Source organism: Sceloporus occidentalis, unplaced genomic scaffold, assembly GCF_023333645.1.
Source record: "Sceloporus occidentalis isolate IW3139 unplaced genomic scaffold, rSceOcc1.0.p SCAF_72, whole genome shotgun sequence".
NCBI classification, from domain to species: domain Eukaryota; kingdom Metazoa; phylum Chordata; class Lepidosauria; order Squamata; family Phrynosomatidae; genus Sceloporus; species Sceloporus occidentalis.
In genome coordinates this window covers 4,386,294-4,530,472 of record NW_028317052.1, presented here as the reverse complement: position 1 = coordinate 4,530,472, position 144,179 = coordinate 4,386,294, and the positions used below count along the sequence as shown (strand labels likewise).

The 144,179-nt window shown below is 40.9% G+C and overlaps 2 protein-coding genes across 2 annotated transcripts; both read left to right on the top strand.

Moving 5' to 3' along the window:
- Window positions 1-31,155: 31,155 nt before the first annotated feature.
- DPH1 (diphthamide biosynthesis 1) lies at window positions 31,156-111,099 on the top strand. Its single transcript, XM_089494441.1, has 12 exons — window positions 31,156-31,285; window positions 41,132-41,284; window positions 42,684-42,747; window positions 76,431-76,552; window positions 82,462-82,616; window positions 90,248-90,369; window positions 97,770-97,838; window positions 99,082-99,238; window positions 105,098-105,198; window positions 107,555-107,633; window positions 109,525-109,650; window positions 111,019-111,099. The coding sequence occupies exons 1-12, from the start codon at window positions 31,156-31,158 to the stop codon at window positions 111,097-111,099; spliced, it is 1,359 nt and encodes a 452-aa protein (XP_089350567.1).
- Window positions 111,100-116,537: 5,438 nt separating this feature from the next.
- On the top strand, window positions 116,538-120,409 carry LOC149286131 (esterase OVCA2-like). The gene is given in 2 exon segments (XM_089494351.1): window positions 116,538-116,730; window positions 119,916-120,409. Coding segments are annotated over 2 exon segments (687 nt in total).
- Window positions 120,410-144,179: the final 23,770 nt, after the last annotated feature.

Below are 144,179 nucleotides of genomic sequence, written 5' to 3'. Positions count from 1 at the left end.
CGCTGCTGGAGGAGCGGTCCGCCCAGGGCTCGGGACTCACACAGGGAAAGTGTGAAGCCGCTCTTCCTCGCTCAGTCCGGAGAAGCCCTTTCTTCTCCTGCGCAGCGTTGGTTGGGATAAGGGAAGGCTGGTTGTACGGTCTCAGAGACGCGAGGCGAGCACTCTCTCCCCCTCTCCTACTCTCTGCATCTCCCAGTTCCCTCTCCCTTGAGTATTTAGGGGGGGAAGACGCCCCCTTTTTTGGCTGAGAGCAGTTCACACCTCTCCACCCCCCTAGTGCTGAGGGAATATAGTCTGAAGAGAGTCATTGAGCCCGTTGTCACCAGAAGCTCTACCAGGGTTAAGAGACTGCCAAAGATGAAAGAGAGAGCAACTCTCTGCCCAAGAGCTCCCTTCCTGCGCCCCAGCCTCTATCTGTATGTATCTGCCTTTCACTGTCTCTCTCTCTCCTATTTCTTCCCCTCCCTCCCTCTCTCCTCCCCTTCTTCTTCTTGTCCTCCCTCTATACCTATATTACTCCATTTCTACCTATATCTCTTCCTATACCTCTGGTTCACTCTACCTCCCTCTTTCTCATCTGTCTGTCCCTCTCTCTCTCACTCTCTTTTTTTCTACCACCCCTTCCCTCCCTCTTCCCCCTGTCTTCCTCTCCTCTCCCTCATAAAACGCCTCCCATATAAAATTTATGAAAGCGCTTTTTGCTTGCAGAGTTCAAAAATACCATCTTATTCCCAGAGCAGGCTGCTCTCCGCTGCCATGTGATGCTGCTGCTGCCTCTTAAGGTGTTTTTCTCTCTGCCGCTTTGTTACTGAGAGTTTCAGTCAAGCGCATCTGTGTCTCTTCCTATTGGAGAGGGGAAGATGCCAAACTGACGGTGCCTGCCCTTCCCATACCATGACAGCCCGAGCCTGGCACCACTGTGTGTCTTCCTGCCACCGCCCCGGGCACTTTTTCACATCCACAAACACACCAGGACCAACTTCTGCCTGCCCTGATCTGAGAGATGAAAGCAGCAAGCGGTCTCCCTGACGCGCTTAAATAGGATAGAAAATGAGAAAAGGCAGAGCTCCCCTCCCAGGCTATCTCCCTCCTGGTGTTTCTATATGTCTAATCTGCTCATCCTCACGGCTCTCTGCTTCCTCACCTCTAAGTGAGCAAGCAGTGCATGTGCCATGTTAACCAAGCGGCTGCCAGAGAGCTCTCCCCTCTCTCTATGTCATCTCTCTTTCCCCTTTCTCTCTCCCTTTTTCTATGCTGTTTCTCTTTTCTCACTGTCTGTTTTTTTTATTGCTATCCCTCTTTTCTCTCTTCTCCCTTTTGTCTCATTTTCTCCCTCCTCCCTCTGTCTCATTTCTATCTCTCTTTTCTCACTCTTTCTATCTCTCTCTCTCTATCTTTTTTGTCTCTTGTCTCTTTTCTTTCTCTCTCTCTCTCTCTTGTCGCTATCTCTTTTCATTTTCACTCCCTTCTCTCTTTTTGTCTCTCTCTCTCTCTTTTCATGCTGTCTTCTCTCTTTATCTTACTCTCCTTTTCCCACTTTTTCTCCCCATCTCTTTTTATATATATATATATATATATACATTCTGCAGATGGCTCTGTCACACAAAAAAGTAATTTCTATCAAACATATTGATACTTTTCTAACTTTGGCTTACTATCTTGAGCCTTAACTGTAAAGTGTTACCAACGTTACCGCACAATTACTTTTCAGAGAGTGAGGTGGGTCATGTCTGCATGTCACCAGAACGCTAACTTACCGCCATGTTTAAATGTGTGTTAAGAGATCAGACATGTCATTGCATTTAAAAACAAATTGAATATGATGGAGTCCTGCAGAGCAGTCAGGGGACAACCTAATGCAACGGTTAACTATAATCAATCTTTAACACTTTAGATGCCATAAGATCTCCTGCTAATCAATTTAATAGAATGTATGTTCATCTTTTATGCACCATTTAGCAGAAATTGGTGACTAATTGAATTGTACATGGTATCTCAATAGCACCATTTATACAACAGAACACGGGGCATTTGCTACGCTGGGCAAACTATCATTTTAGTGCACTTTTTCTAGGGCCTTAATTGTAATGCCTTGTATTTGAACTCTTGGGTACACAAAAGTTTGTCTAGGATTCTTATAGGAAGTCACCTAGTTTGCCTTATGGCCAGCTCAACACCCTCCATTGGCCCCTAGGATCGCTGGCACACACACACATACACACACACACAAACACACGGCATTACTTGTCCCCGCTGAGCACCAGCTTTCCTGGTACAGTTGGCTTATCGAATAAAGCAATAAGGGGCCACTAAACTTGGGCCACTAAACTTGAGAGTCCCTAGGCACATGCCTTTTGTTTCTAATCAGTAATCTGTATTTTACCAACCAGTGAGATAATCAGTTTAAACTACTTAATCTCATGGAGGCGGAGATCTGTGGCAAAAGGTGGCAGCGATAATATCCGTAGTCAATGATGTTATCTCCTCTTATCCAAAGATAATTATACGTGTGCTACCTGAAAATGTTAAATGTATTTTTACGAGTTTACAAATCACAATTAAAAAACCCAGCTGGTACCAAGATATTGGATGAGTATCCTAAATTGTGGACAATCTGCAGGTATGTGACACTAGCATAAAAAATAATGAACACAAATGTCTAGTGGCTTCTTAGACTAATTCCCACTTTCATCCCGTAACTCTCACCCCTATGACATTCTGTTGTAATAATGCTGCATTTCATGGTGAGAAAACCTTAACTCTTAACTGATAATAATGCTTCAAGAGAATGCCTGAACTATATAACACAACCCATTACTTAGTAAGGTTGACCTTTTTCAGCGTCAGAACATAGCCTATATGCCTGGTTTCTTCTTTGTCAATATCCCTAAAGCAGATAGATAGATAGATAGATAGATAGATAGATAGATAGATAGATAGATAGATAGATAGATAATTAGATATAGGTGGATAGATAGATATATAGATAGATAGATAGATAGATAGATAATTAGATAGATAGATAGATAGATAGATAATGGATAGATGATAGATAGATAGATAGATAGATAGATAGATAGATAGATAATTAGATAGATAATTAGATATAGGTGGATAGATAGATAGATAGATAGATAGATAGATAGATAGAGGTGGATAGATGGATGGATAGATAGAGAGATCACCTGTTTTAACCTCTGACTGCAGTCAGTACCATGGATTGGTGTCCTTCCCACATCTAAAAAGAGAAGAATATGATTGAGGGTCTGAAGGTATGTAAAATGGTTGCTATTGTCATTAAATTACTGTTTAAAATTATTGTTTAAATCTCGGCACTGGCCGGTATACCAGTAGATAAATAGTACAAGTATGTACTGCACGGTCTTTTCTCTGGTAACATACGGGGAATGTATATAAGGCGCCCACAAATATCAAGAAACTCTATTTTTTAACTAAATACCCTTTGCAAGTCTTTATTTTTATATTATTTTTCAGTAAATCCCATTGTTTTTTTCTGTCTTCCCACCTTTCTGTGACATTTAACTATTAAAAAGTAAAGTATTGTTTTAGTGTTCATTTAAGTGCCTGTCACAGAAATAGTGATTTCTTTTTTCTGCTTTCCTTCCAGCTTTCTATCTCCTAATGCTCTCCTTTTCTATGGGGGTCCTGAAAAATCTTTCTTCTATATATTTTCTGCACCCCTGCTAAGTGATTTGTCAAATGGCTTACATTTTTCAGATGTGCTGTGTGTGATTTCAGCAATCTAAGACATTCCAACTTATTCACAGTTTGGGCTAATTACGAACATATGCAGTTCCCATAAAAATGTCACGAAAATTAGAGAAACTGCCATCTTTATCAAGGATTTTAAATTGTTCATAAAAAGCCTTTTTAAAATACTCTTTTATTACACTTTCAGGCCTCTCGATCTTCTTTAGTCTGGGGCTTAGAAGGAAGAAAAAGATTCCATATTAGCTGTATATTGCAATTCTGATTTTACCCAAAGTTATTTTTGTTTGAGATCTCCAAGAACTTGCATTCTTTTCAAAATGTGTGAGTTACTCCTAGAGAACCCGTGATCTGAGTAGTATATGTTGTAAGTATTCACTAAAATTGACTTGATTTCAATTTAGTTAATTTGATATCTACTGAATAATCTGACACATTCCATAAGTATTTTGGGCTGCCCCAGCCATGTTCAGCTGGGTTTAGCCATGTAGCTATGTATGACCACTAACTAACCTAACCAAATTTAGGATGAGCCTACCAGATATATTCTTCAGATGAAAATATTGGTAATTGCTGGTCTAAGCACATAAAAATGGCAATTCGTATAACCATACCATTGATTAATAAGGGGCACTGGGGAGGGCAGACAAATTCAGCTCACCGAGCAATTCTAGTCAAGTTATCCATTATAAAAGTGTCCCAGAATACATTAGAAAACACACTCGGTGCAAGAACTGTTAAGTCCCGTGCATGACAGGGATCGGTGGCATGTTCTGGATGGCAGGCAGGCCCGGACTGGGACAAAAAATAGGCCAGGGCATTTAAGCCAGAGCAGCCCATTTTTATTTATTTATTTATTGTTAAAGCCCACCCTTCATGTACCATCTTTGCATTTACTCACTCATTCACACAAATCATTAACACATTCATTAATGCAGTCTCACAAATCATTCAAGCAATTCATCCACACATTTATTCATTCATTCATTCTCATACGCATTCACACTACCCCTTCTCCCCATCTTATCTCCCCCTTCTATGTTCCCCCTTTTCACTATGTACCCCCTTCCCCACTTCTCAATATGTATCCCCTCTCCCCATTTCTCACTATCTAACCCTCCTCTGCCCCTTCTCACTGCACCCCCCTCCCTCACCCTACTTGTTGCTGGAGCAAGCAGCAACTGCGATTGGGACCGCGGCAGGGCCGGATTGATTTAGGGGCTGATGGAGCTGCAGCTCCAGGCTCCTACCTTAAAATAGGCCCAGTAGAGGCCGCATAGGCCCAGTCAGTCTATTTTAAGGTAGGAGCCTGGAGCTGCAGCTCCATTAGCCCCTAAGTCAATCCGGCCCTGCCGCGGCCCGGCCTACCGGGCAAATGCCCGGTGTGCCCGATGGCCAGTCCGTGGCTGGTGGAAGGCCTCTGTCGCATAGCAGGGAGCCAATAGCCCTACTGGGAGATCAGCCAACCTTTAGCTCCACTGCTCAATGGGCTGATTAAAAAGGAGATCCCTGATTTTCTCAACTGGCTCATTAACACTATGGAGGACTGTGCCAAGTCAACAAAGTCCTCTACAGTTTCTTCCCACCCAGCTCCCCCATTTTAAAAGACAGGGTGCCTGGATATGATATCATCTGGCGTGGAGGGTTGGCTTGGTGATGCTGCTCTAGGCCTAACCCAGTTAAATTAGTAAGTGTAACTATGTGGGTGCGCATACATACATGGAGTGGATAGGGACTGGGGGGCAAATGGTGCCAGACGTCTGAGAAAAGAGGGTTTATCCCTCCTATGGAGGAACACAGGAGGTACGAAGCAAGGTTTGAGATCTAACAGCAGACAGACAAAAATGGTCAGACTGGGTGGACCAAACAGCTCTCAGCGATCAAATTCTGTGTTTCCAGCTCATAATGTTTTGGTTATCACAGTAATAAAATCCACAATAGTGTGTAATGAAACCAGTAAATGAGCATATAAATCCATTTGTGCAAATAATAGAATTTGGTCTTCTTCTGAATGACTTAATTAGGTACATAGCTTTAAATAGCTGGCAAAGTCATCAGGTAATGGTCAGTAAAACACCCTGCTGCAAGCAACACTACCTTAGAAATATATGTTTTCCTTTTTTTTGCTCTTTTAAACACTGGTAGCTGTTTGTGTTTGTAAAGTTTGGGGGGTTTTTCAAAAAAATGTTGAAATTGTTTAAAACTTGTTTCAGGAACAATTAATTGCAAATATATATTGAAAAGATAATACTATTAAGTGAACATTAATGCCATACAAGACATTTTTTCTGCCTCTGTGTCCCAAATGTTGTGTTCTACTTGGGACCTTCCTAATTCTGCAAATATATGTCTTCAAAGTTGACCTTTCTGCATTCGCCTTTGTCAGAAAATCCATCTCAGGTTTAACCCTGGCGTGCTGCCTGAAACACCTCCTCCCAATTCTTCACCACTTGACAGTAAATCACAAAATGAACAGTCGGCTTTGCTGGATGTGCCATTTGGAATAAGGAAACAAGCCACAGGTTTCTGGAGCACAAAGGCATAAACTGTGCTAAGAGCATCCTAGTCATATGACTGAAGTTATTATTGATTCATCATAAAAAGTAGACTTGGGGGCCGGCCAACTCTTGGTGTTCGTTTTTGTGTTCGTCTTCGTGGGGTAATAAATCTACGTATTCCACGAATATTAGCCCCGAACAGAACACAGGAACCCTGTGTACATTCTTCGTGTTCATTTTTTGTCTTTGTTTTTTGCTGTTTTTTTTGTAGGGGTTAATACGGGGTTAATGCGGTATGCACTACGCAGCAGCGTTGGCACCAGGATTTTAAATGTCCGTAAGAGCAACTCTATTGGTTGCCGGCAGGGGCCTACTCTGCCATCAATCAATGAAGTGCACCTGTCTTGTACGGACCTTTAACTCTTGGAGCGGGGAGACCGTGGTCTCCCCAGGCCAAGTTCCAAAGTGCACCAATTGGTTAATGCCAGAGGAGGCCCCTGCAGGCGACCAATAGAGTCGCTTGCACGGCCCTTTAACTCCTGACGGCGAACCTGACAGTTAACCCCTGCGATGCTACGTAGATAAGGTAGGCTAGATGGGGAAGGGACCAGGGAGATTAGTAAATGAAGACGAACACAAAGATTCTTCGTGTTGTGTGTCTTCCTCTTCGTGTACGTTTTGCTGCCGCCATCTTCGTATGTTCGATATTCAGGCTGAACAACGAAAACGCACCCTTCGTGTTAGTTTTCATGTTTGCCTGAATACGAATGCACAAGTCTAATAAAAAGGTCCTATGCGCAAAAATGCAACATTGCTAAAGGTATGTTAGCTATCTGTGTAGACCTTAGGTTGATGAGGTTTCTTCCACGCTAATGCAACAAAATACCCTTTTTTGTGAAGTAATGAAAATCAAATGAAAAAGTACATGACCTACAAACTAACCCCTGTATTTGTCCAACATGTTTGTATAATGAAAGGGAACTTCTTACATATAAAAAGTGCGCAAATGAATAAGTAGACAGTAATGTTTTATTATTATTATTTATTTTGTTAAAAATAAAAAGGGAAAAAACAAATGTTTTGTTTTTTTAAGTGGCTGAATTAAAAATTATCTTAATTGTATTTCTCTACTGTTTTCAGTACATTATACATATTAAATCCTAAAAGAAAAATAAAATGCTTGTGAACCATACGTATGCAAAATGTTGTATTTCTTGTAATTTTGGTACAGAAGTGGATGCAGTATATCATTTCATTGAAGGCGCATTTAATTTGGCAGCCGTGTGTATTTATTGGTTAGGAATATTAGCTTACCTGGGAATTCTCCACGCTTTGATTCGGAGTTTCCAGTTGAAGCACTGCTACCCCAGGTCTCCGGGTCACTCTCCTCTTTCTTTGTTGAGGAGAGTGGTATTTGGCCAATATGATCAGCCGTCATTATCCAGCTCAATAATTTACTACAAAACATTATGCTCATTAAAGGGGTAGTCCAATGCCCCGTAGAACCCTTCCAATAAAGAACATACTTTAATATGCATTTATTACCTGTTAAACATAAATAAACACTCACTTTGCTAAAATGGTACTGCTCCAGAGCTGCATTATACACCAGTTTTGGCTCCTCGAAGGAGACAATCACTGGCAGGAAAGTGCTTCCTTTGAAATCAATCAGGTTTATGTTTTTAACTCCTTAGAGTTAATTAGAGCTATTTGTCTAAGTGGAACACATTGAAAAACAATGTTGCTACTTAGTATTTAGTTTCTCAATTATTTTATCTGTTTGCAGGGGCGTAACTAGAAAGCACGGGGCCCTTGTGTGAAAATTGCCCCAGGGCCCCCCAAACTTCAACAGCTAGTGTGTGCCATCATTGCCCCCACACTACTGGTCTGTGCCTTCTTTGCTCCTTGCCCCCTTACAAGATACAACATATGTAAACACACTTACACATACTCACTAACACACGCTCATACTCACTAACACACACTCCATCTCACCCCACTTACACATCCCTGCTCACACACACAAGTACACATCCACGCTCACACAATTACACAACCATGCTCCCACACACACAAGCTCACATCCATCCAAACACATATACATATACCCCGCCCCCACGAACCTCTCACCACTCCTGCAGCCTTCTCTTTGGCTACTTGCGCACAGTATGCAGGTAGCCTCATCCTCTGTTGGGTGCAGTCCAGGTCGGAAAGGACCCTTTTTTAATTATTTTTAACCTGCACAAAAAGACAGAAAGAAGGGGCACGGGCCCTGTTGCAGCTGCGACCGTTGCTAGTGTCTGGCTGTCTATATATGTGGAAAGTGTTACACACTAACACTAGCTGAGACACTATGGCCATTAGCCCAGACAGCCTCATTCCAGGACTATGTAGAAGACCTAAAATGCAATATGAATAAGCTACCACACGCTTTGTGTAGCCACCAGAACAAGTCTGTGGCCGTTTAGGTATCACCAGAACATGGTTGGAGCCACTCTGTTGGCCACCAGAACATGTCTTTTGCCACACCGATTATCACAGAAAGGTAATCTAATAAGAATTGTCATAAGGTAATCAGTGAATTGTTTTGTGTTTCCTACACATGTGTTAAATTTCTAAAAAAAAAAAATATCTATCCAAGAAGCACACAATTTTTAACAATATTTCAATGGCTTGAGTGAATTTCAGACACAATCCTAATGTCAACTACAGGAGTATCCCGCTATAAGGAGCTTCACTTTAAGGACCATGACGAGTAAGGATATAGTTACAGTGTAACCATTCCCCTGCTTCGGCAGAACGGACACATAACGGCATGGCACTGCAGATTTAAAGTGAAACACCACCTTTTTTTCACGTATCAGTGCATTTAGCACTGATACGTGAAAAAAAGGTGGTGTTTCACTTTAAGTACATTCTGGACCCGTTTTTTACATTAATGTGGGGTGTGCCTGTAAATCAATTTTTACTGTAAATGGAACTGTATCGAACATTTAAAGAATTGTCATATTTCAGATTATTCCTGATCCAAATTCCTAAACCTATATACAAAATGCTAATCATGCGTTCTTTTTATTTTTTTGTTAATATAAAAATTACATTTCCCCTAACATTGCATGCTGAGATATCTGAGGTCTTAATTGGAACTCCACTTTGTAAGTGAAAAGTTCATTTTTGGTAATACTAAACCTAAACCTGTAGAGAATGTAACCTCTAAAGGAACAAACTAGTATGTTTTGTCCATGGCAAGACGTGGTAAAAGTAAAAATAAGCTCACTATCATGTAGCCTTCCCGGGGTGAATTGAACTCGTAGACCTTAAACAATCCGTAGCAGCATGCTTTCCTTATAGACAGTATTACAGTGGCTATATGACCGTTAAACATTAGTTTAAAGCAGAGCCATAACTAAGGCTTTTGGCACCCGGGGCAGCGTTGGAGGTCCCACTCTGCATTAACATCACATCGACTTTGATGGGAGATATGAACCATTTGAACCCATCTAGTCTTCCGATTTTGTCTTGCTGTAATAACCTCTAACCTTACTAGGTCCTCGGTCTCATCTTACATTCAGGATAGCCTTATCCTTATCCTACGCATGTTTACGTTCCCTCGTAGCATCACCCACACATTCAGCTAACGTTTTGCCTTTCCACAAACTCACCTTCTTCTCGCTGTAATCTGTAGCAGCTGACCAAATGTATTTTCCCTTTGCTCCAACAGGAGGTATTAGAACCTGCAAAGCAGCTACTATTTCCACCAACATCTGCTAGCGCTCAGCCCTGGGGATAATAAGAGGTTTTAGCTTTGTGCCAATAAAGGTTTATAGGATATCTTTGCTGTGTACTGCAAAACATTTATTAGTCTTGCAACTTCAGGTAAGGGCTTATTGAGGTTAAGATTTTAAATATAAAGATATTTATCAGGTTTTATCTATAATATTTTTAATTTTTTGCAGCTTGGAGAACTACAAATTGCACTACGCATTGACTTAGGGACCACCCAAAATCCATGATAGATAAGAGTTCGGGGTTAAGGGGTTTAAGAGATTATTTGAACCATACCCCTAATCTTTATGCAAGGTAATGTATGTGCGTCAAAGAACGTACCGTATGTGTGAGTACATGTGTAAGAGGGAGGAAGAGAATATGTATATCACACGAGCCCCCTGGGAAGGCGAGTATACGTGTATCCATGGAACCCCACTGTTTACCCTTATTCCCCTATTCCTAGCCCATGGCAATATGTCTATTAATAGAGACTTGCTAGAAATTATTATTTTTGCAGAGCTTTGATATCACCCTCTCTTGTATTAAGTTAAAATCATCTCTGCATGTACTTCTTTAAATTCCATAAGGACGGCATTAATATTTACAAAGCAACAAAAATAATAAGAAGCGAGAGAATACAATAATAACAAGTAGCAAAGAAATAAACTGCACACAATGGAAGAAAAAAAAATAAAAGATGTGCATAATATGGATAAAAACCAATGCAAAAATAGAAAAAAATACAATAAAATGGAAAACACATTTTGGTGATACTGAGGGTGAGTGATGTATAAGAATTGATTTGTAGCTCTTAGTTACCCTTATTGCACTTTGTAACTGTGTCATTGAAATCCTCTGACCACATTAATGACGGCTACTTATTATTGGCATACCTAGAAGCTCCAAGCTTTTGGCCCTGAGTATTAGGGTTTTCACGCCTGTCTCATGGTTTCAGTGTGAAATATTCAGGGTCACACGCAGCTTGGAGCGGAATCATTTAGATTTTTCATTGATGTTTTTCTAATTGATGATAAGCCATAGATAATAGTCCTGACTGACTACAGGTGACTTAGTTAAATATATGTTAATGCATACAGTATGTTATTCTATGGAACTAAGGAACGTATAAATACCTAGGGTGGAACTGCCCCACCTCAGAGATCTATGCTGGAATTGTCCTTCTGCGCACTCATAATAAAACTCACTCCGCTATATCATTTTATTTCGTGGTTTGAATCCTTGAAGCTTCAACAACATCATACTGCACCATTTAAAAAGTTTGCTAGCTATTGATCACCCATTGCATACATGCAAGAAATATTACGCTGAAATGTGTTTAATATTTCATTTTTATTACTTTGATGTTGGTAATGTGCATACATTAAACTTGGCTGCCAAGCATCCTTTTCTGAACGAGACTGTAAGCTCTTCCTGATTTCTTTAATCAAACATGATCAACACTCTGTCAGCTCAAAATGATTCATCATAAAGGAACAGTTAGAAAAAAAAAATATATAAAATTATATATATATGTGTGTGTGTATTCTGTAGCCCATGTATGTTTATATATATATATATATATATACGGTATATATGTGTATATATATATATATATATATATATATATATATATACATCAAGGCATAGAAAAGCCATATAATAGACTGGCATTGTATTGCAGAGCTAAACAGATGTTCCTCTGTAGGAGACCGCATGTACATCATTTAGCAGATGTTGGCCTTAAAGTGCCAGAGCTACTTTTCTTCCCCAGTGTTTACCCAGTTTATTTTCTGTGTTGCCTTGCTGCTTTATTATTGTGACTTTTAGGGACTGATGGACACTGTGATACACTCATACCCAAGCCATACCCACACCACTCTGAGTCCTTAGAAAAGAGGGTCACCAAGAGAGGAAAGAGGAGCTATCAGGAATTTTGGACATTTTCTGTGTGACCACTACGATGCATGGTTCTGTTTATACCTACTATACAAGGTCTGAACTTTAATGTGCTCCTAAATGCACCTTGTCCTATTACTAAGAACACAGGGCAGCAGGGCCAGCAATAGAACACAAAATCATAGGTTATGCTGACAGATGAGAACTAATTGCTCCATCAAGTCGGCTCTTTCTCTAATGTCTCAAGCTAAAAGCTAACATGGACTTATTTTTCAGAACAGCTTTAGACGTATCCTTGACTTCCAACACAGTACTTATCCCCTAATCTTTTTTTATGTTTCCCATTATTAAACCCCAGATATAGATCCAAACCATGGAAATCACAAACTCTCTAATTGTTCATGTAGAAAAATGTTTATTTCAATGTTTACAGCATTCAATGTGTCCACCCATAAGCATCAAGGGTCTTCCTCAGAGTTGTTTTACGAAGCTGATGTTCTGGATACAGTTAGTTTAGGATGCCTCCTTAAAAAAAATAGAGCTGATCCTGATATATATACTTTATGCTAGCTTATAAAAGTGTGGGGTGCATGAAGCCCACGGGGGCCAGAATGGACTAGAGTGGGCCCTGACAGAGTGCTGGGCAGTTATTATCAGCAATCACTGTTAAATAAAACGGCTGTGGCCTTTTTTCAAACCCATATTGTGTGTTGGTGTTTTATTTAATTGAGTAACTGAGCTGAGCCTGGCCCGTGAGTCGAAGCTACATCTGTCATGTGTCATTAACCAGTAAGCAATAAAGGTACAAACCTGTCCGTGTGTTTTTGGGCTGCTACCATGATTGTGCATGTAGAAGATGATATGGACATGCCGCTGCTCAACGTCTTGACAAGGTCTCTATGAGAGATATGTTCCCTGATAAGCAGGCACAGGGATGTCATTTATCATTGCATTTGCCAAAGTGACCTCGTTAGGATGTTAAGAAGTGAAGTCCTGTCTCTGATGCTGGACGCTTGCCATGGACGTTACTAATTACTGGCAGAGATAGGGGTTCTCACAGTCAGAGCTTAGATGTCTTCTCTCTGTCTGTGTTGGAGAGATAGGCAGTGGGAAAAGGGACTGCACCATCCGCATGTGCTGGTATTGCACATACAAAGAGGCAGAATGAAAGCCTTCGGAGTAATTGCATTTATATGTCATCAATTTAGTTTGGAGCACTTTGCAAGGTTATACCAGAGGAAGGGCAACACATAGTATGTAATACAGTAAGTAGCATGGATCTGATATGATAAAGGTATAGGGCATTAGGGGTGCGAGTATCTGTGTGTGACCCCATAAACAATTGCGGATAATGGTACCACTGCTAGTTTGTTAGACCACTGCAACGCAACGTTCTGAACTTTAATGTGCGTCTAAATGAACCACACACAGATTTAAAACAGATTGTCCCTAGTCGTTATTGAATTACAACTCCCATTACCTGGTGGATTTTATTAAATAACTTCATAAAGCATATTTGGAAAGATACGATCTGTGATATGGGAGCGTAATGTGCCAATGTGTTATTTAATTGAAGACAATGGAAATGTTGTGAACAATGGTAGGAATAAACAGAACTAAAGAACCCAAAAAGTGACCTGAAATAAGCTGTAAGGCAATATATGAGGTTTGGTAAAAAGGCAGAAAAAACATATCATAATTTACAATATCCCACACCAGAAAATAATTTCCGCACCCACTTGTCAACAACTTTGTAGTACTCAATGAGCCAGATTTGAACACCGCATTTTTAGACGATGGCCTTCACAGGACTGGGACCCCAGACAATCAGAACATAGAAGCTATGAGGTCCTTTATACAGTATATTGCGTTTGTAAGTGTAACAAGGCCATCTTCTGATATTCTTATATATATATATATATATATATATATATATATATATATATATACACAAGGACCTACATCCCTACAGTGTTAAAATAGATCTTCTCCATCAGAGCCTTTCAGGACTAATAGCGGTTCAGAGAGGACCATGAAAAAACTCCCCGCAGAAATCTGACACCCGTTTTGCTGGCTGATCTTCTGTGGCTTGGGTAGGCTGGAGTTACAGATACTAGGTGTGCAAGTCAAGCCATTATGAAAAGTTCCATTTATATACAATAGTTCTTTTTGCAAGCCGGTGACACCACTGTACGTGTATATCAGCGGTATCCATGTAAAAGAAGTTCCAGGGGCAGCAGGTGTCTGGCTGACCGGAGCAAAGTACCATACGCCATGGCTAAAGAAGCTTGGGTTGTACTGGAGACCTTCGAGGTGCCTGTCATTCTTACTGAACAGCAGTGGCGGATCTACCGGGGTCGCGACTGCGACCGGGCCCCGGCGGCAGGGGGGCCCAAGCCAAGGGGCCGCCCGAAATCTTTTTTACGTTTTTAAATAAGGCAGGGGCATCCAACATGCGGCCCGCGGGCCAAATGCGGCCCGCGAGACCTCGAGGTGCGGCCCGCGTAAGATCGGCAGCGAGGGCAACCGATCTTACACGAGCTGCACCTCAAGCCCTGCTACTTACTTGTGGGAGGGTCTTCTGGACAGCACAGAGGAAGCGGAGTTCACGTGACTTCCTACTTCCTCTGTGCTTTAGCAGAGAAGGCAGAGGGAGGCCGCGCCCCCTGGTGAAGTCTGTGAGCGGCATCGAGGAGCTGCAGTGCAGGTAAGGGGGTGGGGAGGGTGTTTGAATGAGTGTGTGTGATTGAGGGAATGAATCTGTGAATTAATGATTATATGAATAAATGAGTGTGTGTGTGTGATAGCATGGATGTGTAAGTGCTGGAACCTAGGCATGATGGGACTGTGATTGCTGTTAGCAATCACACTCCTATCATGCCAAGTCAGCCAGTACATGCTGAAACCTGGCCAGCTGCCCCCCTTGTGTAGTGATAATGCCAGCAGTATGGGGTCTGCACTTACAGCCACCCTGTACCAGCATGTACTGGCTGACTTGGCATGATAGGAGTGTGATTGCTAACAGCAATCAGAGTCCCATCATGCCTAGGTTCCAGCATTTACTGGATGGATGTGTAAGTGCTGGAACCTAGGCATGATGGGACTGTGACTACTGTTAGCAATCACACTCCTATCATGCCAAGTCAGCCAGTACATGCTGAAACCTAGCTAGCTGCCCCCTTGTGTAGTGATGCTGCCAGCAGTATGGGGTCTGCACATCACTTACAGCCACCCTGTACCAGCATGTACTGGCTGACTTGGCATGATAGGAGTGTGATTGCTAACAGCAATCACAGCGAGCACAGTCCCATCATGCCTAGGTACCAGCATTTACTGGTTGCCTAGGCTAACAGCAATCACACTCCTATCATGCCAAGTCATATTGCTAATTTTGTCCAATTGCGTGTTACCTACTTTTATTAAACATGTGAGTTTTTATTAGTATTTTTAAAGGTGGGGGTCATTTTCGGTTTTGGCTAAGTGAACCCTGAATGTTTTGGTCCAGAATTTTCATTTTAGTTCATCCCTAGAATAAATCTAGGGAATCCTGAATTTGTAGTCGCAAAACTTTCAAGGCGCAGAAATCAGTGAGAGGAAGAGTAAAGGTTTTGTGTCATTTTACTTTATTTTAATCTGCATATTTTATTAAAGGCCATATTTTTTGTCACAGTGAAAAATGAGTGCGGCCCGCACACGTATACAATTCTGATGAAGTGGCCCACTGCAGAAAAAACTTGGACACCCCTGGATTATGCCCTTTGTACATGCGCCCCTTTTTCTTTGATTATGATTCAATATGTAAATTGAATTTGTTGAATTAGTTGGAAAAAAATTGTTGGGTAAAAATCATGTTTTTTTGGGGGGGGTGAGGGGGCCCTTAACAGATTCTCGCACCCGGGCCCTGAGGCGTCTAGTTACGCCCCTGCTGAACAGGCCCAGGGCCGGCCCAAGGCAAAATGCCGCCTGGGGCGAATTTTAAAATGCCGCCCCCCCCCCCTTATCTACCCTTCCTCTCCCTCCGTCCCTGCCGCCCCCCCCCCATTATCTACCCTTCCTCTCCCTCCCCCCCCCCCCCTTGTACTTACCTTTCAGCAGCCCTGCGGCGAGTCTCCCTGTTCGGTCTCAGTGCCGGCTTGTAATGCTGAGCGCCGGAAATCTTCCTGCACTCAGCATTACAAGCCGGCACCGAGACCGAACAGGGAGACTCGCCGCAGAGGAGAGAGAGAGGGGCGCCGAGCGGGTACTCACAGCTTGGTAAGCGAAAACCACTCGGCGCCCCTTTCTCTCTTTCGCTTTTTTTTTTAAAAAAAAGTGCCGCCTGGAGCGGTTGCCCCACTTGGCTCCATTGTCGGGCCGGCCCTGAACAGGCCGTCACAGAGAGATTAACAAATAACTGGTTAACGTGGATGTCCAGTGCCATAAATCAAGGCTGTCTAAATGAGGAAAGCAAGATTTTCAAATTAAGTTAGGGGCTATTTTTATGAACAGATGGAAAGGAGGCCGTAAACTTATAGCTGAGAAGTGATCATGTACATGTTGATAATGACAATAGGCTATAACCAGTTGTGGCATTTATAGTTTTGATCAGTTAATTTTGATTATAAATGACACAAGATTACAGTATAAACAGAGGATAAACACAATCCTATCTCCGTATAAATAGGAGATCTTTTGGGTGACAAGAAATGACCTAAAATGTAGTCATAGGGTAACAAGTAACAACAACTCCTATCATCCTCAGCCTTTTTTCTTTTACGTTCATAACACAGGTCTGGTACAGGGCTAGTAACTGGTTACTTAAGGCCAACATTCAGGTAAACTAATGTACTGAAGCACCTGCTGTTGTAGAATTACAACTCAAGTCACCCTCAGCCAGCTGCTGAAGGTTATAGGAGACATATCCTGAACCAGTCACAATGGAAATGTGTTCTACGCACATTAACATAATTCTTTTTGCTTCCTTTCCGTCAACTGGTTTAGGGTGATAGGAGTAATCTGACGACAGAAGCAGGCATTGCTAGTTGCCTACAAAGTAAATGTCCTGTTTGAATTGTTGGTGCACTTTGTGTGTTTGTGAATGCCAAGTGGGAAAAAGTTTTTGTAAAGAAAAGTTTTACTAAAGAAAAGGATATTTAAAACTTACTTAAAAAAATGAAAAAACAAGACGGTATTCTGGTAGTCTGAAGGTAGTGAGTGAGAGCTTTGTCATAATGTGTGACAGTCCTGAAGTAGTGCGTGGTACTCCTTCCCTAGCATACTGGGAAGCCATCCAAACATATATTATCCCGCACACGGTTTAGCTTAACACCCCCCTACATTGTGTAGAAGGAGGGGAAGATGGGGTACGTCACTGAGATAGAGATATACAGGATGCTGGGAACCGGTCCCAATTGGGGACCTAGTGGGTTCTGGGGTGACTATTACTCAAGGGATGAGTAATGCGTGCCAAGGAAACAGACTTTGTGGGGTACGCGGAGCATCTGTGTGTGGGGGATAGTGTGACGCTCCTTCAATTAGCTGGCAATAAAATGTCACTAGAGAAATGTCCTAATGCAGAAGCCTGTGTGCGCAAGATTATGTATTTAAATACAATCACGTCTGTTTATAAACACCTGAGATCACAGGCTTTAAGCGTACATTCATACATTTTCATATATCACACTATCTTTTCTGGCACACATACTGTGACCCGAGTTCCTCTGTGCGCACGGAGAGATTTGGGTGGAAAGAGTAAACGTGATGTATTTTATATAACTAACACTGTTGCTTCCCTTTTTTTGATTAGCGTCGAAGGTTAATTGATTCTAATTAGCGAAACCCTAACGCTGCAGATGCCGGGGTCTGGGCAACATGAAACAGGAGATCAGCCGCGTTATAAAAACGGATCTGTTGTCTGGTTTGGGGCTGACTGGCAGAATTTAGCAAATAATCCTTGGTTCGCTATCAAACAAACAAAGTTCCCACATAGTCCTGCTAAATATACAGTAGCCTTAAGAAACCCATTACCCCGCAGGACAAGCGATCCGATGGAGCTATGCGGCTACAGAGCAGTCAGAAAACAAATTATAATCTCCAACGCACAAAAGCAAATTAATCCTTTAAGTATGCAAGTTTGCCGTAGAGCTTTGAAAAGAGTGAGTTCTCAGAGTGAAACGCGTCGGATGAACTGATTTAGTAAAATAACTATTTTTTATGTATATCGGAGACTTTTCTGTGTGGGATCCAATGCATTTTACTGCATTTAAATGAGTTGGCTTTGATTTGGAGCCGGAGTCCACAGCTCCAGGCCTCAAGGACTACAAACAACCCAGGAGTTCCTTGTATTCTTGCATGAAGAAAAGTTGAATTCGGTTTTAATTGAGACGTGAATATCCAAAAGCCCTGAAAGCCTGGCGTTCTGTACGAATGTTTTAAGGGATGTGGTTAGAGGATTTAATAAGGGGTTGGTAAATTCATGCTTTGGTCTGGTAAACACAAATTATCACCACTTCTTATTAAATAAAGGAACTCCTCTCATGCAGGTCGTGGTTTCTTTTGAGATTAAGTAACCTAAGGTAGCACTGACATCCGCCTTCCGATGGGATCAGTGCGATTTCTTCATTTTTTAAAGGAGTTGTTTTAGTCTATAGCTCATTATTCTATCACATTAATTAGATCCAAGTCTTGTCATGAAAAAAACACATAAGAAAAATGGTCATTGGCCTGTACCTTAGGGAAACAGATTAAGAAGAAATTAATCAAAACCGATGTGGCTTTGGAAGCAGGCAAGTGAAGAAATGTAATGATTAAGTAGGATTTTCAAGTTTACAAACATAAAAAAGAATTGTATAGAATTTGGGAAAAGTGCTACTCTGCATATGGAACGTTTATATATATTTTTTCAATAGTTTTAACAATGATTTCTGAATATATTCTACCCCTCTTGGATTTATTTACTTGTCGGTTCCAACCCTATGAATATAGTTTACAAGTAATGATTGTATATTTTATGTAAAATATGCATACATCCAAGGCCGGATTTTATTTAGATAAAAAAATCACGAGGCACCCCGGCAATTTAAGGCCAGTGGCTGACGGCTGGATATGCTCGGCCGCATGCTATGTTGTTATGCTCGCTTAGCATATGACTGGGCATGGAGAGGCAGATCGCATGAGTACGGGACACTGGTAGCCAGCAGCCCACCAGGCATTTCCACGGTTTGCCAGATGGCTAGTCATGTATCACTGAGAAAGATTATGAAGAGATGGAAGAAAGGGCACATCAAGGTTAGAAATGGCAAAAAGTAGCCTGGTATCGCTCTGGGGACTAAATGGATTATTGTCTGTAACAAAGGCACAAGATCAAAACATTAGAGGCCAGTAAAGCCATATACCTTGTCACTGCATCATACACAATGCATATTATAGCTCATTAATGGGATTATTTGAAGTAGGGAGATGTTTACCGTCACATGGGGTTTACCAGAAACATCGACTGGCATTGCTCATTTTTAATATCACGACACAAAAAAATAAATTTGACACAAAAATAAAAAGTTGAATAATATCTTATTCCAGACAACATAAAAATATCTAATGCTCTATTTTCTTATACTGAAAGCAAACATATATGTAACATGAGTGTTTCAGGAGAAGGGAGGGGCATCAAACATCTCATTCATTTGTCACGAGAAACTGACACATGGGCAGTAGGGTGACAACAACCGCCATTTTTCCCCCAGAACGCAAAATAATTTTCACGCATTGCTGTTCTGTAGTATGGGAAGTTCGCAAATCTCCGAGCAGGGAAGCAATTACTCAATTAAGCATCCCACATAGTTCAGGTTAAATGTATATGTTTCCTGAAAGAAAGGGACGATTGCCATAATGTGCACAGCTGTCTGACGCACGTCACATTCTGGTGGCATAGCCCAAGTAAACGTCCGTTTGTGATGCTAGGTCAGGAGCACGTTGCAGGCATCTATGACTTCAAAGAGAACACAAATACACACAGATAACATAAGATGGACAGAATACATGAATAGATGACCAAAAAAAAAAAAAATAAAAGAAACCACAGACACGTCAAAGGCTCGTTTCTTACTTCTTACCCTATTCAGAGTCACACAATGTTTTTTCCTCGCTGTGGCTCTATGCGCTCCTACTACATTTTTTCTCGGGCATTATGTGTCTTTATCGTAAAAGGCAGGCAGGACAGCAGGAAGTAGAACACAGAGATATACTCTATATAAATAACACTACTAGATTTCGCTTAATTTCACTGAAAGGATGTATTATTCTCTCCCAAACATGATTGGCTCATCTCTAATGCCTGTACTGAGAGCGCTGACGCTCGCTCTTCCGTAACTATCTTTGAGCCTCTCCACTAGAATCCGTGACCTAGTTTCATGTTCAGAAGGTGCTGGGCCCTCGATGTTGAGTTCACCTGGCACATCTGCTCTGTCTGTTTTCTTGATTCAGAAAGGGGGGCGACTGCATTAGAGCGTCACACATTATCGCTCTCTCACCTAGCCTGCCCCTACGATTTCCTCTCTTCGGCATGCAAAGAGTTACAGAAGGAGGAAAGCACTACATACCATAACCCCTTCACCTATGGATAATGCAGAGCCTCCATAAACCCTTAACCCTTTGCATGTCAGAGAAATATTGTAATGCATTTGAAGTAGATGTTAAAAATAGGTGAAGAAAGCACAATGAGGTCACAGATTGATATGTCTCACTCAGGTGGGGACTGGCCATCTGGCACACCGGGCAAATGCGACAGCGCATCATGGAAGCCACTGGCCATAAGGGGCCCTGGTCTCACTACTATATAGTAAGACAAAGCACGTGCATTGAATGCCTACCAATGATCGAGGTTGTACATGGAACAGGGATATATATACAAGTGTAATTTATGTCACATTGCTATACTGATTATTATAACACATGGAGTACAGCGCACTATACAAATCATTATCTTATAATGCATGATAATAATAATGTATTGTTGTTAATAATTAAAACCATTACATATGTCAGAGGTAGACCCCTTAACTTTTTTTTTTTTGCTTAAAGCGTCTAAAAACCTAGCAACCACCCATCTCACACATCTGAACGTATAAAAATAAATGGTGTCAATGTGCACTAATCAATATTCAAAGACAATGCTTACACAGCCCTGTGGCATTAAACGGAAGCAAAGCCAAGCAACACAGGTGTATATTTAGAAAAGGGGGGACAGAATCAACTGCTCATATTATTTTTTTTAAGTAAAGGATCTATTTTAATCCTAGGAGTGCCACAGAAACAGCTGACACCATTTCACACAGGCAAATATTTTTTTACATTTAATTAAAGGGACACTTCAGCCATCATATTACACTCCACACTATTTGGCCTGCTGATCGCATCCCCCAACTTTATAAACTCATCTCCAGCGCTAGCTAAGCAATTGGGGGGGGGGGGTGTGGTTCTAACAAGCCCCCCCACGCTCTCATTGATTTCAATGGCAACATTTTCCTGCAACTAATTGGCTGCTTCAAGCAGCCAATCAGTGGTCCGATAAGTCAGGCCACAGAGCGGGCATTCTGTTGCAGCTCTAGAATTGGAGCTTCATTTTAAGGAAAGTACTCATTTCCAGGTTTGATGAATGCGTATAAAACTACTTACAAATTACTCTCATATACATTTATTGTTCAGGGGGCTCCCCTGGACACTATAGTGTCCTTTTAATATCTCCTCTGCATTTATTAATGAGACACATCAGAGATGATATACATAGAAGGATATGTATTAAAACAGAGCTTGGTGCAAAGTTTGAAAAGTCGTCTTTGCAACAAAGTGAAATGTATCTACAAATTGGATCATTGTGTTGGTTGTTTTTTTTACCCATCTTTTATATACCCGCTTATAGTGTTAAAGGGAAATAATCCCACAAAAGTGGAGTTAATCGAGTATGGTTTCCCCTGCCTTACCGAACTTCATCAATGTCACCACTGAGTATCGTTGTGACACATAGAATAACTCCCCAATACATATAAATAACATGGCATGCTTTTTAGTTGTGTCAGCTTTTTACGTGCTGTTAATTAGTCTGATTTATTGTCTTTCTTGCCACAATTGTTTTTTAAAAAAATGCATCTCCAATTTCCTGATATATATATCAGTACAATTAACGGGAAAAAGGCTACAGGGACCAGCCATATTGGTCCCTGTAAGAAAAGAAAGTGCCGGGGACGCTATTGATATACAAACCTGAGAGCTGTAATGGGAAATTAGGAGCTAATTTATAAGATAAAGTTGGGGTATCTTTGAAACAGAGATTGATTGATCAGGTAGAGAGTCCTGCTCACATGTTGGCACAGTATATCTAGGCCATATGTAGCATGTGCATGTAGCATGTATATAGTATAAATGGGTATGTATTGTTTTTGTGAGTTGTATATGAGACGCATATGTGGTAAGTGTTTAATGCTGTAAGGTGGTGTGTAACTAAGAACAACCCTGCGGTTTGGAGAGAAGCCACACAAAACAAAAAAACTAAAACAAAATAGTTGTTTAAAAAAATGCAGACATTGGGAAAATTCCCAGACCAAACTTGTTTCGGTCCCTCCACATCCGAGATCCAGACAACGATCATGTGAAGCCAAGTTAAATTCTGATTGAGCGCAATCCTCAAGCCCCCCATCCTTTGTTATAACATTATATAGCATTGTGTCTCTAGCAGGGCAGATAGTAAATAATGAATCTTCCGAGTGCTCCGTCTTGAGTTGGAGCCAGGAACAAAATGCAATTTTTCTACACTCCAAACAAATGTTAGGATCTTAAATGGTCCATTTTGGCCTAGGCTCCCAGGTCTAGAGGGGCAACCTGCTACCAGGCAGCTCCAAGAGAGATACAACAGATATTCAAGGACACAGTTCTGTCACCAACCCATCGGGCATTTGCCCTCTTTGCTAGTCCAGGCCCAGATCTGTGTGCTTAGCGCCACAGAGAAGTACCCCTCTGCAGGGTAAATGTGTGCCGGGTTCAACACTGGACATGGAGGTTTTCCCAGGCCTTTTGGCTGAGAGGCGATGTCCTTTCCATAAATACACACTGCCCAAAAGGTATTATAAGAGCAAACAACCTGTTATTAAGGTTTGCGGACATTGCGGAAAATGCTTCCTTTGGTAGCTGCATAACTATCCAAAGTGCATAAAATTGGTACCGTATAGATTCAGAAACATACATGGAAACATTTCCTCCATGATAATCCAGCAGAATTATAACACACTTGAGATACTGTTACTAAAATAAGAGCATCTGAAATGCATCTAGATTATATGTTATAGATAAGTCATAATGTGCTACCCTAACAGAAGCAAACTGAAAGCACACCGGGGTGTAGCAGCTTCCTTGTCAAATGTTGGATATTAATTCCCTATAATCTATACATTTGCACACAAAAAGAGTGGTGACAATAACAGTAGTACACAATGTCACTAAAATGCCATAATATTTATCCTAAAGAAACCATAGACCCACAAGTGCTGCAGACAAAAGTGGATGGCTGCATGTTCTTGGCTCCTCTTATGTCATGGGCCATCGCAAAGATGTCTCTTTTTCTAGATGGTTTGTCTCATGAGCCACAATAACATGGACTTTACATGGCTGTAGCTAAGACAGTTTTGTTTTATCCATAGAAAACCAAGTTTTATGGAACATTGCATATTTTGGATTGGGGATTAATATGAAAAACTATACTAATGAATGCTCCTTTAACCTACTGGAATGAGCAATCCATTAAACAGCAAATAACAAAGAATAACCGGTGGCGTTGAAACCATCTATTTCTTACATTTCTATACATTGACACAAAATGCATTAAAAAATATATTTTGCTTTAAACCTTTTGTTTATACTTATAGGCTGTTGGGTGCTGAAATGTAAAGTCTAACTCCTGCAACAGGAACAATGAAAACCGTTTCTCGTAACTATCTCACTATAGATTGTGAGCTGGAGTAAGAAAGGCTTTCTTTATAGAGAATGTGGTAGAAGAATTAATCATGCATGGAATAAAGCTATCCTGAATCCAAGACGAGACCAACAACTGATTAAGGTCTGAGTCTCTACATCAGGAAAAACAGCCACCATATCTGCTAAATTACAAGACAAGGTTTTTTCAGAGGTCGTCTTCTAATCTGGTCTCAAATAGAGGTCTGACTATAAGACTAAAATCTAGATCCCCTGCAGCGCTGCAGGGGACCTGGATCTGGCAGCTGGTGGAGGTCTGTTTGATGCGCAGACAACCTCCGCTGCTGCCGGTACTTCCTCTGTGATGGAGCACCGGCATCACATGAACTTCCGGTGCTCATTCATAGAAGCCCCGGCGGAAGTCGCTGGCAGCAGCGGAGGTTGTCTGCACAAGTGGGGGACCTTTCCCAGCTCCCCCACTAGACACCAAGGAATCTGAAGCATGGTTGACAAGTCTAGGGAAGCAATGGTAAGTCAGGGGAGGGTAAGAGTGGCATATGGGGGGTATAAGGGTTTTCTGGAGGCAGAGTGTTATATAGGGTGTTAAAAGGAATATCAGGGTGGCATATAGGGGGGATAAAAGGAATATCAGGGAGGCAGAGTGGCATATAGGGGGATAAAAGGAATATCAGGGAGGCAGCGTGGCATATAGGGGGATAAAAGGAATATCAGGGAGGCAGTGTGGCATATAGGGGGTTACAAGGAATATCGGGGAGGCAGAGTAGCATATAGGGGGTATAAGGCATATCTGGGGGGCAGAGTGGCATATAGGGGGGTTTAGAGGCTTATCAGGGAGGCAGAGTGGCATATAGGAGGGTATAAGGCAGGGGTTCTCAAACTGCGGCCCTCCAGCTGCTGCAGGACTACATCTCCCATACTCCTCAGCCAGCCCCTTAGCTGAAGGAGCATTATGGGAGATGTAGTCCTGCAGCAGCTGGAGGGCCGCAGTTTGAGAACCCCTGGTATAAGGCATATCTGGGGGCAGATTTGCATAACTGGGGGCAGGTTGGCAAACAAAAGGAAATAAAGTCATAGTTTACATGTGAATTAATATTTACTAGTAAAACTTTTTTCGTATAGTGTAGTCTTATATTCAGGCTTTTTCTTTTTTTCCTAAACTAATATTGAAATTTTGGGGGGGGGTCTTATAATCAAGCAAATACAGTATATACACAAAATATTAGGAAAGATAGTAATTATATCAATATACTATATTTGGCAAATTGTGAGATTATAAAGGATTTGTCCATTGCAGTGTCTTTGTTTTTTTCTTTTGTTTTAAAGGATTAGTATTGTCATGATTTCTGGACAGTCCTGATAGAAGGTAAATGGTAGAATACAGTGTTCTGGAAGGAAAGGGGATAAACATACAGCTAGAGTTCGGTTTATAATCAAGTATGCAGTGCTTTCATGTTTCGCTCCTGTCTCCGCCTGTGTCTCCATAGCGTGAGATGCTGCCCTACTTTGCTTGTGACTGGAGGGATGGTGTTTGTGGTGAATGTAATTGGTGCTGGCACCTGTCTTATGTCTTGTTCTCTGCACAATTGTGCCCTGGTGCAGACACGCAACTAGTGCATGAGAGGGGGTATCTAAAGGCCGCCCGCTGATACCCTGTATTGTGACACAAAGAGAATGCTCTCTACATTCTCAAAGATGCTCGCTTCACAGTTCACAGACATATGCCTTCCATGTGACCTCTCGTGTCACTCATCAGAGGAGCTTTTCTCTCATTTAAGAATCAATCAAGTCACTCACAGCCAGCACCCATAATCACGCTTCATTGGAAATAAAGGCAGATTCACAAAATCAAGAACCTATTTTGAGCATCAGGTTTGTCCATTTATAGGCTGTTAATACTGTATAATACACTGGAAGACAATACGTGGTTTTTTTTAGGTTTACTGTGCCACAACTCTCATTATGCTTAGTCGGTCATGGCAGAATTCTCAATGTAGTTTAATAACTGGTAAGATGGCACTTACATTTATCTGTGATAAACCATGCATTATATAGATCTCTGAGGTTGGTCCTTCATAACGCATATTGATGTTGGTGTTGACCAGTTTCTGCGGGCTCTCACAAGTCACCCCTGAAGTTGCACAAGTCACGCTTCAAGTCACGATTGACTGCACACACTGCAGGACACATTACATTGTAGATTACAACCCATTACATTGGTTGGTGAGGTCTAATGAGATGCCAGAACAGACCATAGACCATTTAGAATCCAGCTCCTCAACCCCACTTATGGCTCGACACTATTTTAAATGTTTACAATAGCCAAAATATTCACAAACCCTAGCAGTTCTTAAATGCAAGGCCTACCTGGGACCAAAACAGACCCAGGTATATAAAGGACCTCATCAAACCGCATAGATCTTCTGCAATCGAAAAAAAAGCCTTGTCCTGGTGGGCACCAGGCTTTGTATTACGTGTCCAGGCTGCTCACATGTTTTCTTTTTCACTGATGTTGCTTTGAAAAGCAGTTCCCACCACGCACCTCAGGTTATCAGCTTGATAATGGTATTGTCCCAGTTCTGAGTATCCATGTCACGGTCTACAGCAATTTATAACAGAGTAACAAAATAAGGTCTGGTAGCTTAAATCAATGAAATGCTTCTGACCTAAATGTGGTTGATGTTGTTTTTAAATTTTGCAAGAGCTATATACAACTTCCACAATATACTGTATGCTACAGTATGTAGTACATCAAATCCGGTCAGCATGGATTTCCCATCCATACTACATATCCCACCACCTATATCCCTCTGGCATACAGGCCAGGCTTTGGACTGAGCAACACCCAATGAAGTGCACTTATCATCATACGTGTCCGTACACAGGTTTAATTCCCGATATCAGAATTAATTTGAAATATCCTTCCTACTTATTATTACTATTCAATCATTGGAGTTTCAGAGATGAATACACATTGACAAGTTACCTCTTAACTAATCATGCATCTGTTTCCCTTTAAAATTATTCTCCAAAGGAGCTGGAATCCGAATATTTGCGTTCTTTCATTTTCCGAGCCTGATTACATAGAAACCAGCTCAATATAAATGCAAAACAATTGTGTGTATTTCATATTCTATGTATTTCCATTAGCATAATAACTAAAGGTATAGGTGGGAACTTCTTTCTACCAGGCTTCAAAATAAGAGTAAACAAGAATTAATTGGAATTCATAGTTTGTTTTTTTTAATTCCTCAATACCTAAACTTGTTCATAGTTTTTTTTTTCTAACGTAACACATTTTCTCATGGCACATAAAGATATTTGCAATCTCAGACTCGGAAACAGGTAGTTATTTTGATTGTTTATCAAAAATATCTAGTTTAAAGAGACACTGGACCCATCATAAGCACTTTAATGCATATGATAGCTGAGAGGCCCCTTAAAATTGAAATGGCACCACCCCTTGCAAATGCATATACTGTACATATGCCCTTTGCCCACTACCAATCAATTTCTCATGAATAAGATATGTGATATTCTTAACTCCAGTCACCTCCCGTGTTCTAATGAAACCCCCACTATGCACACGAATGGAAAGAGCGGCCATTTATTTCAATGGGAACACCGATTGGCAGCAGATTCTTAAATTAGTTCTTGTATGTTTTTATACTTTTATAAAGAATGCATATTAAAAGTACTCAAAAAGTACTTTGTTATGCATTCCTCTTTGGTGAGGGCGGGTAGGACATTAAAACACTTTTATCGTAGACTTGATAACAAATGTGCATTGATCCATTAAACGCCATGATGGTAAACAAACTGAATACATATAACCATTGAAGTATCATTGAAACGTAGTGGGGTTTTAGTAGAAATGAGGGCCACTACAAAGCATTAAAGGGTCATTTTTTTTCCCCATTCACTGGGCATGTATCCAGTAATCAAGCAGCTGCTATCTCACAGCACAAAGAGATATGAGAGGGTCCTGTATACATTACAGTTTGTCTAGGAGAAAAACGCAGGTCAAACTCAAGCATTCATGAGCTGTTTTGCAGCTTTCTGTTGACATTTACAAGGAAACATCTGTCACTCTGATTGCGAGTACTTATACAGCGTGTGGGAATGATCTATTTTCACCTTTAGATGTGATTTTTTTTTTTGGTGAGACAAATATGTAGCTCAGTTTATCAGTATATTATGTTGAAGGCACATTGCGATGTACATAAACTGCCATTACTAGGTCTTCCTGCAAAAAGATAACCCTATGTGTCTACAATAAACAGCGTTTAAAAAAAAAAAATCAATAAGAAATATTCAGAAATAAATATTTAATGATGTTATATTTCACTCCATTTTTAATGTTCAATTCTAGTCTGTAGTCATGGGACACAACGAAATTACACTGAACGGCTTTGTTTTAATAGCAGGACAAAAACAATGTTAAAATTTCTCTTTTGTTTTATGTATTTAATCAACTTATTTAAATAATAATTTGCCAGAACCCATAGAAGCTCTATTCCAATTTGTCCCACATTGGCAGTCAGCCAAAGAGATTGTATAGAAGGTCCACAAAAGGAGCATATAATGGTAGAATAAGTACTTATACGGGTAAGGTTACTTATATGCTCAATTATAAGAATACCCCCCATCACTGGATCTTAATGAAAGAAAAAAAGGCCTGAATATAAAACTACCTTATTCGGAAAACCACAAAAACCACTGTGTTGGCTTTCGTTGCTCTTACACTCTAATGCTCTCATTGCCTCCCTACCTACTCTGCAGACCCTGTCTTCTTTCCCACAGATCTTCTTATTTGGTTGCCTCTTCTTGTTCTTTCTTCGCTCCTCCCTGTGTCTTCTTTCTTTGTCCACTTCTCCATGAACCAGGCCTTCCAAGGGCATTTCCACAAAAAGGTGGATTGGAGGAACGGGTGAGACTGTCTCCTTCGCTCCACCCTTTTGCTTAAGTACTCCAAGAGACCAGAATAATGAACACTGATTCGTGGAGAAAGAGAAGCATTCCTGCACCTCTCCTTTGTTTGTTTTAATGTGAGCATACTGCTGTATTTGATTAAATGTCACAACATCACCGTACAACTCTGCTTTTGTCCTTTTCTGATCTCTGGGCTGAGAGCTGTATTTGAAGTGGGGCTATCTGCTACCGTTGGAACTGGGACTTTCAGGAGGATTTCCTTTCCGGGATGATAACTTCCACGGCGATATCGACATCCGTGCTTTAAGGTTTCAGAAAATTAAAATTGCTTTTACAGGAGTGAGTGTATTACTGGGGGTATTTATATGAGGAAAACACCACAATTCTATATAAACACTATATTACAGTGGAATGGTAGAGGGTCAAACAAGGCAGACACCGCACATATGGGTCTTTCGTCTCCAGGGTTTGTCCCTCTGCATACTGTCATACAGAGGAGTTCAACTTACCTCCTGCTTCTGGTCGGCCCTCTGCAAGGGAATCAACATACTGTACAACGTCTCCTATCTTCAGCATACAATCCTCACACCAACGGGCAGACCGAAAGACTCAATCAGACTTTAGAACAATATCTCCATTGCTATATATCCCAAACGCAAGACAATTGGGTGCAACTCCTGCCACTCGCGTATTATGCTTACCAGAACCAGACGCAACCATCCATTGGTACGTCTCCCTTCCGAGCCAACTATGCTTCTGACCCTGTGTTCCTTTTGGACATTCCCCGGTCTCTAGCGGTTCCTCCCGTGACCGATCAGCTCTGACTCATTAAACAGGGCTTCACTGTTCTCCGAGATACTCTAATGAAAGCCCAACAGGACCATAAAACACAAGCCGGCAAGAAACAATCCCCACATCCTCCCTTTCAAGTTGGTGACACCTCCTCTGCTCATGTCAAGTTGCCAGGCCCCGTTAAGAAATTGAACCCGAAATACCTTGGTCCCTTCGAAATTACTGCTCTGGTCGGTGCCGAGGCAGTTCGACTTCTGTTACCTGACACCTGGCGCATTCATCCCACCTTTCATGTATCCTTTCTCAAAAGATGGGTGCAAGATCCCCATCCTGGTAGACTCCAGCCTGCTCCTCCTCCCATCATTGTGGATGGGGCTGAGGAATATGAGGTGGAGAGCCTCTTGGACTCCCACATCCGCTCAGGTCACCTTGAATATCTGGACCGTACCAGAAGAACGCTCCTGACCTCAGCTTGTTATATCCTACCTATGTTTTGTCCGCTGCCAGCTCCGACAGGTTGGACTGTTGACCGCGTGTTTTGCGTAACCCTCTGGCTTTCAATGTCTTGGTGCGATTTCCTGTGAGTTCCTTCACTGCCTTCCGCTCACAGACCAGCAGTTATTTTGAGGGGACCGCAAATTTACACTGTTATACAGACTGTACACTAACTACTTTACATTGTAGCAGAGTGTCATTTCTTCAGTGTTGTCACATGAAAAGATATAAAATATTTACAAAAATGTGAGGGGTGTACTCACTTTTGTGAGATACTGTGAGAGAGAGAGAGAGAGAGAGAGAGAGAGAGAGAGAGAGAGAGAGAGCTAGCGAGAGAGAGAGAGAGAGCTAGCTTGGGATAGCCGTTGTAGTCCAGTACCGTAATTAAATAATGAGTTCTCCAATATATAATAATACCTTTTTATTGGACTAACCTTTCATTTTAAAGGCAAGCTTTTGAGGTTGATACCCTTGAAAGCTTGTCTTTAAAATGGAATGTTAAAATAGGTATTATTCTATATATAGAATTCCTGGTTCATTTGTACACTCTTCTGTCCAGCACAAAACATCTTTTGAAAGCGTGTCTTCCACATGGGGCAAAAAGCTACAAATCACTGTAATTGGATCGCAACATTTAGACTGAATAACTAGGTTACAGCTAATGGAAGATCACCATATAAGAGCCTATAGACTATAAGCAAGGAGCAGGAATCTGAGGTCCTCAATCCGAACCATTTTATTATCTGTATGAAGGAATAGAAGGACAGGTTTATATGGTGATGCGTATTGCAATGCAGCTATTTACTATCCTCTGTAGACAAGCGACTTGTCCGCAATTAATCATCACATTAAGAAACAAGTGAATTGATAACAACATCGTTTGTCCATAAACAACGTATCTTGCTACTAAATCAAAAACTGTTTCCGGAGCTGAGAGAAGCGTGTACCGCGGCGACTACACCAAGAATCACGCCACGCGGGGCAGGCTCGGCTCAACATCTGTGCTCGATTGCTTGGCGTGCAGCCCTGCTCAGAGACTCTGCGGTGGATTTACGCTGTCTTTTTTGGCGCACGTGGGTTGACATATACGATGGCGGAAGAGGCGGCTGTAGGCGAAGTTGTTGCTGGAATGGGTCCTGTTCTGGAAAGAATGGACCCAGACGCAGATGGATCGGTACCTGTAACTGGAACATTAACACCTGCTGGGCCTAAAAAGACAGGTGAGCCTAAAAAGCATCCCGGTAAGCCGGTATCTTGATGCAGTCACACCTCCTGAATGAAGCTCCTTTTTCTGTCAGGCTGACTCTCATCCTACAGTTCTGGGTTCCACGCACAGTGTGGGATCATTGTATGCCGCCGTTGTACTCCTGCGTGTATTTTAGATTTGGATCTTTGCCCAGCATGTTAAACCCCAGCTGTTTTAATCCTGTTACACCTGTGCTGTAGCGATGCCTTTAACTACCAGGAAATAGTGTGCTTGTTGTTGGATCTGTATAGGGCACTAAACAATAACTCTGTATATACATTAAGCCTTGAGTGAAAGACTGCAGTTTCTGAAAGTATGTTTCATTGAGCAGGGATGCTGTCTGTGCCGGTATGGCATATGCATGTTCAGTATGTATACATTGTAGATCGCTGTACAGATCAAGAGCTTGGATATGCTTCCTGGTATATTGTGTTTTTTTTTTTTTAACCCCTTCAATCCCCTATAGACGTACCGGGACGTCCAAAAAACGCCCACTAAGAAACCCCTATGGAGGTACCAGTACGTCTAGCCCTTCATGCAGCGTCAGGGACACATCCCTGCCGCTGCACGGGAGACCAGGCGTCGCTGGCTTTCTGCTGCCCGATCTCGCGAAGCCGGAAAACTGTTACAGATAGAAATGCGCGATCGGGCTTTCCCTTCCAGGTGACGTCACCTGGAAGTTCACGGGAAGATCGGGTATCCCTGCAGGGTCCGTCTAGACCCTGCTGGGCTACTCGATCACTCCGATGAGGGAGCTGTAACAGTTTCCGGCAGAAATGCCGGTAAACTGTTACAGTTGGAAATGCGCGATTGCGCTTTCCCTTCCGGGAGCTCACGGGAGGACAGGGTATCCCTGCAGGGTCTGTCTAGACCCTGCTGGGCTACCCGATCACTCCGATGAGGGAGCTGTAACAGTTACCGGCACGAATGCCGGTAAACTATTACAGATACATTCCCTCCAGTGTGTCATTAGCCTTGGGGGACTGCCCCACATCCGGGGCAGTCCCCCAGTGCCACACATCCGGCAGTAATGTCACATGATTGCTGTGATGACCAATCGCATCGATCGTGTGACCGTTACCGCAGATGCTCTTCCTCTCTCCTCCATTATTGTGATCGGAGAGAGAGAGAGAGAGAGATCATCTTGCAGAGCTGCAGTGTTTAGTGCAAAACCACATCATATATAAACCCCCCAAATACCTGTCTTACCCAAAATCAACCCACCCTTTCCTCCCCACAATCCTCAAAAAAAAAAAAATTGGGTTTAGTTTGGTGGGTGGTTAGAGGGAATTGGAGATAGTGTAGTGTTTTAGAAATTGGGTAGGTAGGTGTCGTGTACAATGGCGCATCGTGTCTTCAGAGCTGAGGAGGCTTATGACTTCCTCACTCAGTCTGATGACGAAGCCACTCTGACTACATCAGATATTGATCCAATATCTGATGAATCTAGCTGTGCGTCAGATAATGACGAGTCAGAGGAAGACAATGATGGCCAGGGTCCATCTGCTAAAGCCAGGCGTGGAGAGCCTGACTCTAAATATAATTGGGTGCCCCCAAATATGATAGACCCAGTAATCCCTGCTTTTACTGGGACTCCTGGCATCAGATGTGACATTGATGCTAGTGAGCCAAAGTCATTTTTCAATTTAATGTTTGCCCCCGAGTTTTTTGAGCTGCTAGCAGCTCAAACAAACATCTATGCAGCCCAGTGTCAGGCAGCTGACCAAGGACACAGAACTGCTGTCCCCCTATTTGAATAAGGGCTACCACCTCTGGGTGGATAACTTTTATACCAGCCCAGATTTGTTTCATTTTTTATTTTTACAGCAGACCCCGGCATGTGGCACTGTTAGGCCAACCCACAAGGGTTATCCTAAAAACCTTACATAGCCAAAGCAGAGGCGCGGCACTACCAGTGCTCTGCGCAGTCAGGAGCTGTTGGCCCTCAGGTACACTGACAGGAAGGATGTGTATATCCTCTCCACTATACACAACGAGAAGGTGGTACCTGTCAGTGTACGTGGGGAAGGTGATGCTCAAGGGCTCAAGCCTCAGTGCATCACTGATTACAACAAGAACATGGGGGGTGTAGATCTTTCTGACCAGTGTCTGCAGCCGCACCTGGTGCTGCGTAAGACCAAGACCTGGTACAAATTTACATTTACCTCACCCAGGTTGCCATGTACAACACATATGTGTTGTAAAAGAAATGTGCCACTGGGAAGATCTACGCCTTCCTAGAGTTCCAGCTCAAAATCCTGAGGGATATCCTCTTTGAGCAGCCAATCCGAGAATGTCTTGCGTCTTACCGGCAGGCATTTTCCTTCTGCAATCCCTACCACTGGTGCCAAACAGAAGCCTCAGAAAAGATGCAGAGTCTGTTACAAAAAGGGTATTAGGAAGGACTCCAGGTACCACTGCCCTTCTTGTCCCTCTTTGCCAGGACTCTGCATCGATGAGTGCTTCATGATCTACCACACCAAGGTAGATTATTAAATTTCCGTTATACTTTTTTTTTTTTTTTCTTTTTTTTTGTGTTAGGGTGAGCCACAGGGGGTATTTTCAATTGGCACAATTCCATAAGTTTTTTTCCCCTGCAAATGAAAAAAAAAACCACATAAATAACTAAAACCTAAAAACATAAAAAACCTATGCGTGTGGGGTATTTCCGTAATCAGTGATCCAGTATGCCGGCCCGTTACAACTTATGCCCTGTAATGTCCAAAAAACCACAAAAAACTAGGCATGTGGGGTATTTCCGTAATCAGGGGATGCGGCTGAACAATTTAGGATAGATTTATCTGCCGTAACACATACCCTGTACAAAAAATCCTAAGAATACTACAAAATACTAAGACGCGTTGGTGAAAAAAGTGCAGGAACTAATATCTGTGGCCACCTTTGACAGTGATTGGTGGCCAAATACCTGCATGTAGAATGCCCAAATACCCCTGATAGGATAGCTTGGATTGTCTGTTTTACAGAAATATATACCTTTTGTGGGTGTTTTTGTTTTATTTGTTTCAAATTAGAGTTGCAGTCCCATCATACCTAATGTAAAAATTTAACGGCTTTGTATAAAGTAATGTACACCTTATAGTATGTTGCCTATATGTGCTGGGAAAATATGGAAAATCTATATAAATGAGGTATTTCTGGAATCAGGACACCTAAATTGATAAATCTGGATGGAATTTTCTGCCTCTTTACCTAATTTTGTGAGGATTCAGAGGGAAAATGAAAAAACTGTTTTTTTTCAAATTTTTGCTAGTTTTTACTAAATTTCTAATTCAAAATTTTCAGCTAATCATCCAACTATGGTATCAAAAGAAAGCTCTAGCTCTCCTTGAAAAAACAATATATAGTTTATATGGGTACACTAGTCACAGGAAAAGAGAATCATCGCTGAACCGACAGCGCAAAAATTGCTGCGGGCTTTGAGGTACCAAAAACCCCTGGGATTGAAGGGGTTATTTCTTTTTTACAAAATAAAAACAATCATGATGAAAAGGCAACATTCTGTGTTCTATGTTTCAATATTAATTTCTATTTTAAAGTTGGTCATAAAGTTAGTAAAGCTGTGATAACATTCGCGCAGCAGCATATCCATCGGAATTATTTTTTCCAAGTATCTAAAAGGTTCTACTAAACTTTTAAGCTAAATATTGCTAGTTTTACCTCCTCTTGCAGTTGATTGGCTGGGACGCTAACCATAACTATAGGGTTGACACCTGTCCAGGAATAAAGAGTTACATGCAGGGTCCCCGGTTTACCTTTGTATGTCCCGATAAAAACTAAGCTCGAGGCCAGATGGGTCCAAGTTCCACGTTGGGGGACTAGGTTACCATTGGAAAAGTGAAAGTGGCTCTCTCTCTTCTTCACTACTACTTTTTATTTATTTTTTTTCCTCTTTTTCCCTACTGTCTCCTCCTTTTCTCACTCGTTTTGCTTTCTTCTCCTCCCTTCTTTAACCTCTTATCTCCTTTCTCTCTTTTCACTCTTTTCTCTCTCCTCTCCTTTCCTTTCCATTTTCTCTCTCCTCTCCTTTCCATTTTCTCTCTCTTCTGAGTCTGTTCACCGAAAGATGAGTTCCCAGGAAAGATAAGGTTTTAACTATTTAACCTTAATATGTATTGTGAAAGTCCAACCCCATTCTCCTGCAGGAGGAGCTTGGTTGGCCCTTTATGATGCATAGTTAAATCTGGGAAATTACTTTCAAGGGATCCATGTATAAAGTGGATATAGAGGTAAAAGGTGATTATTGTTGACCTTATTTGCATGCGCCTACCCAGAATCCCTTGTGGTTGTGGCAGCACCATGAGATTTCTGAGGGAAAAACAAGCCTTCTGGCTTGTCTGGTGTCTGTAGATAAGTGTTTAATACTATGTAGATGTATGTATTATAATATAATGTGTGTTTTTGTTTGTGCTCTGTATGTCTCCACTGTCGAATTTGTTGATTTAATTCCCGACAACCTTCTCTATAAGCTCACAATTTTGGTTCTCGAGTATAACCTAGCAAAGTTAATGACCAGTCGGCTGTATTTATCTTTGCAATGAGTCTGATGTATTTTTGCAAAGATTATATTTATATATATATATATACACACACACACTCGCTTAACTTGCATTCCCTGCTTTATAGGGAGCACGCTGGTGTACTGAGGTTTTTAATGCAGTGACATGGCCACATTGTTGATTCTACAGGTTGTAAATTGCTCCTTCGGGAAAAGCTGCTCTTCATATATTTGCCACGCATCTCACTCGCTGACAGCTGTTGCTCTTCCTAATGAAGTTGTCATGCACACAAGTAGGACTCTGTACATTGCGAGGAGCCATAGTCAGTGTAAAGTCTTTAAATACTTCCTTATACGCAACCACACTGACATTTTGTTATTTTTTTTTTCTTTAGCTTCTGTTCGTTCTTGTGAGAAAAAAAGTATGCAGCTTTTTGCGATACGGCGGAATGGGTTATGGATATGTGTCAGATAAAAAATATATTTATATCTTTTGCCAAAGGTACATATTTACTTCATCAGCCAGGAGGATAGAACAGAAATGATGACTAACTGGGTATAATTGATTCAGTGTTAATGGGCCATATTATCTTAGTTAGCACTATGTCAACATCCACAAGTAATTGCGTTTGCTTCTAAAACTGATGGTGCTGTATGCATTAATAGGATTTAGTAAATACACAACAGTATGCTTTAATGTCAACACTTCAGTAGCGTTCAGTGTTGAATTTGCAGCTGTTGCATTTTTTACAGATCTGAGAAGGAAAAAAAAAAAAGAAACCGTTGATAGCTCGAGGAAAACATAAGGTACATTTTCATATTCAGGCAACAGAGCCAGGTGTGGGGATGTAGTCTTCATGCAGAACACCCAACCCACAAGACGCTCTACAGGCTGCCGGGTCTATTCATTAAAGGCAGAGTTGTCACAGGACTTTCTACTCTTTAACTTCGCTATTTGTTTATTATGCAGGGCCAACACTAGGAACCGTCTCCAGAAAGAAGAGCTGAGCTGGCCCTGTATAATGTAATGAGCAATGGGCGATTAGACTGGCGAACTCTGAGTTGACTACACTAGGGCTGCAACTAACGATTATTTTCATAATCGATTAGTTGGACGATTATTTTTTCCATTAATTGGGTAAAAAAAAAATATGCAAATATAATAATATTATAATTTACAATGGCATTTCACGATTTGCCTTCTTATTTTACTGACATAATAATTAAAGCTATATTTTAACAAGAACCCCAAAAATACCAAAAAAAGCTTTACTAGTAAATATTCATGTAAACTATTTTTGCCCAGTTATGCACATCTCACCCCCAGGTTGCTTCTCTGTCCCAGAAATGCCTTATACCCCCTATATGCTACTCTGCCCCTATATATGCCTTATACCCTCCTATATGTCAGAGATGTCACTGTGCCCCCTTATACCTCCTCCTATATGCCACTCTGTCCCCTGATATGCCTTATACCCCTCCTGATATGCCTTATAGCCCCCTATATGCCATTCTGTCCCCTAATATGCCTTATACCCCCTATATGCCACTGTGCCTCCTGATATGCCTTATAGCCCTATATATGCCACAGTGCCCCAATATGCCACTGTGCCCCCTGATATGCCTTATAGTCCCCTATATGCCTTTTACCCTTGATATGCCACCATGCCCCCTGATATGCATTTTACCCCTATATGCCACTGAGATGCCACTGTGCCCCCTGATATGCCTTATAGCCCCTTGATGCCTTTTACCCTTGATATGCCACCATGCCCCCTGATATGCATTTTACCCCTATATGCCACTGAGATGCCACTGTGCCCCCTGATATGCCTTATAGTCCCCTATATGCCTTTTACCCTTGATATGCCACCATGCCCCCTGATATGCATTTTACCCCTATATGCCACTGAGATGCCACTGTGCCCCCTGATATGCCTTATAGCCCCTTGATGCCACTGTCCCCCCTGATATGTCTTATGCCCCCCCATATAAGAAAAAACTGACATCGCTAAAATAGTTTTTTTATATTATTAAATATAGACAAAAAAATACACAATACAATATAAATATATAGACAATATAAACAATAAATCAAATATTACAGACATCAAAAAATAAAAAAACACAAATGCACATAATTAATAGATCCCGCAAAAATTTTACCTGCGCCACCAGGGGTTAATATATCAACAGAAGAAACACAGGGCAAATGAGCATTAAAATAAAGATAATACTTACCCAGTGCTGCTTACTTGTCCTGTTTTTCTTCTGTTGATATATTAACCCCTGGTGGGGGCAGGTGGCAGTGAGGTGAAGTACCGGAGGTTGCGCACATCGCGCGCTAAAATCCAAATCCCCTGCAGCGCTGCACGGGACCTGGATCCTCTCCGGCAGCCGGTAGGGGTCTGTGTGATGCGTGCAGACAGCCACTTCTCCCCTCCGCTTCCGTTGGGGCTTCCATGATGGAAGCCGCACTGGAAGGTCACGTGACGCCGGGTTCAGTAATAGAAGCCCCGGCGGAAGTGGAGGGGAGAAGCGGAGGATGTCTGCGCGTTTTGCACAGACGCTCACCGGGTGGCAGAGAGGGTCCAGATCTCCTGCAGCTTTGCGAGGGTCTGGATTCTACAGTTATAATCCGATCTCTATTTGAGATTGGATTATAGAAGGGAGTTTTTCAGAGCATTTGCTCTGAAAAACATCATTTTATAAATCGATAAAAATCGATTATGAAAATTGTTGACAACGATTTTCATAATCGATTATTAACGATTTTATCGATTCGTTGTTGCAGCCCTAGACTATACGTTATACAGGGTCACCAGAGGTCCTCCTGCTTACTGTGGCTGGACCTTCATAATGTATAGTGAAGTCAAAGAGCTGAAACGCAATTTTCCTTTCAAGTATTTCTTTAGTGAATAAACCCCAGTAAGATTTATTCACTGAAATAAGAGTTTGTGATTTAAACGCAACAACCCAATAACTTGGTGAGATCAGAACTCATGGCTAGTGAGTAAACCCTTATTATCCTTTAAGGTTTTGTTTGGTTTGGGCTCTTATTATCTCAACAAGGATAGTGGGGAGAACAGGTCTGTGGTCAGACCAGCCAGACTTCAGGAAGGTAGGAACAGAGCATGACCTCCAGCAGCCAAAGTATAACCGCCACCATAATTGCTTACCTCCTTCTGTATAGGATCATAAAGCATTGGTTCTCAATATCTTATGTGTCCTGTGTTAGGTGCTGACATGGTAACAACTAGTATTTATATAACAACTAGTACTTATATAGCACCTTTCTCCCAGTGGGAGTCAAATCCCTTTTAGTGCACGCTCTCGGAATTATCCAAATCAGCAGCTGAATAGTAGATGCTATTGGTTTTGAAGATTAAGGAAAAGTCAGTCTCCTCAAAATGTGACTTGGTTTAAAGCACCGCTAGAAATGACTTTCTTTGTTTTCACGGCCTATTTAGGTTCTGAATAATATAACGACAACGGAAGATGTTGGTTGGAAAGAAAAATGTTGAGTTTAGAAACATGGATGCGTAACGGGTTTCTGCCATTCTGAACAGCTTTTATCTCGTATTTGTCAGAGATGTCTAGGCTGGCGGAGCCTCATCTGCTAAAACCTCTAATATTATCCCATGACTTAGTAGCGCCCCAGATAGACATTCTCAGGAGATGACGCTTCCTGACGTCAAGGAACTCTACCTGGTCTATCCAGGATGTTATTATTTATAATGCTGAACTCAGGTGGTTATAAGTCATAATCTTAGTGGCAGGTTTTAGTGCATTTCTTGTTATATTGCACTAGATTTACATAATGTATAATGTGATCCTCCCTTCTTGTTCGTTTTTTGTTTCTCGTTATTTTTCCTGCCTTTTTTTTTTTTTTTACTCTCATAGATGGAGCCTTTCTCTTAAGCATTTTTGTTTTGCTTCATTTTTCACCGTGGTGGGCTATGTGCATCTCCCTTTCTCATATGTGAAACTGTAATTAAAATATATCAACTGATCCAATTCTGACACCCAGTGAACCGCAGACTCGTATGTAAATTAGACAAAAATATGTGTTTACCAACGCATTGCTAATTTCGAAAGCCTCTGTTTGGCTGGACGCCCTCCGGGAGGTATTTTGAAAATCTCTGGTTTAGTGCTCTTTAGCCTGGAACAGTCACGACTGAGTAGGGAATTGACATTGCAAAAAAGGATATTCAGACCATATCACCTTACCGAGGCTTCGGGGGGACACGGACTCAATTTCTATTAGTGTTTATTACAAATACAGGGAAACACCTCTTTCCCACACTTCCAGTATAAGGATCTCATTACGGCTGGATCTGGTGTCACGAAATAGCAATATAATAACTCTGCTAAAAGGATTAAACATCCTTGGACGGTAAGTACATAAATGGATGTTTAGTAAGACGGCAGAAGGAAAAGAAGTCAAACCTCTACACTGAGTCTAGAGTCTAGAAGCGACTGTTGGAATGGAAGAATACTCCCGCAACGAGTACACGGTGGCTCTTGCCCAATTGAGATTTGCTTCAGGCCTCTACAGTAGATAAGGGGTTAATTAATTAGGATCTCAAGCTTTTAATTGTAGCTTTGCAAGTCCCATCTGACAGCTGCCTCCGACCCCCCCCCCCCCCACCAAATTCATTTGTTTAAATTCATTTTGTACAATAGTGAAATTAATTATGCAGATTTTGCTTTGGAGGTAATGTTGTTTTGCTGCCTCAATATTAGTTTGTTGGAATTGTGCTCTGGGGGTCTTTGCATATTGTTTGTGATATAATCAGATGTTGGGCCTCTCTCATTTTGAGTTATTGACAGTTTCTGGGACGAGATGAACATAATTATTAAGCAAATGTTCGGAACGTCAGGTGTGGGGGTAGCATTTTGCCTGGTATGGGCTGAATGCTAAAAATACTTTCTTCTCATATGAACTTGGTGTGTATTTCCCATTTGCTCTTTCATTGTATGCCCCCCCTCCTCAAGAGAGTTAATTGAATTTTTTCTTCTTACCGCGTTGATTTGGGGGCTACAGATACTCCTTAATTTATAATTTGAGCAGGTATAATAACATCTCCTCGGATTTACTAATCTGCATATTAGTCATATTCAGGATGGGTACCGCAGCACATTCTTTTTAAAATGTTGTTTTTAATACTGTTTTAATGGCATATTAAGTATCAATTAGAGTCCTCCAAATCTGACATCGCTGCTTGTTTGTGGCAAAATTCAAGATGTTTGTGATGGTTGGCACTCATATTTAGCATGTGTTTTTTCTTTCGCATCCTGTAGGTCGGCCACCCATTCGTCGTGTGGCCAACCAAATCCCAGATGAGATCTCTCAGAATCCGTTGTTGTTGGAAGCCATGTCGGTACTCCCTCAAAACTATAACTTTGAGATTCAGAAGACCATCTGGAGGATCCAGCAAGCTTCGGCCAAAACAGGTAGACTTCTCTTTCTCGTTTTCAATTGTATAATGCCTCACTCCGCATGACATTGAGTATTGACGCTGACGACACCGTTCTTTGGCCTTTGGAAATGTGAGATGCCTTTCAACCCCCCCTCCCCCCATAATGCTTGGCTCGATGACAAACATGCAGTAGTCATTTTACAAAAGTTCTGTGCTTGAGACACCTGGAGTGGTAAAATAATGAGGTACCAGAACACTGTTGACTGACACATTCTGATAGGATAATTTACTCACCCTTGTGTACCGTGTGTCTTGATAATGTAATGTTTGTGTTTTGATCGTAATGTTTGTGTCTGATCTCTCGCTTTCATTGCCTCTAATCCCATTTGGTCTGCTTGGCTCTCAATGTCCTGCATGCGCTTCCCCTTCCTCTCTAATCATTTCCTCTCCTGCTTCTCCTCTCTGGTCTCAGATGTAAAGCTATATTTGTCTATACAATAAACTTATGTTTGCTTTCCTAAGCTGTCTGTCTCTACTCACAGCCTGCCTCACTTTTTTAAGCTATTTATATGATTTAAGCTTCTCTTTCACACTTACTTTTTTTCTTCACGTTACATTTCCTCTGTCAGCAAAATGTGTGTTTGTTGTATGTGTTTGCAGTGACCAAATGTCATATTTGCAAAGCCTCGCAATTTTTTATGTTCTTTGCTCACATCTCTATAGTACTTGTGTAATATATATGTTGTATAACATATATATCATTTTTTTTTTCCCTTCAACTTTTAGATAATTTACCTTTTTGAAACACATAACTGATTGTATGACATAGCTTTTGGGACAGGGCTGAAATACAGTTCTGAAATTTCAATAATTTCCTTCTTCGAGTAACCAACCCCCCCTCCCCCGTTTTTTTTTTATTACCTTATTTCGCTTTTTTCTTCAGCGTTGAGCCATATTGTCTCCACCGGGTCCGATGTTCACTTTATATCATCAAGTCAGTTACCAAACACCCTGCCCTTGTGTGTTACTGTCGTTTACAAAATAATAGAACGCCCTCTTCATAATCACACAGAGGGACCGTTCAACTCTTCAAAATCCATGGAGAAAAGGACTTCATTAGAGAAGCGTGACTTCGTTGGTATTGCCTTAAGGAACCTGCTCAGTCTAGTATTGGGATCACCCTGCACCCAAAATGTCACATTGGTGACCTTGCAGTCTGCAGATAAAGGAAGTTTATTGGAACAAAATCAAATAAAATCCAATTTTCGGCCAACTTAACTAAATTTCTGTGTACAGCACTGTACAAAGAAAAATGTTTATTGTTCCAGAGGACTTTGGTAGTTTGGATTTATATTCTCAACACGAGAAACACAATGCAAGCAGTGCTTTGTGGTTTTGGGTATGTTCCTGTCTCATGTTTTGTTTTCTTACAGTTGCTTTGCAGATGCCAGAAGGTCTTCTGATGTTTGCCTGCACCATAGCTGATATCATAGAGAGGTAAGGCTATCTGAGGTTGGACTGTTTGCACAATACTTTCCCCCAAATTACCGCGCTCTCAAGCAGCTTATATATTCCTGTAAGCACACAGACAAAAAGCTCTCTCTAATCTGTTTGTAAATAGATGCTTGTGGCAATCACACCATGACTCCCAGAATGATATGCAGAGGTAAAAACCTTCTTTTGCCTGCTGGTGCGTCTCAACACTCAGCCAGCATGCTGTGTTATTTCTGTATGCCTAATGTGCGTACTTGGTGTGTATCACTGCAGTACGCTTAGATAGAATCCATCGGCCAAGAATTAAATTAGCCCAATTACCTTTAAATGCAGGTATATGCTGGATTATACTCGTTATAAACATACCGAGGTTTAGGATTTGTTCCTCCCAAATCTTTTTTGGATTATGCGCATAATAAAGAATTGCTTTGCTTTACCTTTCACCTGATGTACCCCAGTAGGTTTAACAAGTGTGTGTATGTATGTATGTATGTATGTATGTATATATATATACCGTATTGGCTCGGATATAGGCCGCACCCGAATATAGGCCGCACCCTAAAAGTTTGGTGCTTTTTTAAAGAAAAAGTTTTTTGTAATAGATATGCTGCCACCCCGTCCCCCCCCCCCCCCCCAAGATATGCTGCCACTCTGCCCCCCGATTTACCAGAGCAGACTCCCGGGTGTCTTGCTGGGGACATCTACGCAATACGCGTATACAACTCCCGGTGCCGGCACTCAGCGGAAGTGCCGGCACCGGAAGTTGTATACGCGTATTGCGTAGATGTCCCCCGCAAGACACCCGGGACTCTGCTCTGGTAAGTCTTGGGGGCAGAGGTAAAACGCATCGTGCGGACGGTCACCGGCTGCGGTGATGCGGGTAAACAACCTCCGCAGCCGGCACGTCTGCACGATGCGCTCAATCTCCCTTGTTGGGACTCCCCTCGTGGAAAGTGCCGGCAGGGGAGGCTGTCTGAGCGCGTCGGAGAGTAGGATGCAGGTCCCCTGCACCACTGCGGGGGATCTGTATCCTAAACCCGCTGCCTGCCCGGCGCCCGGAACTGCATGTCCCGGGCGTCGGGCGCTAGACCCCGAATATAGGCCGCACCCCCACTTTAAAGACTTAAAGTGGGGTGAAAAAGTGCGGCCTATATTCGGGCCAATACGGTGTGTGTGTGTGTGTGTGTGTATATATATATGTGTGTGTATATATATATATGTATATGTATGTGTGTTCCACCTGGAACATACGACACAAACCTGTCACTCAAAAGGGGCTTTTTGATTTTTAATAGAAGGATACAAATCTAGACGGTGCAGTTTCTTTCTGCATCGTGGATCCCTCCAAACCTTTTTAATGGTAATTATTTGCAGACCTATTGTTGCATTAAGGACTACATTGGGCCAATGAAGAGGTTTATACCATCTGTATTATACATGCATGTTATAAGTGCAGTTCTGTGTGCAATAGTGCAGTAGATGCAATAACAATGCGCTGTGAACTGTAGTGGAGTATAAACGTGTCCTCGGCGTTGTAATCTATATTAAATCAAAGATCAGTGAGCCACCATTATACTCCTAGACCAATTATTTTATGAAATCCAAGATGTATTTTTATTGAGCGCAACGCACCTAGCTAAATGTGGCAGAACCTCTCCTTTAATATGCATTTTGTGTCATCGCAAATAATGCCTTCTATGTGTTGCCAGGTACAATTTCTTGTGTAATTTTTAATTCAATGACTCATAGTTTCCGGTTAGCGTAGAACAGGGAGACTGACAAATTCACAGCCAAAAGTGGTTCATATTTCTGGAATATTTAGCCAATTGATGAAGATGTATGGACTTTTTAATCCACCCCCCACATACATTTACCCTTCGTAAAAACAGAACTACACCCTAAGTATAAGACCGCTAATAGCGGCACATGCCTTTTCTGCTTGTGTTCTATTAAAAGCCGCTTGACACAAATCTTTGCTACTTTGTAATATTGAATTCCGCAGGGAATGCTTAACTGTCATGTGACACAAAAGTAAGCAATAACAAAAAAACTCAAAGGTTTTTGCGTTTATTTTTTTATATAATAAAACCTTCCAAAGTGGTTTTAAATGACAGATCTGCTAAAGTTTGTGTGATTAACTATAATTGAGCAGTAATTGAACATGGTAGAAGATGTTTAAGGACTCGTTGCTTCAGTGGCCCCTGCTTTTGAGGTCCCTCTTTGGATTTCTGTTTTGGTAGAAGACAGGGGAGCGAGTGCTGATACATTACCATTTTTATTCTCTTTTCCTAAACGCACCCACTCTTTCTTCCCTGTACTGTTCTGGATGTAGGCTCAGACATGCACTTAATGTCAGTCTGAGTTATCTCTCAGTAATGGATCTGCCTATTTATAATCTTCACCCATTGTCCGACATGGACTGCTGTTTGTTCTCGCATTAGCTGTTGGCGGTGGAATTGGCTCAGGTGTAGAGCATTACGGCACATTCTTCAGTCGGAGTCCTGAACTTGTGTTTTCTTAATTTCCTTTTCTCGTCGTAGCTTTCGACAGGGTCACAGCACACACGCTCACCTCTCCTTATTCTAGACCTTCTTTACAAACATCTTGCCGTCACTGTGCGCTCTGTTTTCCTGGCTAGCAACAGGTTAAATTTACAATTCACTCGCACTCGTAAATATATTTTGAAGTGAATACACCAAACATCCATTTAGTGGCTAAATCACTGCAATTTTGTATTTAAAACCCCAAAGTCGCAGAGAGAAAAATAACATCCAGAATGCATTTCCTACGTGTCACACTTAAATGTCTGCCTCCGCAAATCATTTTTGTTCTTTTTGTCACGTCCGTAGTTTCTATGAGTTGGCGGGTGGCTTTAGAGCAGCCTTGATGCGTTACAATGTTACTACTATGTGGCATAGTTACTCCATTCCACCTTCTGTAGAAGTTGCTATATGATTAACGTGATATTTTCCGCATTCTACGTATCTTTATTTCCCCCGGTTCTAAGCTCTTGTTTAAATGGCGAATTCCACCATTATAGAATCCACGGTCCAAGCCCAAAATGATGTGTGAAAAATGCGAGGGTGCTTCTTATGCAGAGGCATAGCACAAAATGTTGGGGCCCCCTGCAAGTTGGTTTGAGGGGCTTTCTCCCCCCCCCCCCCACGTATCAATATCTGTCAACACGCAATCTAGTTAGTTCAGGAGTGTACTTAGAGTATTTGGCCCCGGGGCGGATTCTGTGTGTGGCACCCCAACACTTTCAAATGTAGACACCCACAAAAATCTGTAAACAGTCACCTGGAGAAAAACTAGAAATCTGAAAAAAATACATTTATAAATTAAATACAGTAAAATAAATAACATTTACTGAACAGATATAGTACAGCATAACTTCCATCACTATATACTGAGCCATACATTAAAGGTGGTACAGCATAACTCCCATCACTATACACTGAACCAGACATTGAGGGTAGTGCAGCATAACCCCCATCACTATATACTAATCCAGACATTGACGTAGTAGGCCTCTGCCCCCCCCTGACAGCCTGCCTGTGCCACCTCTGTCCCCCCAACAGCCTGCCTGTCCCATTTCTGCTTCTAAACACTCACTCCATTCATTCATTGTGGTCTGGCTCGCCACAAGTACACTTAAGTGTGGTTGGTGTACAAAACAAATTGCACAGATGATATCCGCCACCAAATTGTTAGAAATATTCACGTTCTTGTAATTATGTAATAATCTGCGCAATATTGGCAATTAATTCCTCATTCCCTATTTGGTAGTCCTGAGTATTTTTGGCATATTGCTTTTTTTGATTACTTTTTACCCGTTGCTTGGTTTTTCTGCTCTTCACTCTTCACTGGTTCTCTATTACTGACCATTTGTGCGAGCCCTGTAATTATTATGGATTCTTTCTTGCATATCTAGAATTGTATATCCCGAAACTCACCTCCAGGAACTTCTTTCCCTGAAATGCAAATATTTCAAAGCTATTCCCAACACCGCTCTCTGGCAACAGGTAGACCTGATTACAATATCTAACTAGGGCTGAAACAACGAATCGATAAAATTGATAATAATCGATAATGGAAATCGTTGTCGACGATTTCCGTTATCGATTAATCGAGTGATCGATTCGTTGTTGGAGCACTCGGCTCCTTTTACTTACCTCCGCGAGCGTTCCCCGCTTCCGCTGCACTCTCCGCCTTCTTTTAGTTGCGTGTGGCTCCGTTCGCACAGAGCGGTTCGCGGGGGTGGGGGTGGGGTTTCAGGGGATGCAGGGCAGAGTGGGGGTGGGGGGGCAGGCCAGGGTAGGAGACTGAGTGCAGGGCAGAGTGGGGGTGGGGATGCAGGGCAGGGTGTGAGTGTGGGTGCAGGGCAGAGTTGGAGACTGGGTGCAGGGCAGAGTGGGTGCAGGGTGTGAGTGTGGGTGCAGGGCAGAGTGGGTGCAGGGTGTGAGTGTGGGTGCAGGGCAGAGTGGGTGCAGGGTGTGAGTGTGGGGGCAGGGCAGAATGTGGGGGCAGGGCTGGGTGCAGGGCAGAGTTGGAGACTGGGTGCAGGGGCACAGTGCAAAGTGCTGGGTGCAAAGTGCCAGGGCTGGGTGCAAAGTGCCAGGGCTGGGTGCAAAGTGCTGGGTGCAAAGTGCCAGGGCTGGGGCAAAGTGCCGGGTGCAAAGTGCCAGGGCTGGGGCAAAGTTTCTTGAACAGTAATAGTCCACCTCTTTTCAGAATGTTTGGGGTTATTTTGTTTCATAAATATTGTGTTTGGGTTTTTGTACTTTGAAAATATTGTTTTTTTATTACATCATAACAAAATAAGAATGTTAATGTAAATTTTAAGTTGTTTTTTAACATCCAGTTCATTAAATTTTAAATAAACAAAAAATTTGCATATTGTTTTTTTTATCCGATTAATCGATTAATCGAAAAAATAATCGGCCAACTAATCGATTATTAAAATAATCGTTAGTTGCAGCCCTATATCTAACTATAATATAAGGCTTATGAGTGCATATACCGTATTGGCTCGAATATAGGCCGCACTTTTTCCCCCCACTTTAAGTCTTTAAAGTGGGGGTGCGGCCTATATTCGGGGTCTAGCCCCCGACGCCCGGGACATGCAATGGGGTTAGGATACAGATCCCCCGCAGCGGTGCAGGGGACCTGTATCCTACTCTCGGATACGCTCAGACAGCCTCCCCTGCCAGCACTTCCCACGGGGGGAGTGCTGGCACGGGAGATTGTCTAAGCGCATCGTGCAGACGTTCACCGGCAGCGGTGAACGTCCGCACGATGCGTTTTACCTCTGCCCCCAAGACTTACCAGAGCAGACTCCCGGGTGTCTTGCGGGGCCGGCGGGGGACACCTACGCAATACGCGTTTACAACTTCCGTGCCGGCACATCCGCTGAGTCCTGGCACCGGAAGTTGTATTGCGTAGATGTCCCCCGCCGGCCCCGCAAGACACCCGGGAGTCTGCTCTGGTAAGTCGGGGTGGGGGGGGGCAGAGTGGCAGCATATCTCGGGGGGGGGGGGAGGATAGTGGCAGCATATCTCGGGTGGAGGAGGAGGAGGATAGTAGCAGCATATCTCGGGGGGAGGAGGATAGTAGCAGCATATCTCGGGGGGAGGAGGAGGAGGAGGAGGAGGACAGTGGCAGCATATCTCGGGGGGGGGGAGACAGAGTGGCAGCATGTCTATTAAAAAAATTTTTTCTTTAAAAAAGCACCAAACTTTTAGGGTGCGGCCTATACACGGGGGCGGCCTATATCCGAGCCAATACGGTATTCTAAGCTCTAGTGGGACCTGCTACACATTGTATCTCTAGGTAAATAACTTTATATATGGGATGTAGCACGCCTTCCTATTGTATAAATAAAGTGTAATAACTCAATTAGATATTTCTGTTACGAAAATATATATAATTACAAGCTTGCATCAAGTGGGGTGAACTCATTATTCGCTTGGTTCGTCCTATTGCTTCTTTAAGCAGCTTCCTTTCTCGGACGTCACTACTGGCTGAGAGCAATAGGAGTTGTAAGACAGAAACAGCTGGGGAGTTAGGAGTCTCGTCGTTTTTTTATATTTGTGAACCCTGGGTTTACATTAGTGTAGGAATGCAATGCATCTCTAAGTGATATAATATTACTTAACAGCTGTTGTGTCTGGGGTGGCACGGGGCTGTCTGTCTATTATCATCATTGTGTGCTGGGAGTGCATTTATTTTACATGAAAACGCTGCATGTGAAAGGAAGATAAGCCGCATCTACAGCTGATGGAGCAGACTGACAGCACACACGCTCTTGTCGCTTGCCCTTATGTAGTAAGCCCTTTGGCAAACCAAACGTCTACGTTTTTATTCTACTATCAGTAGGACATGTGGGTGGCTTGGATTCAAGAGAGCATCTTCCCAGATGCCACCAGAACAATGTATAGGGCAGTTTGCTGGAGGCTTTTAGCGTTTCTCTTCAAACCTAATTCCATTCATGCAAGGCTGGTACAAGCTAGTATTAATTCCACCGATACGTACAGTAGCAGAAGATTATGTTGGTTCCAAAAAGCATCCAGCAGGAAATTTGTGCATCTAGTATAATGTGTTGCTAATTTTTAAGAGATCTATCTGATTATATATATATATATATATATATATATATATATATATATATATATATATTCACTGATTCCTATATGTTATACCAGAATAATTAGAAGATTGGGTCATAATTTCATTCATAGACATGTTTGACTTCTTCTATGGGGCTTTTCTGTAAATGCTCCATAGCCACCAACGTCCACAAGCCTTGTTAGGGGCAGCTTGATCACTATTTTAACAACAATAAGATAACGTCCCTGTCTGATGATGAACATAGGGTTATTGCAGCTTTGACAACTACTCTACAGCATTATTACACAATAAAATACAATGTTTCACATTGCTTATTGTGTGATTATCCTGACGATGATGCTGCATATCTCAAAGGCCAAAGACTTCTGAGAGGAACATATGAAAGTAGTGAGTGGTAATAGGTAAAGTCTTAGTGGTTAGTAGACTTGTTGACTGTTGAATCACAAGCAAGTCATTTGTAGAGCTTAACCTGACAGTTCTCCAAGTGACTGACGAGCCTAGGATGTTCAGTGTCGGATGCAGTAGTGAAATGGCTTTATCCTTGACTTGCCCAAAATTATGTAGGGGATTTCACTAAACTGGGAGTTTGCAGTCTTCTCACTAGCGTTGGTCCTTCCCAATGCCTAGTGAAGCCATTGAGTTTAAATGTTCAGCACATATGCCTTGTGGTGATGCTCTCCAGTGTTTATATGATGGGACCACGGGGTATGGAAGCACCTGTCTTTTGTGGCTGTCAATGAAATCTGTACTGCACAAAAGTAGCCACCAGTTCATTCATGAACTGCCGTTTCCCTAAGTATTGCATGGCAGATTATATTCGTCTTGATGTTGTCATTCTAGTGGTGCTTCATATTCTACATCCTTTTCCTGTGAGTATGATTTCGAGTAACCCCTTAATCTACTATGCGGTATGAAGGCTACACGTAGTGAAGAGAAATAATCGTAGTAAAACCAGATCTCTGCAGTGGATTCCTACCCATTAGCCTTGAGGGCCAAATTATAAAGCTGCTGACAGAAAATGTAGAACAGCGGCCATAATTAACGAGGCCTGCAAATATTATTTTACATCCATTTTCTTCTCCTAAATAGATAACTACTGAAGGATTTCATAATGAACTATGTGATCCGCATGCAAGAAGCAACTGAGAAATCACTCCCCCCACATTCAACCACCTCAGTATGAGACCAGCATTTATAGGATGAAGAGATATTCGTGATTTCATACGGTCTTTGAAGTGGGAGATGCTTCATTCTCATCCAGTTCAGCCTTCTGCATTCCAACAGTCTCCAGGTTTAATTGTTTTTTTTTCTTCTCCTGTGATCCCGAAGCAGCTCTTTCATACATCTTTTATTACTAGCTTTCGTTTTAAGTTGGCTTTGGATACCTTAGTTGTGTGTCTGTGAGGCATAGGTGCACATTTTTTAATCCCAAGCAAGTTAAAATGTTTCCATAGAGAAAACTTAAGTCTACCCAGGAGTGCTCAGATAAAGGAGACCTAAAATACATGACGTTTTATATAGGGCCATTATGTTCTGCAGCGCTGTACAATGGGTAAACGGAACGTAAAACAGCTAGTATATAACATAACAAGACGTAAGGATGCCCCTGCTCAAACGAGCTTACAATCTAGAGGACGTTGTCTTTGTAAAGTGATTCCTGCCAGTAAGGCTGATTGCACACTTGGCGTCTGGCCCACTGTGGGTTTTTCAAAGGTCAAAGCCTTCAATAGTCATCGCTGCACCCAGCATGAGAGTCAGACCTGCTAACGCGCTGACAGCACAAAATAGTCTGCGGGGAGATCGCGGAACCAGGCAGGAGGTTCACACAGCAAATGTCCCATGTCACTGCCCATTGCTTGATGAGTGAAAGGAGTGGGGGGGAAAGCAATAGAAGGCCAGGGGATGAAGCCGATTATGGGACCCCTGCCTGTGCCTTTAAGAAGCATAAGAGCATTCCTTCCTGTGGATGAACAGGAGCCTCTTTCATGTCTCAGACTTCAAAGGCTGCAGATTACAGCTCCTTTTATCTGAATGGAACCTTCAGACAGAGCTGGTGACAGAATCGGAATGTCAGCTACCTGGCTTTAGGTCTCCTCTCTCCCTCCTAGAAGTCTCCGTGTGTCCTTTGCAAATTGGTTCATGTACCATGTGCAGTATTGTGCTGTCTCCTAATACAGTGGCGAGACTGAGGCATTTCAGGTACACAAGGAAATTATTGCTGGCTACACTTTGTTATTGTTTTGTTTCTAGGCAATCTCTAGAAGCACTGAATTCTAGAAGCGGTAGCCATTTATGTATAGGATCAAACTCTACTTCTGTCGAAAGCGCTTATTGTCAATGCATCATAACCCTATAGGCCAGGGGCGTCCAACATGCGGCCCGCGAGGTGCGGCCCGCGTGAGATCGGCAGCCAGGATCATAAGAGCCCTGCTGCTTACTTGTGGGAGGGTCCTGCCTCCTCTGGGAGAACGAGGGAGGCCGCGCCCCCTGCTGAAGTCTGTGATCGGCATTGAGAGAGCTGTAGTGCAGGTAAGGGGGTGGGGGAGGTTGTGTGAATGAGTATGCCTGATTGAGGGAATGAATCTGTGATGAATGAATTTGTGTGTGTGTGATAGCATGGATGTGTAAGTGCTGGAACCTAGGCATGATGGGACTATGATTGCTGTTAGCAATCACACTCCTATCATGCCAAGTCAGCCAGTAAATGCTGAAACCTGGCTAGCTGCCCCCCTTGTGTATTGAGGCTGCCAGCAGTATGGGGTCTGCACTCACAGCCACCCTGTACCAGCATGTATTGGCTGACTTGGGATGATAGGAGTGTGATTGCTAACAGCAATCTGCTAACAGCAATCACAGTCTCATCATGCCTAGGTTCCAGCATTCACTGGTTGCCTGGGTATAAAAAGAGTGTGTTTGCTGTTAGCAATCACACTCCTATCATGCCAAGTCATATTGTTGGTATTTTTTGTCCAATTGTGGTGTGTTACTTTTAATAAAAGCGTGGTTACACACTAAAATTGGACAAAAAATACAATGCCCAGCCAACCAGTACATGCTGGAATCTGGGTATGCCTGAGATTGCTGTTAATCATAATATATAATTTTTTTGTACACTTTTGGTGTGTAACTTACTTTTATTAGTGTGTGTGTGGGGGGGTCACTTTCAGTTTCGGCTAAGTGAACCATGAATTTTCGGTTTTGGTCCAGAATTTTCATTTTAGTGCATCCCTAAAATAAATAGAACTATTTTATTTTTACTTATACAGAATCTTGCATTTCTAGGCCCAGAAATCCCAGAAATCATTTACTTTATTTTAATCTGCATATCTTATTAAAGGCCATATTTTCTCTCAGTGAAAAATGAGTGCGGCCCTCGCACGTATACAATTCCGATGAAGTGGCCCACTGCAGACAAAACTTGGACACCCCTGCTATAGGCAGTGTACGAGAAAAATAAAATACTGATTCGTTTCCTGCAGAAAGTTACGAATGGTCATGTTCTTCCATACCGGTTGTATGTTCCAAAAGATGATGTTGCACCTGCCATGTTTGTTATGAGAGAGGGGGGCAGGATCTGTAATGCAATATAATGTAGTTAGAACCTTCTCTCAACACCTAAACTCATTTTTAATGGACACTTTCATGAATAATCATGGTGACTTTCCTACACTAACCACTTACTTCAAATTGAAGAATTAAATGCGCCTTTCAGCATGTTTGAAAAAGGTACTCTGTATGGGTTTGTTGGCTAATCTGCGGGTTTTCAGATGAGTAAAGATGAAGAGTTTGCACTCTCTTAATTATGCTTAAGGACCAACCCTGGTAAGCATCTTGTACAGAAAGGGATGAGTTGGCCTTGTATAACGGAATTGGGGAACCTACCTTAAAAAATAAAACCTTTTACTGGTTGTGCACCACGATGGTACCTGTTGCAGGAGAAGGATGGATAACCCTTCACAATCCACAGTAAAGTCAATGAATTGAAATGTTTTCTGTAGACTCACATCTTCGTTAATGAACCCTATGGCGATATCTCCTACCTTCAGACCAGGTTTAAGGTCACCCGTGGGATCTGGCTTTGGCTGATATTTTACATCAGCTAGTTTAAGTCTTAATAAAAGGATGTTTGAAGGTGGTGGTAATTCTAATGATAGTCCATTTACGCATTCTAAGCAGTAGTTCTCAGTACTGGAATAGTTAGGTTCTTTAAAAAAAAAAAAAAAAAAAGCATTTTCCAAAGCTCTTATAAGATGTCGTCCTGCAGTATGCTGACTGAAGATGATGAATATAAGGTAGAACCAGTAAATAGTAACAGGGCAAAATTCTGTGTTTGGATTTTTGATTGTGCCCCAACCCGGTGGGCTATTTAATTTATCAGCGTAAATCTCTGAAGAAATTACATGGGGGGTGGTGAGTTGGATGAGTCAGAATCCTGCTAGTATTACTATGGTGAATGTATTGATTAATCATAATTAATAAGCTACAGTTCTCTTGCAGATATTCTATTATTTCTATTTCCTACACTTACAGTATAAACAATCGTATTTCCAGGCACTCGTACTATTACTAATAACAAGCAGATCTGTCTGTGTACCTTGCAGTCTATATACTGGTGTTATAGGTGTTAAATAAAAAATTGCTATTGAATGGAAGACAGGCAGTCCATGGCATCCACGGAGGGACGAGCTGAGATGCAGCCCGACAACTGTGTAATCTATGTGGGTGGGACGAGCGTGTATCTCGTGTATCAGTGGTATTTTAATAACGAAAAATTACTGTGTAAAATATGTGCAATTGGCATTGTAAGTGAGAGGAAAGACGTTCCTGACAGCTGCTCCTGTGAATAGACATGTTCAGGAGGGAGAGTAAAAGCGAGGTGCTGAAAACCGTTTGACCTTCCTCGGGCGTTGGAATTTCAGTTTTGTTCTTGGCTCGGTGGAGTTGGCAAAACAATACAAGCAAAGAAAAAAAAAAAAATATATATATATATATATATATATGATTTTCCCCTCTCGCTCTCATCCACTCCTGGTAAATCTTCAGGGACTGGATTAAATTGCATTAGGTGAGAGGGTTAGACAGGCAGCGGAGTGTTCCTGGCCTCGTTAGTGGCTGCCTGGATCCGCCATTAATATTTATAGCCCTGTGTTAATATGAAATCTTAGTTTAGCTGCGTCTCGCGTGGCCTTCTTCACCCAGCTCAGTCTGTGCACGTGATGAGAATGCCCCCCAGCTGCCACGTTGTAGGGGGCTACTTTCTGTGCCCCCCCCCCGGTGTTACTTTGCCCACCGTTGGCTAACCATGCGCATTTTATTGATGTGTATTTTGCCAGATAAAAATGACAAAACTGTTTGTTCTAATATGTTTTTGTTAATTAACTTGTGACCGTTTCCACAGGACTGTTGGAAACCGTTAGTGGGATTCTATTACTGAGATTAATTTCCCTCCATTAATTAATTACTTTTTCTCTGATCAGACTGTGAGAAATATTATCACAGATTATAGAATCTAACTGATGGGTTGTGATCGAGGGTTTCCCTAGCATGACTGTGGTTGTAATAAAAAAAAAAAAATGGTTTTTCATTCTTGCGCATTGAGCAGTGGTTTAGCCAGGAGAATGAATTCAATGGACCCAGGCATTTTTTCTTTTTTATAAAATATATTCAATCAACTATACAATTTTAATATGTATGATGCATTCTTGGATTGCAAATGAGGTCAGAGCACTAAAGCGGGGCCAAACAGTCTTGGCCCTTGAAGGCGGCAAACAGGCCAGGCTTTCAGAAGCCTCTAATTATCATGCAATTAACCTAGCTGTAATAATCATCAGGTGCATTGGCTCTTCCTCCTTGACAGTATCGCTGTACTCCAGTAAGCTCGGGGATGCATAGAACTTTGAATTTTTTTTTTAAAGAATTTACACTAAACCCTAAATTAATAATTCCTAGATACGGGATATTGAGCAAAAGATCAGTGGATTTGTTTAAGAGACACTCCGCAAATTTAATATGTATTTATTAACCCTCGCCTCTGATAAGATCCAAAGGTGTGGACTTGAGACAGCCTATTGTTGACAGAAAAGCGCTGTCATTGAAATCGGCGAGAGCTCTTTCTGCGCATGTATGTGCAGAGCCTAGTAGCGGAACGTCTCGGAATGCTCGCAGAACCAGCGCTAGAGCTGACAGGCAGTACGTCGCGTGGCAAGACGTGTTCAGCCAAACCCATCTCCTGCACGGCAGGGACTAGTGTGCATGGATGGACGCTACAGAATCCAATATGAAATCACACAGCTACCATATGCACACACAGGTGGTTATTGAATTTGTTACATTGTACTGGTCATCTTGCTGTAAATGTTGTTGTAGCATTTAATGACGTTACCCTTTGCGCAGATAAACGCAAACTGGTTGCTTCCCGGAATATGTGGATGAGTTTAGAAAAGCCGACCGTCTGTAAGCACCATCTTGGTTATCTGCCCAAGCTTAATGCTATCTGTCTGCAGAGCATCTTGACTGTGCCTCTTGGGAATTGTTATTCACAGCAGTACAAACATTGTGTTAAGCTGCTTGGCTGTGCCTGGTGGGATTTGTTATCACTAGAAACGGCATTAATGGCATTTGTCATACATAGCACCTGTCCTATAGAACAAGCCGGAGGTATGGTTCGTTTGTGAAATACATGTCTGAGATATTATTAATGTTTCCGGTGTATCCTGCTGGCACCTGATGGTGCTGAACAATCTAAGAAGCAAGATGATTTTCAAATACTTCTCATCAATTTTTACCTTCCTTTCTTTAAACAAAAATGTCTTTATCACCTGCAGTTTCAGCGGTAGTTGACATAGTAAAATTGTTGAGCATTATAATCTCAGACCTTTTTTTTTCCTGGTAGTTATTCAGGCAGGATCTAAAGAAACGTAATGTTTAGTTTTAAGAGATTCCACTCTACCGTATCGTTAACTCCATCACCGCTGTGTATTTGTTCTTGTATGTGAGCGCCGGCTCTTATCAGCTTTAAATATCCACACAGGTGATTATAACGCCACGCCACTTATTGGAATTGACATTGTATCAACTTTGCAGCATTCAGTGTTATCTGCAACACTTTACTTTTTATTTTGTTAAAAAAAAAAGGGAGCCCAGATTTAAAGGTACTTTGCTGTTTTAATGCTTTTGTATCTTTTAATCCATACTTAGAATGTAAATCTATAGTAGGGTGGGTCTCATACTTGACATCCTTTCTCTCTCGATAGAACAGGCATGCAGCATTTCTCTTGATAGAAGATATCGGAATATTGGTGCAGAAACACAACTTGCTAGTAGGGGGTCATGTCCTCTCTTTTAGTTTGGAGGAGATAATGGTCTGGGCCTGTTTAGGGTTTGGGCCGCTTCTTTCCAGTGAAGGGTAATTTTAATGCTTAAAGATACTGAGATATTTAGGACATTGCTATGCTTTAAACTTTGTGGGAACGGTTTAGAGAAGGAACAGTCTCCTGTGCCGGCATGACTGGGCCCCTACGCACAAATCAAGATCCATCAAGACATGGTTGGATGAGCTTGACGTGGAGGAACTTGAGTGGGACTTCTCGCCCAACATCAGTGCCTGACCTCGCAAATACTGTTTTGGCTAACACTTGTCCAAAATCTTGTGGAAAGCATTTCCAGAAGAGTGTAGGCAGTTAGCCATGGTTTTGAAATTGAATGCCCAACAACCTCATGGTCAGGTGTCCATATACCTTTGGTCATATAGTGTATGTATTGGGCCAGTGCACATTTATTTTTACTATAATGCATGGAGGGGCTAATGCCCAAGGTGGGGGGGGGGGTGAGGGCAGTCAGTCACTAGTACTTGCTATGGCAGTTTACGCTACTCCTTCCAGCTTCTGATTATAATTCAGCAATGTTATCCTGGAAAAAAGCCGATTCCCAGAGCCCTGATGTTTTATTCCGCTCTCTCACTTCTCCTTTTTTTTATTTTTTTTATTTTTTTTTTTTACCCTCCATCGCCTTCTCTCCTTAAATAACACCCCCGTTCTTGTTGTTGTAATATTTATTCCTGTTACGCTTATGAATTTTCTATAAAATATTCACAAATCCCCTCCCCTCCTCGTTGACTGAAAAGAGGGAAGAAAGTCTGATACACAGAAACACACACTGATTTAATTAATACAAAAGCTGCCTTAAGATAGCGTGCCGGAATCCCGGAGGTCTGTTTATTCAGAGCTTCAGACAGCCTCTTAGGCCTGTAGTGCAATTCTTTCTGTTGCGGTGGTGTAAAGGGCCTCTATTGTGCCCTGCCTTCTCCGAATCCCAGAATCACACATGAAAAGGGATATTTATTATTTATCCTTCCACAGCAACTAATAAACTGTAGAAGCTGGTGTGGCTACAAAAACCATAATAATAATAATAATACTAAAGTGTATAATTAATAATATTTTCCCACAGAAAATCTTACGCTGTAGCTGTTGTCGGGATATTGCTTTAGACACGCTTTGAAGTTTGATCATAGTCTCAAAAATAGCCGTGGTGTAAAACACTAGTGGGGCACCAATGCTATTTCAGGGGAGAAATATAATTGACGCTTTTCCCACTATAGAGTCGCTAGCAGGATCACCCCGCATATATATTGCTTGCCTTAATTTGTTTCATTGGAAATGTTTTTTTTTGGTTTTTATTTATTTATTTATTTATTTATTTATTTTATGTGCCTGTGTTTTCTCAGACCGTACATACCTCACCTTCAAACAAAAAATCTTTGGGACTTTGAACTTTGTTAATGTTAAGAGATGCAGTACTCGCTCGGTTTGCTAAAGAACAAACCATAGCAATGAATTTTTGGAAATGAAAGACATCTATTTCCCCGGTTATCAACAAATGTTTCGTTAGTTGCGGTGATAAAGGTAGTTTTTATTGAACAGTCTGGAGGTGACTTTTTAACACTATAGCGTTCTGGACCCTCAAAGTAGTTCTGCAAAAGGGCAGAGCCGCGGGGACAGCCTGCAATCGGAGAGAGTGTGCCCAGAGTCTCCACTCCTTTGCGGAAGTGCTCCAGGAGGCCAGCTTTACAGAGAAGTGGACGAAGACAGAAGAGGAAGAAAACGCAAGAGAAGAAGCTGAGCTGCAGGAAAGATGGAACGTGGAAGCGGTCGGTAGAGAAGGTAGGGAGACTCGGCAGGCTGACTTTTCCCCTCCTGCTGACTTGATTCACGCCTGCTATTCGGAAGCGCCCTGTGCACTTGCCGAGGTGTGACTCCGGTCAGAGCTGCGGTTACCCCTGCGGATCTCATGAGTCCGCAACTTGATGTCTGGTGGGTCGCATTTTGGGCATCCTGTCTTATGTGTCTTCAGCTACTTTTAGCATTGTTTTATTTTTTTTTACTAGATTGACAGCTAAGCTGCTTTTTACACAACCAATATTAGTTATGTATATAAGAAATAGGAGTACAGGTAAACTGTCAGCTATCCAATCAATAATGCTTTTCGGGTTGATTTTTTAAAATTCCAAAATAGCTATATACATTTATAGTTGTGTATAAATATATAATGTAATGTATATCTATTGGTGTAGTCATCATGTATAAAAATTGTTCCATATACTCTGTTATGCGATTGTTTTGATATAATTAGGAGTGCTCACCCAATATGCTCGATGTGCCGAGTTCCCCGCAGACACAGACACTGCTCGTCCCTGGAGGAGACGGTAGGACAGAGACAGATGAGTTGTGTTCCCCTGGTCTCTGATTAATGACTCAGGAGACGCTGCCTTGATGGGACCTCTTGGGAATGACAATGAGGAGCTGTGTGGGGCAGCGCTGGCACAGTGACCCTCTCCGTGCCACACATCTCTTTCTATCTACGAATGGCAAGCTTTGCGGTCTCAGTTACACTTGCAATTAATTAGAACTGTCTCACACAGTGCTGCCCACGGATTTCACCATGTACGACAAAACCAGATGCAAGACATCCCTACAATCATCATAATTACTGGCTGCCACTGTGAATGGGGGGGGGGGGGTTATTTGTAAACCCCATTCTGGTACAAAGTTTTAAAATGGTCTCCTCACCATAATAACCAATAGCACCTTCCTGCTTCCACCATTCCATTGGTTACTATACATTCTTCTCATATATGTTTTCTTACATGTTCTTGTGTTAGTGAATATTTACATTATAGGGATCTCTCATGCAAAGTGCAACCCCTTATAACCCAGTGAGACAGTTAGTGCCAACCCATGTTGCATCAAGCTCTGAACTTTTTATTAAAAGCATTGCCCCCCTATATTTTTCTCTGTATACCGCCGTATAAAATAAATTTGCATCTGTCTGGGGATCAAAACCAAACTACTAATTAACACTTGGCCAGGCCTCATATGGCGTTCCATAATGATAATGCTGCGGTGTACGTATTAGGGGGCACGTCAGATTGTCAGCGGTGTAGACACACAGATCCTCAAGCTGCTTTCATGTTTCCTAAACGCATAATTAAGCTATTAGGAGCTCTTTCTTGGTTAAGTTGCCCTTTCGTGCTGAACTGTTTCCATAACCGACTTTTACAATTTGGTGTGCCAGCGAATGTAATAACAGTCATTAAAGAGAAGAGAAGTCATTAGTGGAAAGATGGTGTTTAATTAGAACTAATCAAAACATAAGCCTAACCATCGCTATGAAGTTGCCCCTAAGCAGCGTCTGGGAGATGTTATTTATTGCAGTAAATAGACCTAGTCATGCTTTATATACAAGAAGGGAAGGAGAAAATAAAATGCCTGCGCATATATTAGTGAAACCCACTGATCTGGACATTATGTGTTTATTAGAGAATCTTACTGTTAGTTGTGTATATAGGTAAAACAGTACATTCCATATGTTGGATGTTCTGCCTATGCTGAAGATGAGTAGGAGCCTGAAACTGTTAAAATAAACCATAAGAACTATCGGGCATGGACTGTATTTGAGGCCAAACCAGACATCAATATGAAGGAATATGAGCAGTGTGTGTGATGGTCGCCAAAATCACTGCAACGCCTGTCCCTGGTTTTGGCTCTGAGAATCAAAGGTTCCTCCTCTGAAAGGTTACAAAAAACCCAATGGCTCCAAAAGATCACATGACTGTTTCCAGGTCTACCTCTGGCATAACTTAATGCTCATGAATTCACTGTTCACAATAGTTTGTCGAACTTCATCCTTGTATGGTCACGGGTATTTCGCACTAAGTTTGTCCCAATTTAGGTATCTTAAGACTGCAATCAGTGGAGTGTTGAATTCAGAAGTGTTCAAAGTGACCCAGACAAGTTCAGTTTCTCAGTGTGCTTTCTCGCGCTTAAAGGAAACTCCAGCCGCGGAGCCCAGTGCACTTTGCTGTATGCAACTTGGTACAATCATTCTTTAGTTTTTGTGGTTAAAAAATGAGACATCAGTCTCGTTTTCCTCCTCCACTGGCGTACTTAAGTAAACTGTTTTAGGGTCTAGATTGTCCCTTTAATTTTAAATTGCAACACATAAAGCTTTGAGAGGCAAGGATCTCTACAAATCCACATCAATCACCCCAGATCAGAGAGAGTTTTCAATAAATACAATTCTTAAAATAGGTTCTTGTCTTTCACCAATACAATTTCCCTTCTTGCCTTTACCGCACCTGTGTACTTGGCCGCACATAGACATAAATAATTGCTCTCTGTGGTGCCAGCCTTGCACCTGCTGCTGCTCTTGTGTGGCCCTAAGTTGTGTGGTTGGAACCCAGCTATCTGTTCAGCAGACCTTGTTTTTTAAGGCTTTGAGACAATAAATATGACGGTCTTCCCCTGTGAAGAAAGAAGCTGAACTCCTTTCCTGAGCTTCTAGATTGTAAGCTTCCCAGAGCAGGGTCCTCCTTACCTTTTGTTCCTCCAAGTTAAAAGTTATGCACAACATGTGCTGCTCTGCGGAATATGATGGCGCTATTTATTTTTTTTGACGTACATATGAGTCTCTTCCACAAAAAAGGCCGTAAACCCGGAATCAGGAAAAAAAAATCAGGACAGCAGCTTTGTTTATCTTGTGTTAATCCAGTGTAAAATAAAGTGTAACATGAATAGTATCTTACCTGAATTGTATGTAGTGTGTCCCCTTTTGTCATTACCTTAATTTACCATGAATAATTTGCATATTTGTCATTTTACTAATAACGCTGTAATTTATTCTTTCTATACGCTGGCATTTTGTTTTGCTAATACTGTGTGTAGATGGCATTTTTTGCTCAAACTCCATCTTAAAAGGACAATCCAATGTCCCAGGGAGACACATAAACGATCAAAGCATATGAAAGCACATTTAAGTACTTTCATATGCATTGTTTAAAGTTGAACAAAAAATAGGAGTGCAGTTACCTTAGGGAGAAGCTGCAGAGTGGCCGCTTCCCATCCCCTCTGTGGTCAGATGTTTAGTGCCGGCGAGATCTGTTCAGCCAAACACATCTCTGGCACTGGAGCAAATTCATTTGGTGTCTGGGGGGGGGTCTGCAGAATCCCACTCATTTTCTAGTTGGATGCATGTAAATTTAGCAGGACCTCTTAGCTATCATTAGCATTAAAGCCTGTTTGGTCGCTGGAGTGTCTAAAGAGACGCCTAATATAATTACAGATCTGCTTTAGGAGATGCTTTGTTTGCACTTTGAAGAGTTACACCGATGCATATCAACTTGTATTAGAGGGTCTCAATCCCATCATTCCCGGCTCTTGATCAAAGAATACAAAGGGTGCAATCACACTATTTGCATTCCCAACCTGAAACAAACGTGTTCATCCAGTCTGTTGTGGGTTTAATAATGAAGAAATGCCCACATACCGCCGTAGATATTAAGTGGGGAGGTCTGTGATTGGTCCTTTGCGCGTCCAACTTATGTAAGCCCCCCCCTCCCCCCAAAAAAGCTCACATTGCTTTTATTGCATAAAATGTCAACTATGACATAAAAAGAAGGGGTCTGATGTATCCATTTCAGACGGGACACATTTTATCACTCCTTTTGTGTTTCACGGTATAAAAACAATCATAACATTCTTAGCCATTTTCCCCTTTCTTTTTCCCTTTCTTATTTTCCATAATTTTTTTTTTTCTTCCTAAAACCATTTGCAGTAAAACCAAAAACTCATTATTTTAATTACATGCGATCGCCCCGTGCTAATGAAGTTTGCAACTTGCTAATGTGGGTTTCTGACTCACTCCCCTGTTAATTAAACTTGCTCTGCTCTGCGAAAGCAGGAGGTCCGAACCAGCAGAGCAACTCTGCCTGGAGCCTGGGCTCGGAGAGTGTGTGAGCAGTGTGCCAATTTAACCCCTCGCTCGCCCCTCCCCAATGCGTAGATCCTCCATACGGCTTCCTTAATGCAGTGCGACAAGCCACCTTTTTCTAGATCCGTGTGCGGCGGTAATTGCTAGACTGCAGTTGAATTATTTATTCCACATTATTGCATACAAGGCTGTATTAACATGCCACCATTATCCCAAAAAGGGGTAAATATTGATGAGGTTATGGTTGGATCGTATTAAACACATCTCCTTTGCTCCATCACCTGAAGCCGTTCAAGTCTTGTGTACCTTTTTAGAAGGAAAATTCATATTCAGTAGCAGAATTCCGGAGTCAAATGGGATGGAATTACATGCAGCCTCAAGTCCTTCTGCACCATCTTTTTTTCTATTCCTTGCTTGATTTTTTTCCCCCCGCTTTGTTCTTTTTATTAATTTCAATAACTAATATATTCTGTGATAGAATGCAGCTTGAATTTGCCAACAACTGCTCCACTAACATCTCACCGCTAACCGGTTTATTCCTTTTCTTGGTACTGCCGTGTTTCCCCTCTTTTGCATGTTTAGGAACATAGCGATAACTGTGCATGCGCAGTGTACTGAGCAGATCGGCCATGCGTGTGAACTACACCAAGTACCTATACATGCTGGGTGCTGTTGTTTTAGGGACTTTGCTCTGTTATGCTGAATTAAGTCCCAAATCAGGACAGTCCCGCTGAGCTGTATGCAGTGCGGGACTTGGCCTCAAAGCTTGGGACAGCACGCACTTTTGGACTCAATTTTACCCATTTTTTTGCAGTAAAGATTGAGAATCCTTTATCTTCTCAGATATTCGGCATGTCAATATTATGCTAATATCTATAGGCTTCTTCAATTTTTTTGTGGCGTTTACAAAATGTTTGTCCACAGAAGAATTCTGTTTATCGCTTACAAATGTTTGAGTGAAGCAGAATTCCTTATGTTTAGACAAGGTCATGAAGATCTACCCACAAGACTAATAGAAAAATACATATGTAATAAATGCTAATTCCACAGTCTCTGTTTATGGCTATGCCTAGAGGAGCAGATTAATGAGGTAGTGGTCACTCAAGATGCCAAACATAAGGTAAGATTGTGCATCACTTGAAGGAAATATGTTTTTGAATGTATATGTATAGTGGATGTGTAACGGGGGTGAGATGGAGTGTGTGTTTAGAATGAATACGTACATGTGTGTTTAATTTGTGTTTTACATATGTGTGTATGTTGAAATGGGTGGAGCAAGGGGCAAATAAGGCACAGGCAAGCTGTTTGGGGGCAAAGATGGCACAGGCAAGCTGTGTGGGGGCACTGACAAGCTGGGGGTGAAGTTGGCACAGACAGGCAGTTTGGGGGTTAAGATGGCAGTGATAAGCTACTTCGGGGCTTCTAACTAAACCCTTTGCAAAAGGTTGAATGGGCTAGTATAGTTAATTTTGGCTGATACTGGGAAATATCATTTAGCCCATTAAGCATGAAAATCCCTTGATCTGGAGGTTTCTCGTTGCTGAAACTTAGAATAAAAAATTAAAAGCCAATAGTGCAACATGTTAATCAACATCAATACAAAAAAAAAATAATGCAATCATTTAAAATTAACAGTAAAGCAAAATGTTCATAGAACCGTCACTGTTTTGACTTCTTGTGTTGTGATACTGAAGTGGACTGTCTTTGTGAATGGAAGGACTATGTATCTTTCATTTTATAATGTTTTTTTTCCCTGATGGCATGTAAGGAGACAATACATGTTAAGATGTAAGTCCGTTTCTTTACCTTGCAGAAGTCATTCTTTTCCTTCGGTGCTTTAAGACTGCATTTTAGTGAGATCAAGAGTATCTATGTCCTGGTGAGCAATATGCTAATAATTAAATCGTGTTCACCCCATGAAAAGCGCGTAGCTCTGTACCCAGTGGTGCGTGGTACATCTCTATGATGGCATGCTTATGTGCTAAACATTTCTGCCGGCTGGCAAAGTACTTCTTGTGTTTTGAAGAAGGGTCACACAGAAGCCCTGGTGAACATGTACTTCAAGCATATGAAGGTTACTTGTCCTGTATACCTAATGTACTTTAAAAACACCTATAGATTTGACCTATAGATTATTATAGTGGTTGTAATTTATAGATCGAAAGGTGCCGTATCCACATAGATGGAGACATATCGCTTCTACAGACAACTCACCAGCAAAGAAGAAAATGTTAAAGCAAAACATATTCGCTGTTGTGCTAGAACAAGATATTGATTTAAATATTTGTGTGGAAGCAAAGCAGACCCGTGAATCATCATAGAAAACCCAGCACACACGTTGCATGTGTCCGTGCTGTGTATTGACTGAGTGGTATTGATCATGGGTCAAAATTAAATAAATTCTCCTTAACATCTTTTTATGGGTTATATAGTTTCAGAGACTCGGACAGGTTGTGAACGATTACCTACCAAGGTTTTTTTTTTCCTCTTTAACCAGCTTTGTGTATAATATTGGTTTACTCACCATTTGACCCCGAGCACAGGCTGCACCATGTTCGCCGTATTCACTTGTATTCTCTGTGCTATGTTTTGGTAGCCATCTCTAATAAATAATAGTTTACTTACCACTTCTCCACTAGATTGTATAATTTGAATCGGCATGTTCTGGTTCCTTCACAAGATGCGCAACTTAAGGCTTCAGGAGCAAAAGCAATAAAATCACAGCTATTGGTATAAGTATGGAAAAAAACAAACCTGAATACAATTATTAAACCCCGTATTAGTTTCGATCAGAAAGCAGCGGCTTAATATTGAACATTAATCACTGTTGGCTGAGAGATGCTGGCCCTGAGTAAGGCCCAGCCCTGCACCTCGCCGGTGTCACGGAGAAGCTTCCTAATGCTTCATTTAAAAGCCCTCTTCTCTAATTCATCAAAGGCCAGCAGACTTGCTGTGGAGACAGCAGGCAAATTACTTCTGCTTCAGTTCCGCTAACCTTGGCCACACCAAAAAAAAATAAAAAAATCCCCAGCACTTATATGAACGTGCATTAACTCTGAAGGTTACCGCTCTGATAAGAGGTGTGTGTAGCTCTGTACACGTGTAGACATTTGCTGCTGTTATGCACATTGTCGCACTATAATGGTATTTGTTAATACATTGTTTATATAAAAAGATCTGGTATAAAATGTTAGGACATGAAATGCTTCAGTCCCTTTTTCTTCTCTCGTTTCCAGTCAGGGTTGCCACCAGAAATCCTGAAGCCCTGGGTCCTCCTGAGCTGTCCCAACCCATTCTTCTCCCACCTCCCCTGCCTCATCCTTGAAATGTGGCCACCAGGCCCGAAACCTCGCAATGAGGTAGCAATCCCACCGAACGGAGCGCCAAAGCCAGCAAGGGCACAGTCCTCGGGTGAAGGCCACGGAGACCCAGTTCCTTATAGCATACTACTGGAATATCATCTTTAGGTGGGCTTACAGACATTTTCTTTGATTCTTGAAGCAATTTTTGTTTAAATGTGGATGACTATGTAGGGTTTGAGAACATCTACATGAATATTGCACTGTATTGTATTGACAAATAAGAACCATTTGGGCCATGTAGCGATTTTTTTTTTCCTGATGTAGAGACTCCATCCATCCTTGGTCTCATCTTAGATGAAGGATAGCCATATGTATATGCCATACATGTTTACATTCCCTTACTGCTTCCGCTAGGAGGGTGACCCTTGTCTCCCACCACCTTCCCAACTTTCCCTAGAATACTAAATTAGCGATCATTCAGAAAGTCGAAATTAGGGTTGTGCCAGAGGGGCGAATCAATATTTTTGCTGTATCTTTACAATTGCATGTAGTTTTGGGGCCAAGTTCACAGACTGTAGCATGGCTGGCTCAGGAAAACCGTAGCCACGTCTTCGTCTTGTTGAAATCCTCAGATTTATTGTAATGAATTTCTAAATCCAGCACAAAGCAGCCTTTTCCTACCAGTCGGTTTCCCACTTGCACATAGGCATGCCTCAGAGACCTCCTATAAATCACCCATCGTTTATCAGAAGAGTTTTATTTCGCTCAAGTAAAATCTTTAATGTGAATAAAATGTCCCTTTGTTTAGTTTTCCACTTCTGTTCTATAAATACGGGTGTTGGTGTATAAATTGTTGCTCGCAGTAATTTCCTTCTAATTAAAAAGAAAAACCGTTCTGCTGTGTACATATATCCAATGTAACACGCTATTAATATTTATACGCTTTGTGTTTATCACCTTCTCCCTCGTTTCCAGTCGGCTGTAAAATGCCACAACCTGTTTCAGTGAAGAAAACCCGGGAACATGGAGAACGCTTAACCCTAAAGCCTACCCCTCTATACCTTATCTACATAATACAGATTATGAGGAAGAAGGGGATAGAACTCCAAGGTCTCCGGAAGGGGGTTTTGATCACCACCATTACTTGGTACCGTTAATAGGACCCAGTTCTTTGTGCTCTATGTAAATTGGGAGAAGAGTGGTGATGCAGGTCCTACGCCATAGTCCCCAGATTTAAGTGGGCCTGCTAATGACATTAATATATTACCGGCCACGTTTCAGAGTATTAAAAAGGCATGTTTGGATAAGAGCCCTTAATGCGCATGATAGCAGCGATGCCCCTGGAAATGATGCGGTGCCTTCCTTGCAAATGCCGCCGTAACACCGGCAAGCCGAACATTGCAGGGGGGGGTCTAACGAGACCCTCCTGTGGGAACTCATGCGCAACAACACTAACTGGTTGGTGATGAGTATCCCATTTGATGGACACATTAGCTGGGGAACCCGTTTACACTATTCTCCGGCCACAGTTCACAAAGCACAAGTGTGCGACAGAATTCAGTTTGTAACATCATTAAACACTCTTGTAAACGTCAGTCCGCGAGGTTTGCAGAACACTTTCATTTAAATCCGAGAAGGGATGCCACTGTGCAGAAGAATGGGGAATACACGCATCCACACGCTAACAATTCCACTTCCAAGGAGACTCGAGGATAATAGCATGTGGTCCGGCAGTCACCTTGTATTTAATGCATGGATACAGCACGCATTTTATTTCTATACGTTATACTGTGTAAGTAATAAAAGCCTAAATATCTTCCATGGTTGCTGCTGCTTCTCGGTATTTTCTGCTAGAATCGTAAAGGTGAAGTATACATGACAGTTTATAAAGAAAAAAAATATTTCTGTATTTGACTTCCCAAGCAGTTAAAAATAGGAGTGAGGAAAAAGTCATTAGAGATGAAAAATATCAATAAAGGTTCATTATCACACCCCTCAAAAAGTATATATTAGATGGCAAAAAGCAAAAATTTCAGCCCAGTAGTTTTCAGTTTATATACTGGTACGGCCGAATTCACAATATGGATTTTACATATAAGTGGAATGTATATAATTATATATCTTTATAGGGGTCCAGATAAAAAAAGATAATCAGTAACGGGCACACCAGACAAATGCTTGTCTTAGACTGTATAATGAAGATCACCATAAAGCTCTTAAAATATTAAACCCTCATAGGGAAGCACTAGGCATTGTATGTACTTTTGTATATCTGTATCTCCTTTAAGTCGCCATTTTTAAACCCCCTTTGCAAAGGCATGAAGGTATTGGTGCAGGAGATGCATCTGGTTGAATGCGCTATCGCTGGCTTGCGTAATAGTTCGGGGGGTCTTATAACACCCTGTGTGCACGGAAAGCACTTAATTTCAATGGGAGCACTTTCCTGCCACTGATTGGCTCCTTTGGGCAGCCAAAACCAGCACAAAAACAGGTCAAAAGGGGAGATGCACTTTGGCTCTGGAGCTGCAGCTTCTCCTGAAGGTAAATTTATTTTTTTTTCCTTTCAGATATACTTAGAGTACTTTTATTATGCATTTTCCTTGGTGGAGCAGCATGATGCATTATGGTGTCCTCTTAATGGTCCATCACAAAGATTGTTTTGCAGAGAGTCACTAATGGTGGTGACCAAATGATTTTAATAATGGTCCTTATAAAACATATTGCTTGTCGGGGTAAAGATACTGTGAATGAAATCAGTTGTTTAAGAATGAATTCAGCTGTGATACAAAAATCAGATTAAGATATGGCGTAGGCTTTACACTGTTTAGACCTGAGAATCTGCCTGTTCGCTTGTGGTTATAGTCCATTCTGTGCGGGTTACTAGCCCATCTGTTTCAGTTGCACAGAACACGCGATCACATTCACCATTGGTATGTTTTTAATACCCACAGATCTTCGTTAGTCAGACGCTCACAACTCTGGGTGACTGACTTATTCTGTTAACCGCTAAAACTAACTGGGCAGGATAGGGGGCAGCCATGATCATAATTGTGGCGCTATATACCATTATTTATTTTGACTATTTGTTTTATATCTGGTTCTACTTGGGGGAGGTCTGTTGATCTTTTCGGACCAACATAGAAAAAAATGTAGTTGCATAGCTTGAGGGACCTCGGCGTTCTCGTTTCAGATGGTATATTTACATGCAAGTTGTACCAACGCACCAGTGACCATGCTCTCGAGAGATTGTAATTTCCTTTGGCTTATAATATCGAATTTGTCAGAGTTTATCCATTCCTCGTTTCGCAGTACTATTGTGAGTGTTGTATGGCTAAGGGTCCTCAAAATGATGTTGTGCCTGGCTCTGCCGTCTACTGTACTTTCTTTCCCATGACCTGTACAGATGCCCGCTCCCTCCCGCTTTCTTCTGCACACACCACAGGTCTCTGGAAACCTTTTAGCAAAATTGTTGCCTTAAAACTTGCAATAAAACTTAATGGTCTGTCCTTAGTGTGAAATGAGGAAAGGGGGAACAGCGATTCCTTCTGTGAACCAACCGAGCAGGGGCAGCCAGCAGATGTTCTACACATTGAAGAGGAGGTGGAGATGTCAGAATATTAGCCGACGGCCCTAGGAGCTTAACTGTGTTCCTGCCGGCGCATGCACTAGTTTCACCCGTAGACAGCTGCCTGTCGGTTTGTCTGTTAGAGTCAGTCTTGATTATACACACTTTTTCATTTTGAATGTCTTATTTTCACGGCTGCGTGATTCCTGATGACTGCCGATAACTCTGGCACGCATCAAAATCTTAGATTTCCAAAGTTCCTGCTCGTCGCGTACCACTAATCTGATAATACTTTTGTGTCCATCTTTGCCATTTGGGTAGATTTCATCAGAACAACGATTTAGCAAAATAAATAATGTGTAGCATGCGCAATGTAACAATAGTCGAGCGATAATCCGGAGGCATATTCATGCAGGTGGCTGTTCCGATGGTATACACCAAAGGTAATTTTGGTGTATGTTTGGTATATATGTTGTAGAATTACATAGCGTGCTGAATTGTAAAATGCGGGCTTTGGGAAAGGGGCAGATCTGCTTTAAAAGGAGAGCGATTGGGTGGATTTTTTTATTCCATCATTTATTTAAATCGGAATTTCCTTAATACACAAACAGTGTTTTTGCTTTGGGGGGAAAATAACCTAATTCTCATATTCCATGAATGAATGAGTTCATTGTGCCGTGTGTTTTGCACTCATAAAATGTACGTGTAAATACTCCTTTGGATTGCAGCCCCTTCCAGGACCCTCGCTACGTGTACCGAAACGCCAATTTGTTGCCAAGCCCCATTAATTGTCAGTTACATTATACAGAGCCGTAGTCGAGCTTGATCATTCTGGGTCCAAATGCTAAGGCTACAAAGGGCTCTGTGAATTTACAAATATGTACATGTCAAATGATCTAACTGTGCCGCGGGCAAACACTCGTGTTTTATTCTGAATTATTTGCATTTATCCATGGAGTTGCATCTGAGGACACCTGTTATCAGCATCTCTAAAATTAATTTAAATTATTAAGGACTTAGATATTCTGAGATCAGTCTGTTGGGGTAATATGCATTCAGCACATATTCCACTTTTTTATTCTTTGTTGTTGTTTATGTTCAATTTGTATATGACTGTGTGTTTTTTTAACTCCTCTACCTGTATGGTTTCTTCTTTAATATGTCCACATAGTCATAGCCTAGGGTGTTAATGCTATTAGCTGTCATCATGCTTAACCATCACCATCAAACACAATATTATTACCGATCCATCTTGAGCCATGCAGCAATTAAAAAAAAGAAAGAAAGAAAGCGAAATAAACCTGGGTGTTGGCGGAGCAGTATGGAATCCACTATTTCCCAGTACCTTTTATACTATACTTCCTGCTGGTATAAGGGTTAAGTATTAAATGAAATGGACTGGTTGTCATTATTCAACAAACCCATTAATGATCACCCTCTCTCGCCCCCAGTCCTCCAATTTGCTGCTGGAACACGGTTTGTCATCTCTGATCGCTATCGCCTATATAGTGCCAAATGGGCTTTATGACTACTCTGGCCGTCGCCCTCGCCTCCCGCTTAAATGGTGGGGACTGGGAAGGCATAATGGCTAAACATAGCTTCTAATGCTCCAGGCATAGATCTGAGATTATTCTGGCCTGATTATAGGGCTGTAGGTTGTTCTTTTGAAGCACTCTTGGCCTTATCTGTGAAATATCAGCGAACTGCTTTATGACTCTAGCAGGATAACTGGACGTTAGAATGTCTGACGTTAATTCCCCTGTTGCAAATGATTGGAATGCTTTCCGTAATAAAAGTATCTTTGCTTCTTCTGCCAGTCGAACAGATAGTTTTGAGGGCAATGCTTTTAGTAAAAAACTAAATAAAAAATAGCGGTATTAATGACTGGCCAGGTAGGTTGCATTTATTTGTGTGATCAAATGTGTTCGTTTCTTTTGCACTGTGTTCATGAACCAAACAGAAAGGCTACCCGGGTGAAGCAGGGTCAATGTATTGGTTCTCCAGCAGGTTGATCTTGGGGACCATGGTTCCCCCATGGCACTGGTTACCAACCCACACCTGAAGTTACACCAACAGTCCAGGTGTTACAAATCCCTCTTATTTCCTTAAGGTCTTGGTTGGGAACCACGTTTCAGAGCGATAAACAGAATTCCCCATTAGATACAGTAAATCCTTTTTATTTATGTACTGGGTATTTGTGAATTTGCATATTACTCAGGCTGCAACAAACGATTATTTTCATAATCTATTAGTTGGCCGATTATTTTTTTCGATTAATCGGATAAAAAAATGAATGTACATTTTTCATTTATTTAAAATTATTTAATAAACAAACAGGATGTTAAAAACAAACACCAGAATAAAAAAACTTTGATAAAATGCATTTCTTGTTTTTATTTCCCAACCTGCCCCCCCCCCCCCAGTTATGCACATTTGAGCCCAGGCTTGCAACACTGCCTCCCAGATATGCCACTCCACTCTACCCCCAGATATGCCTTATATGCCTTATACTCCCTGATACACCACTCCGTCCTCCCCTGATATGCCACACTGCCTCCTAGACATGCCACACTGCCCTACACACATATGCCTTATACTCTCAGATATGCCACACCACCCTCCCAACATATGCCTTCTACCCCCTGATATGCCACTCTGTCCCCTGATATGCCACATTGCCTCCTAGACATATGCCTTATATACCCTATATGCCTTATACTCTCAGATATGCCACACCCCTCCAGATATGCCACTCTGCCGTCCCCACATATGCCTTATACCCCCGATATGCCACTGTGCCCCCTGATATGTCACTCCGTCCTCCACAGATATGCTATAGTGCCCTCATAGATTCACAGACTCGTTCACATCACACTGACACAATAGTTTTATAAATAAATACAGAATTAATCTTCACTGCCCCCAGGATTTAGATTCCCCTTGGTTTGCCCCCCTTTACCTCTAACTGCACCTTCAGTTAACTTTTTTAAATTTAACCCTCAGTCCTCATCATTAAATTAACCCTGAAGACCCTATTAACCACAGCTGCTCCTAATTTTTTTATTTTTTTTTTTATTTTATTTTATACAAAAATAGAAAATATATCAGTGTGTTTTTGACTTTTGTGGGGTATCTTTTTGCTATTAATCCGTTGGTATAAATTAACCAATGAAAATGTATTCTTTTATAGAATGCTACATTTTTTTACCAATCCATTTTACCATCTAGAAGAATTTTTATCCATTTTTCCCAGGCTTCATAACTTTTTTGATTCCATCTCTCGTGAGTCGTAATCAGTTTCTCTATATAACATTGGTGTAATATTTGGGATTTAATTTTTACCCACATTATTGGCTCTGAAATTCTCCAGTTTTTAGCTATCTTTATCTTAACTGCCGTTAAGATATGTAATAAAAATTGTATGTTATAAATTGAGGATTTAGGTAAATTTATGGCAATAAGGCTCTTTCTGGTGTTAATCTCCATTGTGGTCCAAATAATTCTATAAATTTATTGGAGATATTCAGCCATATTCTATTTATCAGAGCACAACTCCACCCGATATGGTAGATATCCCCTAAATTAACCCTAAACACCCCTAACTTTCAGCAGCCCAAATATTCATTTTATACTCAGATGAGTGTCTTAGCCATGTGGATGCTATAGGAAATGGGCAGGGCCAATTGTCAGTGTGACTGCAGGGAGGGACTGGGAGGAAGGGGCGGGGCCAGTCAGATTGACTGCGGGGAGGGACGGTAATTAGTAACTGCCGCTGTGAGTCACACTGAATGAACAGATTATAAAACTAGGGGTATTTTTCAGAGCATTTGCTCTGGAAAAGACCCTCATTGGCAACAACTTTCATTATCGATTTTATCGATTAGTTGTTGCAGCCCTACATATTACAACTCGCGGTGAGATTGCAGTCATTCAGCGACATATACAGTAATGCATGCACCTTACTAACTAAGCTGTTAATGTAACGGAGGCACCTGCAGCCTGAACGTCTGCATCGCCAAGCCCCTCACCCCCGGCCATATACCAGCAGGCCACGCTCACTCAGTCCCTGCGTGTTGAGCAGGAGAGCTGGTGATTTCCCCTTCCTCAGGAAACACAAACAGAAAAAAGTGTGTGTGTGTGTATCTTACGCTGTGTGTGTATATGTATATGTGTGTGTATATATATATATATATATATATATATATATATATATGTGTGTGTTAGGGTGTGTGTGTAAGTATGTGCGTAAGTATGTATGTTAGTGTGTATTAGTATGTGTGTATAAGTATGCGTTTGTGTATACTGCATATAATCGTTTGTTCTTTTAAACAGAACCACACACAAAACTAGGTAATGTATTTTGTCAGTTGAGGAAAATGTTTTGACCTGAGGATCACAGGACCCTAACCCTACGTTTATCATAGAAGCAATGGTTCGGTATTCGCTACAACCTTATAGAACATGTAATGGACCCTGGACCTTGGATGCCTTTTATTAAAATTATTGCAATGCAATTTTACATTGACTTTCAGGGGTTAAATTGTACTAATTTTGTATTTTCACTTCTGTCTCTAGTATTTAGTTTAAGGACAAATGTGAGACCAAACAGTGATGAGCTATTAGCAAGTAAAACTGTCTCTAGTAGCAGATTTATTTTATTTATTTAGAACTGACATCAATCACATAAGGACTATTATCTGCTATAATGTAACATACTTTTCTGGAATTATATAAGCATTGAACTTGGACCTTACATGGCGGATGTAGCCTCTGGGATCCACGTTGTCCACTCCATACATCAAGGTAAATCGGTTTTAAAAGAAAAGGGCAAAGCCCAGTACCCTTTCCACCCCAGGCCCTATCCTCCTAATTAAAGAGTATATTGCAGGCTGCATACCATAACGCTCTTTCCTTACCACTGGTCTTGGTTCTCTATATGACCCTACAGTGTATCTTCATTTGAATTGAGATATAATAATAAGCTTTAAATATCCGGATAATGAGAAGCGGGATTCCCCATTAGGTACAATCTCTTTGCTGCCCTCGGCAAACTTCACTGTCTCGGCCCCACTCATAATGTCTTCTCTTGTGTTGCTGTATTTATTTGAGGGTATGGAGAAAATTGAGACCAAAAATGATGTGCTATTAGCAAGTAAGGCTGTGTTATCAGTGGCATTGCTTGGATGTATTAGATTGAAGATGATAAACGTCAGTGTGTATCAGCAAGAAGGCAGTGTTTGTGTCTGATCCGGCATGTGTTTCTGTTCTTATCTGCTCCACATTAAAGCACTTGCTGTTTTCCTGAAGGATCGTACTCAAGTTTCCAATAAACACACCCGCCAATATGAAATAAAAAGATCACGGGTACCCGCTCAGTCATAACTCTGATACAAATCGGCTTCTACGGTGCGCAATGATTTGAGTATCTGGCAAATGCTCACAATAGCTGCATTTGATTGGAAAATAATGAGCACTAAATACATCCCTTAATATCTGGATAATTATGTGATTTAATCTTTACTTGTTAAAAATGGATGTGTAAAACCAGAGACGAGGACACGTAACCACGTTTTTAACGTGTTGTATTTAATAGGAAAAGTGGCCTGTGATTGGCCCCACGTGCGAGGCATTGGTATAGCTGACATATAGAAAATGCAATGGGTGTTAATTGGACACATTGTGGGAACGGCTGAATGAACTGCAAGTCAAGTCCTTACATAGGGGAGAAAGTGAGCGAGGCAGGGGAATAAAAGACTAAAAGGTTTGTATCAACGTGTTTTCAACAGGGACTGCATGATGGGTTTTATCAGTTTGGGGGGGAAAGGGTGCCAAGAGCCTATATGACTGGCATTACTTCATAATCCGGGACTCAAGATATACTGAGGCAACGTTGACTTGTGAGCAGGACTCCGTATGTAGAAGGTGTTCCTTATAGGCTGGAATATGTTATGGGGTGTATCTCTCTCCACCTAATGTATCGGTTTGTCTTAGTCTGTCAATTCTTGTCTTGTCATATCCCTTGAATTTATGTATTGTATTAAGCGCTGCGTAAACTGTTGGCGCTATATAAATAAAGGATAATAAATAAATAAATAATATTAGAATAATACTGTTCATGAGATTCTCATTGGTTTGTGAAAAATATGTGTGATGGTGGAGTCTTCTGGTTTTGTGTTAAATATATATATAATTTGATCTGGTCTGAATAACTCTATAGTGAAACCCTCCTAACACAGCCTCTGATTGAATCTCTTGCCTCAATGCGTACACAGTTTGGAGATCGTGTTCCTATGTCCTGCTATTCATCTGTGTTGAGTATTTGAGATGTAACCGGCTTTAGTTAAGATAATGATGAAACGTGGTGGTTGTGTGCATTGCTCAGCTTGGGGGGATCATCTCTTATTGATGCTATTTCTTTACGGCCAGTTAATCCCGATCTGATAAAAGATGTTTGGAATTAGGATTGTTGGTATTTTGCAAGGATGTAAAAGTGATATGCAGTGAAAAGTTTGTCTGGGAAGAAGAAAAAGAAACACTGTCTACAAACTGGTTGGGGTTTTTATATGGATGGCTATGTAGAGCATAGGGCTCGACAAATCCCATGAGGCAAACAGTCCAAAAAACTTCTACTGATGCCTATGGTTTGTGCTCTTTCTGACCCCTGAAGTCTGTCTCTTCTCACCACATTCTTGTATTTCTTCCAGCTCTGTATTCCCTTCTATTACATTGTGTAATTTAGCTGTCTAAGGAGTTAACATTTTCTAAATTTCATTCTTTTATTTTGAAGTTGCTCTGGGACTTATTTTTTTGCCAAATAACTTTACTTGCACTCATGCCCTTATAATATACATCATTTATTACACTTCCTTATGTCAGCGCTGTATATTCCCTGCTGGTCTCATGTTCCCATTTCTTGTCCGTAGATTCACATCGGCAAAGACCGTGGTGATGGGAGATGTGACATACGGAGCGTGTTGTGTGGATGATTATACAGCCCGGGCGCTGGGAGCTGACTTTCTGGTACATTATGGGCACAGCTGCCTCAGTAAGTATCACTTTCTCTTTTGTTGTCAACGAGGTACAGACTTTAAAAACTCAATCAGGCCAACATTGCCACTGAAGTTATGGATGCTGTACCTTGTTTAACCCATTTTGTTTATGAGGGGCTAGACTTTGTGTTGCTATGCTGCTTTCTTTCCCAAGCTTGCAGCTTCAACTCAGTCTTTACTATGACCCTACAAAGTTTATCTTGCAAGATGAGTTGTTCTGTCACCGGGGTATCTTTAAAGGATTCTTACTGGTTTAACTTTGCATTTTATACAGGGCCAACCAACTTCTTGCTGGAGACACTCACTTAGGGTTAGACTTTCATTAAGCATAGTGAAGTCAAGGAGGTGTAGATTTACCCGCTGATGCCCATTTTAGAGAATGGATAAATGAGGATCACTTGGAAATTACGGGGCGTTCTCTAGACCAATGACCCTGAGTCTCTAACAGTGGGGATGATAGGCGACTCCTTATGGGCTAAGGCTTAGAAGCCACTTTATCAATCCCCAGTCGTGTCAGTCAAATAAGTCAATGTAAGCGCTCTTTGCAGTAAATCCTTAAATTGCACCAGCTGGGAGTAATGTATCTGAATGCTCCCCTTCTTTTTTGTGGATTGTGTTGGCTCGGAGGCTGTACTAGATTAGGGATAAGCCATTCTGTATTTTCCTTAGCTGAATACTGTGCTGTTAATTTAGTAATAAATCAGGCAGGACAACAGAACTAACTTTCTTTACAGGCGGCATCCTTTGTTAGGGTTAAGAGACTGACACCTTTGAAATGCGATGATCTAATTTTATAAACCTGCGTATCATGCTCTGAAACTCATTACTGAAGCAGGGGATTTATGCGCGGTTCAGAAGACCTGTGACATACTTTGAACAGGATTAGACTGTGACACATTTAAAGCCTTACATGGTGCCCCTCCTCAGCTTAAACTACTTCAGATTCATCAACTGATCAGGTTCCTTCACAGGCTTCCAGCAGCTTTCAGATGAAGCTGATGCTGGCCTTCTCTTTGACTACATATCTTGCTTCAATTTAAAAAGCCCCCCAAAAATCCCTCAAAGGTTTTGGTATCTTGTCCTCTTGTAGTGTTTTCTCAGCTTCTTCTATAATGTACAACTCAGTCTTCTTCTTTGTTGGACACCACACCCTACCTATAATTCAGGAAGCCCAATGGGTTAATTTCTTGCTACACTAAAACTACTTATATGCACAAGAATGTTCCACAAGTTACTTTGTTACCTTTTTATTATGTTTGTAAAATACACCGAAAACTGATTGATTAGAAATGTATCTTAAGTTTAATCTTAAATTTCTTTAATATTACTCTCAAGGATATGTTGTCCTGTTTTTAGAATCCTATTTAGTTACCCTGCAGGGTACAGATCCCTGTTGAAGTGGCATATTTTAGCTTGACAGTGCCCTAGGCCTTCCACCACTTACCCCTATGGCTGCAATCTGAGTTCTGGGAAATGACATCATGTCCTGTGCTCTGCGTTTTCAGGATGCACAGTAATGAGTAGGTTTCATGGGGTGGTTGTGCCAACTAGGTGCGTGGTCTTCCAGCGATGTGTATGGGTCAGTTACAAGGAAGATCTCTTTCCGTGGAGCAGTGGTGTGCTGGGAAGACTAATTGCCATACCTGGCAATACTTATACCTGCCATACCTAGAGCCTCCCTTGCGGGATGCGGCCAGGACTTCCTGCTGAAAATGGGCATGTTTGGTAATGTTTGTGTTAGTGTGAGTGGGTATGTTTAGTAATTTTTGTGTATGTTAGTGTGAGTGGGTATGTGTTTGTGTATGTTAGTGTGAGTCTGTATCTGTCTGGGTGTGTGAGTTTTTTTATCTATGTGTGGGAGAGAATCAGGCTGTGGGCAGTGTAGGGGTGAGGAAAAAAGGGCAAGTTGTAAAGCAGGTGAAAGAATATGAAAGACAGGACAGATTAAAGGAGAAGAAATATAATTTAAACATTGCTCAACTGGTGCCTTCAGAATACCCCATGAGTTGGTTACTTAAGGGGATATCCAAGCCAATACTTCTCTATAACCTCGTAAAGACGGTTTTGTGAACATTAATTTATATCCCAGCACCTTTAATAAACAGAGTTACTCTGTTTTATAACAGCAAAGGGTCCAGGTGTTTTAGTTACCGTGGAAACCCCTAGTGGCGATTTTGGTTCTGTTCTCCTTATTTGTGTGTGATAAGAACATCTGAATTATTTAAGGAAAGAAGAAGAGGAATTGAAAACACAGGGAATACACCGTTGTGAGAACGGTAATCATAACTTGAGAACAGTTTAGAAATAGACACAGACTAGAACGAAGAGGGTAGGTTGTGTCTCTGCCCTTTGTGTACAGCGCTACGGAATCTAATAATTATGGCTGGAGCCTGAATTTGACCCATTCAGTACTTGAGCGTAGAACCATAAAATGTGTAGGAATCTTAGGAGCCTTTTGGGTAGAGTACTGCTTTCCTCCAAAAATAAAAAAAAATTTAAAAAACAAGAATTTTAAATTATAATTTAAATTCTAAGTTTTAATAATTGTAAATAAACACCTTAGGAAATGGTCCTCCTAAAAGTTCTGTTAAAGGTCCTGTTAAAGTGTTGAATGGTATGAGATGTGTTATTATTATTATTATTATTTATTGTTTTATATAGCACCATCAAATTCTGTAGCACTGTACAATGGGTGGACAGGACATAACAAGTAGTATGTAACATAACAGTGTTGCAGGTTTCTGCAGCAGTGACCGTGTTACTGTTTCCACTTCATGCTTGACTTCACCTCGTTACAGCAAATGTCTCCGGCAGTCATTGTTGGCCCTTGTGGTTTTCCAGGTATGAAGAGTGCTCTCCTACCTAGCACACAAAGGGTCCAAGCCCCTCTCCCTGAGCTGCATACTGCCCTCTTGTGCTCCCTGATAGTACTACACCCACTATTTTTCCCTGTCCTAAACCCAGGAAAATCTTTGGGTCAATAACTTTGATTCCGCAGGCTGATCGATATGTCAGTTGTAGGAATGCAGCTTCTCTTCACTGACTATTCCTCTTCATTACTCGCCCCCATGGGTGACATCCATCACCAGCGGACAGCTGGTGTCACGCAGGAATAAACTTGGCTTTAATCCATCTGCTGCCTTCTCTTCGTCCATTAAGTGACATGCCTTGTCTGTTCTTTTTTGTTCCGTCTCTCCAGCTTGGCCTCTGTCTCTGTTTGTCCAGGAATAGGGTGCAGGGACATAATGATATTGTGATTGACCGGTCCTTGTATGGCAATAAAGAAAACCTATTTAAACCACAAAATCTGTATGTCCATAGAGCCCTCTTCCTAGGATTTTTAGGGTGACTGCACGTGAAGGATTGCTTCAAAGCTCTGTTGGCCCATGGCAAGACATTCTAATAGCACCCACTTCCACCCCAACCATTCATTCTCCCATCAAATCAATTTTTATCACCTCCCGGAGTAATTTTCCCTATGTCCAGGCCCTTCCTCATATAGTACACTGCAAACAGTATAGAGATATGCATGATGTAGCTCTATGTTCACATTTTACATAAAAATAAAACTTAATAGATATTTTTGAGATGGCTTGACTTTGGGGTGTGTTACCAGTGTGGCATCAGTTTCTTTAACATGTTTACATTCATACATAATTCAGCAGGAACATTCCAGTCGTTTCCCATGTGACTGCTCCATATGTAGAACTCTCCTCTGAGAATTACGAGGAATTGAGGGGAAAAACAAAACCAAGATTTTCTGGACATCCCAACATGATCTCTATCGAAAATGGCTTAAAGAAGTTCGTTCAACGCAATGATTTACCTAAATCCTGGTCTTTGCAGTTCTCAAGGACGGGAGTTTAACCCCGCTGGTTTACACACTGGCTGCCGCATGTCTTAATCAGAGAAAAGGCTTTTCTTGGCTGTTGATCGAGTGCGACGACAAACCCTTCTAAGGACTCCCACAGGTCAGGTGTAGCTCTGCGGGGGACGATGGCTCTGCGGAGTTGCTATGGAGTGGCCCATGTCGGCTGTCAGCCTCATGAGTGCTTTGTTAAAACAAAATGAAAATGGAAGAACGGTGCGTCCAGGAGCGCGATCGTCTGTACGGCTGCCGCCAAGCAGTATTGTACCAGCAGACTGTAGTAAGATGCAGCTAATAAACTAAACTATTCTGATGCACGGCTTCCAAAAACCTTTCTGCCGCCCGTATTACCGACGCGGTCATGCCTGCTGACAGCAGCTTTCTTCTTGGTAGATGCACGCATATAAGACATGGGACTTTAAGTATGCACCCTAAGGATGTGCTACTTCCCATCATATTAATATATCCGGTCTGTCATATAACAGAGGCAAAAAACGGAAGCAAGTGTTAGCGGCTTGGTGTTTTAAATATTGTCCTTTTTTCCTTTTATATCTTGCCCACACTCCGACAGGCACTTATCATTAATATGAACAGATATATATATATATATATATATATTTTTTTTTTTTTTTCCATTTCGCACGGCCTCTTTTGTCGCTCATTCCATGTTACTCTGTCGGTTTACCTGCAATCTATTCAATGTTTAAATTTCAGTGTTTTCCCCCTCCTTTTAGGTTTGCACCACAGTCCCTCTCTTAATTGTCATCTCTCATTGATGTTTATTTTTCACTTACTGTTCTTCTCTCCTGTTTTCCTGTCTGCCATCTCCCACCCCCATGACCCCCTCCCTTATCGCGTAGCCGTTGCCCTTTCCATCTCTCTGGGGGTACATTGGGCAGGGTTCCCAGTCTGTGTGCGCTATGTTTTTCCCCAGTAGAAGCCGAGCTGTATCTGGGCCCGTCTGAGCCCCACTCGGCTCTCTAGGCATTCTGGTACTCTGTATTCTGTTGCCATGGAAACTGCCGGCATGTCCCAGATGTGGCGAACTTTGAAGTCCGAATATGATGGAATCATCCCAAAAATAACCAAAAAGCAGAAGGGGGGGTGTGGAAAGGGGAATAGGAAGAGAAATATCTACAGACTTAAGGTGGATCTGTTTTGCAGCAAAATATTAGACTTGCATGAATATATAGACTGAATATATTTATTTTCTCTGAGCATCTGCTGTTTTTAACTGTTTTATAATCTTTAAAAAAAAATAATGAATTAAACATAGAATGTGTCGGCAGATAAGAACCATTCGGCCCGTCTAGTCTGCCCAATTTCTGAATGGTTTTATTATCTGGCCTAATCTTATATCTAGGGTAAACTCCTTCACTGTATTAACCTTTACCACTTCTGCTGGAACCTCATTCCACGCACTCACCACCCTCTCTGTAATGTAATACTTCCCGATATTACTTGTAAGCCTCGTGCTTTTTTATGTTGGCAGAGCTCTAAATAAGTGTACAGTTTCTGTTTAACCCTTTGACTGCCAGAAGGACTGCCAAGAGTTAAAAAAAAATAAAAAAATAAAAAAAAAAATCCAGGATATGGTACTTAATCTATGGAACCTGATAAGAAATAAATGGATGGCTTAAATCTTTGCTGGTTTCGTCGTTTGCCCATCTTGTTTCGTTTAGGAATAATCTGGCCACATTTCGTCTGGGAGCTGGGCTTTGTTACCTTTCTATTATACACGTGAGTTTTAAAACTCGGCACAGCGGACGCTCTCAGGTTTCAGGTTTCAAAGAGCAGCCATTCCCTAAGCCACGGAAATGTTCATTTCATAACAATAAATCGTTCATTTATTATTTAGAGTTTTCAGCATAGGTCACCCGTCGAATGAATGCATTTGCAAACGGGGCCCCTGACCCGCAGAGCTTGCACTCTGTTTTTAATAAACCCTCCATCTGTACACATTACTGTTTTTCTACGTTTATTTGCCTACTGTCACCGAGACAGGCCATGTATAACCTCTTGCTTTCTACCCTGTAGTCCCCATCGATGCCACGCACGGCATTCGGATGTTGTATGTCTTTGTGGATATAAAGATTGACACGTCACACTTTGTGGACACAATTCGCTTTAACTTCTCGCCTGGATCATCGCTCGCTTTTGTCAGCACAGTCCAGTTCGTGTCCGCACTCCAGGTAATCTGAAGAGCTTCTGCATCGGTTGTATTACAATTAACCTAAAGTTCATGTTTTATGTTTTAAAGGCGCTGTTCCACTTATATCCCTGGATTCAATACTTTCTTAAAATACATTACACGCATCTTTCCTATAACTGTTAAATACCTTTCCCAGATATAATTATTTAATCGTGTAATATGTTGCCTAATACATCATTTTTCAGGGAATGCTTAATTATCATGTGATAAAGGGTCTCTGTGTTCTTTTCTTTTGATAAAAGAATAAAATAACAAATATACTAAAGTTCATGTGCTTAATACACTGGTTTGATGAATGATCTGTCTAAGTGGATCAGCACTTTTAAATGTTTATGGGTTACAGTATAATACAGTTGTTTCTAACTTACGCCATTGGAGATTTTGGGGTGAGTATGTGTGGCAAACTGCTCTTTAGAATTCTGAAACCCCTATGGCTCTATATTTTCCAGTGGCCATTCATATATGAACTATTGTTAATTCAAGAAGGAAATGTAGTCAAGTATATGATGATGATTTCTGGTGGTCCCAGATCTCAGCGTCTTTCCAAAATGTCCACAGTCTTTGCCTTTTTCAACAAAACTTTTGTATTCTTTCTGTTAAGATCATTTGAAACCTAAATAAGCATTTTGTACAGACTACTTATGAGTAGACAGTAGTCATGCATTGTTTTTAATCCCTCCTTTGTAGTTAATGCCGGGTAAAGTGATATAGTTGCCTTATAATTCTCATTGATTGGGATAATGTGTAATGGATTCCTGTTTTAAGTGGAGGGGAATGGGTTAACGTGAATGCTGCGGGGAAAACCCTTACTGTGCAGAGACAGAAACAAGTGCATAGAGTCCTTCACACGCGAGCCTGCCTCGCACTCCGCATATAGTGATTAATGTGGTTGTAAGGAATATTTGTTCAAGCCTTCAGAGGCAGCTCAAAACCAAATAAAAGGGGGCATTGAAAGACTTGGGAAAATGATCCAGGAGACAGTGGGGCCAAGCTCAACACGGCACCTTAACACCCAATCGCATCTTCAGATACTTTAGGGTGCACGATGCTGCAGCATTGTTTAGTAAATGAAGCCCCTCGTCTACAAGTCTAAAATCGAATTTATCCGATCAAATATTTCCAAGGATCTAGCCTTCTCCATCAGGGCCAAGTCTATTTTGATATACCACAAAACAAATCAAATAGTCATGTGGCCTGTCAGAACACAAAGGTCAAAATCTTCCTTTACTTTTTTGAGATATACCGGTGTGTGTGTGTGTGTGTGTGTGTGTGTGTGTGTGTGTGTATATATATATACCGTATTTGCTCGATTATAAGACGAGGTTTTTTTCAGAGCAAATGCTCTGAAAAATACCCCTCGTCTTCTAATCGGGGTCGTCTTCTAATCAGACCTCAAATAGAGGTCTGATTAGGAGACTAAGATCCAGATCCCCCGCACCGCTGCAGGGGACCTGGATCCTCCTGTCTCACCCGACTCCCCCCCCCCCCCATCATACACACTTACCGGTGCTTCCTGCTGTGTTGCCGGGACAGCGGGTTGACGTCTACGCAATCCGCGTAGACAACGTCCGCTGCAGCCGGAAGGAGGTGTGGCTAGCAGCGGGGGTTGTCTGCGTCCGTCGCATAGACCTTCCCCGACTGTCAGAGATCAGAGTTCCCCGCACCGGTGCGGGGAACTCTGATCTCTGACAGCCGGGGAAAGTATACGCGACGGACGCATACAAACCCCCGCTGCTAGCCACACCTCCTTCTGGCTGCAGCAGAAGGCGACGTCAACCCGCTGCCCCGGCTGGAAGCACCGGTAAGAGAGGGGGGAGAGCGGGGGAAGGGGGGGGAGAGAGTGTGTGTGTGTGTTAGTTAGTTAAATGGGGGTATAGGGTGTGTGTGTGTGTTAAATGGGGGCATAGGGCATTTCTGGAGTGGCGTTAAGGGGGCATTTAATAGAGCACTCTGCCTCCTGAAATGCCTTATACCTCCCTATATGCCACTCTGCCCCATAATATGCATTTTAACCCCCTAAATGCCAGAATGGGATATAGGGGTATAAGGCATTTCTGGAGGCAGAGTGGCACATAGGGGGTCAAAAGGCATACCATGGGGCACAGTGGCATATAGAGGGTTAAAAGGCATATCATGGGCCACAGTGCCATATTGGAGTGGCAAGCCTGGGGGCAGATGTGCGTAACTGGGGGACAGGTTGGAAAATACAAGAAATAAAAACAAAAAAAATCTTTTTCTCAATCATAGCTTTTATTAAAAAAAATAGTTTACATGAATTAACATTTACTGGTAAAACTTTTTTCCTTTGGGGTCGTCTTATATTCAGGCTTTTTCTTTGTTTCCTAAGTTAATATTCAGATTTTGGGGGGTCGTCTTATAATCAGGGTCGTCTTATAATCGAGCAAATACGGTAGTTATAGTGAGAGAGGGTGAAATAATCAGTCCATTCTACGGTGTGTCATAGAGTCCAAGAGAAGAAAAATTGTCAGAAGTGCGTCCTTTCCAAACAGTTATTGAAAATTATCAGGATGCAACAAAAAAACTAGAGAAAGGCCACCACTGATCTACCCGATAATGTTACATGAAAAAGATAAAGATTGTGTGAAGTGTAATGTCACTGATGAAGAGGATCTCCCACCTATATTTCCTCATGTTTTGTGTCAGTATTCCTTGGAAATTCCATGTAATGGGTGGTTCTAATGTCCTTGTTGCGTAGGACCACAAGCCGGTCAAAAATAGTCTTATAGCCAGTCGTGGTAAATGATGTAATATAATAGAATTCATGGGACTTTTTACTTTTGTTGTGCTATAAACGTTTTGAGCAGTAGCTTCAGGATGGCGGCACATTGCCCCGGTGGTTGAGCTAACATTGGGGTTGACTACGCTGTTTGGCTTATGAACCAGGTCAGATATTGCAGACATGCATTGTGCTAAAAAAGTGTCTTTTGGCTTCTCTGCCCGGCGGCTACATTTAGAACATGCAGGTGCTTCTGGAAATTCAGAGTATATTTACTGCTGAGTGAATTTATTGCTGAGAACTCACATGAGTCCAGGCACATAGTAAATTAGAATAAGGGTGGATATGTTTTCCGGCTCTCATACTCGTTTCTGAAGTAGAGAGAGCAGAGTCAGTCTTAGTGTAATGCAAACTCTGTTTTTCCTCCCTGTCCATGTGCCTGCTCAATTGTTATGGTCTTTAGTGTGGCGTGGTCCAAGTAACCTATATTGTCAAGTTAATACTTCTGCCACAACACAAAGTGACCCTAAGAGAGGGTCACCAGAAAGTGCTGTTAAGTTGGGGTAAATATGTAGGAAAAAAGCTACTAAAGGTAAATTGATTGTTGGTAGGCTGATGGAGATGGAAAGTTACGAGACTCTCCCACATGGAGCTTACCGTAGGGCTTGTTATTTAAAGTGTTTTGGCTGAGCTCGTCCCATACTTGGTTGTACACGGCACCTTTTACTTGAGAATCTCAAGGAGCTCTCCTAAAGAGGGAAAAAAGTCAACGCGGACTTCCTTGCTCCCAGTGCCTACAAGAACACCAACATCTGGCTGAGCTGCTCTCCATAGTGATTTCATTAGTATCCGCTCCTGGGAGAAGCAGTGATGGCTACAATGTGAAGCGATCTGGCTTGTGATTTGGTTTTAGCAGTGTTAGATAAGTCATACTGAAAATGATATGTATGCGGGTACAACCAAGCCGGTAACTGCCCCAAAGCATCGGTACCAAAAAAGTTAAACCAAATCATTTAAAAGAGCATGGCTCAAGCAAGGAGGAGAAGCGCTCATAAGAATGAAATAATGTGTACTAATCTACTGGAGAATTTATATAATATTTTTATTGTTAAGATTATAAAATTTCCACTATAGTTTAATGTATGGCAGGACACGTGTGAAAAGTCTCTTTAAAACTTAGTGGTCGGCACATAATGCTTTAAAATACGGTATATACTCTTCTTGTGCAAAGTTCCTTATTCAAATACTTAGTTGAAGTATTCCTGTGTTTTGTTACACTGAAAGTAACTTGTCAATTTTTCCACCAGTAGATTTATATATTTCCGAAATAATTGCCAAGTTGTGGCTGCAACACAATGTTTTTTGATCATTTTATTTGACAATGAAATGAATGAGCTGGTTCTACACCATAGTTTTAGAATATAGCACATAGACGTGTATTCTCTCGTCTTGCATATTGACTCGCACACCATATTTGCATCCTGTTAAGCTTTTCAGTGTGCCTAGCACCCCATCTGGCTTTAAAATGATTACAAGTATAATGTAACCCAACTAACCTAAACTTTGGAACATTTAATTTTTCAGTATTCTATTATTTTACTGTAAGATCATATCGCTGTCCTGGCTTTCATGCCATCGTTGTGGTGGTGTCAGAACCTCACAATATGGTCTGGTGAAATATGACTGGGCTGCAGTGATCCTACTAAAGACTATAACTCGCCACTTTTGGCTACTAACTAGCACCAATATAACAGTTCAATAATTCCAATTAGAATAGAGATGGCGTGCGTAACTATTACTTAGCGAACGTCTATCCCGTGCGTGCTTCAATCCCTTCGCTGTAGTAGAAGAATGCCATTAAGCTATTCTGAATGTAAGGCAAGACCAAGGACTGATTAATGTTTCTACATCAGGAAATGGGCCAGCTAACATTGCTTCTTATCTGCCTTCAAATTCTATGTTAACAGGTGGGCAAAAGTTGGAGGAACACATTCTGTGTGCTAGCTGAATGTGCCGTACAGTGAATAACCTTTTAAGGGTTAATTATTGATGGTATAATTTCTTTTGTGCGGACAGAAATATCTCCGCTATCCTGCTTGGCGTTTCATGCACGCACTTGCAGTAATCATTGATTTTCATTATCTTTGTGAAATTTGGGGTGTGCTGACCCAAAAACCTTTTTTTCCCCCAATAGTCCACAAGGCAGCACTGACCTGAAACGGCATTTGTGCGAGCGGTTACGGTGTCGCTTGTGTCCATGGAAACAATTCTTTTAATAGGTAAAGCCCTTGAACCTCTTCATTGATGTCAAAGGCCATATCTGTGCACAACATCCCTTGTTACTCTTCTGCCTCTGACCGATTTCTTGAATGCCTTCAGATGGTGGATTAAAAAGGACAGTTCTGGTACAAATTACTTAAAATTGGATCTCAGCCTTTACAATCTCTGCAGTAAACCGTGTTATCTGATTAAGTGGCCTTACACACAGCAGTTGTAGGTTGAAATAACAAGTTATAAGACCAACGTATTATCTGTCGTAAGAACCTCAGTGGCTTTATCTGGGACCTTTTGTATTGTACGTGATCACTTTTGCCTTTTATTTCTGTGAAAGGATGCCGCCTGATTCATTTTAGACAATCTGTGGATAGATAAACTACAATCTGTGCTATGTACTTGTAGAGTTGAACTATAGCGGGATTTTCCCCCATTGTGCCCCAGTCTAGTCTAATGCCATCATCTTGCATATAAATTAGTTTATTAATATGCAAACAAAGCATAATTGTCTATGTTCAGTTTGCCACTTTCATAAGCGAATGAATGAGCACTGATTTCATTGGTGGATGGAGTTGCTATAGCGCCACTCCACTTACAATATTATGCTTTGATCACATGTATCATTTGCACAAATCCTGCGACCCACGTTAAAAAAAAAAATAAAAAAAAATAAAAAAAATTGCATTGTACACATAGCCAGACTATCCTAAGTTAAAAAGGCTGCCCAACGGGACTTGGAAGCTGTTGTCTGGACTCGTCAACCATTCCGATTTGGGTTGGAAAATTATTTATGCCATATATATGTGGCACAGAATACAATGTGTGATATATATATATATATATATATATATATATATATATATATATATATATATATATATATATTACAGAAGACAAACCTGAATCCTCGCTTCTTGTCAAGGGTCATCGCCTATAACAAGGAAGACACGTGGAATTATAGAGTTAAATTTCAGGGAAAAACCAGAAATCCATCAGTAAATTGTCCTGTCCATCCATATCTGTAACTGATCCTGTATTCGGAATCCTTGGCGACTTCCTTCTGCCTTAGCCCTGGTCAGAGTCGGAATATTGCTATTATTTTCTTGTTTATTTGTATGTCCTTCTTCATTGGTTTCCGAACTTGATGTTGACAAATTCTAACCTCTGAGCTGTAATCGCTCCAATGTAACTCTCTAACCCATTTTTCATTGAATAGCAAAGAAATTCCTCCTCCGTTTAATCACATAGGAAAAACAAAATCATTTTGAGCTTCCATTGTAACATCTCACACGGAGGCAGTAAGACCAGTTAAGTTCTGGTTGTCCTCTGCGCTTAGGAAATTGGAAGCCCCTTTGGAACCATTAAGGAGTTATTGGAAGGTCATGAGGATTCCCCTCTCCTATCAATGTTAGTGAGCATCATGCCCACATAAAAGTATGCTTTCCTTTTCTTTTTTCACTTAATGATTGCTTGCTAGTTGTATATGGCAGTCAGTATGTAAGAAAGTGAGCGATTCTTCATTTCCCTGCCGCCTCAGGGCATTCTATATTTTACCTATACGAGCATTTCCATTATCCCTCTGTTTTGTCAAAGGATGATTTCTGTTATCTATTTTGAACAGCAATTGCAGAACTATCACAAAAAGTTGATTGATAGTCCTTGAATTCACTGGGCTAGCATGGGGAACAGAAATGGATCTGGAAGAAGAAATATGTCTGGGTTTAGGGACAGTGTTAAATTTAGAAATATGATACAGTAAGACGCATTACCGAGTTTGTTTTTGCTGGGAGAGAGGCATCTGCAGTCTGAAAGCCACTTTATAATTAGGTAAGAGAGATGCTTATTTCTTTATAACCCAGGTGTCATTTAGAGGCTCTTTGGCTGATGCTTTGATAGAATAAGTGAGTGACGCGTGTTTCCGGTTATTGTTCACTGATGAAAGGGTGGCTGATTATGTTTGAAAGGTATTTCTAATGATTACCAGGAAAGTATTTTTTAAGATTTAGTTCTTTCCTCTGGCCCCTAGATGTTAGCCTGTATTTCTCTTGAAACTCTTTTCTTCTGAACTTTCTACACGGGAGTGACGTTTTCTTTTAACCTTTTCTCTTTCAATAGGAGACGTATAAGAACTGTATACCCTCCATCCATACTAATGGACAGTGAGGAGATGCCTACGAGTAGACTTATCACACTAGCAGTTAGTGTATATCTTGCATTCAACCAGCCATTGAGCAAGATGAGTGGTGTCCATGACCGCCACAGTATTTCCATATGGGTTTCCACAATAATTCTAATATATTATAGATATACTATCCGACCAGGGCTGAAGCGTGTGGCATGAAAAAGTCACCTGTCCGGTGTAGCATCACTCACTACAGAGTTACCAAACTGCCTCTTGAAGCAATATTAGCACAAGCGCCGTGTGTTGGGGTCTTCATAAAATGGGTTTCTATGGCCATTCTATTGAACTGAATTTGTCTTAAGTGACTTGTGATGGTGGTGTGGAATTTCAATGGTTTCATTGTCATAGTTGGTCTTACCCTTGGGTAATGTTGTGTCTCTCTCTCTCTCACTCTCTCTCTCTCTCTCTCTCTCCTCAGGCTGCTTACCATGCCCTACGCTCCGAGTATGAATTGACCATACCGCAATGCAAGCCACTGTCACCAGGAGAGATTTTGGGATGCACGTCCCCGCGGCTGGAGAAGTCTGTGGATGCTGTTGTGTGAGTAACAATGTCAGCGTTCGTAAATTTAAGTAACAGTGGTGAAGAATTGTCACATGTAATCTAATCTACACCATTACAGAAAAAAAACAAAAAACTAGCCATCACATTTGGAAATCATCTTATGTTATTTCAGTGGTCTGTTTTTATGGTATTTAGAATTTGTTTAGCCGTTTGATGTCACCAATCTACCAAATCCTAGAGCCATAGTGCATTTCATGAAAATGAATGATGATTGCATTGAAATCCTAGTACCATACCAAGTAGAAAGCGATGAAACATATAGACATATATCATTTTTATATCCAAGTTTAATGTTGTGTGTGTGTGTGTGTGAAGATTTAGGGTAAAAACGGCATTTCCTCTGTAATTATCAATACCCACATGATATTGGATTCCATAGATCTAAATATAGATGTATTTAAATGAGGGCACAGTGCAATTTACTGATGAATTGTATTGTACCATGAACAAAATCGCACTTTCTGCAGGGTTATTATAAAGTAAATGTTTCATTTCTTTTCCATTTAATACATATGTTTATTATCATAATGTTCAATAAGTGCAGCTCTTTTAATGCTTAAGGAATGGGATTTTTGTTAACTTTGGTTTATTGTGTTTCCAAACTTCAATCCAGTAATTTTCATTTAGATTTATTTTATGGTAGATTTGCATTGTAATTTAAAATGTGCCGACATATTTTGCAATGCATTACAATGGGCCAGGAAGACAATAACAAATAATTATAACCTTAAAGTGCCTGAATACAGTAAGTGACGAGCACCCTGCCACGAATTCCACTTTTAGATTGCTAGGTTTCAGCATGGCGTCTGGCTGCATATATATTTCTAAAATATTACCCAGTGGTGGGTTTTTTTCGGTAGGGACTGTTGTTTCCTTGTATGTAAACCATGCTAAGAAGAAAAAAAATGTTTCTTGTTGATGACACGATCTTAGGACCGCAGGATAAAAAAAAAATAAAAATCCATTAATCTTGGTCTTTTAGAGAACGGTCCTTTGCCTAGCAGACCTGTTTCCAGGAGAGAAATTGAACAATGATGATCTTCACTTTTCTAGTTCAGGCTAAAGAGTTTGAGTGTCTTACAAGCGGTGTATCTAGTGCCTAGAAAATCTTTATAATGTATAAGGCCACATTGAAATTATGCGTGTGCCTTTTTTAATAAGAGTAGATATACCAAACATAAATAAAAATTGTAGTGAATCAAAATAACAGGGCAACATAATCTGCCGATTTATATATATATTTATATATATTTTTTTTTATATATATATATATATATATATATATAAAATCATACCTTTCTGTAAATTATAATTTATTTAGTTTTCTATAAAAATGAACATTTATTCACCAGTGAGAGAGAGTTTGTCACTGCCACTGGATTTTCTTTTTTTTCCCCTCGTTCTCTTTTCTTTCTTATTCTGTTGTACAAGGGTAGCATCATGTGGTTTAAAGCTTTTTTTATTTTTTGTAGAAACAGGTAAAGTTCTCTATGAAATAAATAGATTTCTTATAGAGAATCGGATACCTAAAATGAATGACGCTTTACCACTGACCCCAAAGAGCTATAAATAGCTCAGTAGGAGAGAGGGGCTCTGTTTCCGGCCATAATTGAACCTTTTAGACTGTGTTACAATTTTAATGTGTGGTGAGTCTGATTTAGAGGAAGAGTCTGGCATTATAATCGGAGGGTTGGTGAAATGAGATGCACACACAGCTAATCTTACTCACCCTGCGAGCCGGGGAAATGTGCGTGGAAAGTTTAAAAGGATGTTGTCCGATCCAAGCATTAAGAGCGACCACAGGCGTCGGGAGAGGCAAGAGAGAGAATGCAAGAGAAGAAGAAAAAAATCTGCCTTTATCGGTTTCTTTTTTTGTCATACACTTTTAACATTTGCTTCTCCTGATAAGCTACCTTTTTACTATGCGTTCTCCACTGCTCTGCTTATATTAGCGCTTTGTTTTACAATAATGGCTGCATGGTTCCAAGAATGGTGTCTATTTTTCTTGTAGCGGATCGTTTTTTATTATTCTATTCCTCTCCACTTTCTTTGCTAAAGCTCATTCTGCGAGATCATGCTAGACTTGTTTTAAAGGCTGCTGAAATTCCCATACTGCATGGTCAGAATATAACTAGCGGCCTATAGTAAATGAGGCATGGAGTGTACATAGTGATTGCAACATGGGGTATTAACGTCTAGGTTCCGTTTGTAATGAGAACATTGTCGCAAACAGCCAAGCTGCAGTGTTCTTGGCGTTGCTGCTTATAAAAACGCTTAAAGACACAGCTGTGTAGTTTGTTTTCTTTCCCTGTGACTGATCCTTCGTGGAAATTTACCATTCACCCCAGCGTTCTTTTGGTCTGCAAATGGAACATTTTGCAGAGCTGCTTGGCTCTACCCCTTTCTACTTGATGACGTGCTGCCCTATCTAGCAAGTTAGCATGTCGTTGGAATAGACAGGTCCTAATTGGTTTTAATCCTTGAGCTGAAAGCAGGTATCCTGGAAGGGAGAAGGCATGGACATATGCCTATTCTGAATCTAACCAAGAGCTCTTCCTTATAACTGTCCTGTTTTCCTAGCCACCACAGCCTCCGTAACACCTTATACCAGGCACACCATGCATCATTCCAAGATAGAATGCAGATTTACAATGCTATATCCCAGCTTGGTTGGCCATGCGTTCAACCTGAATATAAGACTAGGTCTGGATGTTTGGCTTACCCTTCCAAGTGCGATGGTATGGACCAATGCGGTAATAGAGTTTGTCTTGGGTGGTCAAGACAGCAATTAAAACAAAAAAAAGGATGGAGATTGTATATTTTCCATAGTGAATGGAGAAGACTTGCATCCGCAGCTATATAATGAGTTGAGAGTTTCACGGGGTGTGTAATTTCACTAACAAACTCATTTGACAAGCACCACACATTGTTTTCTGTGTCTCTACATAATCGACTTCATTGCTGTCCCCTTAGGCTGCTAAAGGTATAAAAATGCATTACCTTATGGGAAACTCCCTGGAAGCATAACATATGCACGTCAGCTGTAATCTAGTGACAAGTTTCAAACAATCTATTTGATTTAACTTCAACAAGCGTACCGAGAAAAAAGAAAATACTTAACTTTGCGGATATACTGCATATACGATGAAAGATTGTTTGCTCATTAAAGGGTATCCCAGTCAGTATATCTGAGATTCTTAGATCCCGACCCAAGTCAGAGTCCCAGCTATGTGTTTATTTACTTGTATTCCTGAAATATTTGGTGCAGTCAAACCGAATGGTGCTGTGGGTGGAGGTCAGCCTAGTGTGCCTTCATGTAATTTACTATGCAGTTCTCCCACGCGCTTCTCGCACAACAAGTGATTAATTAAAGGTACTCTTAGCTGCCAACAGATTAGTGGTTTTTGACACATTCATTGGCTGTTAATCAGTATCATTTATTGTGCTAAAAATGACACTAAAATAAACTCCTCCTTTTTGGTGACATTTTAAAACGAAAAAAAAAATCCACAGACAATGAACATGTCTGCAATCCATGACAGCTATTTGGATACCCCTCGTTGTTAGGGCCGCTTTACCCCAGCGTTGCCAAGCTTGCCTACCCCTGAGGCCAGAATTGCCCCGGATGCAGTGTTATCATTGTAGAGCGATACACTGCAATACAGCTGAGCGGTAACATACACACGTGCGTGTCTGGATATATGATATATATTTATATCATTTTTTTTTTTTTTAAGAAGTGCGACGCCTTTTTTTTTTTTTTTTCGGTGTAATAAGTTCGATTTATGTCTCTTTTATTGTTTATTACTTATGAGTAGTGCCGTGTCATGTAAACGTAGAGAAGTGAACGAAACCTTGAATTCTCTGCAGTCTTTTTAAAACTCACTCACGTGTGACAGGTCATGTATGTGCAGTCTGTATTGATATGTGTATGCGTGTATGTATGTAGGCTTATTGTCATTCAAGTAAAAATGAAACGTGATACAAATTTCACACCCCACGTTCATATTTGTGTCTGTTTATATGTATGTGTGTGTGTGTGTGTATATATATGTGTGTATATATATATATATATATATATATATATATATATATATATATATATATATATATATATAATGAGTTACCAGCAGCAACAAAAACAATGCTGGTTTGATTAGCATTAAGAAAATAGTGTGTATAAGTTATGCATGAACTGCCTCACTCGGTACACGGTTTTCGGAGTGCCCTGGTACTGTACCGTTGACATTTAAAGATAGCACTCCTGTAGCTGTTGGCTATGAATTGGGAATGTGAAAATGTTGCCAAGAAAACTGCATGAGTTGTCCCTGTTTTGCAGTCAAAAACTCTTCTCTAGAATCCTAGTTTTCCAGAACATCATACCTTTAATTTTTCTCATCTTTTCCACGCTGCATCTTTGGTTGTCAAAGCTTCTGTCTGTGTTTTCGCTTTTATTGGTCTTGCTTTTCTAGAATGTATTTTTAATGCAGACTAACTTATTTTTAATGTTTTCCTGTTTGTTTTTTTCTTTCTCGTCAGGATGGCCTTCCTTTTATGTGAATGTTGTCGTTTCTTAGTCTGTTATGAGGAAGGTGTCATCTCTGCAGTCTGCCCTTAGTTTGATATCTTGTCTCTGTTACTTGAATATATTTTTTTCTGCTGCTGTCCTTCTTGACTTCGTCATCGTCTTTTCTCTGTGGCATCCTTAAATAAGCGTTCCCGCAAGTGTCTTTCTTTTTTTGTTAAAGTGTCTTTTACGTGGATGTCTGATCTTTCCCTACGGTCCTTTACTCTGATGTGTCTCCTTTTCTCGTCCGTCTCCTTTACAAAGTGTTCCCTATGTTTTTTTCTGCTTTCTGTTTAGTTTTAATGTGTTCTCCTTCTAAACTAGTTACATGACTTGTTTCCTTTGGTCTTGATTGTCTCAACTTTCATTTTTTTAATGGTCTGCTGTTTTTCTGTGGCTTTTTGTCCTTTTTGTCCCCTTCTGTGGTCCTCCCTTGCCCCGATATCCAGTCTGTTCTTTATGGTCTGTCGTTACCATCATGTCTTATCCTTCTTTTCTTTCTTTAAGTATACCGTTTTCTTTTTGCCTTTATGTTAGTACTTTACATGAATGTCTAACATGTTCTGCCAAGTCTTCCTCTACCGTTTAATGTCTTGTCTTTTTGCCTCAGTCTTGCTTTGCGTGGATACCTCCTTTGGTCTTCCTTTTTCATATGTGTCGTCTTTTGCCTGTGGACCTCTTTGTTCCATATTTATTCTTTTATCTGCAGTATTCCTTTCCTTGAATGTCTCGTCTGTCTTGTGCAGTCTTCCTTTATCAAGATGTCTCATTTTTTTTCTTTGTGGTCTTACATTACTGGGATGACTTCCCTGTCTTTCTGATGCAGACACTGTTTCTCTCCTGGGGTCTGCTGCTTTCTCAATCTTGACATTATTTATTAGACACTCTGATTTTTCTTTTTCTCTCTCCCTCTTTCTCCTTCAGCAGATATTTATTTATTTTGTTTGTAATTCAGAGAATTCACACCACATTAAGCATTTTCATTACCTAAAATAATTAGGTGATGGGAGAGGAGCGGGCTCTAATTTGCTGTCCTTAAATAAAATTAATGCTCCTGTGATGCTGGCTTTGGACATTTTTCTTCCCCAATTACATTCTGGCCTCCCATCTATTATCTGTCCTGATATACGACTCAATTACCGGCAGCAAACTGCGGACAGAGGCAGTTACGGCAGAGCACTGAGAGGAAGACATGGGGTGATGGACAGAGAATTGAGAGGGGGACAAAGGGGAACACGGAAGACACATGAGCACACAAAAAGCTGACAAACATAAATCATACTACTCAACTCAATAAATATATATAGTAGTGTGTGAATTTCCAGAATTTCCAGTCCTATCTGCACTCAAGTTTTATTTGCTACACAAAAAAATGTGTTCCTGATTTGATTGAATTATTCAACAACATTTAAAACTGACCAGAGATGGGAACTTTCTTATTTTTCTTTCTTTTTCGATGACTTGTAACGACACGTAGCATTCATTATTTGTAGCTTTAATGATAATGTAATCACATAAGCAATTCAAAACAAGAACAAAGTATCATTTGCAGACATTTATCCATTTTAACCACAGATTTGTAAGGGTAATTCCAGTGCAACATGGCCTGTTCTGAACGTTTTTATCCTAGAGCAGAATCGTAGAAGTTGCGGAGCGATGTTTTTTTCCAGAATTGGATAATTGATACTTTAATGTCGACAATAGAATATTTTATATTTATGGGGCCTGCTTGACAATAAGGTGTATTAAATCTCTACAGCCAGAGTAGCCCTGGAGACCTACAGAATATTTATTTAAATCTGTACAGTAAAGCCATTACAGCACAGGTATAGTGTGTCACTGCCCCTTAACACATCCCTTTGCAGAGGGACCCAAGATCTTATAAGAATAGAGGAACGTATTGTTTGTACTTTCTTTTTTCCACCCAAAACTGCAAACATCTAGCAGAATTCCTTGTCTGGAGAGCTTGCGATTTATGCAGTAGCCTCATAGGGCGACGCAGGATCTATTATGGTATACAGTGTGTATATGGGGTGAAATACTTGAGAACATTTATATTGAATGTAAATGCAGAGGCCCGATGAAGGCAAAAAGGTTTATGAGAGCTAATTATTAGAAGGAAGAAATGGTTTTAGTGGAGAGGCAACAGGAATACCTCATTATTTCTGACATTGTCTATCCAAGGATGCTTAAGGGAAGAAAGATCAGAACGGGGTCCTTAATCCTGTATTATAACTGTCTGCCTCAATTCAGCATTTATTACTTCTCGTTGATCTTTTCAGCACACAGAAAAGAATGCACGATTAAGAGTAGCTCCTCTTCTTCTTTTTTTTTTTTTTCTTCTTCTTTCCAAAAAAAAGTCCATGGGGCCATATTTGATGATGAAATTCTGGGTCTGCACGCTTGAGTGGGCGCAGTCAGCAGGAATGGTAGTGTTGGTTACTATGGTGGTTGCGCTGTGGATACACCACTGCACTGCTCATTGGTCTTTTCCAAAAGTGTACACTGCTGCTTTTATTGTAAATGCCAACCTTCCCCATCTATTGTTTACTGACCTTCTTTTGCGTATTTATTTTTGATTTATGTAATTATTTTGGTCAGGTAAATGTGCCGTGTTTTGGCTTGGTACAGTTGCATCTCCAAGTCCTCTGGTAATTATTGGATCGATGGATTCCTTATTTTGTACACTGGTGTGAATTGATCCACATGGCTGGGAATATGTGCATGGATTTCTGTTGAGTGACCTTATTTGCTAAAATTGGCAATTTAACCTCGATTTTTTTTTTTCTTCACCTTCTTCTCCATGCAGGTATCTGGGGGATGGTCGGTTCCACCTGGAGTCTGTTATGATCTCCAACCCTGACGTTAAGGCATACAGGTAAAAGGACAAAAATGTATACGAAGGTTACGTCCAAACAATTCTTTAGGATCTGTGTTTAGTTAAGGATCCATAGAGACTGCTAGTGTGCATTACCCAAGACTTTCAGTCCATTTTAATTTCTGCAACCTCATATTGTAAGAAATTTTGACTCTCTTACAAGGTTTGTTCTTTAGGGAATGTGTGACAAAATAAAACACATGCAGTGTATAGAAGGAAGTAAATTGATCATAAAATTAGCCCACTGTAACAAATATTAAGCACACAAATACAATAACTACAACACAACCATATAACACAAACTATATCAATGAACAATACTCAAGTGTTCTCTGTGGGGATGGTGTATGTCTGGGGTCTCTTTGTAGAACCTCTCCATGGGTCGTGATCGAGTCCTCTCTCTCTCCCTCCCAGGATCCTCTTGCTCCTCAGAATAGGCACACTCTCAGCATAAAAAACTATCTTTTCCAGAAAGTATGTTCCCAGTAGGATTGTTCGCCACAGTGTGTTCCAAACATTATCTTTCTCAGGTAATGTCTATCCCAAAGATTGTGTGTGCCACACATTGTCTCTCATCCCAAAATTCACACTTGGTTTTATGAACAGATCTGGCCACCCACCCCCTTTCTCTTAATTCTCATTCCAGCATAATGGTGTATGATATTAGAAACTTTTATTACCCGTTACTCTTAGCGAGGTATGGAGATAGACTGGAAACCAAGCCTTAGTTTTCTAAACTAAGGCTTGATTTGTTGCCTGTTACAAAATGTGTTGCCTGTTACAAAATACAAATAATCTTTCAATGTGAAGCCAGATGGATATACACTGCTGTCTTGTGTGGCTCCTCAATCACACCGATAGAGGGTTCCAGCGTATGATGGCATTCCTCAGGGACCTCAGTCTTACGAAGTGAGAACTGAATGTCAGTATCTCAAGGTGTGGGGGGTGCGTTATACCGTGTGCTATGGATATCAAAAAGTTGAAAATCACTAAATGTGTTGGATGTTTTGTACTAGGCATGTTATCCTGTTTTTAACCAAGTCACGGCTAAAAATAATGGCATTCAGCATATTTTCGTAAGCCTATAACTCTCCCAACTGTTAAGCTGCAGTCTTCGTCGTTGTCCGCCACTGGCTGAAGGGCAATACAATCCACAAATTGTAGGCTTGAAGGGTGTAATATCAGAGTGGCCCTTGTTTGCTTCTGTTACAAGCAGTTGTTCTATCTCCTTGTTGTTCTATAGGTATGATCCGTATAGCAAAGTTTTCTCTCGTGAATACTATGACCATGGCACCATGATGAAAAATCGCCAAGAAGTCATCACATCAGCTGCTGGGGCTAAGACCTGGGGACTCATTCTTGGGACACTGGGACGTCAAGGATCTCCCAAGATCCTGGAGGTAACCGTGAAACACTTATTGTGTTATTAATCTTTTACATGCCAAAATCCTGTGCAGAATTTCCAGTTATGAATGCATCCTCTTATTAATTAGAAAATGCCAGAGGAAGTGATTGTGATGGAAATAAAGAATATATTTTTCATTATAAGGAGCACTGATGTGCACTGGCAGAAAAGAGGTTAACCCATTGGTGAGAGAAGTTCTGAAGACCAAAACACCAGTATATTTCCTCTTATGTGGTCTCGTGATGGAAAATTCTGATTCTTTGCTCTACAGAAAAGAATTTTTAGTCTCGGCAAGGATTTTTTGTTTACTTGATTTACATTTTTCTTTACAACTAAGAAGCAGTGGGGTTGTCCGTTCTCCCCGTTTCCAGATCCCTTAGCAGTTCATTAAACCGGAAGCATGCACCCATCATAATGAGTCCACTGATGGTTACTTTCGTGCGTGGAAGTGATAGCATGTATGTTAGATCCTCTGATTCTGTTGTATTGTTTGACTGCACAAACTGTGTTATGAAGACCAGCGAGCGATTCATCTGCCGTTTGCGTGGTTATGGTGAATGTAGTGGGTGCCGGATTTAGGTGTTTTGCCCTTACAACAGTATTCAGCAACCTCTTGGCAAACTGGAATGACGACTCTCGTCCAGTCAGAGGTCATTGGGGGCGTAAAAAGTGAGGATCGCTTTCTTTAGGGAGCTGTATGACTGATACATACATACATACAGGAGACAAGTGGAGTTTGAATGATACCTTTATTGGCTAACTGAGTAAATATAGATTGCAAGCTTTCAAGACCTCTCGGGTCCCTTCATCAGGCATGTTATACAATAATGTGAAAAACCTCTCTTTAAGTATCAGTCAAACAGTATGGTTACAATTGGGAAGCAGATAACATCAAAATGTCCAGGACAAGGTTCTTTGATCAGTCAATAGTGTTAAAATCAGAGGTGGATTGGAGTCATAAAAGGAGGTGTCAGGAGGTATTCACAACTCTAATGGGGTCAGGTTGTGTGCATGTCTGGTTTGTTATCTACAAAGTGATAATGGGATACAAATTCCCTATCCCGGTTGAGGCCAGTGTTCAAAGAGTTAAATTTAAGTATTAATTTAACCTCCCATATTTTTCTCTCCCTCTGAGTTTTGAACAGTCCCATTAATACAGCCAGTCTGATGTCACTGATGCTATGTCCATTTTGGCAAAAATGTTCTCCCACTGGTGTCTGCTCTCTTGTTGTTGATGTTAAATCTGTGTGAATTAAACCTTTTATGCAATGGCTGGCCTGTTTCACCCACGTAGAGGGCTGTTGGACACTTTGCACACATAATAAGGTAAACCACATTAGAAGATTTGCAGGAGAAGGCACCATTGATCTTATGGAGTGTATTAGAATTTGGTATAGGCACCATGTCCACAGTGTGGATGTGTGCGCATGTTTTACACCTTCCTTGTAGGCAGGGGAAAGTGCCATTTTTTGTGGACTTGTTCAGGGCACTCCTGGTTAATAGTTGTTTAAGATTGGGGGGCTGTCTGAAGGAGAGTAGGGGAGGCTGTGGAAAAATTTCCCTGAGTCTGTCATCCGTGTGTAGTGTTGCTTGAAGTTCTTTAGATATTTTGCGTAGAGCTTCTACCTGGGGGTGGTAAGTGACAACCAGGGGCACACGGGTTCCAGTATGATGTTCTTTGTACTTTAGTAATTTTTTTCTGGGAATGTTGGTGGCCTTCTGTATCTGGTTGTCAATTATCCTGGCATTGTAGCCCTGGTTCATGAAGTCTCCCCTTAGTTTCTGGAGCTGTTTGTCGCGATCTGCTGTATCAGAACAGATGCGGTTGTATCTTATGGCCTGGCTGTATATGATAGAGTTTTTTGTATGTTTAGGGTGGAAGCTGTTGTTTTTAAGGTAAGTCGGTCTGTCTGTCGGTTTGCGATACAGGCATGTGTGGATGGTATTGTTCTTAATGCTGATGGTGGTGTCCAGGAAGTTTATTTCTGTGGGTGAGTGGCTGATTGTGAGGTTGATGGTGGGGTGAAATGCGTTGTAGTTCTCGTGGAAGGTGAGAAGTTCCTCTTTGCTGGCGGTCCAGATGATTAGAATATCATCTATATAGCGAAGGTACACCAGGGGTTTTGTTTGGCAGGTGGATATGAAATCCTCTTCTAATTTTGCCATAAAGAGGTTGGCGTACTGTGGCGCCATTCGAGTACCCATCGCAGTCCCAGTTTTCTGGATGTAGAGGTCCTGTCCAAACCTGAAATAGTTGTGGTTAAGTATAAATTGAATGAGCTGCGTAACTGATTCGGTGTCCATGTTGTGTCGGTTCAGGTATTCCTGGCATGCTGCTATGCCATCTCTGTGTGGGATGTTGGTATATAGGGATTCAACATCCATGGTGGCCAGGAGAGTGTTCTGTGGGAGTGGGCCCAGGTCAGCCAGTTTGTTTAAGAGGTCTGTGGTGTCCTGAAGGAAGCTGGGTGTTCGTTGTACCAGGGGTTGCAGGGTGTTTTCTATCCAGCCAGATATATTCTCTGTCAGTGTACCAATTCCTGAGATGATGGGTCTCCCTGGGTTGCCTTCTTTGTGTATTTTCGGTAGCATGTAGAAGGAGCCCAATTTTGGATCTTCAGGTATTAGTGGTTTTAGCTGGTCTTTAATGGTGTATGGCAGTTTTTGTATTATCCTATTGAGTTGTTTAGTAAATTCCTTGGTGGGATCATCCTGTAGCTTCACATAGTGTCTTTCATCTGACAGTTGTCTATTTGCCTCATGTATATAGTCAGTGGTGTTCATAATGACAACAGCACCCCCCTTGTCCGCCGGTTTAATAATAATATCCTGGTTGTCCTTCAGGGATTGAATGGCTTTATGTTCTTTGTGTGTCAGGTTGGGTGTTGGGTCACCCCGTTTCTCCAGTATTTCCACAGTGGCTCTGTTTCTGAAGCTCTCTATGTACCTGTCCAGTGTAGGGTTTCTGCCTGGTTTTGGGCTCCAAGTGGATCTTTTTGTGGGAACCCGGATATTGTGATGTTGCTCTGTGGTGTTGGTGTCTTCTCTATCATGGAAGAATTCCTTGAGTCTGAGTTTTCTGAAGTATTCCTCCATGTCGCTGCATAGTGTAACCTTGTCCACAGGTTTAGTGGGACAGAATGACAGGCCTTTGGAGAGGACAGATAGTTCTTCTCTGCTCGGTCTGTGTGTTGAGAGGTTCACAATGCAGTTCTGCTTTACTTGGCTGATGGATTCTGGTGTGAAACCTGCTTTGTTTCTCAGTCTCTGTAGTTTTTTATTTTTAGTGTTGATGAGGAGTGTTTGTAGTTTCCCGTAGTACTGCTGCAGGGTCTGTTTTATGTCCTCATAGTCTGGTCCGAGCTGTTCCTTGAGGGTAAATATCTCTGCTTGTAATTTTGATTTCCTATTGTAACAAATCCTAATGAGGTTGTTGCGTAGCCTTTGTGATGTTCTTGTGCACAGTTGTTGTGCATATCTGCTGTTGTATGTGTCCAGAGTGGGATTCTTCAGTACAAGTCCTTTAGGGATAAGATTTTCCTTTTTGCATGTAGTAAGGAAGAAGATGTCGCTGTCCAGGTGTGCAAGTTTCTTCAAGAGGTCTTTTACATTTCGTATGGTGCGGTACATTGGGGTATCTTCCATGATGATAAAAGATGAGAGTTGGTACCGTGTTAGCCGTAGAATTACAGGAGACAAGTGGAGTTTGAATGATACCTTTATTGGCTAACTGAATACATACATACATACATTCGTTAACTATTTCCTAGCCTTAATACATTGTATTTGGGTTTGTTTACCCACATATGCTCCAAAGACATTTGTGTATTATGTATGTATGTATGTGCTGCATTGTGTTAAGTTGCTTCTGTATATTAATTGGTATGAGGGGAGCTTTATTTTGTCTGTATATGATATGAGTGTTGGTTCCAGTTATGTGTCTCAGTGGGGGGTGCTATGACTGTGTTCGAAAATATGATTAGATCTGTGTTTTGTAGGGTCTTTCGCTTTGGCTCCCAGCAGCACCCTGTGGTGTTCCTGCTAATGACTATCCCTCTGTCTATCCCGTGTAACAAGGACAGGCCTCATTAATCTATCGGCTGCATTTACAGAACAGCAATTATTATTTGCACTTCTCATTAAGAGAACTTGGAATGGCTATTGTTGGTTATTTATCCTTCCACTCCCATCCCATGTGGAGAACAGAGGGGTTTAATTAACTTTCAACCTGGGAATCAGGCGTGGAGCTGAGGCGGAGAGGAGCGATGTCTAGAATAAGAGAGGTCTTTGTGCTCCGGCTGTCATCATGTGGAAAACCATTTGCCATCCGCTTCCTAGGTGGATGTCCAAATCTTTTAAAATTGAATGACGCCTTTCTCTGGTCAAACGACTTGATGATGTGTATTGAATTAAGAAAAAAATAAAAGACAAAGAAGCTTACGCATAAGAGATATTGAGGGTGGTAATTTGATGCTAAGGTTGCATGGGTCAACCTGTCGGTTCCTGTAGGCTCTCTGCCGTAGAACCAGCACTCAATGGCGGGATCTTGGTGTAATGCTTAGCATACAAACAAAAGGCATAATTCATTGGTACAGTAGTTAGGGAAACAATATGTTGGTAGGAGACAAGAGATGGGACAGCCTTTCATTACAGGCAATTAGATTTGAATAATAAAAATCATTTTTTTTTTTTTTTTTTATTATGAAGAAAAAAAAGCTCTTGTGGGGCTTGCATTTCATTCACACCTCTCTCCTACTAGAAGTAAGCGCAGCTTTTAAGAATCATTCCCGCACTCTACATCCATATTTAATATTCATTTGCTCCAGCAGCACCAGGACCCTGTAATGTTTGCGTGTGTGAATTAGAGCATGGCGTGTGACGGGCTGTGTTTGCTCTTTACACACATTGTGATTGCAGATAGGATATATTTGATTACCTAATCTGCCTGCTTTTAAGCCTTCTATATTTTTTCATATGGTCGTTTAATTATTGCGGTTTTCCGCCTTTTTACAAATTTGTCATTTTAAGCCACTCAGCCTAAAATATCTCTGCCTTTGTCCCCTGCCGACGTGAATTATTTTGTGAAGAGCAGGACCTCTGTACAAAGGTTGTTAAATCATTAAAGTTATTATTGTGTCTTGTCTTTTATCAATTTTGCTACCAAAGAGGCTTGTAAGAGGCTGCTTGGCCGCGGGTGGCCGTCCCCTCTGGTGGCACAAAGCTCACCTACATCATAGATCTTTCCTTGAGATAAGCCAGAGCCTAGGATGTTGGGGCGAAAGGCTGCCTCTGTTTTCTGTATTGGTCCTTTATGTTCCACACACTCAGTAGCGAGACCTGGAATTCTCTCTAAACGCAGTACAGGGGAGGAAACGCACTTTCCTAATGTCCACTGTTCTATGGTTTAGCGTGTTGAGACTCGGTGGAATGTTCAGGGCTCGTCGCTAGTTTGCAGAATAAATCTCCTACTGTAGTGGAGCACATCAGGGCTTGAGAGAGGATGAATTGCGTGCTAGATCTATAAATTTGTATGACACAATTTCTCTTTCTAGAACTTCCATTGTGCGAGCTGCAGGCCTGCAATACTTTATTACGTTAAGGAGGTGGATCATGATGCATGACATAAATATCATTATGCTTTATATAAATGTCCCTGCACCTTTCAAAGATTTTTTTTTTTCCTTTTGTGAGGACGACTTCATTTTTTTCCCCTGTAAACGTCTGCTTTTGTTATATACCGGTTCCAGACTTAATTAATTACCATAGTTATTCACTCTGGGGTGAGTGTTGGATGACTACCTCCCCCAAATACTGTCCTTTTTTGTGTCTAATTCCGACTCTCTCTCTCTTTCAGCACCTGGAGTCACGTCTACAGGCTCTCGGCTGTCGTTATATTCGGCTGCTGCTGTCGGAAATCTTCCCTAATAAACTCAAGCTGTTCCCAGAGGTGGAAGCGTGAGTACAAAGAGCAGAGCAGTAAACACAAAACACAACACACACACAGTGCGCAGCCCTCACGATGGTATGAAATGAGATGGGGGGGATCTGGGTATCTTGCTATCTTGCTACTACCGTTCCACGGTCAGCAATCAGTGGGAGTCCAGATGCGGTAGACTACAAGTCCCATCATGCCTTGCCATTTCCTGACCGTATCATGGGAGTCATAGGTCACACCACATGGAATTCCAGCAGTGGATGCTAGATTTTTAACTTCAGCGCTAAGCAGAATCAGCCGTGTTTTTGCCATCATGGCATGTAAAAGCATACTGTATAAGAAAACAAGTTACAATATTTTTTATGTGCAACATATAATGATCCCTAGCAGTTTTTAATTGATGTATTTAAAGCACTTAAGCCCGATCTATACCTTAAACTAGTAATGTCCATTTTTTGCTTGTTCTATGTGCCTTTTCATTACAAAAATAAGCACTTAATTTAAGATCCCGGGTATGGATACCTTGGGCAACTCAGGTTACAGATAGTTATCCCAAGTTATTCGTAATTATGCAAACCATAAGTGATCATTTGTATTGAGTGTATAGTAGCTGTCTGCTCTCCAGCGTTCTATGTGCACAACTGTGGGATGTCTGACATAAGACTGTGTAGTGCTAAAAGATATAATTAAATATTTCTTATGATCTCTAAACACATCTGTTGTGAGTATCACATAATTTCGAAACTACAAAGCTCTGATAAGCCACGTCTGTTTTGTTTTTAGATAAGCCCCTAGTTGTGAGCTTATCACTAAACTCAAATTCTTAATTCTTCCTGTGTCAGGTCCATATTGAGCATGATGTTCTTATTTTTTTTATTTTTTATTTTTTTTTTGCTTCTTCAAGGCTTAGCTTTTGCGTCCTCGCTTGACCTTGCTTATCCCCTGTCACATCTGCCTGTGGTATCTCTACGGCTTTCTGCACTGTAACTGTCTCCATGCCACTGGTTGCAACCTGCGCAGCCACGGTGTAGCGCCATATGCGCTGAGGTCAATATCACCTCTTCTGGCATCTACAGAGGCATTTCCATACATGAGATTTGCACACATACAATGGCACAAACTCGGGTCCCACAGGTCTAAAAGGGCGGCTGCAACCATCAAGCTCCCACAACCATCTATCTTCCCCATGCAATAAATGTATTGAAGGGATGGGATACAAAGTAAAAAAATATATATTTGTAGACATTAAAAAAGGTTGGGAAATTCAAGCAGTCTACACACGCTTTATATCCCATGATCTATATAATCTGCTGGGACATCTCTTCAGAAAAAGTAAAGATTCTTGTTAGAACTATACCTGCTTTTTTCTTTTTTTTGCCCCAAACATACCACTCTGGAACACATGCCAAAATAATCAAAGTGAAATTGGTGTGATTCTGGAGCAAACTGCTAACTGGGAATCCAAATACATCTACAAAGCCGAAAGCTGCAGTTTTAGTGATTTACGGTTTCATTTAGACATGTGCTCCCTAGAACTCATGCTCCAGATGTTCAAAGTATCAACGTATTTGCTATCTTTATGTTTTATGTTTATTTTCTAAAGCACTGCACATTTTGGTGCTTCATATATCAACTTATTTAAAAATCATCTCTCCTTTTAGGTTATTTTGAATTGATTGCATTCTCCGTTGAAATGCTTTTAGAACCAAACAAGTTAGTGATATGAAGACAATGTGAAAATGTTCTTAAACTCTTGATAAAAGAAAAGGAAAACTATCTTCTGAACTGTTTACATTTATAACTTGCTTTGCACTAATGAGATACCTATTATTTCTGACCTGATGAAGAGAGGAGGTTAGATCCCAAATGCTTGTTAGGAGAAAATGCATTCAGTCCATTAAAATGGTATCATAAACCACAAATGTGGTGTAACATTGTTCTTCACTGGACTGATTTGGAAGCTACATTAAACTATCAACATTTATTTCATGGCGGTTTTAAGAGACTAAAACAGCTTTACTTTGTACATAGCTCTATATTTGCATTTAACTCTTTGAGGATACACAGCAAATGTTCTTTTAAGAGCTGTTAAACTTTTAGAATAATTTGTTTATGTTGCATTATGCATTGGATTTTTCAGAAAGCAGCATGTAGTTTTGGAATTCAATACTATTTCTCCCCAGGCCAGTTTTTTCTGCATAAATAGAAATTTGGGAACATGGTTCCCAATACTTTGTTGCTGCTGTTGTAGACCAGTGGCGTAAACTCAACCATAGCAAAATAATTGCCTTCAAGTCATGCCTTTTCCCCTTACTCCATGTTCTAGGTTTATCCAGTTGCTGTCAATATACCAAAATGTATACTTTTTTTTTTCAGGTGGGTACAGGTGGCCTGTCCAAGGCTTTCTATCGATTGGGGGACAGCTTTTACCAAACCTCTACTTACGCCTTATGAGGTGAGACTCTAACCCACCATTGGTAAACCTGCATCCATTTATCATCAGCCAGTGAAGGCTAGGTGAGGAAGGTTTGGTGTTTTGGTTGGACACCAGTAGGAAAACTGTAGCTGCTTAGACTCAAATTTAACCGTTAAGATCTTTTGCCACTGGATAGACGCAATAATGCTTTAAATTTGAAGAAAGCTTGACGAATGTCCTTGTGTGGCCTGTGATCACACATTCATCAGTGTTTCAGAGTGAATGTTTGTTTGGTGTTTTAGGTCTCCTATATTGGATTAGACATGTATATGTACAGGATCAGGCCTGGACTGGCCATCGGGCACACCAGGCATTTTCCCGGTGGGCCGGGCGGCCCAGGGCCGGATTGACGTAGGGGCTGATGGAGCTGCAGCTCCAGGCCCCTACCTTAAAATAGGCTCAGTCAGGACCGGACTGACTGGGCCTATGCAGCCTCTACGGCCACATTAACGCAGGGCATAAGGGGCACCTGCCCCTTAAGCCCGCAGCAAGTGCGACCGGGTCCGCCACTCTAGGGGGCCGAGCAGCCCCAACCAGGGCCGGCCTTAGGGGTGCGGGGCCGCACAGGGCTTAAATTAAAACATCGGGGGGGGGGGTTTGTTGTTTACTTTATTTAACATCCTTCATGTTAAATAAAGTTTGCTTAACTTTATTTAACATAGAGGATGTTAAATAAAGTTTAAAAAAGACAAAACAACAAAAAAACGATGTTTTAATTTAAGCCCTGTGCGGCCGCGCAGCCCTAAGGCCAGCCCTGGTGGGGGCTGCCCGGCCCCCTAGAGTGGGGGGCCCGGTCGCAGTTGCTGCTTACTCCGGCAACAAGGTAAGTAGGGTAAGGGAGGGGGTGCAGTGAGTAAAATTACAAACGTACATGAACAATCTAATAATCGTTATCGGTGAAAAAAATGTCCATAAAGTGCTGTCGTGCTTACCCATTAGATGAATATAACCTCCACTTCCCCTACGCCGTTTCGGTTCTCCTTTTTCAAGGGGTCAAGAGACCTTTGTTGTCCAACTTATGAAATGCTGTATGTGTTTTTATATTTTTTTGTATAATAAAGCAATATATATTTTATAATATAAGGGCCTGTACAGGATTATGTATAGAAAGTGATTCTAGTGCAAAGTTTTCAAACTGGTCTTATACAACCCAACTGAATGTTCTGCTGACTAGTTTTTTTTTTTATGAGTGATCCCCCCCCCCCACAAGAGTTATGTTTTATACATAACCACCATGTGCCTGCAGTTATTGAGTTAGGAATGTGTACCCAGAGTTGCCCATACTGGCCCGAGGGACTCCAGAGGCCTTGGTGTTTCAAACATTGGTAGTTGAGTAGAATCTGGTGACCTGGTCTGAGATAGCGACTTCCAGAACAGACCGATATCAGGCAACAACATTAGGTGGTCAGTGCTTTTGCAATCTATCTGTGTGGCTGAATAAGGCAATCAAGAAAAGACACTCTCGGCAGGGGTGAGTCATCCTTTATAGGAGAAATGCACTTTCAGGATAAAGGATTGCACAGGGGAAGTGTCTAAATGAGTTAGCTCACACAGAGACATTTGTTTTATTTGGAGCCTCATTTTACAAAACAGTTTAGAATCATAGAAGAAATTGTCAGAATAAATGGGCCAAGTATTTGGCTGTAGGACCTCAAAGCATACTTTGTAGATGACCTTGTTCAATGTCCTGGATATCCCGATGCTTATTCGATGCATTGTTGACTCCCTTCTAGTATTATCATATACCACTTTGAGAATCAAAGATAAGACTGAAATTATAAAAAAAGCATAGGGCTCTTAATTTCTTTATTTGTATTTTATGAATATTTGTCTTTGCTAGGGCTAATCATGGTCTATGTTCCTTTCCTAGGCCTCGGTGGCTCTGAAGGAAGCTGAGTGGCAGGACACATATCCCATGGATTTTTATGCTAATCAGTCCCTCGGTCCATGGACAGTGAACCATGAATCACACCGCCCTGCTCGTGTGATTTCAAAGGTAAGTTGTCTCCTGACGACACCATCTACGGCCAAAGCACAATCTCTTGTGTAGCACAGAGAGTATCTAACTTGGGACCTTTTACCAACACAATTCACCATAACATACTCTTTTTTTACATACTCTTATACTGTTTATTTGCCTTTTTTCTTCATTGTTATATCAACATAAAAAAAAAACTTTTTAAACCCAAATATTCCTTTGTTATTCTCTGTACCCATTGTGCCACCTTGTGGAGAGATAGATACTTGTTGCATACCAACTGGATATCTATCAATCCAGGTGCTTCAGTTTGAAGCTGTTTTCTTCATAGACCTCTTAGTCTGTGGTTCTAAGCAAGCAGTAAAATCGGCTCTACACAATAAATAGAACCTGCTCTCCTTTGTAGATGATAGAGATGTTATGCTGAATTAGGTCACAATGCATATGATAGCTAAGTGGTCCCTTTCATTTTCTGTGTGGTCCCCATTGCACAATCTCTCCATATGCTTTAGGCTCTCCCACCTTCTCCCCAGCTATTTGGCTTGCAGGATATTCATTCAACCAAACACACCCAGGAGCTGCAGCTTCTCCTAAAGATTTTTCTTGCAGGTTGAAGAAGGCATATGAAAGTATTGAAATGTTCGTTATTCTTTGATGACATTGGAGTGTCCCTTTTACATTTACTTAATTTAATGTGCTTAATTGGCAGCTTATTTTGGAAGCAAATTTGTTACATTAGTTGAGGTGGGGCGTTCATTAGCCTGTTGTTTTTAGGTACAACTGTGCTGGCGGGGGTCAACCGGCAGAGACATGGCCAGGGGCATGACTTTTGTAGCCAGCATATCTAAGTTTTTGTCGCCTGTGCAAAAGGGACAAAAAAGAAACCAATGTTCCCAACTTGTGTCTTTTCATATGATCCTAAATGACTTTGATATACGTACAGTTGTTGGTTTATGTTGTTGGCTCGTTCCACAGTTTGAACATTTTATCTTTGGCGTTAACCTTACGTTTTCCTTACCTAACTTGGTATTTAACAAGCGAAATTCATTTTGGAATGGTAATTAAGTCTCTGCAGAGAGGCAGATTTGTATTCTTCTTCTTGGCAGACAGTTTATCTTGTTTCGTTAGCTGTTCATTATTGTACAAAGTGCAGATATATAGCCTGGAGAGAGCAGATCTGTGGAAAGTTCACACCATTAGCAGTCATGTTCACGCACTGCAAGTCACTTTTGGAATAACACCATATCTAAATAGCACTTTACCGGAAATAGTAAGTCGGACAGTGTTGCATCACATATATAATGTGTGTGTGATATATAGTGTGTTTTAGGAATTTTCTCTGTTGGCTTATTTAGAGAATTACCTTTTTGTTTTGTTTCATTTTAGAATCCACAGCAGAGAAAACCCAGATCAGCGGATGAGTGTACAAAAGCAAAGCATTGTCAGTGTAAAGAAGGAGAGAGCTAAGCCACGTGGTGGTGGAGCGTATTCCCCGCAGACGCACCTCGAAGCCCAGCCGCTCTGTTGATGGCCACAGAATTGGAGATAATTTGACACTTCTGCCAAGCAGGTGTGAAAGAAGAAAATGAAACAAAACAGTGCATCGCCTTGACAGAAGCAAGAAGCTTCACTCCATTAACAGCTTTGCAACCCCAGAGGCAGTCCGAGCATAATCCCTCTATTAACCCCTTTTTATGTCTTGACATAAAAACACAGTCTTGCTCCATTACCTCATCCCATCTTTGAGCTCTGGAACTCATGGACCAGAGGGAGGTCGGGACGCACCCGAGTGCCCTCTCTGTTCTTGTCTCGGGGTTTCCTGAGCCATGCAGAGCTGCTGCTGCTGCTAATTAAAAGCTCTGCTTAATGAGGGTTTGCGTGAGCCGTCTGCCTCCCCCTCCTGCCGTTGCCTGGGCGATGAGTACTCCCTGCCTATGATGCCCCAACTACTGGCACCAAACGCAGCAACCCCTCCTGCGAGAACCAATCACCTCCTGCGTGGAGACCCTCGGCGAGCGGCTCTGTAATATCTCTATGATGGAGTCACAGACTTTAATGTTCTTTTGAAGATGGCCTGCCATCACCGTGCTCACAGCTACCTTCTGGGAGTAGCTGAATGCAAGGGGTGCAATAGTGATTGAAGCCAACGTTAAAAACCTTCTGTATCATAATGGACAAAAAGGCCAATGACCCAATCAGCTGAACTGTAAGACTTTGTGTTTGTAACTAAACTAACTAAAATTGCAAACATGTTTTTGTTCTTGCTTTAAGTTGGGGTTAAGACTGGGTCTTTGAATGGCGCTCTCTGTATAAAGGGACACAAAACTGCACTGATGTTTAACAAGCAAATGCAAGACATGGGAACCCATTAACACTGTCACACACACGCACACGCTTCCCTGACTAGGAATAATACGGTCTCAAGGGGTGCCCGTGACCTCTGTCGGTAAGCCGCTGCTAGGATACTGGCTATTTAATGTATATGACCATCTAACAGGTAAAGCGTTGCCAACATGTTATCGGGGGTTCCACATCAGATGTAACAAAAAGATGATTCAGAACTCCGGTAGTATGGCAATCCGGCCTTGCTACACGTTACAGAAATGGCCGACGGCAACCTGAAAAACTCTTTGGAAAGATGTACTATTAAAGCAGAAAGGCGTAGAAATCAGGCAGCTACCTGCGTGTTTCCTAAAGCAGCTAGAGAGGCTTGTGGCTTGTTTTAAAGATCTAGCGTATTTAAAAACAGTATCCCTCTCTGACTTAATGATTATGATGGATTAGGCTGCGCATGACTAGCTGCAGACAAAATATACCATTCAATTTTAAAAGTGAACAATTTTAAAGAAAGTTAAAACCCTGAAGTTATTTATAGATTCTCAAGGTATAAATCAGCTGGATGCTTTTTTTTTCCTCCAGTGCGGCACATTTTGTTCCGGTAAACCCAGGACTTCTCATTTTACTGTGATTAGTATGTTATGGTGGAAATCTAAATTAGACCAGGTTTAACATTAACCCTCTGAGTACCAGAAGAGTTGGAGATAAATCTCTCAGGCTGTAAAGGGTTTAAAGGTGCCATAATGCAACTTTAAGGATTGCCTAATTGGAGCTTATTTTATTTTATAGATTGTTTTAGGTAAATTCCTGTTTTAACAACTTAATGAAAGTCAGAGGCTGAGATGTAAGTTTTACTTTACTGAGAGGTGGTAGAAGGGGATTTAAACATCCATGCAATAGGGACATGTTTATCCCGAATCTAAGACGAGATCAAGAACTGATTAAGGTTTGGGTATTTACTACAGGAAAAGTATGCAGATTAGATGGGTCAATAGGTTTTATGTGCTGTCATTCTGTTTCTGTAGTTGTATTTGTGTGTAAAGCAGTTATATATACACACTGTTTGAACCTATGAAACATTAATAAAAATAGAAATTTGCGCACACACCATTTTTTATGAACAATTACCTAATAAGTGGTTTATAAAACACATTTATTCACTACAGTCGTAGTACAGCACACCTCTGACCAGCTCCCCAGACATTTTCAAGGTATTCACTTATTGTGAAATCAATGGAAAATTAGCCATTTTTGTTGTGGTTTATTTAGAATTGCGGTTTCGACTCTCACTTCTCTATTCATTATGAAGAGCAATAGTGGCAGATGGTTTCTCCAGCAAGCAAGAGCTGAACTGGCCCTGTACAATGTATAATCCACTGGGTGAGGAGTCTTTGAAGAAATATGCTGATGGAACTATGACTGTATTCTGTTGCTAAGCAGCTCTAGTATCTCAATAAAACTTTTAGTGCAGCTTTTAAGCAAAGAGGTGGGGGGCAAAGAATGGCAGATAGGTTTCTTTTACTTTATTTTACACGATGCAGCACTTTATCTGGTGTGGTTTTTTTTTTTCTGAATACTTCTGTTTCATTTTTGGAAAACTGCCACTGTATGTGTCAAATACAGCCATGGAAAGACAGTCAACACATTTATAAGCCTAGCATAGTAGTTTGTCATTTTTAAACATAATCAATCATGATAAAAATAGGCACCATAAGAGAACTTGCAAAAAAAGTAATAATCTCAAGATTAAACCTGAAGTGCAAAACATACCAAACCATGAATCTTTTCTAGGAAGGTTTTTAAAACCGCGTATAATTTAAGGATGATGCACCAGGGAGATAGGGCTAGATGGCAGGGACTCATAACTCGGCATGCATGCGCATTTCACAGTACATGTATTACATCTTTTTTTCAGATTAGATTGTTTTAAGATTACATTCTGTGACTTTAGGTTGGTAGTTGGTAAGGTTAGAGTTCTAGAATCTAGAAGTATTTGGGTTTCTTAAAGCAGATCTGTTAAACTTGTCACCTAATATGCTTATCCAATTCCATGCCACCCCAACTGCTAATATAATATAAAGTCTTCCTTGAGCAGTGCAGTGTTTTCCTCCAAGGACTTTCATTAAATACTTTTGGTGTGGCAGCAGCAGTAACCGAAAGAACATCAACAATCAAAATCACTACCGGCCCTATAAAGTAGGTTCGGTATTTGAGTTATGGAACCAAAAATATGGATGTCATTGCCATAGATGACTGGCAGACACAGTAGGGCCATATTTTAGCTAATTGACTAAGTATTGGAAATAACTTGGGGAATTCGGTATTCTTGGGAGTCCTTGCCACCTTCTTTGGCACCGTGTCTCCGTTTGAAAGGACACCTGCCAGAACCCAGCAGCTCCCTAGGATCTGAGCCGCCCTTGTATTTTATGTTCAAATTCCCCATCCGTTGGAGCTTCTGTCAAACTCATTTCTAATGGATTCTTGATTTCTGACCTGTAATTTTAAGAAAAAACACTTTTCAATATTGCACATTAAATGTAACACCTTAAGCTTCATCGGGGGGAAAAAGTACTTAACATCTTTTTGATCTAATTTTTTTAAACTTAATTTCCTCTGGGTGAAAAAAGTGTTTGTGAGTGAACTGGGCAGGCAGTTTGCAATTAACCCAGTAAAGACTTTTATAATTAAAGAGACTGTTCAGAGTTTCTGTATGGCTCCACACGGACCTGCAATACATTACAGACAGCTGGGAGATCTGCTTTAAATAATAAAGGATATTAGGATTTAAAGGCAAACATGTATTTCTACCAACCATTTAGATAGATTGTGCCAATAAAATGTAATTGGTGCTTTAGAAATATATCATAAAAAAAATATATATATATATACCTAGAAGCCTCTTAAAGAGCAGTATATGGCAGCAAAACAGGGTGAGATGTAATTCAGTATTCATGCGACAAATTGACATCAAGTATCTTCACCCAAGTTTAGTATTTTTGCAAAATCAGAAAAGTATGCAAAATTTATCTTGCAGAAAACACCTAAACAGATGACAAACAATCGTCACTCGTAAAACCCATGGCCCATACCGAATAAGGCCAGTTCTCCCGTTTAATGCTATATAAGGCCATTCTGACAGTTTTATAACTATGTAGGGTCTGTAAGTTAGCCGCCCAGGTTCAGTACCTGCAGTGATTAGAGAAGTATGAAAGCACTTGCCATATTCACGACTCATTTATTACAGTAAGGACCCAGGATTGGGACTAAGTCTCCCACACTGCTGAATCCGATCTGCCCTGGGAGTACAGAGCGGGTATGTATTGGGTGCTAGTGGGCTCTGTATATGGGTTCGATTCAGCATTGAAGTTAAAAAACCTGAAGTAACTATATATATATACTGGGTCATAAGGAAAGTGGGCGGGGGGAGCGAGTGGCTAAACACCACTTCTGTTTTGTCCCATCTGCCATCATGCTCTACCACCAATTTGATAGCAATTATTTCAAAGCCATACCTCCCAAGTGTCCCATTATAAGAGAGATAATCCCTGACCAGATTTCCACCCCTGTTGTCCCATTTTCTTGGAAGCTCTGAATGTTGGCACCTCGGCCAGTTTAAACCTGACACCTATGCTCGCTGCGCACTGCTGGTCAGTATTTGGTGTATTGAAAGGGTATTTGTCAGACCGGCCTGCAGTGTGTAGAATGCAAGAGTCTGCCTTCAAATAATTAAAATGTTATGTGGCTCTAGTTACATACCTCCCAGCAGGCCCACTTTTCTCGGACTGTGCTGGGTAGGCACCTCTCTTGTGCGCAGTGTGGAGCATGAGTCGGTTGCGGAGATCCTTTGAGGGACATGGCCATTCCCAGACCGGCTGTGCCCACTTACAAGGCAGGTACCTTCCCACCCAAAAGGTTGTGATTTGGACGCTTGTAACGCTTTGTTATGTATTTATGTACAAGAGTAACGTATTTCCACAAAGTTTCTCTACGCGTTATTGGGTTTATATGGCAGTAGAACAGGGCGATGACATGAATAACAACCTATGCATAACTATGGCTCTTGGTGCCTGGGGCAAGGATGGTGGTCCTACCCCACACCGACGTCACGTCCGGGTGTGGGAGCGGACACGAGGCACAAGTAGTTGTGTTGGGTGGCTTAAGCCCCCTCCCCTTGCCCCAAAGAAGTTACAGCCCTGATAACCACCAAACATTCTAAGCTCTGACAAAACAGGATCAACCGGGGTAGAAAGAGGGACAGGGGATTCTGAAGAGAGACTGTCCCTTCTAAACAGGGACGCTTGGGAGGTATGGGAAGTGTAAATGTAAATAATATAAACACAGGTAGCCAGCAAAAGTTCTTAAAACCACTTTGCAGTCCTAAGCCCCGCCCCTGACCACACTTAACCACACCCCTACATTGCATCCCTTGCAAGCGGTACGTATAGCTTTTATACAACCATCTTACGTCAAACAGACAACACTGGGGTGTTTTTTTTGCTCTTTTCTTAGTTTTACTTTTTATAACAAGTAAGTAACATCCGGTCGCAGAGCTTTCCGGGTGTAGTAATATGGCGGCTTCCTCGTCTGTGTCAAGTTCAAGACCGGTCCTTCGATTGTTGGCGCTGCATGGGTACCGGCAGAACGAACGAAGCTTCCGAGAGAAGACCGGGGCGTTGCGGAAAATCTTGAAAGGTCGGGTAGACATTATAAGTATAAACGCACCCCTAGTGGTACCGGAGCCAGGTGAGTGAGGGGAGGGGGGTCACGTGACCGTGCTTCTAATTTAAACACGTGCTCTGCCGTCTCCCTCAGAGCGTTGGTTTAGTGGGTTAGAATGGATTTTAAGTGTATGTTGCTGCGATTTAGTTCTGATGCAGCCGGAAGCAGCTTAGACCATTCCATTGTTTATTTTGTATGGGGGGTTGCGTATGACTGTGCAGGTGGTTTGATAACCTCGGGGTAATACATTATATCTGTATAAGATCACCTGGCTGATATAAACTCCTATGGTATGTGTGAGAATTATTAATCACATACACTATAGGAAAGCCCATTGTCCTTGGTATTGGATACTGATCTTCATGGCTGGTAGCAAAGTCAGAGTTTATATGCCATTGATTTCTGAAGATATGTGACTCTGTCAAGGGAATCACTCGATAATGTTAGATATGTGTAATAGCTAATGGACGGAATCTATGCAGATGTGCTTCTAAAGATGCCCCACCCGTTGCGTAAGAGAATGCATAAGCGTGCCCATCATAGTGATATCTGTGGGTTAATTGAGACTGCATGCCAATCACCGACTACATGCCAAGGCATTGTTCGTGATTGGCATTTTATACTACATTTTGCGGTTTGTAATGTTGCTTCTAAATTAAAAAGTTTCAAAGCGCCCAAGTCCTTTTGTTGTAATGCACATCAAAGTAAAGCAGCCAGGGCCGGCCCAAGACATTGTGCTGCCTGGGGCGAAGTGTGAAATGCCCTAATTTTATTTTATTTTTTCTCAAATAATTCTTCAGAAGCCTTTTCAGTTTCTATAGCAACAAGCTATCAGTGCCTGGTTTTGTGTCACATGACAGTTAAGTGTTTTTGGCAAAAACTATAAGGGAGACAACATTTTACACGAACTGTTTCTGGGAAATGTTTGGGCATTAGGAAGTGCTAGGAATGATGCATTTCGTTGGTGTCGTTAATGATGAGTAAGTGGAACTGCACCTGAATTTATTGATCAGATTTCCTAAAGGACGAGGGTTAATGTTTGATTGACAGGTTATTATACAGGTGCACGTTGAATGTTAATTACACATAATTGCTGGAAGGTATGTAAGACCTCCATGATGGCTTTTAATGTTCTTTTTTTTCTGGTGGCAATTCTAGTGCTACTAGAGCCTAGTATCTTCTTGTCTTACTAATGCCTAGTATCTAAACCCAGATGCCAGCTGGATGGGAACCACAGGTGTTCATGATGGAGATCAGATGGGGACTTATTACTTTCCTCGTCTTGTGACTAAGTGGAGATGACAGCTGGATCGTTGGTTGTAGGCCATAAGTATTATTTTAATAGACTAAAAAATCGCTGTAGAAGTATTAGGAGCCAAACTTGGTGGATCTGACTGATTATTCTTCACCAGTAAACTATCTGTGCCCTGTTGTTAAGTTGCTGTTTATTTTTGAAGAGGGGAGAACGTCAGGAAATTGATGAGATTAATTCTTCACATCTTCCCACATATCTCAGAAATACAATTGATGCGAGAAACAACATTCGTACAATATAGTTAGTATAGTTAATGTATTTATGCTAAAAGCTGTGATGGTGACATAGCTCACCTCACTGGCCTAATCTGTGTAAAATATATATAACATAGCTATGTGTGATTGCTGATAAATACTGGGCACTTGCGGTAAATTACAGCAAGCCACCACACTTTTTTTTAACATATGAGAACATATCATGATTGCATTGACCATGTCACACCAGTTTCTGTCTGGCCACTGCAACCAGGGAGGATAGCAGAAGAATGGGCTTGATGAGTGCAAACTTTGACCTTTCTATAGTTATTATATGATTGCTGCTCCTGGGAAGACAAAATATTCACATTTTAAAAGATTTCCTTTCCTATTGATAGAATCAATCAAGCACAATATAAAGGTTCTTGTTTATGGAACGTTTTTTCCAGTGGGACTCGGGTGACACAATTTGTTACTATCATAATAAGCCTTACTTAGAAATTCAGATTAGAAATGATGTTTTTGTGTAAAGCCATAGGAAACAAATGTTACTTTTAAGTAGTGCATTCTATAAGACCCATTACTTTTGCTCAGCCTGCTTAAATTACAGTTCTTTTCTTTTTTTTGTGGTATTTTTTTTCCAAATGTATCCATTATTTGCCATCTAAAAACAACTTCAAATGAATCAACACAATGTAAATAAACTGCAGGAAATAAAGAGCACACTTTATGGCAACCTTCCTTTTCTTCCAAATATAAATTAGATCCATTTAGTTAACAACAACAAAAAATCATTAGGATCCGTCAGGGGAGAACATGTGAGGGAAGAACAAAGGATGGAGCTTCGGGATACCTTCTTACAGTAAATAAATGCCTTGAGAATACTTGGAAGCTCTCAGGGTTTGACCTGCTCTAGGTCAGTTTCTCCTTTCCCCAGGTAAGTTAGTTACAAACATATGCTCACAATCACTAACACCTTACTGTACACACACTAACAATATGGACAGATACACACTGAATCTGCCACTACAATGCAGTAGACATACGGACTCTGGAACCATACATTTTCACACATACTGACTGTATATTTACACACACACACACACTGATACTACAGTAGACACACACTCACAGACTGACACCAGCACTATACATATAAACACTGACTCAGAAGCTACAGTATACTCACACACATTGACTCCAGCACTATACATATACACACATGCACACTGACTCTGACACTATAGTATAAACACACACACTCTTATACATTACTCCCTCCCCCTCGCCTTGTATGGTATATAACAGCCACACCGCTGCAATTGTGAATACAGGACCATGCTTTCTAGCGGGAAGTTACCATTACCACTTTTACTTCTTTTCATCAAGCACGAATACAGTTTTGTGGGTTCCTTTTTTTTTTCTTTACAATTCCAGATTTGTGTATTGTAAAATATTTGTAATTTAGACATATTCAGAATGGAAGAGACTATAATTTTACCTATGTAGCTGGAAACTTTGCAAAATTTGATCAGTGCAAGGCAATGGTGCGATTGTATTCGATACCTGAAGTTTATCTTGTCCACCACATATATGTGATCTCCTAAAGATGTCTAGAATTGGTGCAGTGTCATTAAATTGCAAGACTGAATCCATACAGTAGTCAAATTTTAATCTGTATGCCTCTTTCTTCCTCTTAGATGTGCACAGGGATGGAGAGCTAGACTGCTCAAGAGATGACCCTAGAGGCTGGTGGTTTTCAGATCCTCAAAACAACAGCTTTAATGCCATGGATGAAGCCAGGACATGCTCAGGGCTGGAAGAGTCAATTGAAACTGTGGGCAAAGCTTTTTTTGAGCTAGGGCCATTCCATGGAGTTTTGGGTTTCAGCCAAGGAGCTGCCATGGTGGCCATGTTGTGCGCACTAATGCAGGCAGGCGATACCCGCTTTCAGTTTGATTTTGCTGTGCTTGTTGCTGGCTTTAAAAGTCGTTCAGTTGAACATGAGAAATATTACCAACATCCGATTTCAGTTCCATCGCTTCATGTTTTTGGTGAAACTGACCGTGTCATCCCAGGCCACATGAGCCAAGAGCTTGCCTTGCATTTTAAAAAACCAGTTATACTAACACATGGAGGGGGACATTTTGTTCCTGCATCTGCGCCGCAGAAGAAAATCTATTTTGAGTTTTTGGACGCATTTAGTAAATAACATGTTTATTGGTTGGGGAATAATTAAATGTATAATACGATGTCATCATGAGTGCAACTTGTCTTCAAAAAGATGGTTTCTGGCAGTGGGAAAAAAATCTCCCAATAAAAGTACTCACACCGTTGTACATCTACGGCACTGAATAATACAGGTACTGCAAAATGGTTTGTTGTGTTGCATGTAAATGTGAACAAAACATTTGGATCTGCAGGCAAAATCATTCCATTGTTACCATGTTATATTTTAGTTGCTCCAGGTCCCCCTACTTCATTATTGCTATGATACCAATAGGATCAGATCCACTGCTTCACAATGAATTTATATGTAGTTTCACCATCCCCTCTCTTTAAAAGCTTATTTAAAGGTTCATTTCCTTTTAGCAATTAAAAAACCGAATGTTAAATGTCAGCTGTGTACAAACCACTCATGTGAGAAATGAAAGTGAATTAAAGATGGCCTGCCACTTTAACCCATTCAGTCCCAAGAGGTCACAAACATCTTCTAGGAATAAGCATTCTTTGTGTGACAAAAGCTACGACAGTCACGATGCGTCTTACAATGCTTTTGGACAGGCTGCCACTTATATCATCCTGTTATATGGTAGTGCTTAGGTGGCCACATCGGCTTCTTCCTGAGCTATGGCTGGAGTCTTTGCAGTAGATGACATGTTTAGTCTTAAATTCCATTTTCATGACTTTCAGCCGACTTCTACAAAAACTCCATAAAAAACATAACATTCTGCCTGAAAAAAAAATGGATTTGTCTTGTTAGTGATAATATAATCACAGAATGCTGAAGCGTCTCAATGTTTGATTGAGCCATGGAGGCTATCACAGCCAGTATGGTGTTACGGTCCAGAACACCATAGTTCTAAAAGTATAACAGTTAACTTAGCGACCAAACGGTAACAAGGTCAATGCTAGTGTAGCCTCTGGACTTTATAGCACTGCTTTCCCCAGACCAGTAACAGTACAGAAAAAAAATATTTGTGCTTAAGTTTAAGGGTAAATGTGATGTTTTTGTTAATTATGTTCTATAATATTTTGCTTACACATAAGATGTTCTTGAAAGTTAAAACAAAGATGTTAGCAGAATAAATATAAGGTGTTAAGGCAGTTTAAATTAATAATTTCCCTGGCTGTATGGTTTATGATCCTCTCTTGGTATTTCATATCCCAAATCAAAATAAAATTACTTTAACACCTTTTTCTGGAGCAACAAATGTTCACGGACTAAGATGATATAATTGCAGCTTTTATGGAATAGCTTATTTTATTATAATTGATCATTAGTATATAATTTGCATCTCATTTTCACAAATAGTCCTTACTTGCAGTACTCTACTGTAACTCATTGTTAACCTCTGTTTTATGAAACATTTTTGTTAAATGCTACTTTGCTATTAACAAGACATTAACTGAGGTTAACGACAAGTTAAATACACCAAAAGCTTAGTAAAAGTAGATCTATAATTTATGAAAAAGAATTCAATTACACTTTACTAAAATAGCAGTATGCTGTTTGTGAGAGACGGAAGGTGACCAAGGAAACATTTAGCTGGAATAAATAATAATGTTCGAATGTCATAGGTCTATTTTGTCTACCACCTGCCTCCACTCCGCACACTTAGATTTGCAATAGCTTAAATGTCTCGAGTAAAAGCACTTGTCGAGTAGCTGGTGTCACTCCAGCATTCCTGTCTTTACTGTGTTTAATCGTAGGGGTGTGAAGGCAGCATGTTCGGGAGTCATGCCTGTCATTGGGTTGTTAGAGAGGAGAATGATTTAGACTGATAACAGGTAGAAGCTGCAAAAATGCTGTCATAAATCACAGCATAACCAAGTGTATTAAGAAAAAGGAGAAACTTGCAAAACGGTACCTGCTTCACTTTGCCATTTTAGTAATCGGTAAACAAGCCCTGCTTTCTGCACTTAAGGTGTTTGCTTTTATGGGGATTGAAGACCCCCGCTGCTTTAAGAACACATTCTCTCTGCTTTGCTCAACGCCTCTTTGTACTTGTAAAAATGTGTATTTTTATTAAATACTATTTAAGGCTGAAAAAAAGTTCGATTATTATATATTATATCAGATTATATTCGGGGCTTTATCAAGCTCATTGTACATAAGATTTTTATTTCTTGGTGGATCCATGTTTGTGTGTATATTTGGGCCAATATGGCATATGACATTATAAAAGTGTAATGCTGTTTAAGTATTAAAATAAGCAATAAATACTTTAACCCACCTAACTTGCATACCTGTCTGAAACGGCGTTTACCCCGCTCCCGTTCAGTCGACGTTCCCAGGTCCACCGTCGCCCTGCAGGCTCTGCTGTTTGCCAGGTAAGAAGAAGCCGACATCCTGGAGTGGTCCCACATCATCCGCCATCTGCTACAGCTGGCATCCGGTGAGTCTCTGAACACTCTCTGCAACTCAGCATGTTGTTCCTCTTATTCCTTCGCTTCCTTGAGACCTGCACCACTCCTCTTATAGTGTTTCCCTGTTTTTGCTTATTTGGTTCTGACCCAGCTATCGCTTTTGGATTTCAGCTGGTGTTACACTACACAACTACGCTTTAATTGACCTCGGCTTGCTGTATATTTTTCCATGGAATACTTGGCCCTGCCTATTCTGTTGCTGCCTGGGATTTCTGCTGGTCTGCCCTGTCAAGAGGTTCCAACATGTCTGCCTCTGGTAGGTCCCAGTATGCCTTTGGGCTAGCCAACAATACCTTTGAACCCTTCAGGTTTAATGTAGGGTCTCTGGGTGTCATGTTCTACCCTTTGCAGCCTGGAATACTCAAGCCTCTGTGCTGCTCTTTTCCTTCAGCAACCACTAGTGGCCGCCCTTCCCACTCTGAAGCACACAGACCTGATTACCGTGTTGAGCTGAACCCTGTTACCTGGATCAAGCCTGCCTATTTAAACTTGCCTAGCCCTTCAGTCAGGGCATTTGCATTGAAGTTGTCAGTTTTGCTCTGGCCCTGTGTACCTGATTCCTGACTTGCTATTTGGCTTCCGGAGTACCTGATCCTGACTTGTTCCTGCTTTGAGCCCTGCCAAATGGGCTTAGCTGTCACGTCTGCAGTACGGCAGTGCATCCACACTGCAGAAATTGGAAAGGCGCCTCCTGGCAGAGATGGAGAGTCTAGCAACAGAGCACGGAGGTGTATAGCAGACACAGGAGCTTAGCGAAGTACAAAATAATCAGGAACAAAATAATAAATTCAGGGGTCAGGCAGAAGAGTAGTCGGGGTCACAAGCAGAGGTCAGGGCAGGCAGCAAACATCAAAGGTCAAAAACTCAGAACCAACAATAACAAAACAGTAATGGAACGCTAGTGAAGGCTATAAGGCACTATCACAGGCAAAGGTGAAGTGCTTACTGAGGATTTAAATATCCCTCTCAATATCTGGATCTTCCTACCCACCTAATTAGGGGGAGGAGGAAAAAAGATAAATGTCGCTTTAAGAACATGCGCAAACGACACTCCTGACATCGAGACGCGCGCCCCATCAGGATCCATTGATCTCTGCAGGGACGCGCGTCTATCAGCGGAACGGACCCGGCAGTGGTTCCCACCAATGGAACGAGCAGGGGGCTGGACTCCCGGGCTGTGTCTCAGCTCCCCTACCAGCGGGACGACGGAGGAGGTAACATTACCTGCTTTGAGCAACAGCCAGAGGGCTACCTGTCATGCGCCCCACCCAGAGGGCTACCTGTCGTGCGCCCCACCCAGAGGGCTTCCAGCCTAGAGACTTACCACCTGTATTTGTTGTTAATACCATCATCTGCAATACAGATCATATCATTGCGTTCTGCCTGTGGTTTGTTTCTTGCGCCTGTCTGTAACAACCCCCAAGTCATTATGCATCGCGGGGTACAGACGGAACCCCTTGTATCCCCTGTACCTGGGCTCCTAGCAGGTCTGTTTACCCGGTTCTTGACACCGGGTGAAGCCCTGCGTTGCCTGCGTTACTCCATGAGGTGTGGTGTTTGGCCAGGCCTCCAATCCTAGCCCACATTCTACCTACTCCCCACCCACATCCTGCTGCTCTCCACCCACTTCCCTCCCAGTAAAATATGTCTGGGGATAGCCCCCTACATAAAGCTACTTCCCCAGAAGGAGGGTAAAAGTACCTTGGAAAGTTCCAGTGATTGCTAATACGTAATCCATGGAGAAAGATATAGTGACTTCCTATTCTCAGAATCTGCACGAGTATTCTTCCCCAGTAACTAATGTCTTCCTATTGTTATGTTGCTAGTTGTTTAGTTCAGGGAGCCTTTGTAAGGATGTCTAACTTCAGGACAGGGAATTGATTAGATTATACGGGCACTGCCACAGGTTGCTTCCAATCTCACCTTCCAAGATGTGAAGTTTGAAATTAATGTATCCAAAACAATTACACTTATTGACAAAAAGCACAAGTGATAGCACTTCCAATAAATTGATTTTTTTTTTTCCAAAATGCTGATGGAGTCACTAAGCAGTTGTTTAAAGGGATTGTACCATCAAGAATGCATTGGACCCAAAGATTACTTTTAAGGCAAAACCCTAAGTAAAAGCTTGCCCATAAAATAACTGCTCAGTAACCATGAAATGATCTTCAGATTCCTATTTGCATGTTCCTGCTGCAGACACCTGCAATTGTGATGTTTGACACCTGGGGCTTTATACAAAATTCAGCAGTGCCTTGTGTCTCATTCGCACAACATCCCTCAAATCTCTCTAAGCTCTCCAGGTCAATAAAAATGTTAGAAAACCGAAAAAAGGGTTATTTCACGTAGCACTGCACTTTATGAAAATACTATATTTAAGAATATATAGCCAGCAAGTAAACGTAATGATCTGTTCCCTTTAATAATGTTCAGCCTGCATGGTGCAGTTTTTCACTTTTAATGTATGGTAATATAAATAGGTATTACAGATGCCATAAGCAGAGTAAGTGCTAATCAATATCAAAGAAGTCACTAGTCTCTTTCATATTCTCTGAATCAAAGTTTATTGATTAGATCCTCAACTTTCACACAGAGCTTCAAACAGCTTATTACATACAGAGCTGAGCAATGTTTTCTTGTACCTAACTGATAATTGCCTTTCTCTGATTCAGTGGTCTTGGCAGGTCCGCGCAGTTTAGTTTTACTGAAATTCCTTAATTCTGCAACTGACCCTTCCCTCCTGAGTGCCAGAGATAAGCACTGGCAACTGGGACTTGCCTGCAACTACTAGTAAAGGTTAGCACCAAAAAATGGCAGATTATATCAAGACTCATGTACTTGCTTAATCAGCTACAACACATTGCTAGAATTCTGCAGTTATGTGGCCCTGAAGGGCTCTTGGGAGTCAGTTGCATAGACATGTTGCTGCATTGACAGGGAGACATAATTTCTAATTGTGATTAAGTTCAATAAAAACAGCAATCCCCATAATTAAATGTAAACTTAACACTTCAATAATATGTTAACTTTTTTTTACTTTACTGAGAGGGTGGCAAATGCATGGAAGGAGAGCAGGGTTAATTGAGGATGGATCTCCCACTAACTGCCACAAAATACAGTGAGCATGAGGTCTGTTCATACAGATCTCTTTTTCACTGCTCTCTTGTAATTCGTGCGGGCTATTAATGCTGAGCGCTGGGCATGATATCATTCCCAGGTGCTCAGCACTGAAGCTGAATGCACCATGATTGAGCAATGAGACAGGACTTCAGAAAGGTAAAAGATAGGGAGACAAGGAAGAGATAGATAGTCGAGAGATAAAGAGAAAGATATAGGACAGAGATGAAGAGAGAGTGAGTTAAAGTGGGAGAGATAATGATAAAAGGGGGATATAATGAGAAAGGGGAAAGATAGAAGGGGCAGGGATAATGAGAAATTGGGGAGAAATTCTGAGATTTTAAAGGGGGAGTTAGAGAGAGAGAATGTGTGTTTGTGTTTTGAAAGAGTTTGTATGGTTGAGCGAGTTATTCCAAGGCAATAGAGTGTATAGATGGAATCTGGGTGCAGATCGCCCATCATCACTCCCAGAGTCCCATCGTTGTGGTACAATGGGACTCTGGGAGTGATCTCTTTTCCTCCCTCATGTAGTTCAGGTATAGATTAAATAAACAACACATGGAAACACAGCATTGCAGGTATAGATCAACTAAAAAGGACACACAAACCCTGTATTTGCAGGTATAAATAAATAACACATGGAAGCATAGCATTGCAGGTACAGAGCAACTGGATAACACATAAGCCAAGCCTTGCAGGTATAGATCAACCGAAAAATCAACAGCAAACTAAGCACTGGAGGTATAAATCAAATAAATAATGCAATGAAACCCTAAATTGCAGACATAGATCACAGGTCTCACCTACCAAAGACCAGTCATGGCACCCATATTGCACACATAGGACTTGCCCTGGAACCCAGATTACATCCACAGGATCTGCCACCACGCATAGGACTTGTCATGTTTGTCCAGAAACAGGATGTGTGAGCAAAGGGTGGGGTGGATCAGAATGTGTTTGGAGTGAGTATCCCACAATTTAGTGCATAGTTGAAGTAAGGCAAGATTATATTGTGTTCCTATATGTATATATTTACAAATATGTGATAAAATATTCCTAGGTGAAGAGGAAGCATCATGAATCCTTCTGAATAATGGTTTTCCTAATAACCACAGTACCTCCAATGTATAATTATAACCCATTTCTTTTATTCAACAACCAACTTCCCAATTCTCTGTTGAAACATCTCTGTAGCATTATGGCAGCTGACATTAAAAACTGTTTTACGATTCCAAAACAGGAGGAAATTATTGTATTTTAAGTTTACCAAGAAAATCTAGTTTTCTATGCTCAGCAAAGCTATCAGAAAGAACCGCTCACTAGAACAGATCTAAGGAAATAACCTTATGGTAATTATCCACTTTTGAAGCATTTTTTGTGAAGTGGCTATACGCATCCAATCACTGTCATATTCTATTATTTTTATACATTAGTGTTGGGAAATCCAGGCTATTTGTTAGCTTTGTTACTTATTGACAGCCTTATTTTGCTTAATTATTTAATTACAAATTATTTTTACAACATTGTTTTTATTTGGCAAAGTCAATAATTAAAAAACAGTTGTAAAGTGTTATGTAAAATGAATAAAAATAAGAAGACTATAAAACAGATTAAAGTAGTTGGATATGGTGTTGAAGATCATGTTCATGCAGGTTCATCAGACATTATGAATGAACCATTCCCATTTATCCATCTTTCATAATTACAAATTAATTATCCATTTTTTTTACTACAATCATTGTTAATTATAAACATTCACTGTACTATAAGCGAGTAGTATGACGTTGGCACTAACACTCATCTGGTCAGATCTAGCTAGGGGCTAACCTAGGGGACAGCGGCCCTTCCATTTGCACAGGCTCACATAATCTATTTTTGAGCCACATTAGAGTCTTGTTATATCTCCACTACTAGACAGAGCAGAAGTCACTAATGAGATAACCTTTAGTTTTTCCCAACAACTCAGTTACCGGACAACATAAAAGTCCACAATCCTGAAAGCTCTTATATGCTATTAATAAAAGGCACATTTTCACTTCATCTGCTGCAAGAAGTTCTGTCTACACAAAGAAGGCAAGAAGGGAAACCTCAACATTGTGGTTAGTTGCACTTATGAATCAAACAGCTTTGCAGTAAAGAGGATGCACTGTAATGCAAATCATTAATAATAATCTAATTAAATATGTATTAGAATGATATACCTCATGAATTAATTTATATACTTTGGGAAATTCTCATATACTTGGTTTTGTGGGATGTATTAAGGTAGTACAGTAATCTAGATCACAGTTGTTCAAAAGGAGGTTGGAGGTCTGCAATGTCCACAGTTGTCTTTCTATGGCCCCAACTTGCTGTAAAGATCCATAGGTTCTGTTGTACTGTATAACTTGAATGTTGTGTATACTTCTAGTCCCCAGAACAGGTCTAAAACACGTAAGGTCCCAAGGTCCCAGACAGAAGTGCATCGTGCAGACATTCACCGGCTTCCAGAGAGGGAGGATCTAAATTCCCTGCAGCGCGGCGGGGGATCTGGATCATAGTCGTGTAGTCAGACCTCTATTTGAAGTCTGATTATAAGACGACCTCAAATATAAGACGAGGGGTATTTTTCAGAGCATTTGTTGCCCGATGCCCACATTCACTCTTATTCACTCACTCTCTCACATTTTCATTCTTGTTCACTCTCTCACACTCTCTAAATGTTTCCCTTTCTTCTCTGCCGACCGCTTCAGCTTCTTCTTCCGCATCTTCTTCTTCTCCATCTTCTTTCTTTTATCTTTTCCCTTCTCCATGTTCAATTCTTCATCTGATATCTTCTTTCCTCGTCCGCATCTCTGCGTACATAATCCAGCAACATCTGCCAAAATGGAGGCGCTGCGGTGACATCCTCTCCCGATCCTCCAATTGGATGAGAGGACAATATGGCAGTGCTTGCAGTGATGTCCTCTCCCCCGATTGGTGGATTAGGAGATTACGTCACTGCAAGCGTCAATATATTAGGATATTGGCTTGTATAAAATGAGGTATTGATTCACAGGGGGAGGATATCATCTTGTCCCTTTATATGTTTTTTATTCTCATTATTTTGCAAATGATAGACTCGTGAACAGAAAAGTTAACCAATGATTCATTCAAGCCTTTAGCTGTTACCCTAGGGTTCTTTTTCATTTTTCCCCGTATTGAGCATTCTGTGTTGTGCCCTTTGAGTCATCTTGGCTGGGCGACCACTTATCGAGAATAGTACTAAATGATTTTTATTTATTAACAATTTGTCTAACTGTGGAATGATGAATATGTAACCCTTTAAAGCTTTATGCAAATAAACAATAACTTTATGTAATATATATTTTTTCAAATTTCGGGCCCCAAAATTAAGGTGTGTCTTATACATGGGAGCGTCTTATAATTTTCTCTTTTTCTCAGTTACTATACCTACGCAAGTTATATATTGTTGGTTTTTTTTCCAAGACAAGAAGGGCTTTCTTTATTTATTTATTTTGATCATGGCAATATAATATAAAATATGAAATTTTTTTTTACTTTTATTTGAAAAATCTTTTACTCATCTACAAAAGTTGATGAAAAATCCTCCTTTTTTGTTTTGCAAGTTATAGGGCAATACAAGGAAGTAGCAAATTGTTATTTAAAAACTTTTTTTTCAAATCTGGAGTACTGCCACCATGTCCTATTTGGGACATCTTTGAAGCAGGTCAGTCCAACTTAACCCCCATCAAACCATATATGTTAGAAAACAACCCAGGGTGTTGCAAATGCTCCTGTTTTAATTATTTCCATTGTGATGCTTTAAACCCCAAGGGAGATTATTAGTTTGGCATTTGGGTACAGGTCATACATATGGGTCCCTGGGGTGGAGCAATTGGAGAGCAGGGTAGGCTCCGTTCTCCGTTCTGTGGAAAATCCATGCCGGCTTTTCCAAGAAGTTACAGGTCTGCAGGATCAGGTCCGGGATTACAATGGGGTCTGCATCAGGCACAGGTGCTGGGCAATAAAACCCCCCTGGAGCCTGATGATCAGAGAGACTGTTAGGGGAATAAGCTCCCCTGTGGCAAAGAGAGGTCTCAAAGAAGACCATCCCTAAACCAAGTAAGGCATTACCTGGTACTTTGGGTGGACCTTTGTGTGCTGCCTTGGAGAGGTTTTTGTACAGAGTCATGTTTAGCTGGGTCTGGTTGGGAGGTCAAGTTAGAGGTTGTTTAGGCTGGTGAGTATGGAATAGCATAGCATAGTTAGAGAGGACTCCAATTGGCAGCTAGGTTGTTTCCTTTTATAATTTTGTTTTGGGGGTTTTTGTTTGAACAGTTAAAAATAAAGTACTGTTTTGCTGGACGTTGGTGTTCCTGAGCCTGATTGCCCTAGAGAACTGTGCTTAAGACCCCTAACTGTGACATTTTATGGCCCTCATGCTACAGTGTTTGTCACACCATGCACTAATTGTACTACCAGCCATTATCATTTAAAATAAAAAATAAAAAAAATCCCCAAACATTCAGGTATGAATTTACCACTCATAGAATATGTTCCCAGCAACATCTCCTGAGTACAGTGATACCCCCCATGCATGTGTTTGTCAGGTGGGGGTTTAAAGGCCACATTTGAGACACGTACAATTCCAAGTTGAAAAATTGAATTTTGACATGTCAGTTCGATTTACCCAAATGATACACTCACTTTTTCTTACCACTGTATAAACACACAGACACCTTGGGTTCTAAATAAAACAAATGGTTCTGAAATAAAGCCAGAATCAACAATATTCAGCAAACCAAAGATCCCTCCAGTAACTGTGTTCTGTGGACTGAAACCCCTTATTAAAAGGATCAAGACAACAACAATTAATAATGGAGGGAGGGGTCAATTTGTTTTCTTCCTGCTGCAGCTTCCTACTTTTTGATCTAACAAATGGACTATTATGAAGCTTTACTCGATTTTACTTCTATACACCCCCTGCTGTAACCTGCCTACAGGTTCCTAACACGCTACCTGACGAGTGACCTCTAATTTCCTAGCACCAGAATTTAACTGTTCAAGGACATTAGGCTAGACACTCTCCATCACATGCATCGATATGTCTCCTTTTACATACTCTTACATTGCTTCTAAAGGGCTTGCAGGATTGAACAGTGTACCAGGGCCTGATATAAATGTTAGTTTTTAGTCAAAAAGATTCCCGTCTCAATCATTAGAGTCAATTCGATTTTTGGAGCGATATTAACTATTTCTAAACCATCACACCTTCCTAAGAAGTAGTTGGTTATATATGTTGTTTGATGCTGCCATCTTGTGGCAAATAACAGTAATGGCTAAGCATACTTTTAAAATACAGTCTTTTCCTTGTTTGTTACTGTTTGTACTCAAAACACTTCAGGTACTTAAAAATTTGCGCAAAATAGACCACGCTTAGCTTTCATGTGGAATAAAATGTAGGTAATTACCGTGCCATATAGATGGCTGTATTAACACAACTATTTTACTTTTATGAACAAAACTCTTTGAAGGTATAATTAGCACTGTACTTTGGGGAAAAAAAACACGAACAGTATGTACTGAAGGATGAAGGTCATAAATGTTGTGTGTTTTTCATAAAAATGCAAATGCAACATTTTTGTATTATAAAGCTAAACAAGTCATTGAGGCATATTATTATATTTTAATAGTCTAGAATTTCAACTATATATATATATATATATATATATATATATATCCATCCATAAAAGACCTGGCCTTATTGGATTGCCACTAGGATCCGTGTCTACCTATCTTTAGTCCTCTTTAGCTTCTATGTGTCAAGCTCAATAGTTTAACACATGTTGCTATCAGGGATTGCTCAATTGTTGCTGGTGCTGTGAGTTTTCCCCAAAAAATATTTATGGTAACTTTCAACAGAGCTTCTGGGGTCTAAGTATTCACTCATTGTTCAGTTTATATTTACGCTTATGTACAAAACTACATGAAATACGTATTAGATCACTCTTTACCCATGCAATACCCATTGTCCTGGTATCCTTATCCACACTATGTTCTTCTACAGCAGAAAAACCCAGCAAGTCGAAGACCAAACGCACTCACTGTACAAGTGACAGATTTCAGAGAGAGTGTCCAGTTGCAGGAACTCCAGCTCAAATATATATGCAAGACCTACAGGGAATTCCTTGAGGGCTTTGGAAATTTGAATAGCAGCGTTTAGACATGCCCATATTGGCACAAACATTTTATTTTGCTTGCTGGAAACTACTTTCCATTTGAGGTAATTGTGTCTGTGGTAGCGACAAGAGAGACAACCAGAGGCATGGATGGTGCCAAGTAGACACCTGCATGGCAAGCAAAATTAATTTGAAAGACATTTTAATTGAGTTTTTGCTGCTTTGGTTTTCCTGCAAAAAATATTTTTCTGCCCATTCATTTCAGTTGAAATTCAGAGGTTATATGTGATTCGGAATGACATTCCGGGCTGTTCCCAAAAGGAGGAGATCCCTGACACCTTCGGGACTCACCTTTCATTATAGAAATCTTAAAAAAAGGTTCCCCCAGAGTAAAGGCGGTCAAAGAGATGCAGCAGCAGTGGCATATGATAGGAACATGTAGCAGGACTGGATTTCCCCAATATTATATATTATAATGCCTGGTTTTGTCGCCAATATTTATTTGTCAATGAAGAATAATAGATAATATGATAGAAAGATAATAAAAAATGGACACAACAGTACATTACCTGCACTAAAATAAACTAATTATTTACTTGCAGTATTGTATCTGAGTAATAAGCATCAATTTCAGCCTTTAATAAGCTGTCACTGTCTCACACTCTAACTCCCATCACTCTGCAAATACAGACAAGTTAAAATGGTGCCTGTCACACCAACCGGTGTAGTACGTACATGGACTGGCTACCCGGTAGAGATGGCACGGCCAATTTCAGTATGTGAGGGGTTAATTCGATTGTATAGGCATGTGGTGCCAAAAGGTCTTTTAAGATAAGCTGGGACTCCAACCAAGGCCCTCTGCCAGGTGTGAAATTTCACAGGGAGGCGGTGCCTTTAAGTCTGCTAGCCGAGTCATTCACCATATGCCTGTATCCCCTCATATATAATGGATTCTTTGATATGCTAAGTGACCACTAGCAGTCAGGAAAACCATTTCATATCCAGGTCATATCCAACCCATATCAATAATAACTCATATATTCATTATCATACCTCCTTGTGTGCATACCTAGAACGGGGAAAGCGCACCCTACAAAAAGAGTACAAACATGGCGGCACCACTTAACCAGTGTGGAAGGAATTGTGAAGTCTATGATGTTTAGTCATAAGTAGCAAGTGTGACATATCTATGGACTTCACAATTTACAGGAAATTCATAAGTGCATGAATTATGGCTGTGGCGAGCACAGGAGGGATGATAAAATGAAAATAAGTTATTTGGACTTATATGTTTCCACCACACAAGGGAGAGGTCACTTATGGTACACCTTCCCTCTGCTTATACCACCTCTGGGCCGGCTTGGAAACTCGAGATGAACTGGGAAAGAGTATAAAATTAACGAGAGAAGAGGGGTCATTGTGCTTACTAGGGGCCAAGATCTAATTTTGAGTAAGTCGCCATCTTTCCTTGCCGGAGCCCTACGGACAGAAAAACTGTTACTTGACCATTCAGTGAGTAGTTAGGTTTTCTGTAATTTTCTCCTTTTTATTTTATCTGTTTATCATCTTTTTTTGTATGCACTGTGATTTTTTGTTCATAATAAATATTCCTTTATTAAGTTCTGCCTTTGTCTGGTAAAGACTCGCGTTACCTGATTAGACCATTTTATTAGTTATTTTTAAATCACGTAATTATTGTGTTAAAATATTCTGTGGGTTTTTTAGTCTGATTCGTTTGGGGTACCAAGGCACCCCATTTCTAAATTGTCTTGGTGGTGGCAGCGTTATTTTGATATTTGTTATATCATTATAGTTAATTGCAGGTGGTATTAAGGGTGGATATTTGTATTTTTATCACTATTTTCAGTCTAGGGCAGACAGATAGTGAATTTTAACCCTTTTACCACCAGAACCAAGTCACGCGCACGCTTGGAGTAGAGTGCGTTCGTGACAGCGCCCACTTATATATCTTATGCTTTTCCCTTCCCCTTGTAAATGCTGATTGGCCAGAGTGAAAAAAGTAAGGAAAACTCCTGCAGGTTGTTGGACCCATCAATCAATGAGACCACCCCCATTTTTTAGGCTACTTCTACCTATTATTGAAATGTACCCTCCCACACACAGTCCCTCCCACTTTACTTCATCAAGGAGCGCCAAAGCGGCTTGTAATGCCGGCTACATGCGGCAACGAATCTAACAAACCAAAACGATTTTTCATCACTTTTGCAATTTGTTTTCGTTAGTTTCGTTGGTGGTCGCGCTCCTTTTTGTTGATTCGTACAAATGCACGAAACATGCAATTTTTGTTAAAAAGTTTGTAAGAAAACAAATGCACAAATCTAGTGCCAAGTCTGATTTGTCAGCCAGACACGAAAAGTATTTGTGCATGCCATCCTGAGGGGCGAAGGTGCTTTAGCCAGCTTGCACTCTTCCCTTTCTGGCAAGCCAGGCTTACGGTTCAAGCCAGCTTGTGCATTTCTAGTCTAGTCTTAGATAACATGTTTAAGCATATAATAAGCGAGTGAGAGGCAAACTATCAAATAAATACATTGCTCAGTAAGAAGCATTTGATCTGATGATGTATTAAACTACCTTTTAGGGACTGTAAACAAAATAGAAAGAGAGACAACATGATTAACTCCATGTTACCATCACAGAATCAATCAAGCATACCATAGAAAACCATAGTCCAAGAAAATGGTGGAAGAGACAGCTCCAACTGGTTGTAAAAGACAACTTCTCAACTACAGATAGTTGAGTTTATCACCCCAGTAAAAACCACATGGTTGTCAATATTACTTCATGACAAGATAACTGTGAAATTATCCTGTATAGATACGCTAAGTAACCACCTCAGCATTTCAATGCAATTTAAAATGAAACCTATCTGTCAAGAAGAAATATTTTAAACATTTTACATTTTTCTTAAGAAATTATAAAGGAAAAGAGTTTTCTCTAAGTTGTTGCAAAAGCATTAGACCATTTTTAGATCAAGAGGTTTTGGGGTAAAGTACTAACTTTAATCAGCAGGATTATTCAATTTGTTTTCATGGTTCATATTAGGAAGATTGTCTCAAAATTGCTTTTCGTGTGTATTGCTAGTTGTCTCTTACATGCAAACTCTGTCCAAACATGTATGTAAAACTCCCACGTTGATTATTACACTGTAACATACCAAGATTTATAATTCACCATGGCATCTGCACGATTATCACAAATTAATATAGCTAATTGTGAATACATATTCATGGGATGATATTTGTGAAATTAGAAAAGCATAAAGAATAATGTTTAAACGGTGTGAAGCACTTTGTAGGGGAAAATGGAGGTTTAGTAAAATAATCATAAGAAGAAAATCGTAAAATGGTATGATGGTTTTAGGAAGCAGTTGGTACTGATATGGCTAATCTTATGGTTACCTACAGCCAGGGGAGGGCTGGCAGCCTAAGGCCTGGGGGGCAAGTCAAGTGAAGTGGCTCCGCCCCCTCGCACTCACCTTTCACCCCTCACGCTGCTCCCATCACTATGCGGCCATCAGGCTGCTGGAAAACTTATCTAAACGGCCGCTGGGTGCTGATGCCACCGGCCGGAGCTACTTTAATCCTTTTTTTTATTTATTTAATATGCCGGATCGGCTTGCCATATTAAAAATAAATAAATAAAGTATTAAAGTAGCGCCGGCCGGCAGCATCAGGACCCAGCAGCCGTTTAGATTCGATTTCCAACAATCTGATGGCCGCATAGTGATGGAGCAGCGTGAGGGGTGAAAGGTGAGTGCGAGGGGGCGGAGCTTTCACCCCTCACGCTGCTCCCATCACTTGGCGGCCATCGCATACAGCCGCTGGGTGCTGATGCCACCGGCCGGCGCTGCTTTAATACTATTTTTTTTTTCCATTTAATAGCCGATCCGGCTTGCCATATTAAATTTTTCAAAAAAGTATTAAAGTAGCGCCGGCCGGCGGCATCAGCACCCAGCGGCCGTTTAGATTAGATTTCGCCCCTGCCTACAGCCATACTTGGGAACTGTCTGGGTTTGCCTATAGATTTCGGAATCTCTGAGCCAGACTTTTAGTTAAGCTGTTTGGTCTTCCCACTTCCCAACTCTGCTACTTTTTGGCCAAATCCCTGCCTTTTGAAGGCTCCCCCACACGTATGTGCAGCTAAGCCTAAGATCCATCTTTCCATAAGGTGAAGAGGAGTTTCAGAACAATAATGCTTCTAAACCATTTTCCATCTCAGACCTAGGAAAATATGCTTCCAGACCCAAGGCAGTATAACAAGTATTAGGACCTCCTTTTTTGTGTGTCATTAAACTTTAACTTGTCACGCACAAAGCTGATAGGCACAAAGCTCTATCAGACCAGTGCAGCCCCAGAAGACCCTGGAGGAGTTTTTCACCCTCAAATTGTTTTCCGTACCGGTTGAGCGCTTGAGTTTTAGCGGCTGCAGGTCTTGTGATGGTCCTCCCTCATCACAGGGAACCAGCTTATTAGACAAACGAATAGTCAGGCAAGCCGTAGTCAAGAGTGGAGAAAGGAGGATTATGGTAGGAAACGCCATGGTCAGGATATCATAGAGCAGTATTATCCAGATCAATAACAAACATCACCAAAAACATTTACCAGGACCAACCATAGCACTGGACGCTGATAGGCATGAAGTTCAAATAGCCAAGCCTTATAGCTCAGTATAAACAGGTGTGGAAACTGGTGTGGGAGCAGGTGAGAAGAAAAGCCATCTAATCAGTAGGCTGCTGGTAGAAGCTTTACAGTCCATACAGCAGACAAGCCTCCCAGTGGCCGCAGCAGGTAGAGCCCTGACTCTGAAGCTGCATGTCACAGATTCAAGTCCAGATTTAGCACCAAAACAAGTCATTGCCTAAAAATCCCAGAGCAAGCTGTGCCAAAACTACAATATACAAACCAAAGTCAGTACACACAACTTTGTTTATACTTGCCATGACCCTTGGTGAGAACTCCACACTTACCTTCACGACCATGGCTGGTCTCCTATATTGGAAACAGGATATTATCTATGTATACATTTTATTACTGTAAGACACATGAATCTGTAGGGGACCTAATTCAAATGTATGTAAAGAACATATATGTCTAAAAACCAAAGAATAAAAAACACAACAACGTATTTTGGATGAATCAGGCCGTGGACTTAGCTTTACCATTACATACAAATAACTTTCAATATAACTTGTAACTTATAACCGATACATATAAACCAAAAAACTTCAGCCCTTGGCACAAGCCCCAGAGCACATACTAACTCAAAACGTATTGCCAACCGCTCTGTAAGCCAGCTGGCATAACTTTGAATATCAGTTCACCCCATTAAATTATAGGGTAACCATACCCTAATAAAAGCCACGACAATATATATATATATCACAGATCACAGATCCGCACAGGAGATACATAGTATGCAGATTAGTTGCAGTTCAAATGTACGAGTTGTTACAACACTTCAGAGATCAGATTGCAGATCTAAGATAATATATTTTTAATCCACACATATATAATCATAATATATACACACATCCACACATTTATTCATTAATTTTACAATACAGATATCCACTATTATTTACAACATTGTCTAATCATTATAACTTTGTCCTTTTATGTATATTTATTCACAAATTTATCACTGCTGATCCTGTATACAGGAGTACATCATTATATACACAAATATAAAGGCACAAACAAGAGGTTTACTTACCGGCATAGGAGACACGTATTATGCAGATTAAATGTAAACGTTGCCATGACGATCCGGATCTCAGACAGATCTGAGACCCGGAAGCATTGCTGATATTATGGTGTGGTAGGTCTTGTTAATGATATTTCTTGCTATAAATATGATTCACACTGCTTTTCTGACATGTCCTGATGAAAGTCTAATAAACAGACTGAAACGTTGATTAGAAAACTGCAGTTTCTCGAGTGATTATTTAACCCCTTCGTGACAAAGGCTGATTTTACTTTTTGTACCCTTCGTGACAATGGCCTTTTTAACATTTCTGCGCTGCTTGTGTTTAGCTGTAATTGTCTTCTTTCCCGTTTACTGAACCCACACACATTAGATATTGTTTTTTTCAGGACAAGAAGGGCTTTCTTTAGATGACATTGTTTTGATTGTATCATATTATTTACTACTGAAAAAGTATAAAATATGGTGAAAAATTTAGAAAAAAATGACTGTTTCTAACTTTTAGTTGAAAAATCTTTTACTCATCTATAAAAGGTAATGAAAAAACCTGCTAAATAGATTCTACTATTGGTCCTGAGTTTAGAAATACCCAATGTTTTTATGTTTTTTTGCTTTTTTCTACACATTATGGGGCAATAAGTACAGGTAGCGTTTTGCTATTTCAAAGCCATTTTTTCCAAATCTGGTAATTCTTCCCCCCATGTGCCATTTCGGGTATCTTTGAACCCGGCCAATGCAATTTACCCCATCAAATCATATATTTTTGAAAACTAGACAGCCCAGGGTATTCCAAATGCTAGTATTTTAACTATTTCCATGCACCATATCTACCACCAGTTTTTGTCAAACTTTGTGGTAGTCATTTTTTTGCATTTGTTTTGTCACACACATTTTACTTCAGGTATGAATTAAAAGGTTCTCGTTTATGTCACTATCACAAAAAACCCCAATATGTGTTCAGCAACATCTCCTGAGTACAGCGATACCTCACATGAATGATTTTGCCTGGCTGTTTGGGGGCAAAAGGGCCACATTTGGGGCATGCGCATTTTTCAATGTTGAACTTTGGCATTTGGGGATCCACTGCCCATGCCCTATTTGGTACATCTTTGAGCCGGGCCATTTCAGTGTGCCCAACAAAACCATATATTTTTCAAAACTAGACACCACAGGGTATTTTAAATGCTGGTATTTTAACTCTTTGCATGCACACATTTTACCACCAGCATGTTTTCAAAGTTTGCAGTAGTATTTTTGTGTGTGTATTTTTCCCACACACACCTACTTTATGTATGAATTTACAGCTCCTGGTATATGCCGCTGTCACACGACACCCCATAATGTGTTCAGCAACATCTCCTGAGTACAGTGATACCCCACATGCATGGGTTTGTCATTTTTGTGGGAACTAAAAGGCCACATTTGGTACGTGTGCATTTTTCTAATTGGAAATTAGATGTGTGGCCATCCTTCCCCCGGTGTTAATTGGGACATTGTTGAACCTGGCCAATTTAATTTACCCCATCAAATCATACCTTTTTTAAAAGTAGACACCCCACGGGCATTTAATATGCCAGTATTTTAACTCTTTCCATGCGAGAATTGTTTTAAGCTAATATGCTAATTTTAGGACTTGCTCACAAAAATATATTTTTTATATATATATATTTTTTTTTTGTCTTTTAAAAAAAAAAAAATTTTACATTTTTTTTCAACTTGGAGGTTCCCCTGATAGTGAAATCAGTGGGAAATGATTTTTACATTTTACTAGTTTTTTACAATTTTTTTTCTAATTATTATTAATTTTATTTTATTTTTTAATTTATTTTTACTAATCACACTGTGATTAGAAAGCTGGGTTCCATTGACTTGCATGGTGAATGCAGTACCTGTATTCAACCTGCAAGTGGAGCCAAAGTTCTCTAGATGGTCTGGACCATCTAGCGAACTTTTAAAATTTGTTGGTTCCTGTTACAGGGCAGCGGCCATCTTGCTTGATGGCGAAGATCATCGGCAGCTGCGGCTGTGACCGCTCTCCGGAGCGGTCACAGCCCATCGAAAGGTAAGTGTTTGGTGTCGCTGGATGCCTCCTGATCGAGGCATTCCAGCGACACCATTTAAAACAAAGTATGGCGGATGTTGACGCCCCGTGGAGGGGCCAGAGATGGCCCCTTCGTTCCGATCGCGGCGTTGCTGAATGCCTCGAGGTCGAGGCATTCAGCAACGTTTTTTGGGTGCAGAAAGCGAAAACAGATCGCTTTCTGCACCTGTTTAAAGACGTGCCGGTCCTGGCACGTCAATTGTCGTAAAGCACATGCTTTTCCGTGTCGTGCCAGGACCGGCAATTGTCGTTAAGGGGTTAAAGAAGTCCCTGGAGTGCCGGTAACTATTTTTGGATGTTTGATGATTTGCTGTTGCAGCTACTTGGCACCGGGCTAAAAAAGTGGTGATTGGTGTGCAATTGTTAATTTTGGACTTATTATATATATATATATATATATATATATATATATATATTTATTTATTTTTTATTTATTTTTTTAATAAAAAACGAATATAAGCATAAGGGAGGGTGGGAGGGCGCAATTTCATCAATTCTTCCATCTTCGGCTTACCGCTTTGCCACTGCTCACCAGCCTCAAGGACAGTGCAGTATCGGCTAGGCGGTTGGCCAAGTAAGTAAAATAGCCCCCTCATGAGCCCTCTTTTTATAGTTACATTTCCCACCCTTAGCGCAGCGCGAGATAGGGCGCGGCACACCTAAACGCGGCGCGAGGCATCCGTGAGACAGCGCGAGGCAGCTAAAAAGCGCGGCAAGGTGCTAGCGCAGGCGCAAATACCACTAGCTTATATAACATTTTTTATTTTTTTTAATAACTCCTGACCTTTCTCTGACCCTTACACTAATGCTATTAACACTATTATAACTATACCTGTCCCCACATCTTCATGTCAGCATGCCCTATGGGTTTGTAGGCTTTATCAATAGTTCACATGGTGTCCGACAATGTATTACGTGCGAAATTGGCAGACAGATTGTATGATTCCTCTGTGACCTGTGAAATGAAGTGACATTGAAGATTCTATAAACCACATTCAGTTTACAATACAATGGATGTTGAAATTCCCACATCATGTAAACATTTCTGTTTACATCTTGACAAATATGAATTTGTATCTGCAGTGTATTACTGCAGTGTGAACTGTAATTGTTTAGTATGAGATTCCATTTTTTTACAAGCCTCTCACATGAAAAAAACCTACCTTTCTTTGGCACAGGAAGGATTAAGACTGATGACCTTGTAGGTCCTTGTGGCCTGTGACAAACAATTTTTTGGATTACTTTGCTTTGCGTTTGTGAACAACACTCAGGAAGAGACGGTAAACAGAGCACAAAGCTAATGTGGTAAAAAAAAATTATCTGCGTAAAACATAGGCATTCATTTTTTACTGAACAAAAACATGAACGCATAATACATTCATAGAACGAGCTCTGCTCACAGCATCACAGTATAAGTTAAGCCACTTTACTCATTCTTTTTGGCCGCATCAAATTTAAGACTGTTCATCATTGCCCATGATCTACCACATCCAGCTCCTGGCAGCGAGTAGAGGGACAGGACACGTACGTTACAACCCCACCCATACATTTTTATGATTTTACCAAACCAACCACACATAAAAAAAAATAGGTGACAGATTCTAGACCACACAAAATCAAAAAGACCAAGGGTTGGAGAGACACATTAAGAATCCAGAAAAAATGCAAATAATTAAAAACACAGAACTTACAGAAGCCCAACCGCAGTCTTATACAGAAAATCAAAAGTACCATTTCCCTTTTGCGACTGCCAATTTCTTTTCCAAGTAAATCTTGTTTTTCACTTTATTTTACAACGTCCCTACAACTCACTTTTGCGTAAATAGAAGAAAAAAAAAGAATCTCTCCTACCTTAGACTACAATCCCTCAGCCCTCATTTCTCTTTAAATTAAATACAGCCCACAAAATATTTTGTACACAAACTCTCATCATTTTCATTCTTTAACAGGATATTACTTGTAATACTGTTTGCACTGCTTTTTTTGCTTCTTACGTGGATGTTTGTATACCATACCACCCAAGTGTTCTCCTTTTGATCTACTCAAATTCCCCTGTCCCTCTATCTTGCCTCTTTTCTAGAGACTCACAATATTCAATGTGTAGACTTCCATTAGAAATCTAACACTAGTATCTACTGAACATCATAAAGTGTTTATAAGAAAGATTATTTTAATTAAATGTGTTATTCTTTTCTAAATGATATAGAACGGCTATCAAGGAGGTCAGGAAGTCAGACAACGCCCTGATCTCTACTCATGCTTTCAAAACCAAAGCATCCCTCGTTGGTCATTGAAAATGTTTAGAGCAATGATGCCTATGATTTTTTTTAAGTATGTATCTGATCTTGGGTGCTTTAAATCAATTATTTGACCCTTAATTTCCATTAATGGCCAATTCTTATTCTTATGCTTGGACAGCAGTTGCCCTACCATTGTATTTGCCAACCCTGTCCTTCAGGACAGCAAACACCCAACATATGTCAGGATGATGCATAACAAATAGCTTAGTGATATACAATGTTAGGTTGTTACATCTTAGTGAGGAAATTCCTAAACCATTGCCAGATTTGAGGCCATTGAGAACAGTTAGACTGTCCTGCAATCATCACACTTTGAATTAGAGATTTAGTAATGGTTCAATGCACTGCTCGTATGAGGGATCTGCCTTACTTGTAGATAGAGAGTGTCATGGGCTCTAGCTGTATTCAATATAATAATAGCTATTGCCCTTCCTTCCACACTCTTCCAAACACAATGTATCCCTATGACTTATAGGTTATCACCACGTGGTTCTAGAATACAATTCACTGGTGTTCACATCCCTCTTTCCCATTGCTGTAAATATCCTATATTGGAGTGCATATTGAAACAAAGATAAGGGCAAATTATCACAGTATGTTATACGTTTCTGCAAAGGCTCAGAAAATAATATAAACCCCAGCTGCTGGTTAAAAAGAGTAATTTACTAATTTCCAATTTCTAGAAAATCATGCTCAGTATACTATTGACCCAGAATCCAGGTGTGAATGTCCTCATTTCAATTTCACAGATAATACTTTGAACATGATTTGCTCAAGTAATCATTAAGCATTCATTTTTGTGGGAGCTTCTGGAAGGATAACATTTGTTCTTCAGCTCGGAGGAATATTCATTGCACTGATTTGATGCTGGTTTTTATTTCTTTTCAAACAAAGTCGTCTTCCCAAGAAATACAGTTGTCTTCCTTGCCAATAACAGATCACTACATGGTCTAGAAGGCAATAAAAACCGGTGTGATCAAGGAGGTGTTCCCTAGGATTTTGTATCTTGGTCCAGATTCCTTCCTTGCTGGCTGTGTGCTTTGCCCGGACAAAGCAAAAATTCTAAACACTTATACCTGTAGAATCACACTTGAGCACTCATCAAAGGGTTATCAGAAACTGTTGGTCAAAGATATAGCTGCATTTGTAAGCTTTGACCTCCTCAAATGCAAAGCCAGTGACCTGTGTAATGGCCCCCAAATAAGAAACTGGATGAAACCTGTTTCCAACTTGCACCTTATGTCGGGGGACTTTAACTGGTATCGCAAATGTATGGTAGAGGGCCCAGATAATTTCATTGAACCCTAGTTATGTGATTTATGGGAAAGAGGAATAGGAATATTTGCATATCCGTAGCTAATTTTTTTTGTGGCAAATGATGCTCTGCATACCACAAACTTATCAGTAAATGCTGCAAAATTAATGAAGAATACGATACATCCAATACTCTTCTTAAAAGTATTTAGGATTACTCAACCGCACAATAACCTGCCTGTTAAACTGAGCTAAACTACTCCTTAGCTTACTATCTTGTTATCAAACTAAGTGCTACGGTACTCCCCCTCTCTCCCAAAATTCTTATCACAAAATCTACGATGGGGCTTAAAACATGAACAGACACTTTGGTGCAATAAACTCTAATATTATTAATTTGCTTCTTTTAGGACAGTGATTTCATGAGTGAGTTAAAACCATTTCCCAATCAAGTATATGGAATGGTGTTACAATAATCTATTAAAGTTAGAGGAAGCCAAGTATTTTCTTGGATTATATTTGCTTATATAAATTGACAGGGGTTGTTATGTATAATAAAGTGTGCACCTTTTTATGCTTCATTCGCACTATTACATTTCTATTTTCCACACATTTCTTTATACTGAGAATCTATTATCGACATACTGTAGAATGTTTATGTGAAAAAACTGCCTT

What these genes read in the sequence shown, in the direction of transcription:
- DPH1 (XM_089494441.1), top strand. Translation starts at nt 31,156, where the DNA reads ATGGCGGAAGAGGCGGCTGTAGGCGAAGTTGTTGCTGGAATGGGTCCT. An exon ending in TGCTGGGCCTAAAAAGACAG is followed by an intron (nt 31,286 to 41,131) that starts GTGAGCCTAAAA and finishes CGCATCCTGTAG; the next exon opens with GTCGGCCACCCATTCGTCGT. An exon ending in AAGTCTGTGGATGCTGTTGT is followed by an intron (nt 90,370 to 97,769) that starts GTGAGTAACAAT and finishes TTCTCCATGCAG; the next exon opens with GTATCTGGGGGATGGTCGGT.